General features: G+C 50.7%; 2 protein-coding genes across 3 annotated transcripts; one reads left to right on the top strand and one right to left on the bottom strand.

Moving 5' to 3' along the window:
• The first annotated feature begins 9,414 nt into the window (after window positions 1-9,414).
• TPBGL (trophoblast glycoprotein like) lies at window positions 9,415-12,826 on the top strand. Its single transcript, XM_055282964.2, has one exon. It carries the CDS (start codon window positions 10,182-10,184, stop codon window positions 11,328-11,330), a length of 1,149 nt encoding a protein of 382 aa, XP_055138939.1. The 5' UTR covers window positions 9,415-10,181; the 3' UTR covers window positions 11,331-12,826.
• A 15,444-nt stretch (window positions 12,827-28,270) lies between these two features.
• ARRB1 (arrestin beta 1) lies at window positions 28,271-119,032 on the bottom strand. Of its 2 annotated transcripts, XM_055282960.2 has the most exons (16): window positions 118,902-119,032; window positions 58,586-58,616; window positions 55,898-55,958; window positions 52,343-52,387; window positions 51,398-51,594; window positions 50,091-50,150; window positions 49,204-49,271; window positions 46,772-46,907; window positions 45,529-45,613; window positions 45,004-45,076; window positions 42,255-42,392; window positions 41,081-41,164; window positions 39,877-39,900; window positions 36,985-37,055; window positions 35,771-35,822; window positions 28,271-34,391 (listed from the first exon to the last, which is right to left on the bottom strand). In XM_055282960.2, exons 1-16 carry the CDS (start codon window positions 118,919-118,921, stop codon window positions 34,280-34,282), a joined length of 1,257 nt encoding a protein of 418 aa, XP_055138935.1. In that variant the 5' UTR covers window positions 118,922-119,032; the 3' UTR covers window positions 28,271-34,279. The 2 variants fall into 2 exon arrangements, with proteins under 2 accessions (XP_055138935.1, XP_055138936.1); XM_055282961.2 differs by lacking the exon at window positions 39,877-39,900 and having other exon boundaries at window positions 118,902-119,030.
• Between the last annotated feature and the right edge of the window lie 23,569 nt (window positions 119,033-142,601).

Raw genomic sequence — 142,601 nt, forward strand, 5'->3', positions numbered from 1 at the left:
AAAGGTTCCAGAGGTGAGCTCCAGGGCCTGCACTGTGGATAGCTCTACATTCTAGGTGGGTGCTGGGCAGGGGGTGATTCTGGAATTACTCAGTGCCAAGGTGTCCTCCATGCACCAGCTCCAGCAAGCAGGAGGCTGCCACATGTTCTCATCACGCCTTCTCACCTGGAGCCAGAGCCTGCTGCCTAATGGTCCCTCTGTTAATGGCTTCCAGATGTGTCCTTGGGCCCCTGGAGGGAGACTTCCTGGAGGACACTCCCCCTCCTACTCAAGCCTCACCCCTCTGATCACCTTCAGTCACAGAGCCTGGTGAAGGCCATGGTGCACTAGTGCAGTATCACATTGTAGATGACAGGGGCATGGAAGGTCAGACTCCCCACTTCTGTGATTGGCTACAGACCTCTGAGCCCCTCATCACTGTTATTTTTGGCTCCTAGGTATCTTCAGTGCATAGGATCCAGCTGGTAATATGAAAGTTGTCCAGTGGAGTATGATGGCTGAGTGGGCCACAGGCAGTGGCTCATACCTGTAATCCTAGCACTTTGGGAGCCCAGGTGGAAAGACTGCTTGAAACCAGCAGTTCAGGACCAGCCCTGAAACTGCCATGTGTAGGAACACAAGCATGCCTTTTAGAGGAAGAGACCAGAAATAAACCATCCCAGCTGAAGATCAACCAGCTCCCTGATGGTCTTCCACCTGCCTCCAGCCACCTGAGTGACCCCAGATGAGACCAACAGAACTACTCAGCTGACCTGAGCCCAAATTTCTGACTCACAGAATTGTGAACAAATAAAATGGTGGTGGTTTTAAGCCACTAAGTTTTGGGGTGGTTTGTTACACAGCAGTAGATAATGGATGCAGAACCTCATCATTGTAGAATCTTGGTCATAGATCCAATATGCCCTGACAGTCACAGCATCGTGGAACCCCAGGACCAGAAACTGGAACCACTGATGTAGAATCCAAGAAACAGAAGAGTCCTGAAAACACCTTAATTCCCACCCAATGGTACACTCTCCTTTCACTGTCAGACCAGGTGACCACTCACCATCTTTCAACGTTGAGCCCTCTCCCCACCCACAGGTGTCTCTTATTCTTTAGCGTTCTGCCCATTCTGTCACAGTCTTCTGGTTCCACCCCTCAGCTGGCTTCTCAATCCCTTTCTCTAGGAAGCCTTCCCATATCGATCTGCTTGCTCTGGTCCTGGGAGCCAAATGTGGACTTTGTGGAAATTTATCTTAGTATTCATCCCAGTTCCTAGCACAGTGTCTGGCCCAGAACATATCTTGAGGACAACAACCAGCACCATCAACCACACTTTTCATTGCTTCCTGCCCTGTTGCCTCACAACTGGCAGTCCTGGATCTGTCCGTGGTCCTGAATGTCTTTTTCCTTCTTGCCAGTGACTGCGTCAGACTGGCCACTTCCCACATTCCCCACATTCCATTGCTTCCCCCTCCCCCATATACAGATCATTAGCCTGGACTATTAAATGCAAAATAATATGTGGTGATGATGATGCATATTAATTAGGATCAGTTTCAACTATATGCATCAGGATGCCCACATGAATTTCTTAAATGATAGAGAAATAGATGTTCAGTTTCTTTTGTTCTCATAAAAGAAAGTCTAGATGTAGTAGCCCAGAGTCTGAATGGTCTTTCCATAGTCATGAGGACCTCACATCTTTCTAGCCTCCCACTCTGCCTTCCCTATAGTCCTCATTGCCATGGTCCAAATGGCTGCTAGAGCACCAGCCATCACATCAGATAGTAGATGCAGGAAAGCTATAAATAAGGGTACCCCCTTTCCTTTATTGGCACTTTCTATACTTTCACTTACATAAGCACACCTAACTAGCTTCAAGAGGCTAAGCAAGATAACATGTCCAGCAAAAAGTTATGGTCCTTATTACTAAGGAGGAAGAAGAAATAGCTATTGAAAAGCAACTACAAATCTCTGACATTAGTAATGGAACAGAGGTGTTGATGGTGACAGACATTGTGGTATAATAGTTGTAGTGTTAGTACTGGTGGTGGTAATAGTGGTGGTGTTGGTAGTGGGAGAGTGAGGGTGATAATGGTGATGATAGCACGGATGGTGATGAGTGAAGCTGGTGGCTGGTAAAACTCAGATCCAGGAGCACACACTCCCTTACACATTAGCCTGGACCATGAGAATACTGGGAGATGGACCCGGTGACTACAGTGTCTGAGCCTTGGGGTCTGCTCCAAGCCATGCAGGAGTGATTTCTGGCACCCCCGCTATTTGCAGTTCATCAGTTACAAGCCTCCTGTCTTCTTGGGCACAAGTCATCCCCAGCAGAACATGAATCAGATTCCCCCTATCTAGCCTGGAAATAACTCTGGAATGAAAATTTTACGCCTTAGGGATGTGAAGCAGGAAGGGCAATATTGGACTTCCATTTATTAGACAATAAGCACTGATGGAATTTGTGGTTATAGTCAAGGAAAGCTTTGCTGTGAAATACACAGAGAAACACATGGACACATAGCTTCAGAAATAGAATCAAGTCATTACAAAAACAAACAGAGAGTTACAGATATGCAGAAAGAAACAGGCCCACAATCAGAAACCAACAGGCACAGACACACTAGTCTCACAAGGATGGCCAATCTGTCTCCCCAAAGAGATACGGACACCTGGCCATCTTTTTTTGTTGTTGTTTGTTTGTTTGTATGCTTGCTTGCTTGCTTGTTTGAGACAGGGTCTTCCTCTGTCATCAAGGCTTGAGTGCAGTGGTGCAGTCATAGCTCATTGCAGCCTTGAACTCCTGGACTCAAGCGGTCCTCCTGCTTTAGCCTCCCAAGTAGCTGGGACTACAGGCACGTGTCACTATACCTGGCTAATATTTAAATTTTTTTTGTAGAGACAAAGAGTCTCACCATGTTGCCAGTCACTGGCAAGAAGGAAAAAGACATTCAGGACCACGGACAGATCCAGGACTGCCAGTTGTGAGGCAACAGGGCAGGAAGCAATGAAAAGTGTGGTTGGTGGTGCTGGTTGTTGTCCTCAAGATATGTTCTGGGCCAGACACTGTGCTAGGAACTGGGATGAATACTAAGATAAATTTCCACAAAGTCCACATTTGGCTCCCAGGACCAGAGCAAGCAGATCGATATGGGAAGGCTTCCTAGAGAAAGGGATTGAGAAGCCAGCTGAGGGGTGGAACCAGAAGACTGTGACAGAATGGGCAGAACGCTAAAGAATAAGAGACACCTGTGGGTGGGGAGAGGGCTCAACGTTGAAAGATGGTGAGTGGTCACCTGGTCTGACAGTGAAAGGAGAGTGTACCATTGGGTGGGAATTAAGGTGTTTTCAGGACTCTTCTGTTTCTTGGATTCTACATCAGTGGTTCCAGTTTCTGGTCCTGGGGTTCCACGATGCTGTGACTGTCAGGGCATATTGGATCTATGACCAAGATTCTACAATGATGAGGTTCTGCATCCGTTATCTACTGCTGTGTAACAAACCACCCCAAAACTTAGTGGCTTAAAACCACCACCATTTTATTTGTTCACAATTCTGTGAGTCAGAAATTTGGGCTCAGGTCAGCTGAGTAGTTCTGTTGGTCTCATCTGGGGTCACTCAGGTGGCTGGAGGCAGGTGGAAGACCATCAGGGAGCTGGTTGGTCTTCAGCTGGGATGGTTTATTTCTGGTCTCTTCCTCTAAAAGGCATGCTTGTGTTCCTACGCATGGCAGTTTCACGGGAGCAAGAAGAGGTGAATCCCAATGCACAAGCACTTTTTAAGACTCTGCTTGCATCACATTTGCTGACGTCTCATTAACCAGAGGAAGTCACACGGCCAACCCAAAGTCAGTGTGGGGCGGGACAACATAAAAGTATGGACTCAAATAGGCAGAATTCATTCGGAACCGTCAATATTAACAACCTACCACAAGTTCTAAGTGTCTCCTTCACCACCACCCATACTACCAATACCATGTCTTTGTTCTGATTCAAAGAGACCACAGTTCTATGGCTCTCTGAGTCTGCGGTTCTTAGCAGTCAATGTTTTGATTCCAAGATTCTGTGATTCTAGATGCAGAAGGCTCAGTACAGTTGAGGAAGAGCATGAGGACCCAAGAGGAGGCTAAAGAAGTTGGGCAAACAAAGGTCACCCCTAGAGAACCAGCTGCCTCTCCCATGCTCACCCCTCAGGCCCCAACTTCCTGCCTGAATCAGGGAAGTGGCATGAACATGGAGATGGGAATCAGAAAACCTAGATTATAGGCCCTGTTCCATCATTAATCTGGGATGACCCCAAGCACAGCTCTTAACCTCCCAGTGTTCTCATATAGCCAACAGAGATATCAATCCCTGTCTTCTGAATAATGCAGAACAGTGGCAAAGCCAGGAGAACTGGGCCCACTAACTTCCATTATCAGGAGCCTGGGCCTGGGCACAGTTGAGGAAGAGGGTTTTGCTCCCACCTCATTAAACTGCACCACAGTGGTACAGACCTTGGGTTTTAAGAGAACCAAGATAGGTTATTGCCCTTGGTCTGTCCCAACCTCTACTGGCAAAAGCAAGAAATAATGAAAGGTGAGGGGAGGGAAGAGGGAAGGGAAGGGAAGGGAAGGGAAGGGAAGGGAAGGGAAGGGAAGGGAGGGGAGGGGAGGGGAGGGGAGGGGAGGGGAGGGGAGGGGAGGGGAGGGAAGGGACCCAACTCTGCTCCTTTCCTTTTCCCCTCTCCCCTACCGACTCCTGTCCCTGACTCAACAGAGTGGAATCCTAGGGGCCAGATCTTAGCTGGCCTTTAGCCTCAGTCGGCTCTGCCCTTTAGCCTTTCCTTGAAGAGGAGTGCAGAAACAGAGGCTTCATTAGGGAAGGAGACCTAGGCCAGCACAGCAAATCATAACATTACACAGCTAAGGGGGACCAACGACAACCCACTGGCCGAACCACCTTGCAGCACAGATGAGGAAACAGAAGCCCAGGGAGGGACAGAGACCCACCTGCCCACAGCCACACAGGCAGCCAACAGCAGACAAAGACCAAAAGTCAAGTGGGATCTCTCTCCTTTTCTAAATGTCCATTTCCCATTCTAAACTGGGACAGTAAAGCAAGGTACAGATGTAGTAAGGAGTCATCTTTTCCAATGGTCTGATAGTTGGGGGTTTGGGGGAAGACTGAGGTGGGGGCAAGAACATTTAGGACTTTCGGAGGACGCATCCAGCTTATTTATTCTAGCCTTTCCCCAGAGGCCCAGGCCACAGAGCGGAGGAGGAGGGTATTAAATATCAGAGTTATTTAAAAGCCAGTTGCCTGCCCCTCAGAAGCAGCGCTGGCCTCTGCTGACTCAACGGAGAAAATGAACCTTGGGCCTATGGATTTTCCTGTGTCTCACAGCAGTGGGGGAGGGCAGGGGGAGTGAGAAATGGGAAAGGCAAGGCCCACAGTGAAGTTTCCCGTCCCTGCTGGCAAGGAATCCAAGCAAGAGGAGAGAAGCTGGGGCCTCCCCCACTACCTCGTGGCTGAGTTCATCACGTCAGGCCGCCTGCTGCTCCTCCATTTGCCTTGGAGGAGGGGGGAACAGAGGGATGGGGAAGCAGCAGGAGGGCTGCTGGGACAGAGGACAAAGGGAGCCTGGATCTCAGGACGATACAGCATCCACTCCAGAAGGACCCCAGACCACCCCTACCACTTTCTTCCTCAGCCCCCCTGAGTAGCTGGGACTACAGGTGCCCACCACCACGCCCGGCTTTTTTTTTTTTTTTTTTTTTTTGTATTTTTAGTAGAGACGGGGTTTCACCGTGTTCACCAGGATGGTCTCAATCTCCTGACCTTGTGATCTGCCCGCCTCGGCCTCCCAAAGTGCTAGGATTACAGGTGTGAGCCACCACACCCGGCCACCCCTACCACATTCTAGTCAGGCAACCAAGGCCTTAATTGGGGTGGTGCCAAGTTCAAGGTCATACATTGAGAAGGTGGGGGCACCAACTTGGGCAAATCCCAGTATGACCTTCCCCTCCCTGACCCCCATCTCTAAAAAGCCAAGGGGCACAAGACTGCTAGGCCCCCCAGGACCATCCCATCCACACACACTTTTTTGCAGACAGGGAAACTGAGGTATGTCCAAGGACTTTAATAGTATTGACACACCTCTGATGACAAAACAAGAACTGGAGAAGGGGCTACCTGCTGGGTGATCTCAGGGACGTCATCACACTCTGTGCTCCCTACCAAGGCTTAGTGGAGCTGACCAAGAGCAGGGTCTGTGCCAGCAGAAAAGGCCCAGTGAAGGCACTAGAGGCTCAGGTAGAGACAACACCTTGGAATACTAAGAGAGGGGCTCTAGGACCTAGTGGAGTAATAAATTCAAGCAAGCATGGAGATCCAGTGTGGTTGACATGAGGGGTACTCATCTGGGCACAGGGCAGATGATCACTCTGCTTGGGTGTTGAGGGGTGCCTTGCTTCTTCCAAGTCCTAAGGAAACCCTGAGGGCGTGAGCTCTTTGCCCACAGGCTCCCCTGGGATCTGACCCAGCCACACTCCCAGGAGAGAGGGATCCTAGGATGAGGGGGGGCTGCGGCAAAGGAGATGGGTAAGAAACCCGAGCTTCTATCGGGCTCAGGTCCCAGTCAGCTGTGCAATCTTGGGGAAAGCACTTAACATTTCTGAGCAGCTATCTCCTGGTATGAAGTGTAGATGAGGGGTCCTCACCGAACTTGCCTCATAGGGATGGGAGGCTCAAGTCACAGATTTTTACATCATTATTTCAGTCAGCAAATATTCCCTGGTGCCTTCTCTGTACTGATCCCTAAGAAATTAGACCAGACCTGAGCCCCAGCTGCTGACAGTTAAGATGATCAGGGGAGTCTTAGCCCTCTAATTGATAAATGAAGTTCAAAGGATGGAGAGGGAAGCCATGAGGGCTCCCTGAAGGGGGCAAAACTCACAAGTCCTGAGGGACAGCGGACTGGACTGGAGAAACAGAATCAAGAGGAGAGCACCCCAGCTGGGGCAAACAGTCCAAGAAAAGAGACTTCCACCAGATACATCAGAGAATAAACACACAGCCTCAGACTCAAGTGGACATACATTTATTGAACACTTAATGCATACTGAACACTGGCAAATCTAAGATGGAGAGCGCTGTTCCTCCAAAGAACAGAGATCTCTCAGCCCCAACGGCTCGCAGACTACATTCCTTGGGGAACTTGGACAGACAGAAATTGGTTCCAGGAGAATTTAGAAGGGAAACACCTTTACAAAGTGGGAACAGAGGAGAGGAGGCTGAGTAGAGGCCATACAGAGAAACAAGCAGAGACTCATTTTATTAACATCCACCATAAATTTTCTGTGTTGGAGAAAGAACATGGAACACGGAAAAATGACACGGGAGCTAATTAGTCCCAGAGGGGGCAATGCCTTATCCAGGGTCTGGCAGGATAGGTGCTAGGCCCCCAGACCCAGGGGAAATGATTTTTCTTGTTTTGAGGCACTTTCAATTCACTTTATCATAACAGCCCTGAGACGAATAGGAAGAACAGGAATTCAAAGCCTATCTACCTTATAGAAGAGGAAGGTGACAGCCCAAGATTGAGACAGGCCTGAGGTCACACCAGATCAACCACGGCATCCATTCCCAGCCTCAGCTTCTTGGGGTGACGATGAGCATTCCTTGTGGGGCAGGACCCTCTCAGATGCAGCCCACCATCGTACAGAGTCCTGGGCAATGACCCTGGGGCCAGGTTTCTAGGCTAAACCCTGAAACCTTGACAGGGGCCTTGGGGCTCCTCTGGCCTATTTCCCCATTTCTGCAATTCAGAGGACATTTGCCTTATTCTCTGGCACCTGATGATTCTAAATTCTCTCCAGGCCTCACTTCCCCAAATGATGTGTCGAGCACCCCCCCCAGTCAAGGCTGCCTGTGGTCCTGCAGCTCCTTTCCTGGGGGGCGGCAGGAAGCAGGGGGCATCAGCCAAACTGAGGCCAGCCACCACGAGGGCCTGGGAAAGGAGTTCCAGCCTTGGTAGTGGTCTGTGATTCCTCAGGGCCTAGAAGCAGACAAGGAAACAGAGACTGTTCTGTTCATTCAGTCTGTCATTTGCACTACACACTCTCCTGTGATACTCCCTAAACTGGAAACACAAAAGTGAAGACGACCTAGTGCCTCCTACCAGGGGAGACATCAGAGCTGGGGCATGTTGCTGCGCGGGCCAGGGTTTAGGGGAGTGCTATAGATGAGGGCCCAGCCCCAGTGGCATCTATGTGAGCACATGTGCCCATGTGAGAAAAGACATCACCAGCCTGTTACCTCCACAGACCAAGGGCATGGTGCAGGGCAGGAGGAGTAGGGTCTGACTGTGCTAGCCAATCTCTGGGTCCCTACGCTTGGCATGGCTTAAGCATGGGCTTGTAAGCTTGCCCTCTGAGAATGTACCCATGAATCTGCATGGGCTCAGAAGTGTGAATATTCAAATATGTACGTCTTTATGAATTTATGGACACATGCCAGGACGCACTCAAACCTACCATCCTATGTGCACATATGAATGAGTCTGCATGGACTTGCATGAGGCACATCTGAGCTCTCATACCTGGGAGAGTTATGACAGGGGTAGGGAAGAGAGAGGGGTTTGGAGGAGGGGACAGCTGGGGGGACCCCCACCATCACCAGCCCTGCTCCTTAATGTTGGTCTTTGCCCAAGACCCAGGCCACTGCAGGGTCTGCCTCTTCTCCTTAAGTGGTATTGATCCTTTGGTCGATCAGTTAAATATAACCTCAGGGAAGGAGTCAACATAACAACCGTACCCAGTTCAGGAGAAAGAGACTGATTCTTGGGAGGAGGTGGGGAGCCTCTATCCCAACCAGCTCTGCTGATACCCGAATGGCCTGCGGATCAAGTGTCAGCTTCTCCAGCCTGAATAATTCATGCCAAGGCCAGGAATGCTCCTTCTCAGGAGCCTGTCTCTTTAAATCAGGTTTAGAGCTTCCCAGTTCTGGGAAAAAAAAAAAAAATCCAGAACAAAACAAATCTGTAAACAGCTCAGCCCCCACCTTAGCCCTGGCCCCTTCTGAGACCCCCAACTCCATGCTGCAAAATCTGCTCCTGCTCTCCCAACCTCTGGTGCCTCAAACCCCACTCACAGGCGGAGAAGCCTGGAGGGACTGGTTGATGGTGTCCAACGGAACCCCAGGAGTCTTAAGAGGTTTGGGGGCAGGGAGTGAAAGCAAAGAGCAGAATCACTACACCCCCGGGTCTCTGTGCCTAGGACAGTGCTTGACAGAGGAGTCCAGCCCGGTGGAGGAAACCAGATGGGGGAACTCCTGGCAGAGGCAGAGCAGCCAGAGTTGGTGGGTGGGAGGGGAGCGGGTGCCACAGACTTCTCCTGAGAATGGGATGGGATGGAGAAAAAGCTGGTCCCATAGGACCTGCAGGGGTGGTGACACAGCCGGGTCTAATGGAACTAGGGTAGCAGAGGAGGAAGCAGAGACTGGGGATTTTCCAGTCTCTCTGCCTTAGGAAGAGGCCGGAAAATGAGTAACTTTCCTAGCCCACTCCTCATCCCTTCCTCCTACAGTAGGAGCAGCTCTAAAGTCCTCCCCAACCCCCGAATTCTTCCTGGTGGTGACCTGCCTGCTCTCCGCAGCCGGGCCCCGCCCCACACGTGCTGGAGAGGGAGGAGGAAGGACCCAGCTTAAATGTTGGGGGTGGAGGAGGAGGAAAACCAAGTCGGAGCCTCTAGGAGCCAAACTTCTCGGCAGCCCGGAGGGGCGGGGGCGGAAAGGGTGAAGAGAAAGCGCTGCAGCCGACAGCCCTGATTCTCGGGAGCCTCCCACCCCGCCTCCCACGGCGAGGAGGGCGCGGAGACTCCGCTGGGGGCGGAGGACGAGACCGGGAGGCAGGGAGGGGGGAGGCAAACCCTGCCCACTCGGCTCGGAGCCCGGAGCGGCCGCGGAAGCCGGAGGCCGGCTAGCAGGGCGAGGGCACCGGGGGCGGGGGGCTCCGCTCCCCGTCTGACCCCTCTCGGCCCCGGCCAGTCAGCCAGTAAGTGCAGCTCCTCAGACTTTCGAGACAGCGAACGGACCGACCGGGACTGCCAACCGCTCCGGGTCAAGGACTCGCCCCACCCGTGCCCCCCACCAGGCGCTCCCAACTCACTGGTGAGCGCCGCGGCCCCGGCGCTGGATGCGGGGGCGGCCGCGATGGCCCCGCGAGCGGGACAGCTAGGGCTCCAGGGGCTGCTGCTCGTGGCGGCGGCGCTGAGCCAGCCCGCGGCACCCTGCCCCTTCCAGTGCTACTGCTTCGGCGGCCCCAAGCTGCTGCTGCGCTGCGCGTCGGGCGCCGAGCTCCGCCAGCCTCCGCGGGACGTTCCGCCCGACGCGCGCAACCTCACCATCGTGGGCGCCAACCTGACGGTGCTGCGCGCGGCCGCCTTCGCCGGCGGGGACGGGGACGGCGACAAGGCGGCGGGCGTGCGCCTGCCGCTCCTGAGCGCGCTGCGCCTCACGCACAACCACATCGAGGTGGTGGAAGACGGCGCCTTCGACGGGCTGCCCAGCCTGGCGGCGCTCGACCTCAGCCACAACCCGCTGCGCGCCCTGGGCGGCGGCGCCTTCCGCGGGCTGCCCGCGCTGCGCTCGCTGCAGCTCAACCACGCGCTGGTGCGGGGCGGCCCCGCGCTGCTGGTCGCGCTGGACACTGCGCTGGCCCCGCTGGCCGAGCTTCGCCTGCTGGGCCTGGCGGGCAACGCGCTGAGCCGTCTGCCGCCAGCTGCGCTGCGCCTGGCGCGCTTGGAGCAACTGGACGTGCGCCACAACGCGCTGGTCGGCCTGGGCCCCGACGAGCTGCGCGCGCTGGAGCGCGATGGCGGCCTCCCCGGGCCGCGCCTGCTGCTCGCCGACAACCCCCTGCGCTGCGGCTGCGCCGCGCGCCCTCTGCTGGCCTGGCTGCGCAACGCCACGGAGCGCGTGCCCGACGCGCGGCGCCTGCGCTGCGCCGCCCCGCGGGCGCTGCTGGACCGGCCGCTGCTGGACCTGGACGGGGCGCGGCTTCGCTGCGCGGACAGCGGCGCCGACGCTCGCGGAGAGGAGGCGGAGGCCGCCGGCCCGGAGCTGGAAGCCTCCTACGTGTTCTTCGGGCTGGTGCTGGCGCTCATCGGCCTCATCTTCCTCATGGTGCTCTACCTAAACCGCCGCGGCATCCAGCGCTGGATGCGCAACCTGCGCGAGGCGTGCCGGGACCAGATGGAGGGCTACCACTACCGCTACGAGCAGGACGCCGACCCGCGCCGCGCGCCCGCGCCCGCAGCGCCCGCGGGCTCCCGCGCCACCTCCCCGGGCTCCGGGCTCTGAGCGGCGCCCTCGGGCTCGGGGCTGCCCTTGACTGGCCCGAAGCCGTGGAGATGAGACGCCCGCGAGCCCCGAGCTCTGAGACCTTCCCCTGACTCGGAGGCTCTAAGCCGTACTCTCTCGTTCCCTCCTCCGAGAGCTCCCACCGTCAAAGACCCAGAGATAGCGGGTCCGAATCCAGAAACCCCGCCCTCCCACCCTAGTTTCCGAAACCGCCCTCCTGAACCACTGAAAGTCCGTTCCCCGTCTCGGGGCTCACACAGAGACTCTGTCCTTCAAGGCCAAAGCTCTGAGACTTGCCCCCAGCACCCTGTTCTTGGAGCTCCGACACCCGAGACTGCACTGACCTCCCTCGCCAGCTCGGAGCCCTCAGTCCCCACCGGGGCTCGTGGGCCCTCCCATCCCATTCTGGACTCGAAGCACAGCACCCCCATCAGAATGGTTTTGTGGATTTTGAGCCCTTTGTCCCATCCCAGTGCTCAGAGCCCTCCATCCTGCATGGAGGCCCAACCCTGGGGCTCTGAAGATTGGGCACCCTCCCCTCATCTGAGAATATATTTCATACCCCTGCCCCCCCTTCACCCACCCCCGCCTCTGGCCCAGGCCCTTCCCTTCCTCGGCTCAGGCTTGGGGCTCAGCTCCTAGTCTGTCCCACCCATCCCAGGGACAAGCACACCCCATCTAACCTTAGTGTGGAGCCGACTCTCAGCCTTTGCTACCAGGGCGCTGACCTCCCGATACTCAGTGCTGGTCCCCAGTCTCAGACTCTCAGCTCTTCACCCCATCTGACTTTCGTCCCCCTGCCCAAGCCTTAGGCTCTTGACCCCCCATACCGAATGCTGTCACTCAGCACCTACTCCTGCCATTCACTAGTCAAGGTCCAGTGAGGAATCCATCCCTGGGATGTCTTCATCCCCTTTTCCTCCCAGGACGAGCTCTTCAGTCCTGCCAGATAGGTGCAGGTGCCATGCACCCCTAGTGCATACTGGCAGATCCTTGTGGGAAGGAAGAGAGTCTTGGGTGTGTGAAAGGGATAGTGGGGCATTGTGGCCGCAGAGAGGGGCAGGAAGTGGGGTCTGAAGGGCTGGAAGCTGCTGCCCTTCGATTTCTCTATGCTCTCTCCCACCCCTGGCTCTTCGCCCTTCTGGATTCCTTGCCACCACTACCACCACCACCTCACCCTGTATATCTTCTGAAAGAGAAGTAGGTCTTGCCTCCTGCCTCAGGCACAAGCCCTCCTGGTTCAGGGTCAGAACCTCAGCACCTTGCCTTCTCCATGATCCCAAAGCACAATTGGTGAGTGGGGGAGAGGACTCCCTCTCCCTGACTCCCCACCCTCTAGGTCAGGCAGAATGGCTGGCCTGTGCTGCGTCTGCACGCAGGAAGTCACCTTCCTTTAATATATTGGCTTGAGGCCTGCCTTCTCTCCCCATACCCAGAAAATCTGGATCTCCCTTGAGCAGTTTTCTATAAAGTCTGCAATAATCTCAGATACTCTACTCTTGTTAGTGGTGCCGTATCATTCCTGCTGACCTTGGAGTACTGATGGGGGTGGGAGGGGACTCTTGGGAGGGCATTTTGGACCTCTTTTTGGTGGGGCAGTGACCCTTGATGCGTTCTCCCAGACTGTGGGAGAAGAAATGGGCTCTGATTGCACATAGCAGGATTAAGGTTAGATACATGGAGGGACTTGTCATTGGGATGACATTGTTCCCCAAGCCAGCCTGCTTTCTATCATCGGAGGAGGGGTTATGCACAGCCGAAGTGGGATTTGACACTTCCTCTACATCCTCTTCCCTCCCGTTCCTCATCTTCAGGATGGGGATGGAGTTAGGCTAAGAAACATTAGCCTCAGCCAAGACCATCCGGGAGGAAATCCAGCTACAGAGAATGAGGAGTTAATTCAGACAGGAAAGAAGAGGGATCGTTTGCTGCTTTGGGATCATCCCCTCTAATGAATTATTATCTGATACTCCTTTATGTCCTGTGTCACGTCACGCTCTCCTGGCCAGAGGGTAAGACCTGCGTATTGGGTATGTGAGAGGCTGCATGTCGGGGGTGCGGATGAAATGACTTCTTGAGATATGTGAAGCCAGGGGACTGGAGGGCCAGGAGGGCCTCCAGGTCCCCAGGCTGGATTGTTTTGCATTCAGGGTCACAGAGCCCGTAGAACCATAGGGCAGAAGCCTAGAATTCTGGCATTTTCTAATTCTAGGGCCACATAATTCTAGAATGTGTGCCTTCTAACTATTGAAAAGGACTGCAGAGGTAATGTGGGAAGCCTCCTAAGCTGTCTCAACAGGAGGCATCATCTCGAGGCTCACTCCCTCCCTTCCTTTCAGTGTCTGAGCAGCCTGCCTGGGACTCTGACAGCCCCAGCTTTGCCATGGGGCCAGGAGCACCCCTCAGCCCAGGACGGCTCTTCACAGGTCAGAGACTGTGCATGGGGCTCCTTGTCTTTTCCCGGCACGCTCCCTACCCCTTCTCCAAGTCATTCCTCATGAGAAAGGATTAAGTCCTCTTGACACATTCCCCTCTGTCAATCACCTCCAAAGGGTGCCCGGCAGTCCCCCAGGACAACGTAGTGATGGTCTCTCTAACGCAAGTTAGAGCTTTTTAGTTGATTTTTGATAACTATTGATTTAATACTTAGTTTAGCAGTAGCTCTCATAAAACCTCAAAGATTTTTGCTGACAACCCATAGCTAATAGCAGTTTTATTTGCCAGGACTTACTGTAGTCTTAAGCTACATTAGCAGAGAGTATGTCCTTGGAACTGAGTAGGTGATCTGTAAATCTGTAGATCTCTCCAGTTCCAAAGATGTATGTGAGAGCTACTGCTAAGTATCAAATCAATGGTCATCAGAAATCAACTAATAGAGTGTCTGCTGTGTGCCAGTTGGTGTTTAACCTTAGTACCATTCACTGATCCCCATTAAATGTCTTTTCTGGGCTGCCATCCTCCTTGCTGTCTGTCAGTGGCCTATAGCCTTATGGGGCTATCAACAAGGTCCAGGGCCGCCAGCTTCACCTCTTGTACAAACTCAGCCATTCACTCAGCCCTTACTGAATGCAACTCTGCCAGTCCTAGAAAAGCTAACAATCCAGGGAAGGAATCACATTTAATCAAGATCTGGAGAAAAGAAATCCCAGGAAATAATGAGAGCTCAGAGTAAGAGCCCTGACCCCACCTAGACAGACTTCTTAGAGGAAGTCACATTTGAACTAGGTTTTGACGGATGAGTAGAAGTTTGCTGAATAGAGAAAGATCAGAAGTACCAACTTCTGCAAAGGTCTGGAGGCAGGAAGATCTCGTTAGCCTGAGGATTGAAGACCAGCAATGGCTGGGGGTAGGTAGGAGGATGCGTATGGAGTAGAATGGATCTACTACATTCACCACATTCTCCAAGCACTAGAGGGACCTCTGCCCTTGGAGGAAAAGTCAGGAAGGTAGAGAGGTGTGATGGGGGCACAGGCAGCTGCACTGTGCCTCCTGCTTGTAAAGCCTGGTTGTTCCTTCCTTCTGCCCATCCTTTTTGTGCCTGGCCTCATGCCGGGCACTGGAGACACAGAGGAATCAAACCAAAGCCATGGCCAGATGAGGGCAGCGAGAGAAGGGAAGGGGAGGGGAGCCCGGAGAAGCCTTGCAGTAAAAAGTGAGATGGGGCAGCCGACTGGCCCTGCCCAGACTTCCTGACACCATCCACTCCAGACTCTTTCTCAGAGGTGCCAGGGCCCCACTAAATGGCCAGCCTCCTCCTCTGGTCACACACTGGGAGTACTGCTGGAGTGTGAGGTGAGCAGAGGCCCAGAGGCCTGGGGCCTGCCTGCAGGAGCCAAATGACAGAAGAAGAAATCTAGCTCTAGGACGTCCCCTTAAAAAGCAGGCGTGATAAAGAACAGGAGAGGAGAGGGCAGGTGTGTGTGACTGTCAGAAACACGGGAGACGTGAAGCCAGCTGCACACCTGGAGAAATGTGGCAGACTTCCCAGGTTCTGTGACCTCATAAACACTGTGAAATTGCCTTTCAAAGACGTCTCCTTGAGAAGCCTTTTGCTTCCACGCCCCGTCACCTACTCACACCCTCAGACCTGGGCTGGGAACCAGGGAGGACTGGGTTTGAGTCTGAACTCAGCACCTGACCTGTCATGTCACCTGGTCCTTAGCCAGAAATACCAGTTGAGACCCTACTATGTGCCAGGGTCTGGGGAATCAGCAGTGACCACAGCAGAACCAGCCCCTGCCTTCCTGGCCCAGCCTAACACTGTGGCCTCGGATACCCCTGTCTGCCTCTGGCTCCGGGTTCCTTCTGTCCGGGCTGGGGCTGGACTTGTGACCTCTGGAGGCACTGCCTGCTCTCCTTGAAGTCCATCTCCTTCTTCATTAAGCCACTGCCTGGCAGACTCTCGGCCCTAATTTATGGGTATGGCCTTTCCCAGACTGGGAGAAGTGATGGGGGCAGTTAATATTCCTGTGCTAATAATACACTTGGCTGCCTTCTGAGTCCCCCCTCCACCCTTCACCCCTGCCACACCACCCCCACCTGCTTCCCTCAGCACTATCACAGGGCGATTTGCCAGGAGCTGGCCAGGCCCATGCAGACCCTCAACTAACCCTTCATTGGATGGGTGGGGAAACCGAGGCCAAGAGTATGCAGGAGCCTGTCCAGGTCACACAGGTTGTCAGGAGCAGATCCCGAGCCCAGGATGCCCCAGGGCTACCCCTGCTGTGCCCTGGGTCTGAGCATCTGGCAAAGCCACCCTGCCTCCTAACTTGCCATCTCCACCCTGTCAGTGCATCCAGGAGCCAGCCCCAAGCCTGAGGTAGCCTGAAGATGAAAATAAGAAAGTGAGCTGTTGAAGGTTGGAAGGACTTTTCAGCCTCTGTCAGCGGCTCTGGACAGGCCTCGGGAGCCCCATGCCAGCATCTTGCAGGCAGCAGCCCTGCTAGGAGTTATGTCTACCCTCCCTGAGAGGAGAAAGGGGCTTGTCTGGACCTCCAGGCTCTGAGGTCCCAGGAATTAAACTCATTCTTGCTGAGCTTCTATCATCTGAGCACGAGGCTCAACTGGATGAACCAGATCTTGCTCACATTCTTTTCTTTTTTTTTTTTTTTTTTTGAGACGGAGTCTCGCTCTGTCGCCCAGGCTGGAGTGCAGTGGCGCGATCTCATGTCACTGCAAGCTCCGCCTCCCGGGTTCACGCCATTCTCCTGCCTCAGCCTCTCCGAGTAGCTGGGACTACAGGCGCCCGCCACCACACCCGGCTAATTTTTTGTATTTTCAGTAGAGACGGGGTTTCACCGTGGTCTCGATCTCCTGACCTCGTGATCCGCCCTCCTCAGCCTCCCAAAGTGCTGGGATTACAAGCGTGAGCCACCGCGCCCAGCCAGCTCACATTCTTGATCAAGATGGTGACCACACACACAGGACACTGTGATCATGGAAGCACAGGGATCCCAGGGAGGCTTCTAACTTAGGGGATCATCCAAGCTGGCAAACTCGGGAGTGAAAGGGGCCACGATTAATCATTACATTGGAGCAAGAATAAACTAGGACTGGCTGGGTGCAGTGGCTCACGCCTGTAATCCTAGCATTTTGGCAGGCCGAGGTGGGTGGATCACCTGAGGTCCGGAGTTCAAGACCAGCCTGGCCAACATGGTGAAACCCCGTCTTTACTAAAAATACAAAAAATTAGCTGGGCATGGTGGCGCATGCCCACTCGGGAGGCTAAGGCAAGAGAATCGCTTGAACCCTGGAGGGGAGGTTGCAGTGAGCCGAGATTGTGCCATTGCACTCTAGCCTGAGCAACAAGAGCAAAAGTCTGTCTCAAAAATTAAAAAAAAAGAAGAAGAACTAGGACTGTACCAAGCTGCTGGGCCCTGGACTTCAATGACTTTTGACAAGACCTGGAGAGAAAAGAAAAAGTACTAGACTGTTAGACTAGACCAGCAAATCTACCAGCAATAAATAACTAACACACTCCCCTTCTTTGAACCCTATTTTCCAGCTGCACCAAACTATGGGGATGTTAGTAATGGGGCCCAGCTCTTCCATGCCCTGTGCCTTTGCTCACACAGTACCCTCTGTCTAGGATGCCTTCTGCAACACAGGGAGCACTCAAGACAGCCCAGGAGTCCCCCAGTCTTTATGACCCCGCTGTCTTTCTCCTACTGCTGTACCACCCAGAGCTTTCTTTGTACTCACTGGTTTTCTTGCCTCTTGTCTGCACCAGACCAGAAGCTCCCACAGGACAGAGGCCAGACCCAGTCACTTTTAGGTCCCCAGTCAGGGTGCACAGAGATTTGTGAACGCTCTCCCAGCCCCTGGCCCCACAGAAATACAAAACCCAGGGGAAGAAGCATCACGCAGGACTCTGTGGCCTCCCCCTCTGCATGTTGGATGGGTGCTTCCTTTGACTCCCACAATCCCCACTTCATTCAACTGGGGTTTCGATTATATAAGATCCCAGGATGGCTGACTCCGTTGTCTACAAAGTGAGTGAGCAGAAAGAAAATGCAGTTTTAGAATATGTGGTCATGCAAAACACAATTTAGTCTTAGCCTCTCAACTTTGGCACTGATTTATTTGTTTATTTATTTATGAGGTCTCCCTCTGTCACCCAGGCTGGGAATGCAGTGGCGTTATCATAGCTCACTGTAACCTTGTACTGCTGGGCTCAAGCAATCCTCTCAGCCTCATAAGTGCTGGGATTACAGGCATGAGCCATCGCGCCTGGCCAGCTTTGATTTTTTAATACAATTACAGCTTCTGGCCCTCCATTTGGGATCTTTGTCCAGGGCTCTGTTTGGGCAGCCCCTGCCACTGGCTTAGTCTTGGTTCCTCGCCCCAGGTTGCTGCAGCGACGTCTATTGGCCGATCCGTGTGGGAGCCGAGTCAGCTTTAACTTTTCTTGGCATATATGCGCCGTCTGCTGGTGGAGATGGGAAAGTGCCTTTCTTCGTTCAGTCAGCAATCCATCCAAGTGTGTAAGTGCCTGCTGTGTGCCAAGCACTGTGCTAGGAAGATGAGGATACAATTTTAAAGAAAACTAGAGCCGGGTGTGGTGGCTCAGGCCTCTAGTCCCAGCACTTCGGGAGGTCAAAGCCGGCGGATTGCTTGACCTCAGGAGTTCGAGACCAGCCTGGGGCAACATGGCGAGACCCCATCTCCACAAAAAATGCAAAAAATAGCTGGGCTCAGGGGCACCCTCCTGTAATCCCACCTACTTAGGAGGCTGAGGCGGGAGGATTACATGAGCCTGGGAGGTGGAGGTTGCAGTGAGCCGAGATCACACCACTGCACCCCAGCCTGGGCAGCAGAGTGAGACCCCATCTCAAAAAAAATTTTTAAAAAGACAAAAGAAAAGAAAACCAATAAGATCTCTGTCCTTATAAAACAATAATAGTAAAAACTAACACATACAGAATTTACTATGTGCCAGAGATTGTACTAGGTACTTTACATATATTAATCCATCTTGTCCTGATGACAATTCTGTGAAGCAGGTATTCTTATTCCTACTTCACAAATGAGGAAACTAAGGCACATAGAGATGAATAATTTGCTCAAGATCACACGCCTAATAAGAGGCCAAGTTGGGCTCAGAACTCAGGCTCTGCTCCAGAGCCCTCTTCTTATTTAGACCATAAACAAGTGAATAAACAAGCACGATACTTATGAGGGAAATAAGCAGGGTAATGTGAGAGTGAGTGACAAGGAGAGGTCTCCTTTGAGTGGGGTAAGTCATGGAAGACCCCTCTGAGGGCGACCTACCCTGAAGAATGGGAAGGAACGAGCTATGCAGAGAATCTAGGAAAAGTTAACCCAGGCAGAAGCAGCAGCGAGCGCAAAGGTGCTGAGACTAAATATGCAAACATCAGGTGGAAGGCAAGTTCTGGCCACTCTACTCCTACACCTTCCCACACTGTCCTTAGACTCTTTCCCCACCTGGTCGCAGCTTGGACTTCTCTCATCTGCATCCCTGCCCCAGCTTCCTCCCTGTTCCCCCAGCCTGCAGCCTCCCTCTCTGGTCCCACACTGCAGCCCACACTGCAGTGAAAATGCGTGAATCTAATCCCTCTCCTTACTCTGCCTAAAACCTGTCCCACTGTCTTCTGGATAAAAACAAAGCTCTTTGAGGCCAGGTGCAGTGAGTGGCTCACACTTGTAATCACACCACTTTGGGAGGCTGAAGCAGAAGGATCAGAGGACAGGCATTGGAGACCAGGCTAGGCGATATAGCAAGACCTCATCTCTACAAGAAATAAACAAACAAAAAAAGCTATTTTTTTTTTTTTTTTTTTTTTTTACTGATTATCTGTAACTCCCACCCACTAATCCAATCTCCTGCCAGCTTTTCCAGCTCCCTTCACTCTTGTCCCTCCAATGTCGTTATAGTTGCCTGAAGGCCCCAGCTTGTCTCACCCTAAGACTCCCTATGTGCTGTTCCTTCTACCTGGAAGGTCCGTAGCCCCTCCTTGCCTACCTAATTCCCTTTATACCCTTAAAAACTCAGTTCAAGACCAGGTGGGGTGGCTCACACCTGTAATCCCAGCACTTTGGGAGGCCGAGGTGAGCGGATCATCTAAGGTCAGGAGTTCGAGACCAGCCTGGCCAACATGGTGAAACCCCGACTCTACTAAAAATACAAAAATTAGCTGGGCGTGGTGGGTGTGTGCCTGTAGTAGCAGCTACTCAGCAGGAGAATCACTTGAACCCGGGAGGTGGAGGTTGCAGTGTGCAGAGACTGTGCCACTGCACTCCATCCTGGGCCACTGCACTCCATCCTGGGCCACAGAGTGAGACTCCATCTCAAAAAACAAAAAAACAAAAAACAAAAACTCAGTTCAAGCATTTTGTCCTCTTGGAAGCTGCCTATTTCTCATCTTGGCCACTCTAGCTAAACGTGAGACCTCTCCTTAGGTGTTCTCATGGCATGCTGTGACTATGCAACAGGCCCCCTCTGCAATACCCCTCATCAGCAATTCAAAACCTTTAGTATCGTACCTTATCCCCTAAGTAATCTGTGAGCAATTTGACAGAAGGGATTGTCTTTTTTTTTTTTTTTCTGAGACTGAGTCTCACTCTATCGCCCAGGCTGGAGTGCAGTGGTGCAGTCTCGGCTCACTGGAACCTCCACCTCCCAGACTCCAGAGATTCTCGTGACTCAGCTTCCCGAGTAGCTGGGATTACAGGCGCCCGCCACCATGCCCAGCTAATTTTTGTATTTTTAGTAGAGACAGGTTTCACCTTGTTGGCAAGACTGGTCTCGAACTCCTGGCCTCAAGTGATCCGCCCACCTCTGCTTCCCAAAGTGCTGGGATTACAGGAATGAGCCACTGCGCCAGGCCAGGATTGTCTCATTTAATCTTAGTGTCTTCAGGGCCAGCACAAGCCCCAACAAATGGTACATGCCCAGTAAATACTGTTTGCAGTTGTGAGCGTAAATTGCTCCATTTCTTTTTATTGAAATTTATACAAAGTCCACTCTTTTTGGCATACAGTTCTACGAGTTTTGACAATTAAGATATAGAGTGTTCCATTACCCCCCAAAATCCCTCTTTGTAGCAGCCCTCCCCTCAAGTCCAGCCATTGGTAACTACTGCTTTGTTTTCTGTCTCCGTCATTTTGCCTTTGACACAATGTCATATAAGTAGAATCATACATGTTTGTCCTTTTAAATCTGACTTCTTTCACTTAGCGTAATGCAGTAGAAACTCATCCATGTTATAGGTATCATTATAGTTTGTTCATTTTTATTGCTGTGTAGTATTCCATCATATGGTTGTACAATCATTTATCCATTCAATAGCTGAAGAGCATTTGGGTGGTTTCCAGTTTTTGACAACTATGAATATAGCCACTGTAAACATTCATGTACAGTTTTTTGAAGGAATGTCACTTTTTATTTCTTTCTTTATTTTATTTTATTTTTTGAGAAAAGATTTCTCTCTGTTGCCCAGGCTTGGAGTACGGTGGTACAAGCACAGCTCACTGCAGCTTCGAACTCCTGGGCTCAAGCGATCCTCTGTCTTCAGTCTCCTGAGTAGCTGGGATCACAGGCATACACCACCAGGCCTGGCCAATTTTTTCCTTTTTTGTAGAGACAGGGCCTCACCATATTGCTTAGGCTGGTCTTGAACTCCTAGGCTCAAGCAATCCTCCCACTTTGGCCTCCCAAAGTGCTTGGATTATAGGCATGAGCCACTGCACCCAGCCACTTTTTCTTTCAAGAGTGGAACTGCTGAATATTATAGTGAGTGTTTAAATTTATTATAAGAACCTTCCACATTGTTTTCCAAAGTGTCTATACCATTTTGCATTTCCACTAGCAGTGTATGAGAGTTCTGGTTCCTCTCCATCTTTGCCAAAACCATTTGTTGAAAACAACAACTGAATTGCCTTTGTGCCTTTGTTGAAAATCAATTGACCATCTATGTGCAGGTCTATTTCCGAATTCCCGGTTCTGTTCCATTGATATAGGTGTCTATTCTTTCACCACTGCCACACTGTCTTGATTACTGTAGCTTTCTAGTAAGTCCTCAGACCAGATAGTAGAGTCCTTCAACCTTGTTCTTCTTTATAAAAATTGCTTGGCTATTCTAGATTTTTTACCTTTCTATATAAATTTGGAATCAGTTCCTCTATGTCTTTAAAAGAAAATCCTACAGAGGTCTTGATTTGTATTGTATTGAATCTACTGTCAGTTTGAGGAAGATTGACATAACAATATTGAATCTTCTCAGCTGTGAACATGGTATAGCTCTCAGTTTATTTGGGCCAATTTGATTTCTTTCATCAGTACTTTTTACTTTTCAGCATAGAGATTGTGCACATATTTTTTTAGGTTTATATCTGAGTATTTCAGTTTTGGGTGCTGTTATAAATGGCATCATCTTTTAAATTCCTATTTCAATTGTTTTGTGTTACTCTACAGAAGTACAGTGGATTTTTGTGTTTTAATCATTTTTCCTGCAATCTATCTAAACTCAGTTATTATTTCTAGTAGCTTTTTTTTTGCAGATTTCTTAGGATTTTTAATATAGATAATCAAGATGTCTGTGAATGGAAACCATTTTCATTTTCTTTTTTTAGAGACGGGTGTCTCTTTGTTGCCAGGCTGAAATGCAGTGGTGCAATCATAGCTCACTGCCACCTCTAACTCCTGGGCTTGAGGGATCCTCCCACCTCAGCCTCCCAGGTAGCTAGAATTACAGGCATGCACCACAGTGCCTGACTAATTTTTAAAAGTTTTTGTAGAGATGGGGTCTTGCCATCTTGCCCAGGTTGGTCTCAAACTCCTGGGCTGAAGTGATCCTCCTGCCTCGGCCTCCCAAAGTGTTGGGATTACAGTTATTGAGCCTCTGTGCCTGGCCTTATTTTATTTCTTCTTTATAATCAGTGGGCCTTTTCTCCCTTTTTCTTGCCTTATTGCACTGGCTAGGACCTCTAGTATAATGTCAAATAGGAGTGGTGAGAGTAGTCATCCTTGCCTTGTTCCCAATTTTAGAGGAAGAGTATTAAGTCTCTCACCATAAACTATGTTAGTAGATGTAGGTTTTTTTGTAGACGCTCTTTATCAGGTTAAGAAAGTTTTCTAAGAGCTGTTTGCTTTTTTAAATCATGAACAGATGTTGAATTTTGTCAAGTGCCTTTCTGCATCTGTTGAGATAAGCACTGCTTTAGCTCAAACCCCAAAATTTAGATATTTGTTTTTATTTTCATTTCATTTCATAAATTTCCTTGTGATTTCCTCTTTGGCCCATTTAGAAATTGCCTAAGTTTCAAATATTTGCAAATTTTCCAGATAATTTTCTGTTATTCTAGTTTAATTCTTCTGTGACCAAAGAATGTACTTATTAAATTCTTTTAAATTTGGCCAGGTGTGGTGGCTCACACCTGTAATCCCAGCATTTTACAAGGCTGAGGCAGGAGGATTGCTTGAGCCCAGGAGTTCAAGACCAGGCTGGGCAGCATGGTGAGACCCTGTCTCAATAAAGAAAAAAAATTTAAAATAAAAAAATATATAAATTATTTAAAATTTGTTAAGGTTTTTTTTTCCCCAGAAAATAGTTCTTGGGGAATGTTCCATGTACACTTGAAAAAAATGCATATTCAATTGTTTCAAGATGAAATATTCCGTAGTGTCTATTAGGTCAAACTGATATTGTTCAGGTCTTCTATATCCTTACTAATATTCTGTCTTCTTGTTCCGTCAATTACTGAGGGAGGAATGTTGTGGATTTGTATATTTCTCCCTTTGATTCTATTACATTTTGCTTTGTGTATCTGGAAACACCATGATCAGATGCACACACATTTAGGGTTGTTATGTTTTCTTGGTAAATTGACACTTTCATTATTACATATGTCCCTTTTTATTCCTGGTAACATTTGTTGTTCTGAAGTCTGTTTTGTTTGATATTAATATAGCCATTTCAGCTTTATTTTTATTATTGTTTGCATGGTATATCTTCATTCTTTTCATAAAGACATGCTTATCTATGTCTTTTTTCTTTATATTTAAAGTATGTTTGTGGACAGCATATAATTGGATCTTGTTTTTTAATCCAATCTAGCAACCTCTATCTTTTAATTGTTATGTAGAGATCATTTACATTTAGTGTAGTTATTGATATGGTTGTATTTAGGTCTACCACTTTTATTTTTCTGTTTGTCCCCCTATTTTTTATTCCTTTGTTCTAACTTTCCTGTCTTCTTTTGGAAAACTTGGATATTTTTAATATGTCAATAAAATTTTTTTTACTATTATAATTTATCTATATGTTCGGCTCTATTTTAGTTGTTGCTCTAGGGATCACAGTATACATATATAACCCTTCACAATCTACTTAGGGTTAACACTATACCATTTCACTATTGCAAATGTAATATAGAAGCCTTAAAAACAAATAGGTTTGCCGGGCACAGTGGCTCACGCCTGTAATCCCAGCACTTTGGGAGTCCGAGGTAGGAGGATCATTTGAGGTCAGGAGCTCGAGACCAGCCTGGCCAACATGATGAAACCCCGTCTCTACTAAAAATACAAAAGTTAGCCAGGCATGGTGGCAGGCGCCTGTAATCCGAGCTACTCAGGAGGCTGAGGCAGGAGAATCGCTTCAACATGGGAGGCGGAGGTCGCAGAGAGCCAAGATTGTGCCATTGCACTCCAGCCTGGGGAACAAGAGCTAGACTTTATCTCAAAAGAAACAAAAACAAAAACAAAAAACAAATAGGTTTATCTCCCTCCACTGACCTTTCCATTATAGTTGTTATATGTATTTCATCTATTTATCAGCATTGGTAAACCTATCAGACAATGTTATAAATTTTTTTTCAACAGTAATAAGCCAGGTGTGGTAGCTCATGCCTGTATTCACAGCACTTTGGGAGGCTGAGACAAGAGAATCGCTTGAACTCAGGAGTTCAAGACCAGCTGGGCAACATAGCAAGGCCCTGTCTCCACAACAAAAATAAAGAAAATTGGTTGAGTGTGGTGGTGCATGCCAGTAGTTCCAGCTACACAAGAGGCTGAGGTGGGAGGATCACTTGAACCCAGGAGTTCGAGGTGGCAGTGAGCTATGATCACACCACTACACTCCAGCCTGTCCAGCCTGGGTGACCGAGCAAGACCCTGTCAAAAAACAAAAACAAAAACAAACAAACAAACAAAAACCACCAATAATAAGTACTTCAAAGAACTTAAGAAGATTAGGGGATAAATGATAAATATAGCCTTTTAAATTTATCCAGATAATTACCATTTCTGTTGCTCTTAATTTCTAAACATCTGGGTTTATCTCTGGCATTGTTTTAAACAAAATAACTTTGTTTAGCTTTTTTTTTTTTAAGAGTAAGTCTGCTGGTGACAGATTCTCTTGGTTTTCCTTCATCTGATAATCTATTTTGCATCCTTCTTGAAGGATGTTTTCACTGGATATAGATTTCTGGGTTGACAATTCTTTTAGTGCTATAAAGATGTTATGCCCCTTTCTTCTGGCCTCCATGTCTTCTATTAAGAAATCCGCGTTCAGATAGTCATCCTTTATGTGGAAGAAAATACAAGAATGTGTCCTTTTCTCTAGCTGCTTTCAAGATTTTTAAATTTTTCTTTGGTTTTCAGCAGTTTGGTTATGTATGTTTATGTGTGATTTTCTTTGAGTTTAACCTGGTTGAGATTTGCACAGCTTCTTGAATCTATAAATTTATGTCTTCTACCAAATTTGGGGTGTCAGAGGCCATTATTTTCTCAACTATTTTTTCCCCACCAGTCTCTTTCTCATCTCTTCTGGGAGTCCAGTGACATGGAATCTTAGGCCTTATGATATTGTTCCACAGGTCCCTGAGACTGTTAATTTCTTTCAACCTATTTTCTCTGTTTTTTCAGATAGAAAAATTTCTATTGATCTATGTTCAAGTTCACTGGCTCTTTCTTCTGTCACTCCCCATTCTGCTATGAACTTATCCAATCAGTTTTAAATTTCAGATATTGTATTTTTCAGTTCTAAAATTTCCATTTGATTCTTTTTTAATAGTTTCTATATCTCTGCTGAGAACTATTTCAATCCATTTCAAGTTATAACAGCCACTTTAAAATCTTTTATAATTCCAGCATCTAAATCATCTTAGAGTTGGCATCTGTTGACTGTATTTTTCCTTGAGGATTGGTCACATTTTTATGGGTTGTTGCCCTATCTCCCCATCTTTAGTTTTGCTTTCCCTGGTTTCAGTTATTTGCACTCAATGACAGTTGAAAATATTAAATGTAAAATTCCAGAAATAAAAAATATTAAATGGAAAATTCCAGAAATAAACAATTCATAAGTTTTAAATTGCACACCATTCTGAATAGTGTGATTAAATCTCACAGTGACCCATTCTCTCCTGCCTGGGATGTAAATCATCGCTTTGTCTGGTGTATCTCGGCTGTGTATGCTATCTACCCATTAGTCGCTTAGTAGCCATCTTGGTTATCAGATCAACTGTTGCAATATCACAGTGTTTGTGTTTAAGTAACTATTATTTTACTTAACATTGGCCCCAAAGTGCAAAGTAGTGATGCTGGCATTTGTTAGAATTGTTCTATTTTATTATTAGCTATTGTCGTTCATCTCTTACTGTACCTAATGTATAAATTAAGCTTTATAATAGGTATGTATGTATAGAACAAAACATAGTATATAAAAGGTTTGGTACTATCTGCAGTTTCAGGTGTCCAGTGGGGATCTTGGAGCTTATCCCCTGTAGATAAGGGGGGACTACCTTATTTTTATGTTGAGTAATTTCAGATTGTGTCCTGGCCATTGTGAATGTTATATTGTATAGACTCTGGGTCCTGCTGTAATCCTCTATAGAATGTTGATTGTGTTGTTACTGTTGTTTCAGGAGGCAATGAACCAACTTAAGTTCAGATTCTAAGCTCTGTCTCACTTTCTGTGAGTGGTGGTTCTAATCTTAGTGAAAAGCCACGAGAAAAGAGAAAAAATGGGAAAATCATCCTATGGAGATGACTTCTCTAAATTTTAACTCCCCTGTATCATTTGCCTTATTTTGTCTAACTTTCACAGAGTTGTTATTTAATTGTGCTTTGTATTTTTGTCCAGCGTTTTTAGGTGTAATCAGTAGGAGAGATAGGCTATAATGGATTTACTCCATGTTGGCCAGAATTTGAACCTCCTGCTCAGTTTTTTTGATTTGCTGGAGTTTAAAAAAGCTAGGAGAAATGAAGCTCCAAAGCACAATGAAGACCGTGATAGTGGCATTAAGGTTGAAAGATATGAGAAAACAGCAAATATCTCTCCCTTGTTTGGAATCCTGTTCAGATGTTAAGGCATTCCTTCTAAATTGTGGTAACCAGGCCAACATAACTACTTCTACTTTTTGGATGAGAACACTAAGGAAGAGCTTGCCACTTGCCTGTTTGATCTCAGATCAAATCCCTTGACTTTCTCTTGCTCGTATTGTCAGGCCCTGACCATTGCAAACTACATTTTCAAATTTCTTGAAAATCAGCTTTTAATTAGATTCTGCCAATAGGAGGCACTGGCTTGAATTTGGAGCGCAGGAGGAGAGAAGAAGCCAGAGCGTGTCTCCAGTCTCTCTGCTTTGGGTGGCATTCCCAGCAAGGGCGATGTTTCCTCTGTGCTTCTGGCTTTCGTAGATATCCTCTTCCTCAATGTTCCCGCTAGGCTGCCCTGGTTCCTCAGCTCCTCTCCTTGTCCCTCCACCCTAGGGGTAGTAATGGTCTCCTATTGTGCCACATCTTTGAGTGGTCTCAAACCCCATTTGCGCTTTCATCTCATCCAACATTTTAGTAAACATTATTAGATATATATATTAGTAAACATATATATATATATATAGTTCATATATAATTAATTTTCTAGGAAAGTCATCTTATATGCATGAGTGTCTTCCTTTTGTGCTAATACAGTACATTATCTATTAGAACATCGACTCTTCCTCACTGATATCCTTACTCCTCCCGTATGTTCTGTTAGACCAGGTAGCAGAAAACTGAAGTGACTTCAGGAAGACCCAGCAGAGCAGGAGACAAAAAGTGAACAAGAACCAGGGCTGGGGCTGGGGCAAGGACTCCCACTGATGTGGTCAGTGGTGCCAAAGATAGAAGATAGGATGGCTTCACCCCAGGAGCAAACCATGGGTCACAAAATCCTGTGGTATCTGAGAGGGATGAGAGGTATGCCAGCTTCCCAAGGCCATAAGGCTGAAAAGTGGCAGAAGAGGCACAGGAGAAAAGTTTTTGGCAGTCTCCAGAAGTTGGTGCAAGGACCAGGCTGGAGCTGGGGCCACAGACAAGGGAAGAGAGCACCTCACCCAGTCATGAGCCCCATCTGCCAGTCCAGGGCAGCAGGGAAGCATTTCTTGGCCTTTGACCTGCCATGGGCTTATGAGACAGAAATGAAAGCACAGCCAGCATCCTCTGCCACAAAAGACCTTTAATATCCTCCTATTTATTGTTCTTTTGTTCATTTGTTAGAGTTGAATAAACTATAATAACTTGTCTGACATAATAAGAATGCCACAGGTATAACAGATAAACCTGGCAGGTGGTCCAGGAAAGAGTGTCACAAAATAATCACTCAACACAAGGGCCACAGACCTGGAGATTTTTCCCAGCCATCCCTCACTCCTGCCCCAGGACACAACCCATGCAGGCCCCCATTCCATAGGAAGAGGCAGGTCCCACAGTGTCTGTGGCTAGACCTTAACACTGAGCAGAGATGCCCAGGAAGATGGCACTTCCTATGCTCGTTCCCAAGTGCTCTGCTCATCTGCCATGCAGGTCAGGACCATACCCCGAGTTTGTGAGGCACCCACCTCTCATACTCACCACCTCATATGACCACCTATCATACCCACCTCTCCTATGACCCTTGCAATTGTCCCAGTGAAGTGGGAAGAGCCTGGACTAGCCCCATTTTACACACAGGGAAACTAACGACACACTCGGACCGAATGTAATACACCCATGTCATGCGCTTGCTGTGCCTGGAGCTTCACATTTTCACCTAGTATTCCCTGGGGGGTGGGGGTGGGGACAGGGCTGGCAGGGTTTTGTGCCAAGGGCTGGTCCAGGTCTTTCTAAAGTGTCCAGGATTCCTGGGGGAATCCTGCCCTCAAAGGAGGGACTTTTGTCATAAAATCCTCCCTGAGTCTTTTTATGTGAGCCAAGATTGCCATCCATCTGGCTCTGTGTAAAGATGAATTTAACCCTAGCCTCTCTCTCCATCACACTGCTTCTCCTGCTGTCCCTTGGGCCTAGGCCAGGAAAGTGGGGTGCCAGACAGGGGTGCAGACACAAGTCCTCGGTGGGGAATTGAGCCTGTTTCCTTGCTCCAGAGCTCCCCATGCTTCATGGGCCAATATCAGGGTCAAGACCCATCCCCACTGAGCACCAGGCCCCTGTCCAAATCAAACCTTGGCCAGAGCTTCAGGATGGGTTGGCTAGAAAAGCCATCAACTATGTACGTGTACATGTGTATGTGTGTGTGTGTGTGTGTATAAATGCTTGCGCCTGGGTCTGTGACCCAAGTTCCAACACAAAGACACTTTGTACTGGAATGCTGGAGCCATTCCAACATGAACAGCAAGAATAGAACCTGTGCTGGCTGGTCTAAGATCAAACCTCGAGATGGTGGTTTGAAGTTTTTCTTCAAAGAAAGCCTGAAAATGAAATCTCAGTAGGCAAGACAAATAAAAGCAGAGTTGTTCTGGTGGAGGTGGAAATGGGAGGAGGGCTGGAAACCTATCCTTTGCCTCTACTCCCATCTTCCCACCTTAGCATCCCCTGACAAAGCTCTGTGGAATATCAGGGGTTCCGCAGCACCTGGTTTGAAAACCACTGTATCAGTGTCTACAAACCATAGGCCCCACGGACCTGTGCTTTGACTTCCCTTTTGGGGTGACGAGTTGGGAGTGTGATGAGGGGGAGGATGTTTCCCCTTCAACAGGGCCTGTCTTTGAAGCGGCTGTGCAGTGCCCCTGTGGGGAAGTGGTAGAGGTGGGGATGCTGCCACTTTAGTCCAGGAGGAATGGCAGAAGTGATGGAGCTGCCTGGGCCAGGAGGAAACACCAGGCCCAATGCAGGCCGTACAGATGAGGGTTCAGGAGTCTGTTTTGGTCCTTTTGAGTTTAAAAAATATATATATCAGAACAGGCATAGGCCTATGTCCATGAAACCCTGTAAGAGTGTAAGACTGGGACCTAACCCCTTCTTCCTGGATGGGTGGAGAGCAACCAGTCCCCAGTGACCGGCAGAAGAGAAGCTGCCGCTCTGGGATGCTGATGCCACTGTGTCCGCTGTGGCTCAGCTCTCAGGGCAAAAGGCTTGGGTTTTCCCTGGGCCCGAAGCCCTCCCAATGTCACTGAGAAGCTGTGGTGGCTCCAGCTGATCCTGGAAGAGGCCTTACACTTTGAAGGGAAGGAACAGGCAGTTTCTATTCCTCCTTGCCCTTAGATTTCTGCGGATGGATGGTTTCAGCTCCCTGAGCCTGGGGGCTGGTGACTCTCTTTAACCTGGGGTCAGAGCCAAGGCCCCTTGGCCTCTGTGGGGTCTGAGAGATGGGAGATGTGAGTGACACCAGGCCTAGGAGGGTCCAAGATGTCCCCCTCCACCAATCACTGACAATATCCATGTCTTCCCTCTGTGTCCTGGTTGCTGGAACCACTATTTTTGGGCATGATATTCCTGAATCGTGTCTAAATTTCCCTCTCAGCTGGGTCATCAAAGCCAAATTGGCCGTATCTCATTCTGGTTGACATCTGCCTAAGTGAGAAGCAGGGCAAGCAATGAAGACTGGTGGGGAGGGCTCCTCCTGCAGCAAACTTCCTGTGTGACCTTGGGCCATCCCTGCAGTGGCAGGGCCACACACGTCCAGCCATTTTCAACTTACAGAGCCCTGACAGCTGACTTTCATCTCATCTGGGCCTCATAACAATTCCTGCATTAGGCAGGGGAGGGATTACAATCCCATTTTACAGTTAGAGAAACTGAGCCCCAGAGGTTGAGTAGCTTGCCCAAGCCCCCCAGGTGGTTGGTGACAGCCAGGACTCAGAGGCGGCACTGGGGACTTCCAGGACAGAGTTCCTTTTACTGCACCACGTAGGAAGCAGCTTGTCAGGAACTCTCCCACAGAACCAACAGCCAGGTGAACCCACTCTAGCAGGTCTGAGCTTTGAGGCTGAGGAGAGGTGCAGCCAAATAACTCAGTCCTTATCTTCATGGGGACTGAACTCTTCCCCTGGGTGGAATGCTGAGGAGGTCCAGCTGGCCCTCTGCTCGGTGGGTTTTCACCGGGGCATGCTTTTCCTTCCTGCCCAGACCGGTGTCCACACGCCACCCACAGGGCGCACTGCAAAGTCTCAGTGACGGATGGCTTTGCCAGTGCAGGCCCCAAACGCTTGGCACAGAAACCGCCAGTACTGTGGGCTGGTGCCTGGGGCCTAGTGAGGCTCCCCCACCCCTAGTTTCACTTCAAGGTCTCGCCTGGACAGGCTGACTCCAGAAAGGAAAGGGGCCCTGCAGAGAAGCACTGGCTCGGCCATGTTTGGGGGCTGGGAGGTGGTGCCTGGAGTTGACCAGAAGCTTGGAAACATGACCTGGGGCTTCCTCTCCAGGAAGAGGCTGAAGGAAACACTTTGGCCTGTGTGTCCCTTGAGGCTGCAGCATATGGCCGTGCAGCAGGGCATCTGGCCAAGGGGCAAGGGGTGCCAAAATCCAACCTGTGTGTCACTCCCAAAGCCGTGCATTCTAGTGTGGGTCTGAATCCACCTGGAAAGGGCACCGTCTTCTAATTCACATCAAGGCACCATAGGGACCAGCAGCCACCAGGAGCCCTGAAGGCAACTGCCCCCTCTTACTTCTCCCTACAACGTTTCCCTGACCATGGGCTTCCTGAGGATAGGGGCTGGGACTGACCCATCTCTGTGTCTCCTGTACTTGGCATAGAGCTAAGTCATCAGCAAAGGATGGTAGGCTGAATTCAACTAAATTTGGCCATTGCCTTGTGCAGTCCTGGCTCAAGGAGGAAAAAAAAAAAAAAAAAGACAGTGCCCTGATCCTTCCCTGCAGCTGGAGAAATTTGCTAAATAACACTGGGCTAAACCCAAAACAGTGAACGTGATGTTGAGGTGGAGGAGGCTCGGGAAACCAGCCTGACAAAGCTTTTCCATGCATGAGTTAGGGATAGGGGAAGAGGTCTGCAGGAGGGAGGTCATCCCAAACACTAAAGGACCTTGTGTCAGCCCCAAAGGTTTCAGAAGACACTGGAGGGCGTATGTTTGCCATGCATTGCTCCAGCATTTCATCAGCTCTGAGCCTGCCCAGATGCGGCAGCCTGCCCAGCAAGCTCTAGGAGGTGCTGGATGCCTGGGGGACCCGCAACTAGGCCCTCAAGACTGGACAGGGTAGTACGACTGCCCCCAGCTGACTTGGTTCTTGTCTGGGGAGGGGTCCCTTGGGTTGAGTGGTCATGAGACACAGAAGTCACACTGCCAGGCTTGTGAAACAGGTGATTTCACCACGGGAAATAAGTCACACTGCCTGCCCCAGGAGGTGCTGGACTGGAAAGGATTGAGATGCCACTTGTATAAGATTTGTTTGTCTCCCTTTTCAGACAAGTATGGGAGAGAGATGGAAGGGAGCAGAAACTGAGGAGAGAGCCCTTGTCCTGCTAATCAATATATTTGCTTGGGTAAACCTCAGGGTGTCTGTGCCCACAGGGGGCTGTGAGGTACTGCAAGCCCTATCACAAGCCCCTCAACCAAGCCTCAGCAAAGACATGCTCTGTCCCTCCTTGGGCAACTCATGCTAGCTACGGCCACAGCCTGACATCAATCCCTTACCAGTCTTGGGCACAGGGTGGGGTTGAGGGGAGTTGGTGCTCCATAGGGCCCTGCCACCTCTGAGGTCCAATAAATCCCCTCTGGAGGCAGAGAGACCACTCAGCAGCTCTGGCTCCACCCACCAGACCAGGAGCTCTAATGTTCACAAATTCTTGGTGGCCAGAGCTAGGAAGGCCCATTGTGATCATCTGGTCAAACTCCTTGCTTTCCCAAGTGAGAAACTGAGGCCCAGAGTGGGGAAGGAACTTGCCCAAAGGCACACAGTAAGTTATTCTCAAAGGCCAGGCAAAGAGGATAACTCCTAACACTTTCTATCTCATCTCCCGTCTGGCTTCTTGCCCCAGGAATTGCCCCAGGTCTCAATCACCCCAACACCAGCTAATGCGTACTGGGTACCCATGACACTGGGAGCTACTGGAGGTCATCAACTCACCAAGAAAAGAAGGGGCTTATTTGCTACCCAGCAGCCTCCTTCCCTTCGGGTGAGGATATCTCAGTGGATGCTGCCACCTTCTGAGATAGGACCCCCTTTGACTGTGGCATGGTGGCCTCAGGCACTCTCTCCCAGTCCGTAGGGTCAGTCCAGCCCTGGAGAATGGCAGGGGGAAGCGGGAGGGTATTAGTGGCCTCGGCCCCCGCTGGACCCCCATCCTCACTTCCTGCATGACCATGTGAAGTCCACAAGGAAGGGACATAAGGCAGACTCTCCTCTCCCCGCCCCCTGCCCCCATCTCTGAGCGCCCCCCTTTGGGAACCCTCCTTAGGGGCTTCAGCTCACTCTGCTGGGGGCTGGTGCTTGCTGAAGACCCCCTCCCTCCCTCTGCTTTTCTCTCTGTGCATATCTCTAGACAGGCCCATGCACTTGAAATACAAGGTAGCTAAGATGTCACAGCCTGACAGTACTGAAATATACTTGGATGAGTCCACACAGCTTGCCTCCGTCTAGGTAACTGCTGGTAAGAAAGTCAGTCCAGTTGTTTTTCTCTACTCCTGGGGTCTACGAACTTTCACCAACATCACTCTCAGACACAGAGGGACATCAGGTGGGGAGGAGGGTGAAGGCAGAAGGTCTTTGGTGGGTCAGAACTTCAAAAAGGCATTGAGAATTTGTCCACAGGTCTGCCCCTCCCAGCCAGAAGGAGGTCATCTTTAGCTGCCAGAACTTTGTTAACCACCTGGGACCGTGGACATCTTCTCTCGTGTCTTGAGCCCTCATCCCCACCCCTCCAAGCCCTCATGCCCACCACACCGTGTCCCACATTCCCCATCCTCCCCTGTCTGCTCCCCATCTCAAGTCCAATTCCAAGGCCAGAGCCCTGGCAGCTTTTCTGGGAGACAGCATGAAAAGGAGGGGAGTGGAGATGGCAGAGATGGGGTGGAGCCAGTGCGCTGTGGTCCTGTTGGCACGGTGATGTGGGGCCAATCCTGAGGCCAGAGGTTCATCACCGTGATCTGGAAGCCCACGGGGCCCCCTGGTAGAAACTGGAAGAACAAAGGGGAAAGGAGACCAGAACGGGAAGAAGACGAATAAGCATCCGAGTGCATGAGAGGGGAACCAGAGCCACGTGGAGGCAGGGCCGGCCCGTCTATCTGTTGTTGAGCTGTGGAGAGCCAGTACCGTCCTCCTCTTCCTCCTTGTCATCCTTCATGCCTTTCAGTCTCTGGCGAGCAAAGTCCTCAAATACAATGTCGTCATCACTGGTGGGAGAGACAAGGAAAATGTGGTGTGTTTGCAGGGGCAGGGAGAGTAGGCTTATCCAGAGGCCCGGCCAGATGTGACTCAGAGTATGGCTCTGGGGCCGGGGAGAGAACCACACTCTCTGAGGTCTCTGGCCTCTGGGGCTGACCGTGAGCAGAAAGGCCTGTCTGGCTGGCAGATATGGATGCCAACTCTGGCAGTGGGGACAGTCACATCAGGACTTGGGCCAGTCATGAAAGGGGCAGAGTGGGGCATGAATTTGACTTTTGTGCCTGAGGGCTAGAAAAGTAACCCGGTTCTTTAGGAGGTGGGGGGAGCAGTGTGGCTCTGTAGCCAGAAGAAGGACTTATTCCCACTGTGAGAGGCCAAGCCACCAGTAGTTTCACAGCATGTTCTGAATCCTCCAAGAATAGGCCTGGCAAACCCCACCCCACCACCCAGAAAACTACCCTTAGGAATCATTCCCGTTTCTGGACAGCAAGGAGTAGTTTGGCTTAATGGAAGCGAAGACCATGAAGAACCTTTCTCCCAAGAGTGTCAGCTCAGATTCTACCATGGGGGATCCCGGACAGAAGAAGGCTGGGGTAGGAGGATGTGAATCTAAATAGGGGGCAGAGGACCTGTTCGTGAGGAAAGGGGAGGCTTGAGTGGGGTTTCAGGACTAGACTGCCTTTAAGAACAGCGAGTTCCCTTCTACCATGAAACATGTCCACTTAGGACCATGCAGGGGCCCACCCGGGTCCCCTGCCCAACAGGGTTCAGCCAATGCATGGGGCATCCTCATGGGGTGACTTGAGACCCCCACACCCCAGATTTCTCCTGGGGGACAGGGGAAGATTGGCTTTGGAGCTGGAGCAAGAAAGCCACTTGGCCCTGGAGGTGGTCCACGCAGTCGGCCCAGGTCCTCCCCCTCTGGCCACTGTCCGGTGACTCGATGGCCTTTGACCGCAGGGAAATCCACATCGGTTGGTCCTCAGGAGTCAGAAGCAACAAGATCCCCAGTCCCCTGCCCACCCCACAGCCTGATTCCACGGGTTGGCGTGGGCAGGACAGGAGAGCCGAGCCCAGGGCCATGGACCAGCCCTGTGTGAGCCGAGCAGGCGCTGTGGATGGACGAACGGACTGACGGACGGACGTGCAAGGACGAGGGAGGAAGACAGACCCCACCAAGGCAGGAGGAAGAGGAACAGGTACGGAGGGTCCTTCAAGTCACATGCAGGCAAGCGGGTTGCTGAAGAGGCGAGCAGAGGTGGCTCTCAGCAGACAGGGTTAGACCAGCGGCTCCTCAGGGGTTAATAAGCATATATGCAAATGACCCCCTCCACCCCGCCCACCCACGGCCCACCCTCCGGATGTCTGCAGGCAGGGTTTGGCTTACTTTGTGTCAAGTTCTATGAGATTGGTATCTACTGGCGTCTCGTTCTCTGGAACTAAACACAGGGCAGGGTGTCCAGGGGTTAGTGAGTGGATGAGCACGGGGCGAGTGAGCACAGGCCCGCACCCTGGGACAACCAGACTAACATGAGGAGGGCAAACGATAAAGGGGAATGGAGAGGGGGGAGGACTCATTCCTGGTACTGAAACACCCCAAATCATCTGAAAGGCAGGGAGGATGGCACCAGGAGGGCCCCGGATCCCCACTGCAGCCCCAGAAGAACAGAAAATCCTCTAAACTGTTTCTTTTGACAGGTCTCCAGCATGACTTACATTAATTCCTTGCACGCATGCCATTCACCAATTCTAAGATAATCTTTTTTATATTTTCCTTCACATTTTAACATCTCCAAACTTGGAGTGTGTCTTACTGTCGATGGCACTGCACAGTTTAACCATGGAAGTTTTGTCCTAATCGTACCTACTATAATGTCGTCTCTCTCCACTGAAAGTCTCAGATTCAATGAAATATGACCAATCTGCTATCACTTGAAAAACAGGACAAGCCAGGCATGGTGGCTCACGCCTGTAATCCCAGCACTTTGGGAGGTTGAGGCGGGGAGATCACCTGAGGTCAAGAGTTTGAGACCAGCCTGGCCAACTGGTGAAACCCCGTCTCTACTAAAAATACAAAAATCAGCCAGGTGTGGTGGCAGCCACCTGTAATTAATCTCAGCTACTCGGGAGGCTGAGGCAGGAGAATCTCTTGAGCCTGGGAGGCGGAGGTTGCAGTGAGCTAAGATCACGTCACTGCAATCCAGCCTGAGCAACAGAGTGAGACTCTGTCTCAAAACCAAAAAAAAAAAAAAAGAAGAAAAACATGACAATAGTGTGTCCAGCAGTCATCTTATCCAAGCAGCCCCTTCCCCTACTTCCAAACGGGATCAGCCCATGCCTGGGTGCAAGAGAGAGGCTCAAAGCATGGCCAATGAGTTCCCTCCTCCACTCCTGGCCTCCCTCTCCCATGGGGAACAGGAGCCACGCCTCACTGTCTCCTGGTAGGGTCAGAAGCAAATCGAGTTCTGGACCCCACAAAAGATCTGGGGACCTGAGAAAAGGGTGACTGGGCTGAGGGCGAACCTGGGGGTGGGTGGGTTACAGGGTCACATGGCAGCTGCTGGAGAATCCCTACCCCAGAGACCCACAAATTCTGCTCACCTTCCCGATGCAGGGGTTCCTCTTTGGGCTTGGGGTGCATTAGGGTGAAGGGCAGTTCCACAGCCACGTCGCTGAAACAGAGACCCAGACCCAGTGAGCCTTGAGCGGACTCGCAGGCTGTGAGACTCGATGTCGATGCCCTATCAGTCCGAGGACTACAGAGGCTTTTGCCGTCAGAGGAGGTAGATCCAAAAGATGCCCTCCAGCCCCAGTTCTGCCACTCGGAGCCTCGGTCTGCCTGGGAGCTGGACGAGGAGACTTCCTCTGGTTCTAAAAAGAAATGGAAGCCTCCCCTTTCCTGAGAAGGCTCCCTGGGTTCCCACGGGCTGGGAGGAGGCCCAGGGGTGGGAAAGGATTGCCCAGGGCAGCATGCACCGTGGTGACTGCGGGGCTCCAGAGGTGCCCTGGGACCCTGCCCACCTCAAATCGCCACAGCCACCCTCGCCTCCCCTGACACTGCCCTTCCCAACTTCCAGGTTGGAACTCCTCCCACCCTCACACCATCCCGTCTCCCAACACCTCCAGGGCGCTCTTGTAAAAGTGCCCAGGTGACCCTAGCACCCCTGCAATCTGGATGAAGCACTGTTGAGGTCAGTTTAGTCAGGTTTAGTCAGTTTAGTCAGTTTAGTCAAGGCTGATTACACTGTGGGGATGCAGGGGAAAGAGGCCGGGAAGACCCAGCCACCAGCCAGTGCTTCTGATGGGGCTTTCTCTGTACTTGGCCCTGATGGACAGAATAAGAGAAGGTATTCACATGGTACTGACCCTGTGCCAAGGATTACTGTAAGCCCCTTCCATAGAGTAACTCATTTAACCTTCACAACAACCCTATTATTATCACCAATGTACAGACTGGGACATTGAGGCATGAGGAGATTAAAATATCTTGCCCAAGGCCACACAGCTATTAATGGTTATTGTTAGATTCTGGCTCCATAACCACACCCTTGATCACTGTGTGACAGTAGCGGAATTGAGACTAACAAAAGCAACCCTGAAGGCTCCTCTCGGCTTCGGGTGGCATCACCCTAGGAGACTGCCCAACTGCAAGTGCCTACAGGCACAAGCCACATCCCACTGATCTTGTTGTCCAGAGCCCAGTTGGGAAAGAGGAAGGGACAGGGAATGGAGTGGTCAGAGGCACAAGCCGTGCAATTAGAAAGGTCTGTTCCACCTGGGCGAAAGAGCAAGACTCTGTCTCATAAAAAAAAAAAAAAAAAAGGTCTGTTCCACCAGCCTCGCCACTCGCTGGTGCAGCACTTTCTAGCTTTGAGTCTCACTGAGCTCAACTTGGAAACGGGAATAACAACGCCTGTCTTCTAGAACCACCGGAACTTCTGGGAGATGAGGCAGCTAAAGGGCTGAGTTAAACTGTGAAGCTTGACTAGGCACAGTGGCTCACGCCTGTAATCCCAGCACTTTGGGAGGCCAAGGCGGGCGGATCCCTTGAGCTCAGGAGTTCGAGACCAGCCTGGGCAACATGGTGAGACACTGCCCCCACCACCCATCTCTACTAAAAATACAAAAATTAGGCTGGGCGTGATGGCTCACGCCTGTAATCCCAGCACTTTGGGAGGCTGAGGCGGGTGGATCACGAGGTCAGGAGTTCAAGACCAGCCTGGCCAAGATGGTGAAATCCCGTCTCTACTAAAAATGCAAAAATTAGCCGGGCTTGGTGGCAGGCACCTGTAATCCCAGCTACTTGGGAGGCTGAGGCAGAGAACTGCTTGAACCTGCGAGGCAGAGGTTGCAGTGAGCCAAGATTGTGCCACTGCACTCCAGCCTGGCAGACAGAGCAAGACTCCGTCTCGAAAAAAAAAAAAAAATTAGCTGGGCATAGTAGAGCACACCTGTAGTCCCAGCCACTCAGGAGGCTGAGTTGAGAGGATGGCTTCCGCCCGGGAGGCAGAGGAGGTTACAGTGAACCAAGTTTGTGCCACTGCACTCCAGCCTGGGCAATAGAGTCAGACCTTGTCTCAAAAAGAATAAAAAATAAAAATAAAAATGTGAAGCTTGTGCCTGCCAGAATCGTTACTTAAGTCCCCTCAGTGGGAACCTGGGGGTTTTATAAGGCTGTCAGAGCTATCTGGCCTTTATTTTCTTCTCTCTCTCTTTTTTTTTTCCTTTTGCTTTGGGGATTGCTTCAGAATGAAGCTGGTGGAAGACTGGGTTTGCCAACATTTTAGTGGAAGAATCTGGATCTTAACCTTCTACCGGGCCAGGAACGATAAGGTCAGGGGCCACATCTGATTCCTCTCTGGGACTCTGGCACTCAGCACCAGCCTGGACACAAGCCTGGGCTGAAGAAATCTTTGCTGAATGATATGGAACTGAATTGAATGGAATGAATTTCACCTGTCAAATTAGTCTAAGATTTCTTAGGATGAGCCACACTGCCATCTTGCGACAGGAGGAGGCCAAACTGCTGTGTTTGGGGTACATGCATTTTTGGAATATAAGTGCATCCAGCTGGCTGCAAGGAGACCTTGTTTACAAAATAGGATCTCCTGAGGACCTCTCCTTAGCAACACTTGGCCAGCAGTTCATCCTCACTAGTGTAGAAGTTTGAAAGCCATGAAGTCTGCATTTCTCCAAAAGCTCCTATAATTCAGGTGATCAGTAATTCAGACAGCTCTCTTGGGGGCCACTCCCTGCATCAGTGTAATCAGGCTTTGCTCTCTGTAAAGATCCCTGTCACTCGGGTGGGATGGAAGAGCAAGGTGAGGTTTGTTAAGGAGAAATTGTGTCTCCCAGCTCACACCTGAACCTGGCTATCTGAAATGACCACTAAGATTCCTTCCAACCCAGTGCCCTGTGATTCTGGTCAGTCAAGCCAATGGGCTCCAGGCCCTCCAGGAAGGTGGGTGAACCAGGTGGAAGGGAGGAATTTACCTGGATGCAAGATCTCCCAACAGGCTGGGTGGGTCAGAGGAGGCAGGAGAAGTGGTCAGGAGAGAGTTCAGAGAGGAAGAAAACAAAAAGCACATTCATTCACCACTTCTGCTGTCCCCCGGATAGAGAAGACCCACGGGACACACTCCCACCCACCCCCCTGCACAGCCCTGACTGCTCTTTCAGGGATACACTGAAATGGCATTAGCCCTGCCCCGAGGGACTGGGATCGAGACCCAGCTCAGCAAACCCCTGAGCCCCAGGATCCTCATCTGTAAAGGCAGCGTAAAAATTAATCCCAGTACTGCCTGCCCCAAGGAGGCCGGACTATCTAAAGGCAGAGGGAAGGACTCCGGGGTTGCCAAGAATGAGGGGCTGTGGATCCTGAAAGGTCGCCAGACACAGGATTTGGGATTTGTAATTTTGAGATGTCCTATTATATAAGGTCAGGATTACACACTGCCACCTGCCAAGAGGCATTCTTCTAATAATCAAGGAGACCCAATGTCTAATGGAATTTAGCTTTTCAATCTTTTCACAGAAATTTATGAATTAAGTTACAAAAAAGAATCATGGTAGTTTTTTGTTTTTGTTTTTGTTTTTTCTCCCCCAGCTTCCACCAAACTACGCTCCAGGGCAGGGCAGTCTGGTCCACCGCTATGACCTGAGTTAGGGGAGGAGATTTCAGGCAATGTTTGGGGCAATGTTTGGGCCTCTGTTTCACCATCTGTAAAATGGGAAAGCTGACTAGCTAGCAAATCCCCATTCCAGCTCTGGGTTCTGAACCCTTTTAGCTGTTTACTCAGAAAATTAGCTTGGGCATGCATGGGGGTAGGTGCTATGCCCAAGGCGTGATGAGGAGATGGCACCCCTGGGGACCCTACAGCATAGATTCTGAGGACGCCGTCCCCTGGGCATAGCCAACCCTCAGTGTGAGCCCAGACCCAGGATAGAGGAGGAGGAGGAGAGAGAGAAAGAGATGGGCAGGGGTAAGAGAGGGGCTGAGGGCCAAGGAAGGAAGAGAGGGAAAGTGGGCAGGGGAGAAAGAGGAACAGAAGGGAGGAAGAGAAGGGACAGGAGGTTCCTCCTCCAAGGTGGATGCAGCTAAAACGGCTGCAAACAGGCAGAATGGGGCAGGGGACTGTGGGCATCTGGGACACTCCCCTCTGCACTCCCGGGTCTTGGGCTTGGCTAGAGCACTCACCCGCCCCGAGACACCACCAGCTTCACTTTCACTTTGTAGGAAACAATGATACCCAGGATCTCACGGTTGGCACCTTCCCTCAACCTGCAAAGTGACACAAGGGAGCCGCTTCAGGGGCCTTGCCAGGTGGGCGAGACACCTCAGGGGTGGATGTGCTGGGGGGCAGTGGCCGTCCATCCCCCATCTGGCTAGCCACTCAGCTACCATGTCCAATAGAGCCCAGTGGAGGTGAGGAAGGCGAGCAGTGCCCTTAGGTAGCAGGGACCCAGAGCCCTGGTTCCAAGTCTGGCTGTAAGACTCGCTCACTGTGTGGCCCTGTTGAGCCCCTCTCCCTGCCCAGGCCAGCGTCCCCACCATGAGGGCCAGGCTCCTCCTCCCCTCAGATGGATTCTGCTTCTCTCAGCAACCCATGGGCAGAAAGGGCCACACGAGGAGTTCACAGAGGGCGAGGCAGCTGGGGTGGGGTGGGGGCCATCAGAGAAGGACTTCTCTGCAGAGGTGGTGACTCAGCTGGGTCTTGAAGATGGGTAGGGTGTGAGCCAGGGTGGAGACAGGGCAAAAAGCTTCAGGTAAGTAGGAGGCTGTGCAGGGGCTGCTGAAGAGAGCTGAGTCTGTGCTGGGAGTGGCGGCTGCTCTAGATGTAGGCCAAAGCCCCACTGAAGGACCACACTCGCAAGAGGGCAAGATGCCATCCCCATAGACAGGGCTCTGCTGGGGCAGAGTAGCCTAGAGGCGTCCATGATGACTGTGCAGCAGGAGTGACCAGATGACCTGGGACCCCTGACTTGGAGGGGCACCCCAGGTTGGGTCTAACCCAGCTCACCATCCTGGTCTCTCCTCAGGGACACCCCATCTGACTGAAGGCATTACGTCAGAAGCTGCCACCTCTTGCAGGAAGCCTTCCCAGGTTGCCCTCCCCCAGGCATGGTAGCAGAGCCTAGCACTGCCTGAGTGAGCTGGCCTGGTGGTCCATCTTATTCACTCAGTCACCCGTGCATAGGGGTGGGAGTAAGGAGGCAGCTTCCCTGACAAGTCAAGCACCTGAGGACAAGCCTTGACAAGGCTGTGGAGAGGGTAGCCTGAGCCTTGTCTTTGAACTGGGGGGACCAAGGAGGGTGTGGCCCCATCAGGCAAGGTGCACTAGGAGCCCAGGGCTAGGAGGGCAGGTCCTCACAGGGTGCTAGAGGCCAAGTTCGTGTCTTCGTGCTTGAGCTTCCCGTCCAAGGCGAGGCCCCGCTTCTCTCGGTTATTGGCTAGGAAGGGGGTCAGTGTGTAGACCTTGCAGAACGTCGAGCTGGGTGCCACAGTGTCACTGGGAAGAAGGGAAGCAGCTGTGGAGATGGCCCTCCCCAGAGCCAACCCCAACCCTGATCTCCAGCCTAGCAGAATATCTAGTCTGGGCCTACTCCCAGTCTCCCTCTTCCAACCTCTGTCCCCCAGACGCACGGACCACTTGGGCCAGCCCAGCTCGGGCAAGGAGACCACTGCCACTCAAAAGAGGCACATCTACATTCTATGCACAAACAGGACTGGATCTCGGATATTCTAAAAGATTATCCTAGCCAAGCAGCACAGTGCTAAAAAGCACATTTATTTAAAAAATTACAGCCGGCCGGGTGCGGTGGCTCACGCCTGTAATCCCAGCATTTTGGGAGGCCAAGGCAGGTGAATCATGAGGTCAGGAGATCGAGACCATCCTGGCTAACATGGTGAAACCCCGTCTCTACTAAAAATACAAAAAAATTAGCTGGGCATAGTGGTGGGTGCCTGTAGTCCCAGCTACTCGGGAGGCTGAGCCAGGAGAATGGCATGAAACCGGGAGGTGGAGCTTGCAGTGAGCTGAGATTGCTCCACTGCACTCCCGCCTGAGCGACAGAGCAAGACTCCATCTCAAAAAAAAAAAAAAAAAAAAAAGTACAGCCACAGCGGACACAGTTGCTCATGCCTGTAATCCCAGCAACTTGAGAGGCTGACAGGAGGATTGCTTGAGGCCAGGAGTTTGAGACCAGCCTGGGCAACATAGCAAGACCCCATCGCTACAAAAAATTTTAAACATTAGCCTGATATGGTGGTGCACACCTGTAGTCCTAGCCACTTGGGAGGCTGAGGAAGGAGGATCACTTGAGCCCAGGAGTTCGAGGCTGGCTGTAGTGAGCCACGATCATACCACTACACTCCAGCCTGGGCAACAGAGGAAACTCTGTCTCTAAACAAATTTAATTTAATTTAATTTTATTTTATTTTATTTTCTTGAGACAGAGTCTCGCTCTGTCGCCCAGGCTAGAGTACAGTAGTGCGATCCTGACTCACTGGAACCTCCACTTCCCAGGTTGAAGCAGTTCTCCTACCTCAGCCTCCCAAGTAGCTGGGATAACAGGCGCGCGCCACCATGCCCGACTAATTTTTGTATTTTTAGTAGAGATGGGGTTTTGCCATGTTGGCCAGGACGGTCTCAAACTCCTGACCTCAAGTGATCTGCCTGTCTCAGCCTCCCCAAGTGCTGGGATTATAGGCGTGAGCACCAGCCCTGTCTCTAAACAAATTTTAAAAAGAAAAAATTATAGCTACACACAAACCATAAATGAAGCTATTTGGGCACCCATATACCTACCATCTAGGCTCAACAATTAAAACTTTACTTGCTTGATTACATCCATCATATATAGGGTGTTTTGATTGTCCAATTTTTACTTGCTTTTGCTCTATCCCCCATCCTTTCCAATGAGAGAGCTGTCATGCAGCAGACAGTGAACAAGCCTTGGAGTTGGACGACCTGTGTTCCAGCCCCAGCTTTCTGCTTGCTAGCTTGCAAGTCACATCTCTCTGAGCCACTTCCTCCTCTACATACTGGGGCAGCAGCAACCCCAGCCCCACAGTGCTTCCTGAGAAGTAAACAAGTCTGTGAGTGCAAATGCCTCCCCAGCCATCCCTGCTGGTATTCGTTATGCAGACGCTGGCACCATCTGCAGTGGTTGGGATTTTCTACTCTTTAGGGATTATATGTTACTCTGGTTCTAGATCACTTCACTTTACCATCAGGAATCTATGCCTCATAGCTCTGATTTTTTTGAAAAAATCAACAGTGGATATGAAAAATATCCAGTAACCAGAGAAAGCTTGATCTAATCATAGCATGTTCACCTATAGGACAATTAAAAACTATTTCAAAGGCCATGTAGTAACATTTTAAAAATGTTTTCAGTTGCAAGAAATACTGATTGGAATTATATATAAACAAATCCACATATACATGTAAAATACATCAGGTATAATTGCCCCAAGAAATTACTTGCAGGGCCAGGAAAAAAAAAATGTATATGTCTTTGAATGGGGGCATTTACTTCCTTTAGGTAAGTAAAGATGTTTCACTTGAGATCTCTCCTCTTGCCTTAGCTGCCAACAAGCTTGGGACAAAGTTCAGTCCATGCTCAACTATAGTAGTTCTCAAACCTAGATGATTTTTTGTGTGTAATTATTCTCTACACTCCCACCACAACCCCTTTTACCCAATGAGCTGGATTACCCCTTTATCAGACAAGAGCTGTGTACCTAGTGCCTTACCCACTTTGCCCTGGCTACCAGGAAGCCGAAGAACAAAGTATTTCCCTTCAACCTAGATTTCTTGTACAACGTAATTATTTTTTCTCACAACGCCAATCCCCTTACATTCATTAGGTCTTGTTTTGTCGTTCTGGTTTTAGTGGGTCTCTTCCTTGACTGTAGCATGCATTTTCTTGTAGCTAAATCAGGTGGATGGTTTCTAAAAGGCTCTTTGGGATCATCTACTCTGAGTGGCAAGGAAGTCTGAGGCCCAGCCCTCTGCCAGGTGGAGAAGAGCCACCTGGACCTGTAACAGGACACCTAGAGCTTCTATTTTTCCCACCCAATCCCACACACCGAAGGCCAGACTTGTGCCCACTTACTCAGCCTCTTCCATGGCAACAGGGCACTTGTACTGAGCTGTGTTGAAAAGGCAGATGTCTGCATACTGGCGCACTAGGGAGGGAGAGGAATCGAGGTGGAGTGAGTCGGGAATGCAGCTCCAATGGAGTCTCACAGGCGTCCCCGGGTTGGGGATATTCAGCCCCAGGCAATGGCCAGAAGCCACCAGTGGGGACTTCCGCATGAGACCACCCCTGTCTTACATCCAAAAGGTAGCCCCAAACACACCCATTTCCTTCCATAACCAAAGCCTTGCCCTCAAGGACAGCTTTTTCCAGAACCCAAGAAACTGAAGAAGTGGCTTAAAGAGCAAACTCCTTACCTAGCCAATAAGCAGCCTGCCTTACCCAACTCAAAAGCTTTGCCCTGTGGCTCAGAGCAGGCCCTGGGCTTCAGTGGCTATTTTTTATACAAGGCTGTTAACAAGGGGAGATCCTTCAGCCACCCCTAGCCCTTGGGAAGATTGCCTCTCCCTGTGCCCTAAGCTGACCCTCTGTCTGGGGTACCTGAGATCTTGATCTTCTTCACCGTCTTGTTGGTGTTGTTGGTGACGTGGACGTTGACGCTGATGGGTTCTCCATGGTAATAGATCTGGGGGGCATAAGAAGGGATGGGGTTGGCTGGGAGGACAGCAAGGTTCTAGGGAAAGGGGAGGGAGAAAAGCCCCCATGTGATCTTCTGGGGTTCCCTAGACCTTGGGCAGACCTTCAGAAGGGTCTGCTGCTCCCATCTGAAGTCCATCACATCCCTCAGGTTCGTGACCCCTCTGCCACTCCTTTAGGCCCAAGAGGCTTCTCCGAATCCCCCAAGGCATTGTGACATTCGCTCCAAGTTCATCAGCCACTTCCCACTGCTGCTAAGGGGGCACAAAAGCCACCAAGCACATTAGCCTTCAGTTCCCTAGTGGGACCCTTGAAAGATAACGGAATTGGAAGGTGATAGCCCTGGGCTCCAGCCCTGGCTTGGCCGGCAGTAACTGTGACAACAATAACATTGATGATGATGAAAGCGGTGTGACCGTGGGTAGGTTATCTAAGCCTCAGGGTCTCCCTCTGTGCAATGAAGCGGTTGGACTAGGTGATGTCTGAAGTCCCTGCCAGCTCTAAATTCTGTCCACAGAAGGATCTGGAAGAAGCAGGGAAAGGTGAGGAGGGGCTCACCAGCTCACTGAGGGAGCCAACTCTGAATCCCTACAAAAAGGCTTCAACTTGCATCTTGCCCCAAGGCACTTCCCTTCAGCCATGCCCCGAGAGAGAGGGGGTGCCCACACCTCGAGGAGGGGCCAGCCCAAGCTCACAGCAGCCATCAGTCAGCTGGGTTTGATTCAGAGTTTAAGGGGAGGCCCTTCCTTCTGCAGGGCTTATCGCCCTCATGCTCAGAGTTTGGCAGGGAGGTCACGGCCCCCCGCCATGCCCCCTCTGCAATGCCGGTTGGCCTTCGGCACTCGGCCTGAGGCAGGCAGCTGGTGGAGGTGTGGGGGAGATGTCCAGGACCTTCGGGAGGGTCTGCTCCTCGCTTCTGAAGTCCATCACATCCCTCAAGTTCATACCCCCTCTGCCACTCCTTTAGGCCCAAGAGGCTTCTCCAAATCCCCCAAGAGAGGTCTCAGATTCCCTGAGCCCTATGGTCCCGGGGCTGGGGGTAGAAGCTCCTACCTGAGGCATCCTTGCAGGCCAGGAGAGAGCTGGGATCTGAGACCCAGTCCCTGGTGGAGCAGCCCCCACCCCCTGCCAAGCCCAAGCCTCCTACCTCCTTATCCAGGGAGGCCTCTAGGTGCAAGGGCTTGTCCGACATGAGGAACTGCCTGGTGGTCTCGGCTGTGGGCTGGGGGCCAGGCCTCTCTGGGGCATACTGAACCTTCCGGATGACCAGACGCACAGAATTCCTAATGGAGATGGGCGGAGTGAAAGAGGACCAGGGTCACCTGCCTTCATCCCCTCTCCTTTCGAGCCTCACATCATTCTCCTGCTCAAGAGACTGGCATGGCTCTCCATCACCTTAGAATCCAGCCAAACTGCAGAGATCAGCATAGGGGTCTGTCACCATCTGGCTCCATTCCATTCTCCCCTGTTCTGTCCCAGAAGTGCCCTGTGGCCGCACTTCATTTGGGTCCTGGTACCCAGCAGGATGCTGAAACAGGGACTACATTTTTCACCTCCTGCTTCCCTATGTCACCAAATAGGTAACATTGTCACTTCCTGCCTCCCTATGTCACCTTACACAAATAGTGTCCCTCTGTCATCTATTTTGGTGACATAGGACGCTATTTGTGTAAGCTCTTTAAGGACAGAAATTTGTGTCTAAGGCGTTCACAGCTGTACTCTCAGCACCTATGACTGTGCCTGCCATATAATAAACACCTGCCAGATATCTATTATGTAAAACTATGCAGAGGGGACAGGGGGCCCAAGAAAAAATGGGGCTTGGGGAGGCGTTGGAGTTCAGGGAGGAGGTGTGGATTCAGTCAGGGGGATGCAAGCCAGTGAAGGGGACAAGCCCAGGGAGGGGAGAAGGCCCATGGATAAGACTGGCTCCACGAAGGTTACAGGGGATCAGGGAGCAAATCAGGATCCAGTGAGGGTGAGGGACTCGGTGAGGCCGTCTCTGTGGTGTGCTGGGAATGCCGGCATCTCCGTTGCTCAGATAAGCTGCCTCCATTGCCTGGAACCAGGGAGCCAGGGTCAAACTCCCAGCTCTCCTCTTACTATGTGGCCCTGGATACATTAACCTCTCTCTGCCTCTGTTCCCTCATCTGTAAAGGGTGATAACAGAAGGACCTACCTCTTTTTTTCCTTTTTTAATTTTTATTTATTTATTTACTTTGAGATGGAGTCTCACTCTGTTGCCCAGGCTGGAGTGCAGCGGCGTGATCTCAGCTCACTACAACCTCCGCCTCCCAGGTTCAGGCAATTCTCCTGCCTCGGCCTTCTGAGTAACTGGGATTACTGGCATATGCCACCACGCCTGCCTAATTTTTGTATTTTCAGTAGAGATGGGGTTTCACCATGTTGGCCAGGCTGGTCTGGAACTCCTGGCCTCAAGTGATCCGCCCGCCTTCAGCCTTCCAGAGCTCTGGGATTACAGGCGTGAGCCACCGCGCCCAGCCAGGACCTACTTCTTAGAGCTGCTGTGAGGATTAAATTAGTGAATACAGCCCAGCACTGTGAATGGTGTCTGGCACCTAATTCAGCCCTTGATAACTCTTTGGTGTGGATTTTAAATGTCCCATTGGTGGTAGGGTGAGAGGGGTGGCTCTCGAGGTCACCTCCTCTTTCTTGCGCTTACCAAGCCTCCTCCCACATCCCACAGCACCCTTCCTTTTCCTTGGTCTCAGGTCTTAAGAGGAAAAGGGAGACAGAGAAGCAAGGGAGGAAAGTCCCATCTCCCCACACACAGCTGCCAGGGCTGCAGATGCAAATGCATGCAATACACCCTATAGCCACCAGGTGGCAAACTCAGCCCACGCCCTAAAAAGGCTGCTGTGCCCTCAGCCAACCTCCTCTGGGAAAGTGCCTCTAGATGCAGGAACATCAGCGTTGAGGGCCCACCAGCTATTCCAGGAGGCAGACAGAGCACAGCCCGACCCAGGAGGGGCAGGCATGAGACATCCGAGCCAGCTGTTTCTGGCTGCCAGCCTGGGCTCTCTGTCTGCCCGGGCTGTGCTTCTCCAGAGAACACTTCCCCTCTCTTAGATGTGGGCCGACCTCCCTGTCACTCTCCCCTGGATGGGTTCACTATCTCCACTTCCTTCTCACTTAGAAGCTGCCATTGACACACACTCCACCCCTGCTGAACGCCTCCCAGGAGGAAAACTGGAAAATGGGGATGGTCAGGAAACAGCCTGCTCACTGTTTAACACAATCTGAATTTAGGGTTTTTCCAAAACAAATTAAAAAGACACACAGTCTGGAGGGGATGAAATGAGAGGCAGGGAGATGAGGGAGGAAGCTGCCACAATGATGCAAAGGAGAAGATGCTGCAGCCTGAACCTGAGCAGTCGAAGCCACCTCCCCAAGGAAGCCCTCCGTGACCTCCCAGCTTCCAGAGTGCCCTTCCAAGGCTGGAATGTGCACCCCTCCTCGCACACTTCCAGGTATTGTTACTTATCTCCTCTTGGACTTTGCCCATCCTGTCTCCCTCCCTCACCCAGCAGGCGGCCCACACCCTGGCATCCTACTCACCGCTTGTGGATCTTCTCCTCCAAATTCTCCGCGCAGAAGGCTTTGACTTCATAGTCCACACCGCAAGCCTGTGGGGAAGGGGTCACTGACCACAGGGCCTTGGAGAAGCAGGGTCACCAGTATACAGCCAGCCCACCTCTCATTTTACAAACAAGGACACTGGACAGGAACACCAAGCTCCCACAGCCCAGCCTTCCATGGTCTGGAAGAAGCAGGGGAACGCCCTTGTGCTCAGCCCCAGTGCTGTGCTGCCTCCTCCATCTGACATGGGACATCCCAAACCGCCCAAACGGGGCTCTGCTCTTTGGACCCCTGCCTCAGTCTGGGTGGCCATCCTCATCCAGGCAGCTGCCCAGAAATAGCAACAGGCACCTGAGCAGACTGGGGGCACCTACTACTGTGTGCAGACCTGGCCCCGGGTGGCTTCTCCGGTATCCCTCTAACAAGACAAGGAGGCACGTGCTGTTATCTCCATCTTGCAAATGAGGAAGCTGGGCTCAAAGGTCTGGAGCTAGTGGTGTCACTTCTCTCCAACCCTCAGTTTCCCCATCTGTGAAATGGGGATGATCGCACCTTGATTCAAGGTTGCCAGGGGTTACGTGAGGCCAGGTGTAGGTCCTCAGAACACTTTGGTCCTGTTGCAGCCAACGCCACTCAGGAGGGCCTCTGGACCCATCACTGAATGGGAGAGTGAGGCTGACCCCGTATCTGCTGCCCTGTCTGAAGAGAGACTGGTTGTCCAAGGTGGGACCAGCTTAGCCTAGACACAAAGACTGTTCAACAGGGAGAGTGGTCCTGTGTGTCCACCACCTCCCAGGGAGAAAGCCAGGGACCTGGGGACATGAGAGTCCTGGAGCCAGAGAGATGGTCCCCTTGGGGTGACCTACCTTCCCCGTGTCTTCAGGCCCCGGCTGCAGTGTCACAGAGCATGGAAGGTTTGGAGGGATCTGTCAAGAAGAGGACAGAATGAGCCACCTGTCACATCCACCACTGTCCTGTCTCATGTACTGCAGCCCAGACACTCCCATACACCCATCAGACCAATGGCCCCAGGGGACAGGCCATGTCTACCCCATCAGACCATGCCAAGCCATGCCCCACAAGTGTCTGAGTTTTCTTTATCTAAAGGGTTTGGCCCGGCCCAGCCCAGTCCTCGCAGCAATGGTTTAAATAGATCTTTCTATGATGTCTACTGTGGTTGGCAGAATAATGGTTCCCCAAAGATGTCCACACCCTAATCCCCCAAGCCTGGGACCTTAATGACAAAAGTGACTTTGCAGATCCAATTAAGGCCTTGAGATGGGGACAGTATCCTGGATGATTTTGGTGGGCCTGGTATAATCACAAGAGTCCTTAGAAGTGGAAGCAGGGGGCAGAAATGTCCGAGCCACAGTGATGGGATGTACAAAAGACTCAACAGCCACTGCTGGCTTTGACGATGGAGGAAGACACCGGGAGCCAAGGAAAGCGACACTGGAAAAGGTGGACACTCCCCGAGGGCCTCCAGCCCTGCCACGCCTCCATGGTAGCCCACTGAGATCTGTTTCGGGACTTCTGACCTCCAGAGCTGTAAGCTCATACATCTGTGTTGTTTTAATTGCTGCCGAGTTTGTGGCAATCTGTTTCAGCAGCTATAGGGAGCTAATATGTCTGCGTGGAAAAGGTGACTCCATGATCCTCTCCACTCTCTCAGCCTCGCAGAAAGGGAGAGACCACACTGAATCTCAGAATCAGAGAGCCTAAGAAACTTGAGATTTTGAAATCCAGCATCTTAAAGTCTCTGATTTGAAAGGTGGTGGGGCAGACAGATGACCTACTTGCCATTCCTCTCTTGAGAGCTGGGTTGCTGCCGGGCAAGTGGGGAGCTGATCTGAGCGGGAAATACTTTGCAGTGATTCAGGGGCCAGAAAGGGCTCTTTCTTTCTCTGAAGCCCCTTGGCACCCCCTTTCTCCCACCAATGACCTGGCCTCAGAAGGGTCTGAGGAGTAGCCCAAAGGTACAGGTGACAAATGCCAGCAGGGGCTGGAGAAGAGACTTACCAGGTAACAGGTGACAGTGCCCTAGGTCCCAGCATACACTGGGAAACTGGGTGGCAGGGAGCAGCTGACCCTCACCGCCCTCTTATGCCCACCCCAGAGGGCTTCCTAGAGGCGGTGTTTCTGGAATGGGGCCCCAGGGATGGCAGTTCCTGACCTCAAAGGTGAAAGGGTAGGCATGCTCGCCCAGCTTCTTGATGAGGCGCTCCTGCAGCCGCGTCAGGGGCTTCTTGTCCTCGGGGGCTGGTGGGAAGGACTGTATGTTGGCCACAAACAGGTCCTTGCGAAAGGTCAAGCCCAGGACATCCAGGTCCTCCCGGCCATAGCGGAAGGCGCAGGTCAGCGTCACATAGACTGTGGGGAGCAAGGAGCACTGAGGAGGGGCCTGGGAGAGCAGCAAGCGAGCCGCCCAGAGTGCCGGCAGCAGCCCTGGGACGGGCCCCACTGGAGGCCCCAGGCCTGTCCCAAGCTCTGTGGGGATGGCTGCACTGTCTCCACCAGGAGGGCTGGTAGTGAGTACCTGGAAGGATGCCATGGCCCGGCCCCTGGGAGGAGGAGGGGGCTGCCTGCTGAGCCAGCTCTGTCCTTCCCCCTCCCACCTCTCCCTAGGGCATATGTGGAGGGGTATGGAAACGGTCTGACAGGCTTGTTGGGGGCTGGAGTAGTCTGGCAGGCCTGGGGTGGGGGTAGGGGACCTGGGGAAGGAGCAGCGAGTTGTGGGGGCAGGGCAAGTGCTGGGTGGTATCTGGATGACAAGGGTCTTGTCACAGCTCAGTCCGCACTCTTGTCTTCCTGCGCATTGATACTGCCCAGGTATCAATGCTCGGTTCTGTTAAAGAAGAACCTACTCCTGCCCTGCTGGCATCCCCAGCCTTGCCATAGTCATGACATATTGATGTGAAAGTGCTCAGGGCATGGGGAAACCTTCTCCCGAAGTAGGCTCGGGGCAGGGCCGTCCCAGGCTGGAGGAGGCAAGGGCATCTGTGGGGGTATTTGTTGGGGCTTTCAGGGGAACCAGTGGGGACGGGCAGGGAGTTCCTATGCTAGAGGTCCGGGGGGAAGAGGAGGCCCTTGACAGGCTTGGGATGGGGCCACAGCCTACCTCTCCGCTCCTTGAGATACTCAGGATCCACCAGGACCACACCATCTGGAGAAAGGACAGAGAGTAAGCAGCCTCTCCCAACCTGGTCTCCCAAACCTCTGTGCCCCAAACACCAGCCCAAGCCCAGATCCAACCATCTGTTCATCTAAAATCATTCTGAGAAAAATGGAAAGGCCGGCACCTAGAGGGTGGCACTGCCCACCTCCGCCATGCTCCACCCTTCCCCCATCCCAGGCCAGCCTAACAGACCCAGCTGGTGACTTTAGGCAGGTTAGAGACCATTTCTGTTTCTTCATCTGTTAGTAAGAATAATTATATAGGTCCGAAAGTCCTAGAACCAGGTATTCTTTGGAATTTAGAAATTGCGAAGTATAGAGAGGCAAAATGGGCCGGGCATGGTGGGTCATGCCCATAATCCCAACACTTTGGGAGGCTGAGGTGGGTGGATCACTTGAGGCCAAGAGTTCAAGACCAGCCTGGCCAACATGGTGAAACCTCATCGCTACTATAAATACAAAAATAGCTGGGCATGGTGGCGGGCGCCTGTAGTTCCAGCTACTCGGGAGACTGAAGCAAGAGAATCACTTGAACCCAGGAGGCAGAGGCTGCAGTGAGCTGAGATCATCCCGCTGCACTCCAGCCTGGGCAACAGAGCAAGACTCTGTCTCAAAATGAAATAAAATAAAATAAAATAGGCAAAATGGTACATGTTCCATATATTCTGTAATGACCTCTGCAAGATCTGCACCCTATTATTAAAGCCATTAATACCTCTGTAGGAAAACAAAAATATTCTCACCAAGAGGCTAAATAAGGCATAAACAGCCTCGCATCAGTTTGGGTCAGGTTTGCCAATAAATGAATTCTGCATTAAACTTGGAAGCAATGTTAGGTTTTCAGAGCTTGGGCTTGGTACATGTGGATCGGGAGTTGTGATCTGTGGTGCCTCCCTCATGGGGCTCCCGTGAGGACTGAACAGGTACATGTGTGAATGTGCACATGTGTACAGCATTTAGACAGTGCTGACAACTCGAGAGCACTCTGCAGATTGTGGAAGTTACCTCAGTGTCCTGCCCTTGGGGGTAGTGAGGCCTGCCCTTGGGGGCAGAGTCCAGCTGGACACAAAGGACATCTCTGCTCAGCACCCCAGGAGGCCAGGAACACTGGCTCAGGGTCACCCCCTTGGCTGACATCCCCTGTCTATCTTTGGCCAAACCTTTCTTTCCTCTCTCTCCCCCTACCCTCTAACCCATTGTCACTCCATCGCTGGTGGAAGAGGGCCAGGATGGATCATCAATGTCCTGTTGGGCAGGCCAGTGGGCTTGGACTTGCATGCAGGTTTGGTTGGGTACCGGTAAGCATAGGGAGGGTGTGATCAGATCAAGCCAAATGGCAGGGTCACTATGGGAGAAGAATCTCTCACAGTAAGTCCCTGATCAGCTCTGCACAGTGCCCCAGAGCTCTCAAGGATCCCAGGGCTCACAAAGGGCCTGGCACAGAGTGGGTGCTCTGTGAACACCTGCTGAACAGCTCTCAGGGTGCCTGCATGTGCTGGGGGCTGGTTTCCTGCCCCTGTCCTCTCCCAGTCTCTGGGCCGCCTCTGCTGCTGTCCTTAGTAGGCCAATGGGCATGGACAACCCTGGCCTCAGAGGGCCCACCAGAAATGACGACATGAAGCAGCCACAGGTGAACACCAGGATGCCTGCTCCCGGCCTCTGAGGGGCCACCTCAGGGAGAAGATGCCAAGGGCAAAGGGACACTGAGCTTCAGAAGACACCAAACAGTGTCCCAGGCAGGGTTGGAGGGGAGAAGTGGGGGTGTTCTGCTCCAGGCCATGAAGGGCTCTGCTGGCAGCCCCCTGAAGCCCAGTGTCCCCAGGTCTTCCTCCTGGTGAGCTGAAGCCTGCAGCCGGGCTCACTTCCTTGGCTCAGGAACCACACAAATCACTCCTGCCCTGGCCCCAGGACAGCCCGCAGGGACATGATGGGACAGGCCATACTAGGCCTCACTTTGATTTGCTTATTTTTATTTTTATTTTTTTGAGATAAGAGTCTTGCTCTGTCACCCAGGCTGGAGTACGGTGGCATGATCTCGCTCACTGCAACTCTGCCTCCTGGGTTCAAGCAATTCTCGTGCCTCAGCCACCCCAGTAGCAGGGAATACAGGCGCATGCCATCACGCTTGGCTATTTTTTTTTTTTTTTAGTAGAGATGATATTTCACCATATGGGCCAGGCTGGTCTCAAACTCCTGACCTTGGGTGATCTGCCTCCCAAAGTGCTGGGATTACAGGCATGAGCCACCACGCCCAGCTGGTTCGCTCATCTTTGAAAAATCATTGAACCTCTTTGGACCTCACTGTGCCCATTTATAAAATAGGAGTAATTTTAGGCTTCCCTCTCACAGACATGAAAAGAGGCCATGAGACCAAGTCTCTTCCAATGAGAGCAGTCATTCTTAATCAGGGTGATTCTGCCCCCAAAGGAGACACTTTGGCAATGAATAAATACTTTTTTTTTTTTTTGAGATGGAGTCTCACTCTGTTGCCCAGGCTGGAGTGCAGTAGCGCAATCTCAGCTCACTGCAACCTCCATCTCCCAGGTTCAAACGATTATCCCACCCCAGCTTCCCTAGTAGCTGGGATTACAGGTGCCCACCATCATGCCCAGCTAATTTTTGTATTTTTAATAGAGACAAGGTTTCACCATGTTAGCCAGGCTGGTCTCAAACTCCTGACCTCAAGTGATCCTCCCGCCTCGGCCTCCCAAAATGCTGGGATTACAGGCGTAAGCCACCGCACTTGGCCTAAAGACATTTTTAGTTGGCCTAACTGGAGCATGAGGTACTCTGGGCATCGAATGAGTAGAGACCAGGGATGTGTCTATCCAGCCTATAACACACAGGACAGGCCACAACAACAAAGAACTATCCAATCCAAAATGTCAAGCATGCAGAAATTGCAAAGCCCTGAACTTGAACAAGAACTTGGAAGGTGCCTTCAGCCACAGCCCAGCTTCTAGCAGGACCCCCATGTACATGAGGACAGCCCCCATTTCACAAGTCCTAAGAAAGATTCTCCCTCTGTCTCCCACTCTTTGCCATCACAAGGAAGCAGAACAAAGAGTTTTGCAGACTCTGCCAGGTTTGAACCGCGCTCCTCTATCTACCCACTATGTGACCTGGAGTAAGTCACTGAGCCACTCTGTGCCTCATTCTCCTTGTCTGTAAAGCAGGGATAGTCATCATAGCCACCCCCACTGTCTGCTACATGACACACCTTATAGTAAGTGGCAGTGTCTGTCGTCATCACCCTCACCCTTCTTACCATCATCAGGACGCCTTCCCTGATTCTCACCTCAGTCCTTCCCGCACTCTCTTCTTGCAGTCCTCACTTGAGTGGGAAAGTAGCTGCTCAGTAAATGCTTGCTGCCTGAAGCAGGAAGCCATTCACCCCCGTTCTTGGCACCAGGCCCCTCTGGAGAGCTGAGAGCTATTTCTGGGAGGCTTGGCCAGCCCCATCTTCCCCCAGCCCTCCTCTCGCCCTCCAGGGACTCACCCACAGGGTCCACGAGGTCGATGTGGTCCACAAAGTCCCGCTTTCCCAGGTAGACGGTGAGCTGAGGAGGAGAGGCATAGAGGGTGTTAGCAGCTGCAGGCCCAGAGGACACAGGACCCAGTCCTGGAGGAAACCCTGCGGGCAGCCTCTGAAACTCCAGACCCATCCCTAACCCTTATCAAAATCCAAACTGGACTTGGGCCTTCACCCCAGCCCTAATACCAAGATTCGCAAACCCCTGTACAATCTTAAAAGCACCACTTCCTCCCAAAACCCTGTGAAGGGGTCATTATTGTTCCTGTTTTACAGATGAGGACACTGAGGCCTGGAGAGATCTTCATGCCAAGCACCACTGCCGGTGGAGCAGCAGTGGCAGAGAAGCCGGGTGAGTGGGAGTGTGGGCATCTCAGAGGGTGAGAGCCCCCAGGCAGGCGGGAGCGCTGAGCCCTCAGAGGCTCTGAACATGGGCCGCGCTGTGTTCTTCAGTTGCTCCTCCTCCCATGCAGCCAGGCGGGGATCCACTGATATGAGGACTCGTTTTCTTTTTCTTAAATAATTTTTTTTTTTTGAGACAGAATTTTGCTCTTGTTGCCCAGCCTGGAGTGCAATGGCGCGATCTCAGATCCCTGCAACCTCCGCCTCCCAGGTTCAGGCGATTCTCCTGCCTCAGCTTCCTGAGTAGCTGGGATTACAGGCATGCATCACCACACACAGCTAATTTTTCCATTTTTAGTAGAGATGGGGTTTCACCCTGTTGGTCAGGCTGGTCTCAAACTCCTGACCTCAGGTGATCAGCCTGCCTCAGCCTCCCAAAGTGCTGGGATTACAGGCGTGAGCCACCGTGCCCGGCCTAATTAATTTTTTAAATTGACTTAAAAGTATATGTTATTTATCATGCACAACACAATGTTTTAAAATAGATATACATTGTGGAAAGGTGACATCCAGCTAATGAACAAATGCACCACCTCACACAGTTAGCAGTTCTGTGTGTGAGGACTTGCCTTCTGAGGCACTGAGGGTTTGGGGGCTCATGCCCCACTTAGTAGCCAGCCGTGAGGGAAAAACCCCGAGACAGAATTCCAGCGGCTAAACCAGATCCAGAGCATCACCCTGATGTGTGCTGTTCCTCAACAACCCTTCAATCCTCGTGACTCGACCGCCATCATTATTTCTCAGGTCCATCCCTCTCCATCCCCACAGCCACTCCTGCCTAGACCACCACACCAGCCCCTTGCTGCTCACTCCCTGAGAGCCTGCTCTCCTCCTTAGCTAGACTAGTCACCCTAAAATGCAAATCTTTTTTTTTTTTTTGAGATGGAGTCTCCCTCTGTTGCCCAGGCTGGAGTGCAGTGGTGCAATTTCAGCTCACTGCAACCTCTACCTCCCGGGTTCAAGTGATCCTCACACCTCAGCCTCCCAAATAGCTGGAACTACAGGCATGCACCACCACGCCTGGATAATTTTTGTATTTTTAGTAGAGACAGGGTTTCAAACTCCTGACCTCAAGTGATCCACCCACCTCGGCCTCCCAAAGTGCTGGGATTATAGGCGTGAGCCACTGTGCCCAGCCCTAAAATTCAAATCTAACCATGCTACTGCCGCCTGAAACCCATTAATGGTTCCTCAGTGTCCAAAAATAAGGATGACAAATGGGTTTCATTCCAAGTGCCAACTCTGATCTACCAGTGGGGAGAGGGGGCGGGGAGCTATCTCGGACTCTGGGCTGAGAAGGAATCTAAGATGAAACCCTGGTGCAGCAGGGAAGGGTGATGGTGACTGATGTTATCTACTGTGGGTACAGAAGAGAGCTGTGGAAGCACACGTGGTGCTATTTGCCGACCCAGGCCAGACCGTAAGCCAAGCCACAGTATTCCCGTGACCAGCCCTGCAGCCTCTCAGCCTCAGCCTCCCTCTTGGCACTCTGAACTCAGCTGCTTAAGATTCCCACAGTTCCTATGCTTTTATGTCCTGCCCACAATGCCGTTTTCACCTTGACTTGCTGGAAATGCATCCCTCCTAGAGGCTGCCGCTGCCCACCAGGCTGGGTCCTGCAGCCCTGATGGCCCCGTATCTCCCGCCTGCCACTTCATGCTGAAATGATGGATTTCTGTGTCTGCCTCTGCCATCCGGCTGTGAGAGGCACAGACTGTGCCTTATTCATCTCAGTACACCCTGCCCCTGTCCCCGCCGGCTCAGCCCAGACTGGTGTAGAATGGTGTCAATAATGTCTACCCGCTGAACTGAGGGGGAAGCAGGATGGCGTCTGGGCCTGCAAGCAGAAAGCAAGGAAGCCAGGCCCTGGGAGCTGCCCTGGCTAAGGAGGTGACGCTAGGGTCCTCTCACAGCAGGGGACTCACTCCCCGACGGCCCTCGGCGCTTACTGATTGGCTTGTCCTCCACTGTCACACACTTACTGAAGTCTCTCTAAGACAGGCCATCTCTCCCTACACCAGAGCTCGGGGAAGCTGTGCTTCCCTACTCTGAAGGTTTCCTGAGTGTGTCCCTCCCCCTTCAACTGACAGCTCCGAGAGACAGAGCTGTGTCACCCCTAAGTCGGGGAGCAGCACCTGCCCCCTCCCACAGAGGTGTGCACTTCAGGGGACATGCTGTTTCCTCTGCTTCCCAAGAGAAAATGACCAGAGTGTGAGGTCAGGGAGGCGCTGGACGCAGCTGTTACAGACTCACCTTTCCATTCGGACTGGCCTTCTTGAACACTCTGTGGAGAGAAAGAGAGGTCAGGCCAGGGTTCGCGTATCCTGCCCAGGGGCAAGCTCCTGCGGGCCACCTTGAGGCAGGACTGCGGACCAGGGCTGGAGTGACTGACAGGCACCATGCAAGCTTGAGACCCCAACAGTGCCCATGTAATCCGCTCTTACCATCTCCACTGGTAAGCCTCCACGATAGCCATTAGAGCTCTCCTGGGCTACACAACAGCCCCCTTGCAGTCAGGTCTTTGCAGGGAAGGCTGCGGGAGTCTCCAAGTGCAAGTTTTCTGAGCTCAAGTGAGGAAAAGCCTGGCATGCTGTAAGGTCTGTGTGATCTACCCTCACCTCCCGGTGTCACCTCCTACTACTCTCCCTTACCCATCTCCAGCCACATCTGCCCCTGGCTGGTCCTCAAGCACACCAGGGCGATTCCCACCTCGGGGACAGTTCTCTTCTGGGAGGCTCTCCCCAAGACATCTGCATGCTCAACCCCACTGTGCCCCCCGGGCCTGAAGTCCCTCTCTTGCTCTACTTCTTCTTTTTCCATAGCACTCATCACTTTCTTTTTTGAGACAAGGCTTCACTCTGTCACCCAAGCTGGAGTGCAGTGGCGTGATCTCAGCTCACTGCTTCAGTCTCTGCCTGCTGGGCTCAAATGATCCTCCTGCTCAGCCTCTCAAGTCGCTGGGACCACAAGGCACATGCCACCACCCCAGGCTAATTTTTATTTTTTGTTTTCTTGTTTTGTTTTGTTTTTTGGTAGAAATGGGGTTTCACCAAATTGCTCAGCTGGTCTCAAACTCCTGGACTCAAGCGATCTGCCCACCTCGACTTCCCAAAGTGCTGAGATTACAGGCGTGAGCCACCACACCCAGCCAACACTTATCACTTTCGAACGTACACATATTTTACTTGTTTATTATGTGTCTACTCTGCTAACATGTCACTCCACGAGGGCAGGGATCTTCGTCTCTCTTATCCACAGATACATCTATCCCAAGCACCCAGAACAGCACCACAATCATTGTTTAATAAATGATGGGGCCAGGAACGGTGGCTCATGCCTGTAATCCCAGCATTTTGGGAGGCCAAGGAGGTCAGGAGTTCAAGACCAGCCTGACTAATGTGGTGAAACCCCGTCTCTACTAAAAATGCAAAAATTAGCTGGGCATGGTGGTGGGCGCCTGTAATCCCAGCTACTTGAGAGGCTGAGATAGAATTGCCTGAACCCAGAAGACGGAGATTGCACTGAGCCAAGATCGCACCACTGCACTCCAGCCTGGACGACAGAGCAAGACTCAGTCTCAAAAACAAACAAACAAAAAATGATGAATGGCAGGTAGCAAATACTCAATGAACATTAGCTGAACAGGTGAATGAATGAATGTGTGAAGGAATCAACTGCCTTACTTAACAGAAACTGAAGCCCAGGAAAGGCAGAGAATAAGCCATGGTCACCCAGCTGGATAAGGAATCAGGTCGAGATGTAGTCCATGACTCCCAAAAAGTGGAACTCACTTGCCTTCCGTATCTCCTCCTGCCCTCTCCCCCAAGCTGGGTCTTGGAGCCTGAGACCCCCTTCCCTAGCTGCCAACAGCTAGCTCCAGGATCTCTCAAAGTAATTGTTGGGAGGGAGAGAAGAAAATTGAAAGATGGAGACAGAGACCCCGAGATAAGAGAGGGGGTTGGGGAAGAGAGGGGAGGATAGGGACACAGGCCCTGGACGGGTGAAAATAAAAGATGGAATAAGAGAGGCTAAAACAGCCATGGACAGAGGGGTAGGGCAGGCACACATGAGGCTGAGAGGGCTTCCTGCCATCCAGTCCTTCCCTAGGAGCACAGGGTCCAGCAGGCACCAGGGTGGGCAGGACAGTGAGGCCCGCCATGGCACATGGACAGCCACTCCTGCCTCCTTCCAGAAGAGAAGGCAAGTGGGTGGTGGCTCTGCGCTGCCTTGATAGCCCTGGCCCTGCCCACCCCCACCTCTCACTTCTGGGCTGGCAGGAACCACTGATGAGTGTGAGCATGGCTTGCTAAGAAGCCTGGCACATCCTGCCCCACCTCCCCTGGGAGCCCTGGGCTTTTCTCCTGCTCGTAAATATTTATATATTTATTTATTTTTATTTTTTTGAGATGGAGTCTCTCTCTGTTGCCCAGGCTGGAGTGCAGCAGCATGATCTCAGCTCACTGCAACCTCCATCCCCCAGGTTCAAGCGATTCTCGTGCCTCAGCCTCCCCTGTAGCTAGGATTACAGGCGTGCACCACCAGGCCAGGCTAATTTTTGTATTTTTAGTAGAGACGGGGTTTCTCCATGTTGGCCAGGCTGGTCTCAAACTCCTGACCTCAAGTGATCCGCCCACCTCCAGCCTCCCAAAGTGCTGGGATTACAGGAGTGAGCCACCGCGTCCAGCTTCCTTCTCATAAATATTTATTAGTGTTCAGAGTGTGAAGATGCCACAGTCAGCTGGGGTGTGATAATTGCTAAAGTGAGGAAAAATACAGATCACACGGTTTGAAGCAGCAGCTCCCAAGCTGGGGCTGGACGTGCAGAGAAGACCAGAGAAGTGGCACCGGCCACAAGGGACTCCACCTGCTTCCAGAAGCCTCGGGAGCCCATGGTCTGAGGGAAAGCAGAGGCCACAAGTGCCTGAGGCCACAAACAACTGAGTCAGGGAAAACCATTCCAGGGACTGCTGGAAGGAGCGAGACACCCTGGTCAGGCTGGAAGGGGCAACTTAAAAAGGGAGGGAGGGAAGACAGAACTTTGTTGAGTGGCTAATTATTTCTCATAATAGCTCTGTGAAATGGGGATTATCATTGTCATTTTACAGGTAATTAGCTCAAGGCTCAGAGAGATGCAGTAATTTCCCCAAGAACACACAGCAAGCCAGGGGCTCGGTCAGGATTCAGACCCACTTCTATCTGTCTGCCTCCAGAAGCTGGGTGCCTCATATCCAACCCGGCTGTTTTCCTAAACCGGGTCTTTTCATTAACATCGGGAATAACAATAAAGAGGAGAAATGAGGAGAGCAGAGGGTCAAGGGGCAGAGTGAGGGTGGCCAGGATAGGAAGTATGGCCAGCAGTGGGGAATGACCTGCTGCTAACCTCATCAGCACCAGGACCACCTCCTTCAGGAAGCAGGACTCTGATGGCTTCCTCAAACAGCAGCAGCAGCCACCACATTCCCTGAGAGCATGCCATGCTCTAGACATGACTTTAGGTATTTTTCCTAGAACACTGCTGATCCTTACAATCCCATTTCAGAGATGAAGAGATTGAGGCTCACCGAGGTGAAGCATGGTCTGCCTGTCTCCCGAGCCCATGTCCTTTCCACTCCGTGACACTGCCAAGCCCTCTGTGATAAAACTCCTCTGACTTCCTGACCCTAACACTATCAGAAAAGAGGCCCCTGTGAGGATGTTTCGTTTCCTGGGACCTCTACCTACGCAGCGTCACACAGATGGCTCTGCCTGTCAACTTTGAAGAGCAAGCACACACGTCCAAGACTGGTCAAACCAAATTTCCAGGATGCCAGAGGCAGGATCTGCCTCACCCCCAGCCCCATCTATGCCCCACGGCCTGATTCACAGAGCTGGGTGCCTATAAGAGAAATACCGGCAGTGTTCCAGCTGATTAAGGCTCAGTGGAGACAAGGAACAGAACCAGCCCCCACCACACCCAATGCCACCGGCCCAGGGTAGCTCAAGAAAAGGGGGAGGGCATGTTATAAGAAGGCAAAAATCTCACGGGATGCAGGCAGGATGCATGGGGGCTGGCGCAGGACCTGGGAAGCCATCTGAATCTCAGGCAGTCTCACTCTCTCTGCACCTCTCCTCCTGGGGCTTCATGTTCCCCCGGTTGCACTGCTTTCTGGGCGGCTGCCCCATTGCCTCTGTGGACCAGCTCTCTCTACTTACTCAAGGCTTTTCTCCTCCTCCATCCTTTTGGCTTGGATGTGACTCCCACTCTGACACTGTTTCCACTCTGCTTCTCACTCAGCTTCCCACTGCTAACTGGTTGAATGGCCCACTTCCAAATTCCCAGTAGAGGAATTTGATTGGTCAGCATTGGTCATGTGTTCCACACCTGGGCCAATCAGCTATGCCTAGGTGTGTCACACATCTAGGTGTGTCATATGGTCCAGGAGGCCTGGGCAGAAGAGGGTCTGTAATGTTTTCCAAACAGGGGGTCACAACATACTAGCTGATAATAAAACCAACTTATGGCTGGGCATGGTGGCTCATGCCTGTAATCCCAGCACTTTGGGAGGCCGAGGTGAGAGGATCACTTGAGGTCAGGAGTTCAAGACCAGCCTGGTCAACATGGTGAAACCCGATCTCTACTAAAAATACAAAAATTAGCCGGGCATGGTGGCATGCACCTGTAATCTCAGCTACTCGGGAGGCTGAGGCAGGAGAATTACTTCAACCAGGGAGGCAGAGGTTGCAGTGAGCTGAGATCGTGCCACTGCACTCCAGCCTGGGCAACAGAGCAAGACTCCATCTCAAAAATAAATAAATAAATAAATAACCAACTTAAAAGATTTTTTTTTTAACGAAATGGAATGGAATAGACTAGAAAATATAAGCATGCACTGCAGATAGCAAGGTATAATAGACATTACTATATTCACCAAAATTCAGTTTCCTTCTAAGCCTGGGGGTATGGGAGTATCAGATTTCTCTGGTCCTATGAAGTTAGGCATGTCCATGTGGCTTGCTCTGGCCAATGAAATATGAGTAGAAGTGCCAGATGTCAGTGCCAGGCAGATTTAAGTGCTGGTGCTTAATTCCCCATGCCCTCTGTATTCATTTTCTATGGCTGCTGTAACAAATTACCACACGGTTAGTGGCCTAAACCAACACAAGCCCAGCCCATAGACAGTTGCGAGCATGAACACTGAGCCAGACACACTCCCTAAGGTGTTATATGGCAATTCATTTACTCCCCATAATAATGAGAAAGGCAATATTAAAAAAAAAAAAAAAAAACCAACACAAACAGGCCAGGTGTGGTGGCTCACACCTGTAATCCCAGCACTTTGGGAGGCTGACATGGGAGGATCACTTGAGTTCAGGAGTTCAAGAGCAATGTGGGCAACATGGTGAAACCCCATCTCTACAAAAATACAAAAATTAGCCAGGCATAGTGGCATGTGCCTGTAGTACCAGCTACTCAAACGCTGAGATGGGAGGATCACTTGAACCTAGGAGGTGGAGGTTGCAGTGAGTCAAGATTGTGCCACTGCACTTGAGCCTGGGCGACAGAATGAAACCCTGTCTCAAAAAAAAAAAAAAAAAAACCCACACATGCAACATATTATCTTATAGTTTGGTAGTTCAGAAATACTAAATGGGCTTCAATGGACTAAAATCAAGGTACCCACAGGGCTGCATTCATTTCTGGAGGCTCAAGGGATGAATCTGTTTCCCAGCTTCTAGGTGCTGCCCACATTCCTTGGCTCATGGCCCCTGCTTCTATCTTCAAAGGCAGCAAGAGCAGGTTGAGTTCTTATCACATTGCCTCACTCTGACCTCCTCTTCTGCCTCTCTCTTCCGTTTATAAAGACCCCTGGGATTACGCTGAACCCGTCTGGGTAATCCAGAACAATCTCCCTATTTTAAGATCAGTTAATTAGCAACCTTAATTCCATCTGCAATCATCATTACTCTCTGCCATGTGACATATCATATTCACAGGTTCCAAGGATTATGATGTAGACATCTTTGGGAAGAGCATTCTTTTGCCTGCCATGCTGTCTTTCCTTTGCCACTGAAACCAGCAATGATCTGGATGAGAAAGCCTCCATCAACCTAAATCCCAGGGCTGCCCCGCTACATGACAGATGTGTAGCATAAGGGAGAATGAAAGCTCTTGAGCCACCAAGATTTGGGGGTTCTTACCGGCCACAGGCTGGCTTCTCCTGGCTAATACAAAAAGTGAGTATTGGCTGGGCACAGTGGTTCACGCCTGTAATCCCAACACTTTGGGAGGCCAAGGCGGGCGGATCACTTGAGGCCAGGAGTTTGAGACCAGCCCGGCGAACATAGTGAAACCTTGTCTCTACTAAAAATACAAAAAATTAGCCAGGTATGGTGGCACACACCTGTAATCCCAGCTACTCAGGAGGCTGAGGCATGAGAATCACTTGACGGGAGGCAGAGGTTACAGTAAGCTGAGATCGCACCGCTGCACTCCAGCCTGGGCGACAGAGTAAGACTTTGTCTCAAAAAAAAAAAAGAGTATTATTTAGCAAAACGTTTGTTTCAGGTGAATGTGTGTGTACTGAATTACAATGTAAAATGAATTTCATGCTGCAAATTTAAAAATGTTTCAGATCCCCTGTTCTAGAAAAACATGCCTAAACCAAACATGCCCTATCAGTGTCTATGCAGACTGCTGGATGCTGTCTTCTGATTCCATTCCATCAAGGTGGTGCCACCAGGAAGACAGGTAGGTCAACTCTCCATGAACCAGAATGTCAGTTTCTCCAGTGAGCCTCATTCCCCACCTGCAGCATAGGGTACCTGTGGACCAACTTTGACACTAATATTTCACTGCTCTTCTGTGAGCCATCAGTCCTCCCAGTGTCCTTTTGTGCCTGTCAGGGAGAGGGCTACACAACAAGGAACCCAAATGAAGCACCTTCCAGGACTGATTACACCAAAACAAGAGTTTATAATTCTATATGATGCAGCTAAACAAGGAATTTTTTTTTCCTTTTTTTTTTTTTTTGAGATGGAGTCTCACTCTGTCACCCAGGCTGGAGTACAGTGTCACCATCGAGGCTCACTGCAACCTCCATCTCCCAGGCTCAAGCAATTCTCCTGCCTCAGCCTCCCAAGTAGCTGGGATTACTGGTGTGTGCCACCATGCCCGGCTAATTTTTTGTATTTTAGTAGAGATGGGGTTTCACCATGTTGTCCAGGGTGGTCTCAAAATTCTAAGCTTAGACAATCCGCCTGCCTCGGCCTCCCAGAGTGCTGGGATTACAGGCATGAGCCACTGTGCCCAGCCAACAATGGAATATTATACAGCACTGAAATTCGGTTTCCATCTTTGATAACACAAGGAAATGCCTATCATAGAATATTAAGCAGAGTAAGTCAGGAATCAGAATAGTACGTTTGGCATGAGCTCAACTTTACACTCAATAAATACCCAAAAGAAACAAATGAGAAGACTTAATGTTAAGATGCCTATGCTCCCCTGACTGATTCAATGTAATCTTTATCAAATCCCAGCTAGCTTTTTTGCAGAAATTGAGAAGCTGATCCTAAAATTCACAAGGAAATGCCAGGGATCCGGAATAGCCAAACTATCTTGAAAAAAAAAAAAAAAGAACCAAGTTAGAAGACTCATACTTCCCACTTTCAAAGCTTACTACAAAGCTACAGCAATCAAGACTATCTTGTGCTGGCATAAAAACAGACATATAGATCAATGGGATATAATTGAGAGTCTAGAAATGAACTCATATATTTATGGTCAATTGATTTTTTTGCAAAGGAGCCAAGGCAAGTTAATGGGGAAAGAACATTGTTTTCAACAAACGATGCTAGGACAACTGGATAGTCGCACACAAAAAAACGAAGTTAGATCCCGACCTCACATCATGTACAAAAATTAACTCAAATGGGGCCGGGTGCTGTGTCTCACATCTGTAATCCCAGTACTTTGGGAGGCTGAGGCGGGCAGATCACCCGAGGTCAGGAGTTCGAGACCAGCCTGACCAACGTAGTGAAACCCTGTCTCTACTAAAAATAGAAAAAATTAGCCGGGTGTGATGGCAGGCACCTGTAATTCTAGCTACTTGGGAGGCTGAGGCAGGAGAATCACTTGAACCCCGGAGGCGGAGGTTGCAGTGAGCCGAGATCGTGCCACTGCACTCCAGCCTGGGTAAGAGAGCAAGACTTTGTCTCAAAAAAAAAAAAAAATTAAATGGACCAAAGACCTAAATGTAAAAGCTGCAGCTGTAAAACTCTTAGCAGAAAACATAAGTGTAAGTCTTCATGACCTTGGGTTAGGCAATGGTTTCTTAGATATGACACCAAAAGCACAAGCAACTGAAGAAAAAATAGACAAAATTTTAAAACTTTTGTGCTTCAAAAGTCACTGTCAAGAAAGAGAATATCGGGGGGTGGAGGGCTGGGGGAGGGATAGCATTAGGAGAAATACCTAATGTAAATGATGAGTTGATGGGTGCAGCAAACCAACATGGCACATGTATACCTATGTAACAAACCTGCACGTTGTGCACATGTACCCTTGAACTTAAAGTATAATTAAAAAAAAAAAAAGAAAGAGAGTAGACAACCCACAGAATGGAGCAAATATTTTCAAATCATTTATCTGATCAGGTCCCAATAGCCAGGATATATAAAGAACTATTACAACTCAAAAACAAACAGGCGAATCACCCATTTTTAAATGGGCAATGGATTTGTTTGAATAGGCATTTGTCCAAAGAAGATATTCAAGTGGCCAATAAACACGTGAAAAGACGTTCAGCATCATCAGTCATCAGTCAAAACTACAATGATATACTTCACACCCATTAAGATGGCTACACTCAAAAGGAAGGATAATAAGTGTGGACAGGATTGCGGAGAAACTGGAACCTTCATACATCGCTGGTGGGAATGGAAAGTGGGGCCATCACTTTGACAAACAGTTTGGCAGTTCCTTCAAAAGTTAAACCGAGAGTTAACATATGACCCAGTCAGTCCCCTCCTGGGTATACACCCAAAGTAACTGAAAATGTCCACACAAAAACTTGTGCATAAATGTTTGTAGCAGCATTGTTCAAAATAGCCAAAAAGAGTGAAAAAAAAATCTATCAACGAATACATGTATTTTTTAAAAATTCAGTCTATACATACAATGGAATATTATATAGCCATAAAATGGGATGAAGTACTGATTCATGCTACAACATAATGAACCTTGAAAACATTATATTAAGTAAATTAAGCCAGACACAGAAGGCTGCATATTATATGATTCCACTTGCATGAAATGTTCAGAGTAGGCAAATTGATAGAGACAGAAGGTAAATTAGTGGTTGCCAAGGGTTGATGGAGTGGGAAATGGGGAGTGACTGCTAATTGGTACACAGCTTCTTTGGGAGATGATGAAAATGTTCTGGAATTGGATAGTGGTGATGGTTATACAAACTTGTGAATATATACAAAAACCACTGAATTTTACCCTAAAAATGTGAATATTATGGTATATTACATCTCAAAAAAAAAACAACTAAAAAAAGACAGAGAGAATGAAAAAAGGGAAATGTGCCTAAATACTCACAGGAGTTGACGAAGACTCCGCCCACCCACACGCTTCTTTATATCTATAATTTTTCTGTTATACAATGACCATAAAGTACTTTATAAAGATGCTTGGGTTTCCCTAACAAGATATGTCTCAAGTCTTGGAGAAAGGAGAATCTAGAAAAAAAAAAAAAAAAAAGTAAGTGAAGTAGGGAAAATCTGGACCCTAAACTCTGAATGCTTTGATGTAAGAGTCTCTGGTTCTGTGATTTTACAATCCAGGCTCCACGTTTCTGTGATTCCTGAGATCCCACCCCAGGCCTAATGTATCGTATACTCAGCTATCCTTTTTCCAGGAAGCCTTCCCTGACTACCCCCTAAGTCTGGGTTAGGGGCCCCTCAGCTCCACATCCAGTGTGTCCCCATTCATAGCACTTCCCACACTTTGTAATGGTCTGATAACACCGTCTGCTTCACTTTTATAGCAACAATGAAAGTAGAGATATTATTTGTGTTATATTCACTGTATTTCTGGGGCATAGCATGGTACCTAGGATATAGTAGGTGCTCAATAAATAAATATAGGATGAATATGGTTAAATGAATGCCCTAAGAGAATTATTCAAGTATGAGGATGGATGAAGTTTAAAAAGATGGTGGTAGGACAGGCGCAGTGGCTCACACCTGTAATCCCAGCACTTTGGGAGGCCAAGGGGGGCAGATCACAAGGTCGGGAGTTTGAGACCAGCCTGGCCAACATGGTGAAACCCTGTCTCTACTAAAAATACAAAAATTAGCAGGGTGTGGTGGTGCGTGCCTGTAATCCCAGCTACTCAGGAGGCTGAGGCAGGAGAAACACTTGAACCCAGGAGGCGAGGTTGCAGTGAGCTGAGATTGTGCCTCTGCACTCCAGCCTGGGCAACACAGTGAGACTCTGTCTCAAAAAAAAAGGCCGGGCGCGGTGGCTCACACTTGTAATCCCAGCACTTTGGGAGGCCGAGGCGGGCAGATCACGAGGTCAGGAGATCGAGACCACGGTGAAACCCCGTCTCTACTAAAAATACAAAAAAAATTAGCTGGGCGTGGTGGCGGGCGCCTGTAGTCCCAGCTACTCGGAGAGGCTGAGGCAGGAGAATGGCGTGAACCTGGGAGGCAGAGCTTGCAGTGAGCTGAGATTGCGCCACTGCACTCCAGCCTGGGCGACAGAGCGAGACTCCGTCTCAAGAAAAAAAAAAAAAAGAGAAAGAAAAGAAAAGAAAGCTTATCCAGGTTATCCAGGAGAGAAACCAGGTCCAGTTACTGCTCTAAGTGAGTTACAAATATTAACTTACTTATTTCTCCAACAACTCTATAGCAAGTATTACTATCAGCCCATTTCACAGATGAGAAAACTGAGGCACAGAGAGGTTAAGTAATTTGCCTAGGGTCACACAGCGAGTAAGCAACAGAGCTAGATATCAGAGCCCAGGTACTCTAGCTCCAGAGACCACACTTTTAATCACTCACAATACTGCCGGAGAGGTGGGATTATGTGGTTCTGTCTGGGGAGTCAAGAAAGCCTTCAGGGCTGGCTACTGTGGCTCACACCTTTAATCCCAGCACTTTGGGAGGCCGAGGTGGGCGGCTCACGAGGTCAAGAGATTGAGACCATCCTGGCCAACGTAGTGAAACCCCATCTCTACTAAAAATACAAAAATTAGCTGGGCATGGTGGTGGGCGCCTGTAGTCCCAGCTATTCTGGAGGCTGAGGCAGGAGAATTGCTTGAACCCAGGAGGAGGAGGTGGCAGTGAGCCGAGATTGCGCCACTGCACTCCAGCCTGGCAACAGAGAGAGACTCCATCTCAAAAAAAAAAAGAAAAAAAGCCTTCAAGGGAAGAGGTAGCAATGAGGAAGATCTAGAAGGACACACGAGGTGCAGACGGGGTGACCGCACTGCAGGCGGAGGCCTGGAGAGGGCAACTGAGTCCACTGGGTGCTCAGGAGACAGCGAGCCTCTGGTGTGGCTGGAGTGTGCCCCAAGTGCCTGGGAGGAGCCCCAGGGGACGAGGCTGGGCTGGAGAATGGTCCTTTCACTCCACAGAGAATCACAGAGCACCTCTATGTGCGGGCCCTCGGCTAGGAGGGTAGGGCTGTGAAGGGCCTTGAGTGCCAGGCTAAGGAACTTGGACCTCATCCAGAAGGCAATGGGGAGCCATGGGCATTTGAGGGGAGGGGGAATGACTGGCCAGGGCCATATTCTGGACCCAGAGATGCCCTCAATCCCATAACGTTCCCCCATCCCTGTCCAATAGCAGCCATGGCTCAGCTGGGTAGGGTGGGGAGACGGAAGGGGGCATTCACTCAGACGCAGCCGCCCTACATTCTGACCCACTTTCCTGGGTGTGAGAGCAGCCATCAGGGAGCAGGGAGGTGCAGGGAGCAGGTGGCAGCGGCTGCAGAGAGGTTCCTAGGCCCTTATCACATTCTCCCTGGTAGCAGAGTTATTTGTGTACCGGCTTGTCTGCTCTGCCAGAATTTCCCAGCCCTCCCTGTGTCAGAGTGTGGCCAGCCTGTTTACCCGCCATCAGTGCACCTGCTTCTCAGGACAGCGCAGGAGGGGGAAGGAGGCAGGAAGGCAAGAAATGTCACCCCATTTCAGAGATTTCTGGAGCCTGAGGGAGCACAGTCCCACCTGCTTCATTTCCCAGAGGGAGAAATCAAAGCCCGAGTGAGAGAAGAGTCTCACACCAGGGCCAGGAAGCTCGAGCTCAGGGAGACTCGCTAGTGTGCCCACAGTCAGACTGGGATGGGGACCGCCGGCTTCTGTGGTTCCCTTCTCCTGTCACATCCCTGCTCAAATCTGCCATGGCTCCCAGGGCACAGGACAGTGCCTGGCAGGCCAGAGGGGTCAGGGGTGGTGGCTGGGGGGCGAGGGGTTCTGGCCAAGTCAGTCTCCTGGGCTGCAGACTTCCCATAGATTTCTAGGCAGACAGCAATTCCCCAAGCCTCCTGCCGCATTCACGGGTTCACTTTTTTGGCCATTAAGCATATTTGTGAAAATTCTCAGGTGGTGCAGAGTGAGGAAAGAGGGGGCCATGGACAGAGGGGAGAGTTTCTTAAAAGAGCTTGGCTTATTTTCTGTTAACCCATGAAGCTGGAGATCTGAAAATCAAGGGCTAATCGAAATTTAGCCGGGCGGGCTGGCAGCTGGATACCAAAGAGCCCACAGACTGCGACTGAGCGCTGCCCAGCCTTCCTGGGGCTGAGATGCAGGAAGAGAAGGTTGCTGGCAGCCAAAAGGGCACAGAGGCTGAAGCAGACAGTCCCTGACTGAGTCTCTGCTTGAGTCCAGTGTGACCTCAGGCCCGTTTCCTATCCTCTCGAAGGCTCAGCTTCCTTCGCCTGGAGAATGGGGATAATATCCACCCCATAGGCTGGGGATATGTGTAAAAACTTCGTCCCCAGTAGTGACTCAACACAGGGAAGATGACATTGTTGATGCTATGATACTATGAAATTATCATCATCATTATCCTGGCCAGTGTCCTGTCCCCACCCCCTGCTCAGGGAGAGTTCTCCCCCAAATGTCCCTCAGGTGAGAAAGCCTTGCGGGTGGGAGAAGATGGTCATGTTACTCCTGCTGGGACAGGGAAATGTTTAAACTGTCTGTCTGCCTACAGTCTTGGGTAGAAAACACAATTTATGATGTTTTTCCCCCAGATTATTATTATCATTATTATTATTATTATTTGGAGATGGAGTCTCGCTCTGTCACCCAGGCTGGAGTAGAGTGGCACGATCTTGGCTCACTGCAACCTCCGCCTCCTGGGCTCAAGCAATTCTCCTGCCTCAGCCTCCAGAGTAGCTGGGACTACAGGTGCACACCACCACGCCCGGCTAATTATTGTATTTTTAGTAGAGACGGGGTTTCACCATGTTGGCCAGGCTGGTCTCAAACTCCTCACCTCAAATGATCCGCCGATCTCAGCCTCCCAAAGTGCTGGGATTACAGGTGTGAGCCACTGTGCCCCACTTTTTCCCAGTGTAGACATCCATATTCCAGAAATTTCCAGGTGCGTGCCCTGCTGTTCCCTCTTCCTGTACTATCCTTTGCATCAGTTCTACCAACTGCAGCCCCTTCCCATCCTTCACACAGTCCCAGTGTCACCTCACCCAAGAAGCCCTCCTTGACTGCCTTGGCTTAAAGTGCTCTTGCCCTGACTCCTCTGTCCTTGCTCCCTCCTTTGCTTCCTTCCATTCGTCTTTCTCATTTCCCTCCTTTCTTTTCTTCCCTTTATTTTTCAAGTCTCTGGGCCTGGGGCTGTTTTTAACTGCAGAAGGTACAGGCCCCAGTGTCGGTGTTGTTTCCCCAGAGCACCTACAGGGCAGCAGAAGGCAGACACTCCGCGAACAAGCAAGCCTTCCCTCAAAAGCACAGTGGGAAGGTGGGAGAAGGTGCATGTGTGATGTGCCCAGCTCCGTTCCAGGCACCACCAGACACCCAGCACACATGTGCATCTTTCCCTCCCTCTCCTGCTGGCCCCTGAGCATCCAAACGGGGCCTGCACATGCTCCTGAGTGGATGCCACGGAACTAAAATGATGGCAAACCCCAGGGAACAGGAACTGCGACTTCAGTCCCTTATGTTCCTTGGTACATAGTAGGTGCTTAATAAAGATTCTGAATGAACAAACAAGAGCCAAGCCCTGAGCTTGAGGCTGGGAAAAAATAGGAACTGGGCCAAGAAGTGGCAGCCTCGCCACCTGGATGAGCACCATGGATGCGCAGTCTTGGCGGGAACCCACTAGTTATAGGGCGCTCCTGACACAGACAGGCCATTATTTTCCCAGCGGAAAGATTTTATTTAAAGGCGGTTTTTGTTCGGTTTGTTTGTTTTGCCAATTTCAACATGCAAACTTTTAAGGATATAGAATAACCTATGTTAAAATAAGATATTAATTCAAAAATATCATTAATTTCTTCATATTCTCACATTTCATAAAATGTCACAACAGATCCACTATGGCAGCATATCTCTGACTCTTGTGTCCACTGCTCTGTGGATCAGTCAGTAAGCCGAGAGGGTTCTCTGTGGTCAGGGACCCTGTACAGACTGAAATCTAAGGCCTAAGGTGGCAGCTTTTTCCAGGGAAATAATTTTGGGGGGAAAAACTGCCTTATATTTATCTGGATGCAGTGCCCATGCTGTGCTGAGCTGGCTTGTACAGGCTCATAAAAGCCAAGTGTCACATTTTTAAGAATTTTGTGAGCTAGTTGTTAACACAGCCAGTACCACTGGTTCTCAGCCGGGGGTGAATTTGCACCCCAGGGGACACCTGGCAATGTCTGGAGACATTGTGGGCTGTCATGATTTGGGGAAGAGGTGCTACTAACATCTAGTAGGTAGAGGCCAGGGATGCCGCCTGCATAATGCACATCAGTGCCCCCGACCCCCCCGCAAAGGATCTCCAGCCCAAAATGTTATGGTGCTGATGCTGAGAAACCCTGATTGGAGCAGCGGCTCATGCCTGCAATCCCAGCACTCTGGGAGGCTGAAGTGGGAGGATCGCTTGAGCCCAGGAGTTTGAGACCAGGCTGGGCAACATAGTGAGACCTGTTTTTAAAAAGAGAGAGAAAAAAAAAGTGTTTAAAAAAAGAAAAATAGAAATCCTAATGTGAATTTACAATTAAATAAACTCTATTAAAAACAAAGGGAATGCATTTTCTTTTCTTTTCTTTTCTTTTCTTTTTTTTTTTTTTGCGACAGAGTCTTGCTCTGTTGCCCAGGCTAGAATGTGGAATGCAGTGACGTGATCTTGGCTTACTGCAACCTCCACCTCCTGGGTTCATGCAATTCTCATGCCTCAGCCTCCCAAGTAGCTGGGATTATAGGTGTGCACCACTACACCCACCCAGCTAATTTTTGTATTTTTTTTATTGGTAGAGACGGAGTTTCACCATGTTGGCCAGGCTGGTCTTGAACTCCTGACCTCAAGTGATCCTCCCGCTTTGGCCTCCCAGAGTGCTGGAATTATAGGCATAAGAAACCATGCCTGGCCCAGGAATGCATTTTCAAAACTGATTACTTACTAATTATTTTACTGTTGTCACTATCATACCCTCAAGGGTATTTATGCCTACTACACCTGTATGGTGGAAATGCTATACAATGGTGTCTACTGTTCATCTATTCCCAACTGCACATTCAGTGACTTCACGCTGGTAGAGTGAAATCTGAAGTCAGAGAATTTACTTCACAGAAATTGGCAGATGCTAAAATCCCCCACCCTCCTTGTTTTCTGGAGGGCCAGTTGTTACCAGCACGCTGTTGGGTGTAACCCTAAGTAGAGAAGAGAAATTCACAAGCTTGATGAATCCTTCCCAGTTTCCAGCCCAGGCAGATGACTCAGCACCAGCCTGCTGTATGGATCAAGGATCTGAATGTGGTCGTGTGCACGCACTCTACACACTATGCACAGAAAGACACACACACATACTAAACACATACACACATGCATCACACTTCCCACACACATCTTGTCTACAAACCCCCACATATACAACATACACACAGCATATAACCGACTACATATGTACCCCACAGTAGCCTTTCAGTCAGCAGGTGAATAATTTGAATAATGAGAAACACAAGCAAAAGAATGACAACCTGACTGACCAAATTCCTTGATGTCTGAGCACCTTCACCGTTACTCCCTCCTCATCCTCTGTGATCCACCCTTCCCCACACACCCCGACATCACACTGCAAAGGCAAAGGTCTCAACCCCCACAAGAAGCACCAAACCCACTGACCCCATTTCAGTCCTGCTGGAGGCCCTGGCCACATGGCTCCCCATCCCTGCTCTGTGCCCAGCTCTCAGGAGACTCCAGAGCTGACTCTGACCTTGGCCCCTTCCCAGAGCCCATGACAAGGAGTTCCCTGGGCAACTCCACCCACCTGACCACTTCAGCTGCCACCAGATGCTAGTAAGTCCAAACCTCGTCTCCAGCCAGACCCTCTCTGACCCCACACCCATCAGCCTTCAGACACTTCTACTCGATGTCCCCCAACTCCTTAGACAAGTCCCAAACAGCCTTCCCCCATCTCCGCCCCGCACTGTTCCTCCTCGTGTTCTCCATCCCCACCTATGCCAGAGGCTGGTGCGCAGGAAGCACTCAATGCACATCTCATGGAGAGAGGAAGAAATCATGTAAATCCCAGAAAGAGAGGAAAAGCGAACTTCCTGGTGAGGCAGATAGAAAGTCTTACCCCATTTTACAGATGAGAGCCCAGAGATTCAGTGGAGTGAAGAGGCCAGCCCAGGAGCAGTGCCAAAGCCGGGGACTGTGAGGTGGAGGGAGCCTGAGCTGGGGGCCACAGGCAGCAGCAGCCAGGCCAGGGCCAGCCCCGCAGGTTCAGCTCTCCCCAGCCCCAAGTGAGGGGTTAGTTACAAAGAAAAGGAAAAGGCGTTCCTGATACGCGTCCTGTTTCCTCTCCTCCTCCGGGCTTCTCAGGCCATGGAGGGCGGATGTCCCTGGGCTGGCAGCACTCTGCCTGTACACAGACAGGCAGGGGGTGAGGGTCTCCCCAAGGATGGTCACGGTCTCCCTAGACCACTTTCCATTCCAGCAGTCCAGCCTGCATGGTGACAGGGGCTCACCAGAGTGACCCCTCCAGTTTCCCTTCCAGCCTGGGGGAGCCCTTACCCCTTATCCCCAGTGGGTACTTGTCAAAGCCAGGCACCTCCTGTCCATCAGAGGATCCCATACAGACACCTTCACCAGGAAGGCGTCTATGTCACCCTCACTAGCTGCAGGGGGGCCTTCTTGCAGTCTCCTGTAAGGAGTCTCCTGTCTTCCCTTCCTCCCTGCCCTACAGCAGCCAAGTTCATAACTGCCCAGCTCTGTCCGTAGCTGCTGCCTGTGGGACCTGAGCTCCCCATGAATCAGGTGGGGAAGGGGTCAAAGTGAAGGGGTCAAAGGTGAAGGCCATAAATGGGGTTTATTGAGTGAGAGGACAAGATGAGCCTCCATCAGACAGGGGTCCTTCCTGAGGACAGAGATCAGGGCTCCCCTCTCAAATAGGGAATCTCTCTGAGGGAAGTGGCCACGGATCCCCCATCAGATTGGAGGCTCCTGCAGGATGGAGGCCATGCCTCATTCCTTAGACACACAGCTCCTAGAAGACAAGAGGACTGTGTCCCCTCTGTTACACAGGGAGTCCCAGGAAATAGGAGCCACATTGCCCCATCAGACAGGAGTGTCCTGGAGGACAGGACCATGCCTCCTCCCTCACACCAGGAGCTCCCAGAGGGCATGATCCCCATTTGCTCCCTCTCCCCAGAAGTTCCCAGGACAGACTTCAGCTCAGTCTAACAAATGGGGAAGGTCTTCCCTCTGGAGCAGAACTGACAGGGAGTCTTGCTCACACCCTCCCCTGCCCAGGGTCCCACTCCAACTCCCCATTTATGGTCTCCATTGAACTGAAGCCACCATGCCATATTTATGACAGCTGTGTGTCTGGGCAGAGGCCAGCAACCTCTGGAGAGATGGCAGGGGGCAACAGCGGGATCCCTGACAAGAGGATCCCAGGACAGGCCATGGCCCCAGCTCTCGCTGGATGTGACCCAGATGGGTATCCACACCTGGCTCTGCCACTAACTGAGCAAGCCTCTTCCCCCGTGGCCACGGATAGCACCATCCCCATCACCAAACTTTATCAGCACCCACTCCTGGCTAAAGTGGAATAAAGCATCAGAGACAGGGGATAGCAGGCCCTTCCTTAGTCCCACTGTGAGGACAACACTGGCCCTCCCTGGGTGCCAGCCCTGAGCCTGGTCCAAGCAACTTCCACAGTCATCTTTCCTACTCACGGCAGCTCCAGGGAACTGCTATTTGTTAGCATCGATCCACAAAGTACTTTGCCGACACTTTATGAGCTTAGTCTCACCAGAGGCCCCAGGGGCCAAGAGCAAGAGGCAGAAACCAAGGCCCAGGAGCTCAGGCCACTGAGTAGAGCCAGGGAGTTGCTGAGCCAGCATTTGAAACCGGGCCCTATGACCAAGGCCCAAGTGAGCCCAGAGACAGCACTAAGTAAATGTTTGCTGAATGCCTGTTCACTGAAAAGCAATCTGACTGGATTTTGGTAACGATCTGGGCATATTTTCTTATTAAGAAATTTGGCCTGGCACAGTAGCTCACGCCTGTAATCCCAGCACTTTGGGAGGCCAAGGCGGATGGATCACTTGAGGTCAGGAATTCAAGACCAGCCTGGCCAACATGGTGAAACCCTGTCTCTACTAAAAATAAAAAAATTAGCTGGGTGTGATGGCACACACCTATAATACCAGCTATTCAGGAGGCTGAGACAGGAAAATTGCTTGAACCTGGGAGACAGAGGTTGCAGTGAGCCAAGATCGCACCACTGCACTCCAGCCTTGGCGACAGAGTGAGACTCCATCTCAAAAAAAAAAAAATAGCCCTACAATAACATTTTGGAGAAAGGGTCTCACTATATTGCCTTAGCTGGTCTTGATCTCCTGGGTGCAAGTGAGCCTCCCACCTCAGTGTCCTGAGTAGCTGCAACTACAGGTACATGCCATTGTGCCCAGTGATTATTTTAAGACATACCATTTATTAATTTGTCATGTGCTAGGTACTTTAAATATTTATGTTTAATCTCAAGGATAACTCAAGGAGAAAAAGCCAGTATCCTCATTTTACAGAATTGGAAACTGAAGGCTAGGCAGGGGAAGAGAAAAGTTACCCAGTTCAGGGGAGGCAATGCCCGCCTGGCAGCCCCAAAGCCCCTGCTCCTTTTCCTGCCCACACAGCTCCCTGTATTCTCAGAAGGTGGCCTGGGGAGGCCAGAGGCCCACAAATGGGCACAGCCAGCATCAAAGTGCTCAGGCAGCCTGCCTGGTGGGCCTGACCCCACATTGCAGGGACCCCTGGAGGAGAGGGCTCAAGCCCTGCTCCCTCAGGGAGCTTTGCCAGGCCTCTCTGAGGGCACCTATTTCACACCCCTGCCTTGATGGGAATCATTCATTTGAGAACTTGCCCTCCAGGATGGAAGCTCCTCCAGGGCAAGGCCTGTGCTTGGCACAGAAGGTGCACCATAAAGGAGTTAAGGGCACAGGCTTAGGGTCAGGCAGGCCTGTAGCCTCATCACCCTGCACCACAGCTGTCTTGACTGAAATGAGGCCCTGGCACAGAGCTGGAGCTCTGTGAATGGTGAGAATACTAATCCCCACCACAGCAAGCAGACCCACTGGTGGCCTTGGGCAGGTCCTTGTCCATCTTGGCTTCAGCTGGCTTACAGGCTCTCACTGGGGGTCACGTTACCTCACAGGAGCCTAGGTAGCTGGGAGGAAATAATGGGTATATGAGGAGCCCTGGGGAGACCAGAGTGCTGAGCAGAGACAAAGGCCTGATATTAGGACAAGGCTGAATTATCGAGCATTTTAAATAAACGTATTTCCATTACTTCCAAGAACACACAGGCTTGCAGATAAGGTGGGCACAGCAAAGCCAACCAAGAGCAGCTGTGCCTCAGTGAGGCAGGGAGCAGGGGAGGAGCATTCTAGAGCATCTCCAGACCTTTCCCCAGACATACACTGGGACTTGGTAATATGAAACCCCCAAACCTTCCACCTGCTCCTCAAAACAGTTCCCTTTTATGGCTTCAGGAGGGGTAGTAAGCCCGCAGGAGGAATGGTGCTGGTCCTCCTCTTAGCCACCAACCTATCTGGAGTGACCTCCCCAGAACCAGCTCTGCCTGCCATAACCTAGAAGCTCAGGCCATCTGATCCCAAACCTCGGGGAGAACTGCGCAAATGGAAATGGATGTGGGGAGCAATGGGGAATGGGGTCTCGCTCTCTCCCCTGGTATTTAATGGCTGTGTTTGGACATGGCATCTTACCTTCCCTGTCCTCACCTGGATAATAGGGCAACACAGCCTGCTCCAGGGTGTTGAGGGGGATGAAAGGCCGACGTCTGTATGTGCCTGGCATGTAACCTGGGTTCAACATAGGTAGGTGAGTGCACTGAGAGGCACTGGGAACACCAAGGGGAACAAGGCCATCCAGGGCCCTGCCTCTGTGGGGCTTAAAGTCTAGCAGGAGGGGAAAGGTATAAGGAATCGCATGTAAGAACACCTGCAGGAAGTGGAGGAGCCTTTGGTCACCATGCTACATTGTTTCCAACATTTATTTGATACTCTCTGTGTATCCAACCGGCACCAGGCAGTGGGACACAGGCTTCCCAGGGGGTTTGGAGTGTGGTGGATGAGCTTACGGAATGTGCTTCCTTAAGACTTAGACGGCCTTTCCTTCAGCACCGTCCCTTGGCTCACATTTCACCCTCATGAAGAAACCTCATGAGCAACTCGGCCCCTGTGCTGTCTGATTATCAGCAGGAGGCAGTGGGCATGGGCATTCATGCCACAGAGAGAGAAGGACCTGAATGATTTGGTCGCCTGCTTTTAGTTCAGGTTCATGTGAATCTGACTGAGTCAGTCATGCGGTCTGCTCAATTCTAAGGGCTGGACCGACATGTGGCAACTTTGTACAGGCCAGACCCCAGGAGGCCAGCTCCCCAATTGCCTTTGTCACACTGCCTCTGTCCCACCACAACCACAGTGACCTTAAGGAGCAGAGGGGTCTGTTACAAATGTACTGCCCACATAGGGTAGGGGAGACAGATGTCCAAACCAATACCCAGCCCACCAAAGGCACCCTATGAGAGGGTTATAAAGAGGCCACAGGGCCAGGCGTGGTGGCTCATGCCTGTAATTCCAGCACTTTGAAAGGTCAAGGCAGGCAGATCATCTGAGGTCAGGAATTTGAGACCAGCCTGACCAACATGGTGAAACCCCGTCTCTACTAAAAATACAAAATTAGCCTGGCATGGTGGCGCATGCCTGTAATCCCAGCTACTTGGGAGGCTGAGGCAGGAGAATCACTTGAACCCGGGAGGCACAGGTTGCAGTGAGCTGAGATGGTGCCATTGCACTCCAGCCTGGGCAACAAGAGTGAAACTCTGTCTCAAGAAAAAATAAAAATTAAAAAAATTAAGAGGTCACAGCAATTCCGAGGAGGGAGCAGCTCCACTCCTTCTGGGATGGGCAGGGGGCTGTTGAGAAACCTTACAGAGAGCAAGTGACACCTGAGCTGGACTTGAAGCACAATGAAGAGTTTGTCAGATTGTCAAATTGCAGAAGGGAACGTTAAAGAAAGGCTATGCATGGAATGCACATCCTCACATAGCAGACTGCACATTTCAAAATTCAGTTCAAAATCACAATCTCATTTCACCCTCTCAAATCCCATAATGGTGTTATTAACTGCCTCTCCCACAGCCCTCCACCTGCCACACACAGGTAAACAAAAAAAGTAAGGTCCAGTGAAGGCAGATGGTGAGCCCCAGGGCAAATGGTGACTGATTTCTGAGTAGAGGGAAGTGAGGGGTGGACTCTGGCTGAAATGGTCCTCTTCTCACTGAAGTGGGGGATTCCTGGATTCCTGTCCGGTGGCAGCACCCCACTTCAGCCCCTGCTGGCCTGTGACACCCTCCTCTCATCCCCAACATACACACACACTCCTCTGGCCAGCAGGGCCTGTCAGAAGGGGCTGGCTGAGAGGGGACGGCAGGCAGAGGAACCAAGCAGCAGGGCTTGGGGTGAGGGGCTGAGGAAAAGCTGACCATTCTCGAAGGCCCGGATCGGAGGCCCTGCCCAGCCTCTTCCCCTCCTCTGAGTGGTCATCACCTCAGCCTTTCCCGCTGCAAGTCTCCTTCCATGGCCTCTCCTCTCCCATCTCTTGCAGTGGCTGCTGCCGGCCTCTCCCTTCTCCTTCCTCCACCCTCGCCCTCCCCGGGGAGTGGTGAGCTCAGCCTTTCCCAGCAGCCGTCCCTGGGAATGATGGGAAATGCACCACCGGGAACTGAGAACAGGCCTGCCCCTGGGAGGGAGTGGGAGAAGAGGCGTCAGGGACAGGGCTCAAGTCTGCCACTTCCTAGGACCCCTGGCTGCCGAAGGGACAGTCTGCCTGCGTGTACTGCACGCTGGAAGGATGTGGGCTCAGACTGTGTGGACTGCCAGGGAACTCGTCTTACAGATGGGGAGACAAAGGCCCCAAGAGAGGAGAAAGGGGACTGACTGCCTGTCCCAGGCATTGGGAGCCTTTCACTTGTCTTGTCTCATGTCATCCTCACAACTGCTCTGCAAGGTGTGTGCGGTAGGCTGAGTAACAGCCCCCTGAGAGGCCCACATCCTAATTGCCAGAGCTGTGGCTGTGTTAGGTCATGTGGTAGAAGAGATTCTGCAGATGTGATTTTGTTCAGGGACTTGAGATGGAGAGATTATCCTGCATGACCTGGGTGGGCCAAATGTCATCACAAGGGTCCTGACAAGAGGGAGGCAGGAGGGTCAGAGAGAGTAAAGGCAATGGGATGATGGAAGCATTGAAAGACAGACGAAAATCTACACTGCTGGCTTCAAAGCTGGAGGATGGGGCTGGGAGCCAAGGCATGCAGACAGCTTCCGGAAGCTAGCAGAGGCAAAGGAATGGATCCCCGCTAGAGTTTCCAGAGGACACAGCCCTGACAACCCATTTCAGGACTTTGGACCCTCCAGAACCGTAAAGAATACATTTGTGTTGTTTTAAGCCACTAAATATATGGTAATTTGTAACAGGAGTAACAGGAGACTAATAGGACAGGCATTCTTATTCCCATTCTGCAGACCAGGAAACTGAGGCTCACAGAAGGCTCATAACTCCCTCAGGCCAGGTGTGGTGGCTCACACCTGTAATCCCAGCACTTTGGGAGGCCAAGGCGGGCAGATCACTGAGGTCAGGAGTTCGAGACCAACCTGGCCAACATGGTGAAACACTGTTTCTACTAAAAATACAAAAATTACGGGCATGGTGGCTCATGCCTGTAATCTCAGGTACTTGAGAGGCTGAGGCAGGAGAATTGCTTAAAGCTGGCAGGTGGAGGTTGCAGTGAGCTGAGATTGAGCCACTTCACTCCAGCCTGTGTGACAGAGTGAGACTCCATCTCAAAAAATAATAACAATTATAATAATAACGCCCTCAGGTCCTGTGGGAATCTCTATGGGCTCTTAAGGCTGGGGGCCCCTCAGCCAGGGCTTCAGGCTAGGGGGAGAGGCTGAGGAGGAGGCAGGGGTCTGCCACTGTAGGCTGAGGCTGAGGACAAGAGAGAGAACTGGAGAAGGTTAAGCTTTGTGCCTTATTACAGCTGGGCCCTTCCAGATCCCATGACTAAGAACTGCCATGTCCTGACTGAGAAGCAGGGAGGCGTGTGACACACAGGAAGGGCCCTGGCTGTGCAGCTGAGATTGGCTGGCTGAGTGTTTGCCGGATTAACTGAGATGAGATGAAATCCCCTACTTAGCTCTTGGATCCTGATAAAACCCCTGTGAGGAAACTCCTTATCCTTCTGCATTACTAGTAAGGAAAATGAGTCCCCCGGGTTAGTGACTGGCCCAAGTTCTCCCAGCTAGTAAGCAGTGGAGTCTGGGTATTCATAATGAGCAACAGAAAAAGCATCACAGCCAGGCCTGATGGCTATTCAGTGCTTCCTACATGCCTAACACTGCCTTAACAGTTGCAGGCATTTTCTCAGTCATTCTAGATGCAAACCTGATCACGTGCCTCCTCTGCCTAAAAACTCTTAACCGCTCCCAAGAGCTCTTCACAATCTGGCCTCTGTCCAGCCTCCAGCCTCCCTCCCACCATGCTCCCTGCCCCCACACACCTTCCAGCCACACTGACCTTTGTCAGTTCCCTGGAGCCACCAACTTCCTTCTCACTTCGGGGTATCCCACAGGACTCCAGCCCCACCAGCCTGAGGCCCCACTAACACAGGGTGGAGAAACCATGGGTCCTGGCCACCTCTGCTCCCCATTGTGGGTAAGGAAGGGATAGGGCCAGGGGTCAGCCCTCAGTGGCAAGGGGCCTTGGAGGCTGGAGTCGAGAGGGCCCAAGTCAACCGGTCATCTTCTTAGTAAAGGTAAGAGCAGACTGGATGCAGCAGGGCATGGTGGCACAGCTCCCAGGGATGCCCCCCCACCCCAGAAATGCAGACCCCAGGACACTGGAGCAGAGGGGGTTTGTGGAACACAAGGTGTCCCCTTAAGAGCATGCATGGCAACACAAGACCCACAGAAGAGCAGGACTTGCCGCAGGCCCCACAGTTTCACTCTGGGAGTCAGGTCAGAGCAATGGTTAAGGCTTTGGGGTCTGCCACTCACTAGCTGGGTAACTGAACCTCTGACTCTCGTCTCTAACAACAGCACCTTTTTAAAAAAAAAAAAAAAAAAAAAAACTTTGTCGCCCATGCTGGTGTCTAGTGGCACCATCACAGCTCACGGCAGCCTTGACCTCCCCGGGCTCAGGTGATCCTCCCACCTCAGCCTCCCAAGTATCTGGGACTACAGGCATGTGCCACACCACCATGCCCAGCTCATTTTTGTATTTTTTGTAGAGATGGGGTTTCGCCATGTTGCCCAGGCTGGTCTCAAACTCCTGACCTCAGGTGATCCACCCGCCTCAGCCTCCCAAAGTCCTGGGATTACAGGCGTGAGTGACCACGCCCGGCCAACAGTGCCTTTCTTCACTGATGCATGTGGAGCACCTGATTCAGTGCCCGGTGAACAGCGAGGCCCGTGGTAGATGACAGCTGCTCTTTCCACTGAGAGAGCAGGGCCTGCACTCGGGACGCCTGGGTCCCAGTTAGTGCTGCTTCCACCACCACCACCACCCCACACACTGCTGGATGGGGGAGATCACCCGCTGTAGTGAATTTTAACAATTTCATGTTGCTTGGGCGCCCATTCTGAATATGTCAGACTTTCTCGTACCAGAAGCGGGACTCAGTCACCCTGGACACAGCTTCCAGTGCTCGGCCTCTCCCCAGTTCCTCAATGTGATCCATCCAGGTATCTGCCTTATGCGACCTCCTCCTGGTGACCACCTCGCCATGGGACAGCTAGACAGAAGCCACCTAACTTGCCCATTGACCCCCACACCCACATGGGCTGCGTGGATTTGCCGTGGTGACCCCCCTCGGTCACCATGCCTTATGCCTGCTTGCTCTAATCCCACCAATTATATTTACCCACAGAAATCTGCGTGGGTAACATCTTGCACCCCAACAAAGCCTCCAGCCTACATGTCCTCCTATCTCTCTCTTGCTCCAACTTGCTGGCTAAGCACGGGGTCCCAGGCAGCTCCCTGCTGCCCTCCCCTCTGTGAGTAATACTCTGCTTCTGTTATTTCCCGAGTTTTGCTGGCTGCTTCCTCCATGTCTCACCTGACCACGTACTCTCCGAGAGAGTGGTTTTCTTGGTAGGAATAAACGGACACAGGTCAGAAAATAGCCACAAGGCGCCTTCCACTATAAGCCAGTTTCCTGTGAGAGACATCTGGTCACGGCTGGATACTTAGGCATCAGACCATCCACCAGGATAAAGAAGCATCTCATGAAAGGCACACTGTGGACCCCCACGACCACCTGCCCTGGAACTCCGTTGGCAGCGCTAGAATTTATAGCCGTTCTCAGAGAGAGACCTCAAGACCAAATTAGAGGAAAATACACTCACCCCACCCCTACTGTATGATATAGCTGGGTGGGTTTAATTAACCCCCCAGGTGGGACCCAAATGGGGAGGACACCTGGAAAGGTGGCACTCAGCTGTCTCTGGAGTCTCTGCTTCTGGGCCTCAAAGCTGGTTACAGGTGGGGCGCCGTGGCTCATGCCTGTAATCCCAGCACTTTGGGAGGCCGAGGCAGACAGATCACCTGAGATCAGGAGTTCAAGACCAGCCTGACCAACATGGAAACCCCGTCTCTACAAAAATACAAAAACTAGCCAGGCATGATGGCAGGTGCCTGTAATTCCAGCTACTTGGGAGGCTGAGGCGGGAGAATTGCTTGAACCCAGGACGCAGAGATTGCAGTGAGCCAAGATCACACCATTGCACTCCAGCCTGGGTAACAGAGTGAGACTCTGTCAAAAAAAAAAAAAAAAAAAAGTGCTGGTTATGTCCTTATCGCCTCTGGTCATCTATAGAAAAGGGGTGATCGGCCTCATTTTCCTTACAAGTAAAGGAAGGGGCCAGCACTTCCCCAGGGGAGTGAGCCTGGGTTATAGGAACTCCTAATTCAAAACTGAGCTCCCTACTTGCAAACCAACAGAGGGGAAAGAGGAATGGACTATTCACTGAGCACTTCCAGCAGGTGGGTGTCATGGGAACCTGCCACGAAACCTCTCGCTTAAACCCCACAACAGCACGAGAGGGGCTAGGCAGTAGTCCAGTCCCATTTTGCCGGGCACGATGGCTCACCCCTGTAATCCCAGCGACTCAGAAGACACAGGCAGGAGAATCATTTAAGGACAGGAGGTCAAGACCAGCCTAGGCAAGACAGTGAGACTTATCTCTTTAAAAACAATTTTTTTATAAAAAAATAATAGGCCAGGTGTGGTGGCTCATGCCTGTAATCCCAGCACTTTGGGAGGCTGAGGTGGGCAGATCACGAGGTCAGGAGTTTGAGACCAGTCTGGCCAATATGGTGAAACCCCATCTCTACTAATAATACAAAAATTAGCCAGGTGTGGTGGCATGCGCTTTTAATCCCAGCTACTCAGGAGGCTGAGGCAGGAGAATTGCTTGAACCTGGTAGGCGGAGGTGGCAGTGAGCTGAGATCATGCCACTGCACTCTAGCCTGGGCAACAGAGTGAAACTCTGTCTCAAAAAAAAAAAAAAAAAAAACAAGAGAGATCCTCCCGCCTCAGCCTCCCAAAGCACTGGCACTGGGATTACAGGAGTGAGCCACTGCACCCAGCATAACTGTTGCATTTCTAAAGGGGATGCTGATGCTGTGGCCCACAGACATTGAGAACTGGGCTGTCAGGGCTGAGGATGTCCGGGATCCTTCAAACAATAGTCAGGCCCTCAGTCCAAATGGCCAGCCCTACTAAGAAGGAGAGGAGCACATGGGAGCAGGGGCAGAAGGAAAGGAGGAAAAAGGAAAACTTTACACAAGTTTCCTTGTTTGATTTTCATAACAATCTTGCCAGGTAGGTTCTATTATCTTTATTATAGAAACAACTGTAGCACACAGAAGTCAACAATTTACCCTGGGTCCCAGCCAGGAAATTATGGAGACCAGAACTGAACCTGGTTCTATCTATATTATATAGCTAGAACCTGCTTGAACCACAGCTGGCTCCAACAGGTTCAAACCCCATAACCTGCTCACCCAGGGGAGCAGAGCCCAAGCCTCAGGAGGGAAGGATTAGCACAGCCTCAAGCCCTGGTGAGCCCTGGCAAGCCCCCAGGATCCTCCCCTTCCGCTGCCTGCCTGCTCTCCAAGCCCAGGCCCGCAGCACAGAGACCTGGGACCAGATGAGGGGGCCAATCGCTGGTGCCACTCCAGCAGGCCAGGGTGCCCATGTCCAGATGAGAGGTTCCTCACACATGTCCTAAGTGCCAGATTTGACCACACTGTTTCAGACTTTGCACAGGCTGCTCCTGCCTGGAACGCCCTTCCCACCCTGCCTCTCTGTCCAACTCTTACTCATCCTTCAAAATGCGGTTGGGCTCTGGGAAGTGTTCCCTCAGCAATTTGTCCACCCTCACTGCTCCATCAGATCACCCTGCGATTCCCTGGCTGCTCCTCCAGCCATTCATTGCACAAAAATTTAATAAGCATCTGCCCTGCCCCCAGGCACAGTGCAAGGTGCTAAGGCTACAAGGCCGAGGTTGGGCTCTGTCAGGCCAGGTTTCATCCCTGTGAAGCTCTGTAAGCCAGGAGGAGCAGACAGGGAAAGGGACGGTGAGGGTCCCGAGGGGGACCCCTGGGGATTTGAAAAATTAGAAGTACTCAAATTCTACATTCCAGGCCAGTGCCTAGGTGGTGGGGTGGAGGGTAGCCCCCACCCAGTGCTTCCAGGCCTGGAGTAAAGATGCTTGGCAAAGCAGCACAAAACTCCTACCAAACAAATACAAGGCATGCTATGTACCTCTGTGTCAAGAGGCCCAGTTGGCTGTGAACTCCCCAGGAAACCGAGGCCCCATCGGGGACAGGGATGAGCCCAAAGTCCCCCCCCAGAGCAGGAGGCAGCACTGGAGTGGGCCTGCAGCCTCCTCTCCCAGGAGATTTGGGCTTCAACAGAGGAGGAAGAGAAAAGGTGAGGTGCCCCCACCCTGAAGGATTTGCCTGCAGACCCTCCACTGGCGAAGAGGGCATTAAGGGTGCACCCTGGGAAGCCACAGCCCACAGAAGCCCCAGGCCAGAGAGGATGGCTGCTGCCTGCCCAAGGTGGGAGGGGGCTGGAGTGGAGCCAGGCTGGCGGAGGAAACATCTTGATCAGCAATCGGGAGGAAAGGAGGAGGAATGAGAAAGGAGGAAAGAGCCAGACATGCAAACTCCTCCGCCTCCTCCTTCCAACCAAAACAGAATCCCCAGCAGACTGAGACCTGTGGGGAAGGAGGCGGGAAAGAAGCTGAGGCCTCCAAGGGCGAGTGGCTGGATGGTGGCCCCAAGGCTGGAGCCTCTGAAAGCTTCAGGGGCTGGATAGCCCCACCAGAGATGGGGAGGGATCAGTCATCAGGGCCTGCCCAGCTCTGTACCCGCAAGGGCTGAAGGCTCCAGGAGGAAGAGGGCATGGGCTCCACGTGGTAACTCCGATTCCTCCTTCGAGACCCCACTCAAGTATCCAACTCTTCCCAAAGCCCTCAGACCTGACCTCAGCTGGGCTGGCTCCAGCACTGCACAAACTCAAAAACATTGTAGAGTACAACTCATCCTAGTCTCTGGAAAGCCTGGAATCTGCTAGGAAACCCAAAGAACCCAGAAGAGGAGGTGCTGGCACAGAGACGGCCCTGGACTCCCAGACCACTGGGCGCTGGGACACACTTCAGTTCCATTCGCAAAGCCTTCATGGGGGCCTTTTCCTCTGGTGGGACAGGAGGCTGGGATGAGGAGACAGGAGGGGCCATGGGAGCTGAGGAATAGGGAGACATCATCTTTGCCCCTCTGCCCTCAACACATACACGCGCACACACACACACATTCACACGCACACACATACACTCACTAGTGGGGGCTAAGAGGCTCTCAGGGACCTGGCTATGTGTCTTGGACAAATCCTTTGACTTCTCTGGTTCTCTGTTTTCCCTCACCTGCACACCTGCTTTCCTGCCCTCCTTCCTTTCAGAAGAGGCACAAGGTAAAGTTTAGGCCTCCAGGTAGGTAAGAACAAAGGCCTCTGGTATGACCTCAGCACGTGGAAGAGAATCCCACCCCACTCCTGCCCACCCCCGCCACCTCTTTCCTCAGGCCTCTATTATGGCAGAGTGAGCCTGGGAGGCAGAAGCTGTGGTCAGGAAAGTAGGCAGCCAGGCTTGGAGCCCAAGGGGAGAGTGACCACCAAAGTAACCCATCTCCTATCCAGGGGCCTTTTCTCTCCTTCTTCTCTCCCTGCTGGAGGAAACCACCTTCCTTACACACATCCTCACCATCACTTGAGAGAGGCTTTATTGGGATGACTTTAGTCTGTGTTTTCCTTACAGCTCTCATCTGAGTTACTTGAAGCTGCTGGAATTTAGGGGTCCTTCTTTCATTCACTTTTTTATCCTAGTGAACCAGTCTGCCTTAGTTGGAACCGGCTAGAGGGCATCAGTCAAGTGACCTCCCTTCACTCAATTTGTTTCTTTATCTGTAAAATGGGATAACAGCAGTGCCCACCCCATCAGGTTGTTCTGAGGATTAAGTGAGCGTAGTGTCTGGCACCTAGTAATACATGTTAGATCTTCTTATGAATATTCAACAGAATTTATTGAGCACCTATTGTGTGTCAGACGCTGTTGGCCATCAGTCATATGGTGAATAGGGCAGATTCGGGCAATGGACCCTGTCTACATAAAGCTTTCCTTCTGGCCAGGGAAACTGCAGGGCTCTGCACTACACAACTCCTTTGGTTACCATGACACAGATCACAGTGCAAACAGAACACAGAGCGTTCCTACAAGCAGGTAACACAGCAGCCCTGTAAGACAGGCATCATACAAACAAGTATACAGTGACTCTCACAATAAATGCTGTAAAGTGGAGGGCTCCAAGAGCCCAGCATGGGCACAGACCAGCCTGAGGAGTCAGGGAAGGCTTCCTCAAGAAAGTGACATCTGGGCTAGGAGTTGAAGAAGCAGCAGTACTAACTCCAAAAGGGACAAGGGCTGGGGTGCTGAATTGAGGCAAAACAAAACCAAACCTACCAGCCGGACGCCTGTAATCCCAGCACTTTGGGAGGCTGAGGCGGATGGATCACCTGAGGTCAGGAGCTCGAGACCAGTCTGGCCAACATGGCAAAACCCCGTCTCTACTAAAAATACAAAAATTAGCCAGGCATGGTGGCACACGCCTGTAATCCCAGCTACTTGGGATTCTCAGGCAGGAGAATTGCTTGTACCCAGGAGGCAGAGGTTGCAGTGAGCCGAAATCATGCCACTGCACTCCAGCCTGGGCAACAGAGCAAGACTCCATCTCAAAAAACAAAACAAAACAAAACACACCAGACCTACTATGGGAAGGTTCTAGGGGAAGAGAGGGGAATCACTGAAGGTACAAGGCCAGCAGGGATATGGGGGCAGGGCCTGGTCACCAGAAGGCCGGATCAGAGGTGTGGATCTTACTCTGTCACCATGATAAGACGTTGGTGGAGTTTCAGCAGATAATTGACACAATGCAGTCATGCTTTAGTACGTTCACTTTGGCTGCTGGGAGGTGAATGGAAGGGCAGAGAGACTGGAGTGGAAGCAGAGAGACCAGTTAGGAGGCAGATTCAACTAGACTGCTCTGGGTTCAAATCCTAGATCTGCCGTTTATTAGATGGGAAACCTCTCAGGGTCTCAGTTTTCCTTCTGTAAAATGGAGATTACAACAGTATCTACTTCCCTGGGTTGTTGTGAGGATTAAATGAGCAACTTTACGCATGTAAAGAACTTGGAACAATACCTGGACCACAGGAAGTGCTGTGTGCTTCACTGATATTATTCATCTGGGTCAGAAATGAGGGTGGTCCAGATTAGGGAGGTAGCAATGAGAGAGAAAGAGAAAACTGGACAGATTCAGAGATAAAATCAACAGGTCTTGCTCCAAGCAACCAGCTGCTCCAGCCCACCTTGTGCCACCTGCAGCCATCTGAGAGACCCTAAGCCAGAACTGCCCAGAGGAGCTCTTCCCAAATTCCTGACCTACAGAAACCACAGTCCATAACAAAATGAATGTTGTTGTTTTGAGCCACTAAGTTTTTGGGTGATTTGTTATGTAGCAAAAGATAAATGGAACAACCCACATTGAAATGTACCTAGAGGGGCCAGGTGTGGTGGCTCACACCTGTAATCCCAGCACTTTGGGAAGCCGAGGCGGGCAGATCACCTGAGGTCAGGAGCTGGAGACCAACCTGGCCAACATGGTAAAATCCTCATCTCTACTAAAACTACAAAAATTAGCCAGGCGTGGTGGTGCATGCCTGTAGTCCCAGCTACTTGGGAGGCTGAGGCAGGAGAATTGCTTGAACCCAGGAGACGACGATTGCAGTGAGCCCAGATCACGCCACTGCACTCCAGCCTGGGCAACAAGAGCAAGACTCTGTCTCAAAAAAAAAAAAAAGAAAAAAATAAGTGTACCTGGAGAGGAAACCTTCTCTCTCCCTATGAGCAAGAAGGGAAGCAGCTGAGCAGGAAGGAAGCGGAAAGGTGCGCAGGGAAGATGGGAGGGGCTGAGAGCCAAGCCTGGGACCTCTGAGCCACCCAGGGTCCAGGCTCTGCCTTCGGGAAGTGACCGGATAGCTCCAAAGCTAATCATTTCAGCACTATTTACAAAACCAAACACCTGGAAATAATATAAATCCCAAAGAAGGGGCTGGTTAAACTTTAGGGCACCCACGTGAGGAACAATCACTAACAAATCGAGATACTATGAGTTAACAGCATAGGAGATACTGAAGAAAAAAAAACAGTATTCAAAATTTTACATACAGTTTAATCACAATTGTGCTCGAATACACAAACACATGCACACACACACACAGCAAGAAGCACAAACACCAAAAAGTGTTAGAAATGTTGTTTCTAAATGATGAAATTCTGGATGATTGCTCTCTTCTCCTTGTCTAATGTGGAGGGTTTTGTTGTTTAAGTAATTACTGAAAGATAACTATTAGTTCTTTTAAGCCCTCAGAACTCAGGCTGTGTGCCCACGCCCTCACCCCAGGTCTAGGGGAACACAGCACCAGCACCAGTTGCTCCATGAGGGCAGGGATTCTTGCCTGCTTCCTTTACTGCTGGGACAGCGCCTGGCACACAGCAGGCTGGATGAGCACTTACTGGTGAGTGAAGGAATGGTCTTTATCTGCCCGTGCCGAGCTCCTCTGAGTCCACAGCAGCCGCCCTCATCAGCCTCAGGTGGGGATGAGGTCTGGCCCCACTCCATGTCCTCAGGGTTCAGAACAGGGCCTGGCACCGAGGAGGCACTAGCAAGGGCCGTGAATGAATGAAGGGCTGAATAAATGAACATCCTACCCAACGAAGCCCTCCCTGATCACCGTTGCCAAGCCCTGGAGGCCCGGGGAGTGTGCGTGTGGGTGTGGGTGTGGAATAGGGGGCGGCAGGAATGGAAACATACCTGGGTCTTCTGAGAACCCAGAGAGCCTGTGCGCCTGACTCCGACTCCACCTGTCTCCTCGGGCCCCTTCCCCTTCTGCTGCGACTTTGCCTGTTTGGTCCCCTCCTGAGACCACAGAAAAGTTCTGGAAGGTTCTAACTGCTATGTCTACACTCAAAGTGTAGCTGTTTTTAAAAGGAGAAGAGAGCAAGGCCCTTCCTAGACTTTTCTGCCTCTCTCACCACTCCCACCCCTGTCCCTGAGAGAAACCTCTGGGAGGGAAGCCAGCACATGGGGACCCAGGGCTGGTAGCTGGCGTGTGAGGTGAGGCAGGGAGGGATGCAGGTGTGAGAGACTCAGGCAGGGCTGGGCGGGAGGGCCTTGGGGTAGAGACCTGAAGAAAACCCTGTGGAAGGAAATGGCAGGGAACGTATGCTGGTTGTCAGGGGTGGAGGAGGGACTACATGGTGCAGGGGTGACAACTGAGGCTGGCAGTGGGGGAGGTGCCAACATGGAGAGGTTGACCGTAAGGAGGACCAGCAGTAGAATCAGATTGTTTTTGTCCAGGAGAGCTGAGGTCAGACTGAGCCTGAATGGCTACCACAGGGGTGGGGCAGGAATCCCCTGACCCTCACCCCAGCCCCTACTCTGGCTGCCCAGAATGCCAGCCCAAAAAAGGCAGTTTACTTTGTTTTTGTTTTTGTTTTTTTTTAACAAGGTCTCTCACTCTGTTGCCCAGACTGGAGTGCACTGGCGCAATCTCAGCTCACTGCAACCTCCGCCTCCTAGGTTCAAGCAATTCTCGTGCCTTAGCCTCCTGAGTAGCTAGGATTACAGGCATGTACCACCACATCCAGCTAACTTTTGTATTTTTAGTAGAGATAGGAGTTTCACCATGTTGGCCAGGCTGGTCTCAAACTCCTGACCTCAAGTGATCCACCTGCCTCGGCCTCCCAAAGTGTTGGGATTACAGGCGTGAGCCACTGTGCCTGGCCCAGTTTACTTTTTATAAAATAAATCTCAACAGGCATGACACTTCAAGCCCATCCAAAATATAGACCAGTGAACTCTGCAGCTCATGCTAAGAACAGGTAGGGGCTGAGGCCACCAAAGCCCCTCCGCAAACCAGGCTTGGCCATTACCTTCCAGGCACCCCCAGGCATGTCCCAGCCTCTCTCTGGACCTCACTAACCTTGTGTGTAAAGGGACCTCTGAGATCCCTTCTGGACCTCACGTCCAGGGCTCCCTGGTCTGACCCTGCCAATGCTCAAAGCAAAAGCCCCAGGCCCAACTCAGGCCGGCTGACTCAGAGGCCTGGAGTTTAGAAAACAGAAGAATCTCAGAGCTCAGCCAGCCTGACCTCTCCCATGACAGGTAGGGAAACTAAGGCCTAGGGTCTTTCCTAAGGTCCCCTCAAGCCTAGGGCACCAGCTCCCATGCCTAGGGTGTTTTCTAACACGCTGAAGGAGCTCTGCAGGGTCCCAGGGGAGGTGGTGTCTGCTCAGGCAGCTCTGGAGAAGCAGGAGGTGATGAAGAATTTTCATTAACAGCCAAGGCTCCAGGCTGGGAGGAGGAGGGTGCTGCCGGAGGATGTGCGAGAGCTCCTGAGAGAGGCACTGAGTCATGCTTGCAGCTGCGTCCCCAGAAAGCAGCCCTGGGCCTGGCGCAGCGTGGGTGTGCAGTAAATGAACAAATAAATAAAAATGTGAATGAGTGATAATAACAGCAGCTAACACGTAGTACTTACTTTGTGCCAAGCACTTTACAAATATTAACTCATGGAATCCTAATGGAAACATTAAGATTTCCATAACAAAAGATTAAGATTCTCATAATAAAAATTTTGTTATTCCTCTTTTATAGACAGGGAAACTGGAACAGAGAGAGGTTAAATAACCTGCCCAAGGCCACACAGCTTTGAAGTCTGGCAGTCAACCTTGGTCTTAACCACTCTGCCTCCCACTCAGCACCCTTACCTGCCACAGCCTCTCTCCCACACACCGTGTCCGGCAGTCTCACCCTAACGCCCATGTCTCATTGCGACCCTATGCCCTCTTAACACACGCTGCCTTTTTTAAATTATTGTCTTTTTTTTTTTTTTTTTTTTTTTGAGACAGGGTGTCACTCCAGCCCAGGCTAGAGTGCAGGGCTGCAATCATGGCTCACTACAGCTTCAACCACCTACCTCAGCCTCTCAAGTAGCTGGGACTACAGGTATGCCCCACCACACCCGTGCCTAATTTTTGTATTTTTATTAGAGACAGGGTTTTGCCATGTTGCCCAGGCTTGTCTCAAACGCCTGGGCTCAAGTGATCTGCCCACCTCGGCCTCACAAAATGCTGGGATTACAGGCGTGAGCCACCATGCCCAGACTCTTGTTATTTTTAAGAATAATTTTAGGCTGGGCGCGGTGGCTCACGCCTGTAATCCCAACACTTTGGGAGGCTGAGGTGGGCAGATCATGAGGTCAGGAGATCGAGACCACGGTGGAACCCCGTCTCTACTAAAAATACAAAAAATTAGCTGGGTGCAGTGGCGAGCGCCTGTAGTCCCAGCTACTCGGGAGGCTGAAGCAGGAGAATGGCGTGAACTTGAAAGGCAGAGCTTGCAGTGAGCCGAGATGGCGCCACTGCACTCCAGCCTGGGCGACAGAGCGAGACTCCGTCTCAAAAAAAAAAAAAGAAGAATTTTATAAAATGTATTTTTTTGAAACAGAGTCTCACTAGGTTGCCGAGGATCATCTCTAACTCCTGGACTCAAGCGATCCTCCTGTCTCAGCCTTCCAAAGTGCTGGGATTACAGGTGCGAACCACATCAACCAGTAGAAAAAATAATTTATTGAGGTGAAATTCACATAATATAAAATTTACCTCTCTAAAGTGAACAACTGGCTGGGTGCAGTGGTTCATGCCTGTAATCCCAGCATTTTAGGAGGCCAAGACAGGAGGATCACTTGAGCTCAGGAGTTTGTTTGTTTGTTTGTTCGTTTGTTTGTTTTAAGATAGAGTCTTGCTCTTGTCGCCCAGGCTGGAGTGCAGTGGCGTGATCTCGGCTTACTGCAACCTCTGCCTCCTGGGTTCAAGCGATTCTCCTGCCTCAGCCTCCTAAGTAGCTGGGATTACAGGCGCTCACTACCACACCAGGCTAATTGTTGTAATTTTAGTAGAGACGGGGTTTCGCTATGTTGGCCAGGCTGGTCTCGAACTCCTGACCTCAGGCAATCCGCCCGCCTCGGCCTCCCAGTGCTGGGATTACAGGCATGAGCCACCGCGCCTAGCTGAGCTCAGGAGTTTGACAGCAGCCTGGGCAATGCAGTAAGACCCTGTCTCTACAAATAAATAAATAAAAACAAAATAAATACATAAAGTGAACAATTTAGTGGCATTTAGTCCATTCACAACGTTGTGCAAAACCACCACTTCTATCTAGATCCAACGCATTTCCATCACTCCAAAGTAAAACCCCTTACTCACTATGTAGTCTCTCCCCACTCTTTCCTCTCTCCAACCCCTGGCAACTACCAGTGTCTGCTTTCTGTCTCTATGGATTTCTCTATTCTGGATATTTCATACAAGTTGACTCATACTATAGGTGACCTCTTGTGTCTGGCTTTTTTCACTTCACGTAAGGTTTGCAAGGTTTGTCCACTTTATAGCATGGATCAGTATATTCCTTCTCCTGGGTGAATAATGTTGTACAGCATGGATATACCACCATTTGTTTATCCATTCATCTGCAGATGGGCATTTAGGCTGTCTGTTCCCACTTTTTGGCTATTGTGAATAGTCAGATGCTGCCTGTTCCTCCTCCCTAAAACCCTGTGAGTGAGGACAGTTGTTCATCCCCATTCCCCAGAAGACAACATTGCGGTTCATTTGTGATACAGATGGTGACTTGAACTGAAGCCCCTGCCGCCCAAACAAAAGTGCCCTTCTTACATCCTTGTCTCCCACCAGCCATTCACCCATCCCAAGTGTCACGCCTTCCCTGGGCACCTGTTACCACATGCTGGGCTCTGTGCCAACTGCTGGCCACCTGGTGTGGACAGCTCAGGCCAAGTCCCAGACTCTACTATACTCTGAAGCTGCAGAGGCCTGGAGGCTGCAGTCTCACCCTCTGGGATGGGCTCCTGTCCAGCCAAGGAGTCCCAGGATCCAGGGCCAGGGGCCAGGCACACCACATCCGAGATGTGTACAGACAGGAGTGCCCTGCTCCTGTCCTCCCTGGATCCCAGTTTTCCTCAATGCACAGAGGAAGATGGCCCCCAGCAGATGGCTCCAGAGATCTGCACAGCAAAACTACTGAGTGGAATGGGAATGGCTGCGCTGAGAGGGCCATCAGGAAACACTGAACTCAGAGCCCTGAAGAGAGTGGGGCAGCCAGTAAGGGTTTCCCATGCAAATCGGTCACTGCACCTCTCAAATGTAAACACACTGGAAACAGCACTTCGCTGGGACCATCCCTTCCTGCTGTGTAACCTTTTTTTTTTTTTTTTTTTTGAGACAAGGTCTCGCTCTGTCACCCAGGCTGACATGCAGTAACACAATTACGGCTCACTGGCTCACTGCAGCCTCAACCTCCTATGTTCAACTGATCCTCCCACCTCAGCCGCCTGAGTAGCTGGAACTATAGGCACGCACCACCATGTCCAGCTAATTTTTTTGTATTTTTTATAGAGATGGGGGTCTCACCATGTTGCCCAGGCTGGCCTGGAACTCCTGGGCTCAAGTAATCCTCCTGCCTCGGCCTCCCAAAGTGCTAGAATTACAGGTGTGAGCCACTGCACGCTGCTGCTGTGTAACCTTGGGCCAAACCTTCTCTGAGCCATCTCTGCCTAAAAGCAGGGTTCAGGGATCTAGAATTCCAGATTCTAGGATGGTAGGAGTGGGTTGTCCTTACAGAGCCCCTCCTGTTATAAAGACTACATCCACTCAAGCTGTCTTTTTGTATAAGATGGTGTGACTATGACCACTACTCAGACCACTGCCTTCCTGGCCTTCCACGAAACTGCCTTCTGCCACACATTAGCCTGTTAATGGGACCATCCTCAGAGGGTTTCTGACATTCCATGTAGGGATGAACAGTCACAATAATCACTACTGGCTGGGCACTGTGGTGCATGCCTGTAATCCCAGTGCTTTGGGAGATCAAGGTGGGAGGATTGCTTGAGCCCAAGAGTTTGAGATCAGCCTGGGCAACATAGTAAGACCCCATCTCTACAAAAATTTTAAAAACTACCCAGGCATGGTAGCACATACCTGTGCTACAAGTCTTAGCTACTTGAAAAGCCGATGCAGGAGGATCACTTGACCCCAGGAGTTCGAGGCTGCAGTGAGACATGATTGCACCACTGCACTCCAGCCTGAATGACAGACTGAGACCCTGTCTCTAAAAAAAAAAAAAAAAAAAAGTCACTACTGCCTCTCAGACTCCCTTTCACACATGACAGAGGCCTGACAAATTTGCACTGAATGAATAAATGAACGAACAATCTATCATTCATTTCCCAACTTCTAGCCTCTCTCTTCTAGTCTATTTACCTACACAGCTGCCATGTGAACCTTCAGATCCTGCTGCTCCTGCAAGCTGTGTGTTCAGACAAATTGCCGAACTTAGCTGAGCCTTCAGCTCCTCAACTACAAACAGGGACTCTACTTGGGTAATTAGGACGAATGAAAGAAAGCATAAGCACAGCATCTCAAGGGCTAAGGAGGAGTCCAGGAAAAGCTGTTAAAGGAAAGCTGTTTCTCTCCACCCCACCCCATAACACCCCACACCACCCTAATCCTCTAATCTCTCTGTTCCAAAGGCTGCAGGAAAGAGCCCAGCCCCTGGGCTGGCCCCTGGCCATATGTAAATGTTTATGCCAAGCCCAGCCTCCTAAGGACAAGTTATTTGCTTCTTTTGTAATTAATTGCAGAAGGCCCTGCTGGGTAATAAACTCTGCCTAAGAAATATAAACAGTTTGCACAGAGCTTCAAATCCATTGTGAGGCCAAAAGAAAGGGTCTGCTAGGAATGGAATGTTCTCCCCAGTCTCCTCCAAGCTGGAGGCAGAGAGATCACTGAAGGTCAGAACTGAAAGGACCCTTGGAAATCATTTGAAAAATAGCACCTGGCATCATTACCTTGTTCCAGGCCCGGCTGAGCACTTGCTTTATGTGGTACAGCTATTTTCCCATTCTAAAGATGAAGAAACTGAAGCTGAATGAAAGTGGCAGGGAACTTTCCCCAACGAGAAAGCAGCTGGGCTGGAAGTTGAACCGGGCTGGAAGTTGAACCCGGCTGGACTTCAGAGAAAAAGAAAGACAGCCATTCATTCAACAAAAATATCCCGTGTCCCCCGTGCCAGGCACTGGCACCTGGTGACACAGCTCCTGCAGCACTTGCGTTCCAGCAGGGAGAGGCGTATTTCAGACATTGAGGACTAAAATCTGATTTTTATTTTTTGAGACGGAGTCTCGCTCTGTCGCCCAGTGGCACGATCTCAGCTTACTGCAACTTCCACCTCCCAGGTTCAAGCAATTCTGCCTCAGCCTCCCAAGTAGCTGGGATTACAAGCGCCTGCCAATGACGCCTGGCTAATTTTTTTGTATTTTTAGTAGAGACAGGGTTTCACCATGTTGGCCAGGCTGGTTTTGAACCCTTGACCTCAAGTGATCCATCCGCCTAGGCCTCCCAAAGTGCTGGGATTACAGGGGTGACCCACCATGCCTGGCCATGTCTGATTTTTTTTTTTTTTATCTTGCCCAAATTCCTGTCTAAGGGGTCTGGGGAGTCATCTTCTGCAAACCATGAATTCTCATTGTCAGGCCTCTGAGCCCAAGCCAAGCCATCACAGCCCCTGTGACCTGCACGTATACATCCAGATGGCCTGAAGTAACTGAAGAATGACAAAAGAAGTGAAAATGGCCTGTTCCTGCCTTAACTGATGACATTATCTTGTGAAATTCCTTCTCCTGGCTCATTCTGGCTCAAAGGCTCCCCCGCTGAACACCTTGTGACCCCCACCCCTGCCCGCCAGAGAACAACCCCCCTTTTGACTGTAATTTTCCTTTACCTACCCAAATCTTATAAAATGGCCCCACCCCATCTCCCTTCGCTGACTCTCTTTTCGGACTCAGCCCGTCTGCACCCAGGTGAAATAAACAGCCTTGTTGCTCATACAAAGCCTGTTTGGTGGTCTCCTCACACAGACTCGAATGAAACTCATCAGGTGGGTTTTATGTAACCCTACATGTCGTGACTTACTTTCCCATCTGACTCTGGCATAACATTACTGTCAGACTTCTGAGCTCAAGCCCACAGGTATACATCCAGATGGCCTGAGGCAACTGAAGAACCACAAAAGAAGTGAAAATGGCTGGTTCCTGCCTTAACTGATGACCTTACCTTGTGGCATTCCTTCTCCTGGACAATAAGTCTCTGGAGCTCCACACCAAGCACCTTGTGACCTCCGCCCCTGCCCGCAAGAAACAACCCCCTTTAACTGTAATTTTCCACTACCTACCCAAATCCTATAAAACTGCCCCACCCCATCTCTCTCCCTTTGCTGATTCCTTTCTCAGACTCAGTCCGCCTGCACCCAGGTGATTAAAAAGCTTTATTGCTCACACAAAGCCTGTTTGGTGGTCTCTTCACAGGGACACATGTGACAATTACCAGATAAGGAAGAAAATCAGAATATTTTACCTCAAAACATGTTTCTCTGCCATATATTGAAATGGCCCTGCAAACCCATCCTTAGTGGGGGAAAATCTGTGTCTGTAAACATAGCTAGATCTTTTTCTTCGAGGCCCTCCCAATCCTGATGAGATTGACTAAAAGTCTAGCACCTTTTAAAGGAAATAGGAAACATTGGTCATCTATTGTCTCTAAGGGCAGCCACCATAAGACTTCAAAAGAACTTTCGTCTCCACAATCTTTTATCTTAACCTGAACATTTCCTGTCTAAGGATCCCAAGTCTTTAGACAAACTCAACCACCTGTCAACCAGAAAATGTTTAAGTTTACCTATAGCTGGCCGGGCGCGGTGGCTCACGCCTGTAATCCCAGCACTTTGGGAGGCTGAGGCAGGCTGATCATGAGGTCAGGAGTTCGAGACCAGCCTGGCCAATATGGTGAAACCCTGTCTCAACCAAAAATACAAAAATTAGCCAGGTGTGGTCGTGCGCACCTGTAGTCCCAGCTACTCAGGAAGCTGAGGCAGGAGAATCACTTGAACCCAGGAGGCGGAGGTTGAAGTAAGCCAAGATCGTGCCACTGCACTCTGGCCTGGGCGACAGAGTGAGACTCCATCTCAAAAAAAAAAAAAAAAAATGTACCTATAACCTGGAAGCTCCCCGCAACCCCTGCCCTCCGCTTTGAGTTGTCCCACCTTTCTGAACCAAACCAATGTATTCCTTAAATGTATTTGATTGATGTCTCATGCCTCCTAAAATATATAAAACCAAGTTGTACCCCGACCACCTTCGGCACATGTTCTCAGGACCTCCTGAGGGCTGTGTCACAGGCCACGGTCACTCATATTTGGCTCAAAATAAATCTCTTCAAATATTTTACAGAGTTTGACTCACCAAATTGATTACAGCAGGTGCTAAGTGCTCTGAAGAAAAAAACAAAGCCACTTGTCTAGAAGGGCAGAGCCACAGTTGTGGGTGGCCATTCAAGCTCTGCAGGGCAGAAACCATACAGTAAGTACTCTGGCAGGAGCACACAGTAGGTGTGTTGTAAGCAGGTTTCCAGCTAAAACTTAACATTGTTTTCTTTGGGCCCAGTGCAGCTTCTTGCCAACCAATTCAGGGTGTATTGAAGGCATTGTGCCAGGGCTGGGGAATAGAATGATTGGTGAACAAAACTCAGTCCTTGCCACCAGGGAGCCCACAACCAACTGGGGGCACAGACAAACGGGGAAGTGTAAAACAGAAGTTGATGAGAGTCATGGGGCAGGAGAGGGACAATCAGCATGTATTGAGCACCTACTGTGTACCAGGCACTGTGTTAAGCCCTGCATTATCTCATTTAAGCCTTACCACAACCCTATGGGGGTGAGGAAAGGATTTTATTACCCCCATTTTAAAGATGACAAAACCGAGGTTCAGAAAGATGATGTAACCATCTCCAGGTCACAGGCGTAACAAGCAGTAGGGGTGGGATCTGAAACCCAGCCGGACACCATGTTTGTTCTTCGAAGCCCTCCCCACAGCCACCTGTCTTAGGGAAGCACAGAAGGCAAGACATTGCTGCCAACAAATTCCCCTTCCCTGACTCTGCAGAGGGATGCACCACACCCTGCCAGCCTGGCTTCCTTTCTGAGCAGGAAAGGTCAGCTCGGCCTGCCCTGGCAGCTCCGCTCTGGCACCAGACCAGCCAGAATCCTGACCCAGTCCCAGGAGCAGGAAAGGCCTGTCCAGACTTCTACTCTGCCCCACTCCCACAGAAGGCCCCATCCTGGGCCGGGCGCGGTGGCTCACGCTTGGAATCCCAGCATTTTGGGAGGCTGAGGTGGGCAGATCACACGGTCAGAAGTTCAAGACCAGCCTGACCAACATGGTGAAACCTCGTCTATACTAAAAATACAAAAATTAGCTGGGCGTGGTGGCATGTGCCTGTAACCCCAGCTACTCAAGGCAGAAGAATTGCTTGAACCCGGGAGGCAGAGGTTGCAGTGAGCTGAGATAGCACCACTGCACTCCAGCCTGGGTGACAGGGCAAGACTCTGTCTCAAAAAAAAAAAAAAAAGGCCCCATCCCGGTTACAATAGCCCCTTCCCAGGCAAGCCATGCTCCACAGTTTATAACCACTTTCACCCTCTTGATTCATCTGACCACCTCACCCCAGCAGCTTGTATCCCAGAGCCTAATACCAGGCCTGGCACACAGCAAGTGAATTTAACAGACAGCAGGACAGACTCTATCCCAATGAAAGGCATGGGCTCCGCTGAGCCATCTCCATCCAGCTTTCATCAGCATTTCCTGAGCTCCCAGGACAAGCCTGGGGCTAAACCAGGCAGTTTCACCTATGGTTCATTATTTTAACCTTTCCAGGAAGGTCTTATCTCCATTTTGCAGAACAGTAAGATTGAAGTCAGAGAAGCCCTTCCAGTCTCTAATTTACATGGCGAGTGAAGCTGCAGGCTCAGCCTGCCCCAGAACTGGCGCCCCTGGATGCCTTTCAGGTGTTGCTTCTGCAGGGAGGGCTCTAACCTATGACAGATCTCTGCTGTGGGATGAGAGCCCCCTGAAGACATGCAGCAGATGTGGCACCAACATCCCAGCCCAAAGGAAAACTTGCCACAGCAGGGCAGAGCCGGGCTTGGGCGCCTAAAGCTTATATAGCTTGGAAGGTTTTTTTTTTGTTTTTTTTTAAGAGTACAAAAATATCTTCCTTTTGCAAATTTCACAAAACCCCTAAGCACATGGACACATTGCTAGGCCTTGGAAAGGGCCCTGGAGCATGAAGGGCTGGAAGCTGAAGCTGCATCAGCCTCATGGTGAATCCGCCTCGGGGCTGGAGGAAGGGCCCAGAGGCGATCTGAGCACCACCCGCCTTCACAAAGGCCCTGCCTCCAGCCCAACAGACAGATGAGGCTCCGGAAGACATTCCTTCTTCTTGTTCGGACTCCCGCTGCTACTTAACCCTCCCTACAGTAGGTCCAAGTCTGTCTGTCTTTCTCTTGCATGGTTTCAGAAGAAGCAGATCTTGGCTGGACGTGGTAGCTCACACCTGTAATCCCAGCGCTTTGGGAGGCTGAGGCGGGAGGATTGCTTGAGCTCAGGAGTTCAAGACCAGCCTGGGCAACATAGCAAAACCACATCTGTACAAAAAACTTAAAAATTAGCCTGGGGCCGGGCGCGGTGGCTCACGCTTGTAATCCCAGCACTTTGGGAGGCCGAGGCGGGCGGATCACAAGGTCAGGAGATCGAGACCACGGTGAAACCCCGTCTCTACTAAAAAATAAAATAAAATAAATAAATACAAAAAATTAGCCGGGCGTGGTGGCGGGCGCCTGTAGTCCCAGCTACTCGGAGAGGCTGAGGCGGGAGAATGGCGTGAACCCGGGAGGTGGAGCTTGCAGTGAGCCGAGATTGCGCCACTGCACTCCAGCCTAGGCGACAGAGCGAGACTCCGTCTCAAAAAAAAAAAAAAAAATTAGCCTGGGATGGTGGCGCACACCTGTGGTCCCAGCTACTCGGGAGGCAGAGGAGGAAGGATTGTTTGAGCCCAGGAAGTCAAGGGTATAGTGAGCTATGATCGCACTACTGCACTCCAGGCTGGGCAACAGAGCCAGGCCCTGTCCCTGTCTCAAAAAAAACAAAAAAAAAGAAGCAGAGCTCAGCTGAGTCTAGGACCTGCCTGCAACAAGGGCAGCACCACCAGATTTCTCTGTGATCCGGGGGCACATCCCCAAGAGGAGCCTTCCATGCCTGGGCTGGAATCCTGGGCCTGGAATCCTGGGCTGGCAAGGGCTGCCCTATTAAGAACCCCATCCTCAAACATTTGTAGGGTACGATACAGTTTACCAAATGTTCCCACATCCCACATCCACATCCCGTTTGGCCCACACAACAGTCCTGGAGGTGAGCAGGAGGTGAGCAGGGCAAGCTTTACTGTCCCCCTTTTACAGACAGGGACAAAACATGAGACTTGCTGTGCACCTATTGCATACTAAAGACGCCAAGGGGCTTTCCACACATGACAACTCACAGATACCCTGTGAGAAACCAAGGCTCACTCAGTGTTTGGGGCTGGGCCTGAGAACGAGCCTGCAGCCCTGCTTTCCCATCTCGCAGCCCATGCCTCTGCCCTGTCTCATCTCAGTCTGGCATGAACAGCTCAGAAGGCAGTGGGCAGGTACGCCGAGACTCAGTGGGTTGAGGAAGAAGAGGCCTCCAGCTACCAAGATGGAAGAGCAGCTGAGGGCTCAATATATTTAATAGAAATAAAAAAAGTGAGAATCAACCATGCCCTCTCTGGACGTGTCTGAGGAAGAGCACATGGCCCTTGGGAGCCTGAAATCTGTTTGAAAGCAGTCACCTTACAGACTCAGGGCCTGATGTCCTCCCCACACCCTGCCAAGCTGTAGATGGCCCCATCCCTACCTCCCACTGTCTACATGCTAGGCCTTCCAGACCCTTCTGCTGACTCCTCTCAGCGCCCAAGGCAGCCACCCAGTGCTTGCCCTGGCATGTTCAAGTCCCACCCCTGTCCTTCACTAATGCTTGCTTAATTCGTGGATATACCTATTCTATGAATCTTTATGAGAAGATACTGTAGGGTGACCCACAGTCCTGATTTGCCCAGGAGTGAGCTGAGGGGTTTCCTGAGATGCAGGACTGAGACTGTCCCAGGAAAATTGGGATGGCTGATGACCCTCATGTACTGCATGCCTGGTCCCTGGGCTGGGCTCTAAGGACACATTTATCTACTGAACATGGTCACTGCCCTCAAGAAACTTCCAGTCGGAGAGTGGCTGCCACTCAATGAGAAACCACTGTCAAAGGCAGCTGTTCAGTCCCTCACACACATGATCCATCACCACCCTATGAGGGGAATATTATCACCTCCGTGGTATGCATAAGAAAACTAGGGCTCAGAAAGTTGGCACAATGTGCCCAGAGTCAGAGTTACAAGTGACATGCTAAGATTTGAACTTGATCCAATGAAACAGAAAAAGGAAAGGGCAGTTTTCAGCATGAACATTATGGAGACAGAAAAACACAGACATGTTTTACTTAATTCATTTTGTAGCTCCCGTGTCTGGCATGTTCCAGGTATTCAGGAAATGTGTGAAGGGAGAGAGGGAGATCTAAGCCTTATTTAATTATCTCCAGGCTAGGAAATTCCATCCCTCAATTCAAAAGCCACACATTTCCCTTTTCAAAGTCAGTTTCAGACCAGGCACAGTGGCTCATGCCTATAATCCCAACACTACGGGAGGCTGAGGCAGAAGGATCTCTTGAGCCCAGGAGTTTGAGACCAGCCTGGGCAACACAGTGAGACCCCATCTCCACAAAAAATCTTCGAGGCTGCAGTGAGCTATGATCGTGCCACTGCATTCCAGTCTGGGTGACACAGTAAGATCCTATCTCAAAGGAAAAACAGAAAAGGAAAAAAAAAGTTTTGACTGTTTTCCTTCAGCACCAGGACCAGGAAGTAAGTAAGAAGAGGGAAAGGGTGCTTTTTCTTTAAGTCAGCAGCTCGGGGCCCACTTCCTCCAGGGAATCTTCCCTGACTCACTCCCCAACCCAAGTCTGGCCCCACACTGTGCCAGGCCCCAGTCAGGAGCTGGGAGTCCAAGAGACAAGAGATACACATTTGCCCTCGAGCAGAGAGGGAACTGACTTATTAGCAGTCAACTACAATATAAAGTGCCATCCGGGAAGCCTGCACAGTGCTAAGGGAGCCTGGAAGAGGCCATTCACTCTACCTGTGCAGGGAGCAGTCAAGGGAGGGCTTCATGTCTAGAGCAGGTGCCCTGTGCAGTTGTTCAATGAACTTCGTTGAAATGTCTTTTTTTTTTTTTTTTTTTTGAGACGGAGATTCACTCCTGTTGCCCAGGCTGGAGTGCAATGGCACTCAAGTGATCCGCCTGCCTTGGCCTCCCAAAGTGCTGGGATTACAGGTGTAAGCCACCGCACCCATCCTGAAATGTCTTTAAGTTCAACCTGAAAATATAAGGAATATTTCACCAGAGGAAGAAGGGCATTCCAGCTAAAGAGATCGGCTTGAGCAAAGGCACAGAGGTGTGAAAAGTACAAAGACTGTTGAGGAAAATCCAAAAAAGTCAAAGCAGCCAGGTTGTTAGCAGTGTGGTGGGGACAGCTGGGAAAGGAGTGTGGAAGAGACATTAGGGACAGATCCTGAAGGGCCTCCAGTGCCACCTAGAGAATGAGGACTTTCCCATAGGAGATGGGGAGCAGTGGATCAGGCTTTAGGCTGGGAAGGATATGACCAGATGTGAATTTCAGAATAACAGGATGGCTTGGAGGGTTGGGACTGAGCAGAAAGGGAGCAACTAGAAGACAACTGTAATGATCCAGGCCAGGAGTGGGGCTTGACCTGAGCCAGTGGCAGTAGAATGAGGAGAACAGTACTTTGGGAGACATGTCTCTATCACCATTCAGTTTGGATCCCCTGAACTGGGGCTGCCCACAGGAAGGAATGGGTTTCTCTTCTCCAGGGAGCTCGGCACACCCCCATCCAGCTCTACACTCAAATGGAAGTTGAGGTCAGAGCAACCCAGGTCTTTCTGTACACTGGGTCAGGGCTCAGTGTGGGGCCAGGTCATGGTTCTTTGAAAGTTCTTCCTACTACAAAGTTTACTCTGCAAATGGTGAACATCAGAGGTGGCTGGATTGTTTCAAGTATGCATAGTGAATCGCTGCTGTACTGAATCGCTGCTGTGGAACAGTCAGCGCAGGGAGAAACGACCATGCATATTAATCACTTGATTATGATGTGTAATCATTTTTGTCATTTTTAGAATGTCAAAATAATCTGTTGCAAAAAAAAAAAAATCTCCTTATTGAGTTTTAAAATGTCTCTAGGTTTCTCCCAGGACCCGGGGGCAATAGAGACCCATCATAACATCAACCAGTGATGAGCCCTGCTAATGTGCTGGGTGCCTTAATTAGCACAGCTGTAACCGAGAAAGGATGACCACATTATCTCCAGAGGCTGGAAAACTTGCCTACAGACATGCAATTACTGGTAAAGGGGAGGTGAGAACCCCAGCCTGCTGCCTCCTCTCCACCACTCCACGTGGCCTCAGTGTGCCCAAAGATAGCCCTCCCATCTGTAGAGACCAGGGCACATGGCCCCTGGCTGCCAGCCCCAAAGCCTGGAGCTGTTTTTCCTAAGACATAGTTTCCCAACTGTCTCGTGTCCATGGGCTCCTCTGGGAAGAGCCATCAGATCTCCGCAGTGTCTCCTGGGCTGGAGGGAAGCTTTCCTTTCCATACCCTCAGGACAGTAGACCCTGGTTTCCAATGGCAGGTTTGCTGAGCCCAGTGTCTCCTGATATACCCACCCCATTTTCTTTCTCCAGGCCGAAACACTCACTGTGATGCCCTGTGGCAGAACTCTCACTTTTCACTCTAGTTTGTTTTGTTCTCAAGCAGTCTGCATTCCCAAGACACTCCTTACTGACAGCAGATGAAACCAGTGCCTGACACTATGCCAGCACATAGTAGGTTTCTCAAGTCTGCTGAAGGAAGTCAGTCCTGGATGAAAACACGTCACAGAGATACCGCCAGGAAGAGTATTACCTCTGGCTCACACAAATGCACTTTCCAACCTGCTCGTGGGTCCCTACTTTTGGGGAGCTGCCTCTGATCCTTAACCTCTGGCCCTGTTTTGTCCCTGCTATAAACAGATGCCCACTACCCCTCTTCTGGCAGCGGTTGTGATCATCTATTTCATCTCTCCCAATACATCTGAGCAGCTTGAGGGCAGAGAATTGTCTGGGTCCTCTTCATATTTCAGGTGCCCAGCACTGGGCCTGGGGTGTAGCATAGAGAGAAAGCTTTGTTCCTTGGAACCTCCTCAGGACGGCAGCGATGGCCTAACAGAAACGATATAAGCTAACCCTGAAAACTCCTAGCCCGAGGCCCAGGGAGATAGTGTTCCATGTCACGAGGTTCCTTGCCACCCAGAACCTGGGAAGGCCAGGCCCTCAACTTCGGAGAAAGGGCAGCCTCAGGCGGGAGGCAGAGCAGAGCTGCTCCGTAAATCCCCTTCCCACTCGGAGAGAGACACACCACTGGGACAAGTCCGGCCACTTCAGGACATGCCTTGAGTGGAGGGAGAAATGTCTGTGGAATTGAATGGAACAAACTGTAAAATGCTAGCTATTTGTTCCTCTGGCGGCAGAGGCCAGTTGCCCTCTGGGGGCAGTTTGCAGGCAAATTATCTCAGGACTCGGCCTGTTTCCTCTAATGAGGCTTCTCCCCTTTGCAGCTCTGCTCCCAAGAGAGTTGGAGGGGACAATGCTCAGAGCCAACCCCAGAGGCCTGCACTGAGGAAGCATACACGGCTCACCATTCTACACGCTGTGGGCGGCACTACCACTATGCAAGGCAGGGGGATGCTCCCCACGACCTTCTGGGTGCAGGAATTCTAAGCAATGCAGCACCTCCTCCAAGGCCCCTCTGGGGAGACAGGGAGGAAAGGAGCAGGGAGGCATGCTCAGTTATGTAACCAGCTGCCTTGGAGTCAGAGTCCCTGGCATGTCTCAGCCCAGCAGCACTGCAAGGAGAGGCTGTGGGGGTTGGGGGTCTTTCTTCTCTTTTGCTGCCTCCTCCAGACCTGGCAGACCCTGTAGCAGGCGCTGCTTTCCAAGTGCCTGAGCTCCAAGCAGGCACCTCCTACTCGGGGTTGGGAACCAGGAAGGCTGTTGTTTTCTGAGTGTGTGAAACAGTGGCCTGCTGGCTCCCTTGGCAGAAAGCCAGGCTCAGGGCTCTGCACAGGGGTGAGGGTTAAGAAAGAGGAGCCTGGGGCCAGGATGCCAAGGGACTTCCCTCCACAACCGCCCCCAGCTTCCTGCTCCCCAATCTCTCCCCACTTCCTCCTAGAGCATCTGCCGTGGGTTAGGGGCCAGAGGGGAGGGGCCCAAGCTGCCCCAGCACCACACTGCTGCTGCTGGCCCTGGGCAATCTCACTTCCCTTCCTGCCTTCCTTGGAGCTTCTCCACTGGCCGGCACAGCCCCCACCCCCTGTGCCCCTACCCCTATGCACTCAGCTGTGTACACAGCCCTGGACCATGGAAAAGTGTGATGAAAGAGAAGGAAGGGGACATGGGAGAGGGAGGGAGCTGAGATCCACTCTCAGTCTTCAATGACGATGGCTTTTTTTTTTTTTTTTTTTGAGAAGGAGTCTCACTCTGTCACCCAGGCTGGAGTACAATAATAAGATCTCAGCTCACTGCAACCTCCACCTCCCGGGTCCAAGCAATCCTCCCACCTCAGCCTCCCTGGTAGCTGGGATTACAGGTGTGTGCCACCACATCTGGCTAATTTTTGTATTTTTAGTAGAGACGAGGTTTCACCATGTTGGCCAGGCTGGTTTCGAACTCCTGACCTCAGGTCATCTACCCACCTCAGCCTCCCAAAGGGGTGGGATTACAGGCGTCAGCCACCATGCCTGGCCAACAATGGCTTTTTATGAAGCCCTTACCCTCTCTGCCCACAGCAACCCCATTAATATTATTATACCTATTTCCCAAAGGAGAATACTGAGGCCAGAGAGTTTAAGACCCAAGCTGAAGGTCATGGAGCTAGCAAGTTAGCAGTAGAGCAGAGTCTGCCTAACTCTGAATTCCAAACTCCAAACCTCCTGCCTCTAGCTCTGGGAGCCCCTCCTCCACACTCTCTGAGGGTGCTACTTGGGCAATTCCTACACAGATGGAAATGACACTGCCCAGCCCCAGGGAGGGAGCCCTCGGCCTTAAAGAGTCCCTCGCTGAGTACTAGTTTGGGAACCACAGGACAGTCCCGAAGACAGGGCCAAGGCTCAAGGGTGGGAAGTGCTTGGGGAGCCAGGTGGGCAGGCTGCTGCTCCCAGCTGTCTTCCCTTCCCACCCAGTCTAGGCTGGCTCAGACTCCTACACTGTCTGCCACTTCCAGAAGGCAGGGCTGCCAGAGGCCAAGCTGTCCTGCCAGAATCACACTGCTGCTCACGCCCTCTCCTCTCCTAATGAGAGAAGGAAAGGGTCCTAGGGAGCCTCTAGGCCAAAGCTTCTCCTACTTCCTGCTTGACACATAGAGAAACTGAGGCCCAATGAGGAAAAGCAGCTTGCCTATGGCAACACAGGGACAGTGAAGAAGTGAGATCCCTGTCTCCCAGGCCAGAGCCCCTGCCCTCCATTCACCCCACTTGGGTGCTCTCCTCAGATGGCACCTTTGGGCATCTGCCTGCCTCTCTCCCTGCTTCTCACCCTCCCTCTGCACTTCCTGCTTCCCTCTCCCAGCCCTGCTCTGCAGACCCATCTCTGAGCCTCCCCTGTTACATCTCCTCCCAGCCTCACCACCCCACCCCCCTTCCCTCTGCTCTGGGCCAAGGAGCAATGCTTGGGTGGTTTAATTAGCTGATTATGACCGCAGCCTGCTGGATGCAGTGCCCAGAATTCTGTCCCCAGTAATTAGGTGGGTTCTGAGTACTTGCCCAGTGGGGAGCCGATGGGGAGCTCTGTGCTCTGCCAGCCAAGGGAGGCTGTCCAGCTGAATAAAGAGCTCCTTGATCACTGGTGGGTCATCGGAAACCATGGTCCCCTCCTCAGGCCAGGTCAAACCACAGTGGAGGCACTGCGGCCAGACCCAGATGTCCATCCTAAGGGGGACTCCCTACTCTCCCATGCCACTGCCCACACCCGGGAAAGGCTCAGTACATGACTGACGATGAGGATGAAGAACGGAGCACGCCCTCCAGAGGCCGGGACAGAATGGCTCCGTGGCTGGGGCACCTATTTAGGAAGTAGGATTGGAACAAGTAGACAGAGAGGCACAGCAGGAACACAGGCCCAGAGGCGGGAATGAGCCGCCAATCCCCTTCCTAGAGAGCTCGGGTTGTCAGAAAATACAGTCTTCAAGCAAGGTAAAGCTGGACATCCAGTGACCTCTGCCCTTTAGGTCGCAAAGAATAATCTAATTCCTATGGCTCTGGGCTACTTTGAGATATTTTGAAATCAGCAATGATGTCCTATGGTCCTCACCAACCACACTGCCCACCCCCTAGAATATCTCCTCCCAATGAAATGTCTTGGCTGAACAAATATTTATGGAGCTCAGCGGCATGCCAGGTCTGCGCAGGTGCTGGGGACAAGCAGATCCAGGCCAGATGCTCTTGAAAAGTTCTTGACCTCACAAGATGACATCACGAGTGTGCAAATAACCAGGACCTATGCAGGGAGGGAGGGATGAGTGCTGAGAGAGAGAGATTACAAGAAGGTCACAAAGAGCTGGGAATCCAGTGAGGGCTTCCCAGAGGAAGAGGTGCACGTATGTGATCCAGGCCTTGAAGGATGGGAAAGCTGTTGTATGTGGTCAAGTCAGCAATCAGGTACTGAAAGCCAGCAATAATACAGGCTTGTAATGAGGCCTTGGGAGCCTCAAAAAATTGAATCAAACAGGGTCCTTCCCTGGGGGAGCTCACAGCTGGGTGAGGGAGGCAGGGCCGGTGAGAGGTCATATAAGCGATAACAGCCGCATAACACTGACCTTTCACAGGGACTTTCTTTGCTTTATCTTACTTAATTTTAACTCAGTCCTCATGACAACCTACTACCCTATTTTACAGATAAGGGATTCACAGCAGAGAAAGGGTTAAGTAATCAGGGAAGCCACCCAGCTGGTAAGTGTCAGAGCTGGGACTGGAAGCCAGGAAATCTGGTTCTTCCCAGAGCCTAACCGCTATGCTAATCTGCTAATAATCCATGCTAATCAGATCACTGAGGGGCCTGCAGGTGCCCAGAGGAGGCCCCAGAGCAGCAGAGAAGGCTTCCTGGAGGAAGTGTTCCTTACCTGAGTTTTTTTTTTTTAAGATGGAGTCTCGCTCTGTCGCTCTGTCGCCCAGGCTGGAGTGCAGTGGCGTGATCTCGGCTCACTGCAAGCTCCGCCTCCCGGGTTCATGCTATTCTCCTTCCTCAGCCTCCGGAGTAGCTGTGACTACAGGCGCCCGCCACCACGCCCAGCTAATTTTTCATATTTTTAGTAGAGACAGGGTTTCACTGTGTTAGCCAGGCTGGTCTCGAACTCCTGACCTCAAGTGATCCACCCGCCTCGGCCTCCCAAAGTGCTGGGATTACAGGCATGAGCCACCACCCTGGACCTGCTACAGATGCTTTACGTCCCTGGAGGTGAACATGACTGCTGTTCAAGGACCTGATACCATGGGAGACAGCACCACCCTTTCAAGCAGTAGCCAATTCTTTCCAGGCCGTCAGCACCCAACACCCATCCCCACCCAGGACACACTCCCTGGTGGTCTCAGTCCCACTGGCCTGTAGCAGAGGCCTGAGCTGCTCAATCTTCCACTTTGGCCGCCCAGAAGAAAGGTCACTCCTGGACCTGCTAGCAGAAGGGCCTCTCACGTGATTTGACTTCATAGGGAAACTAGGACCCAGAGAGGGTGCATGTCATGCCCAAGGTCACACAGCAATAAGTAAGCAGTAGAGCATACCTCTGGGACCCTTCTGAGATAGTGAGCCCCAGCAGTCTACTGCCCACCCCTCCCCTGGCCCTGTGCCAAAACCTGTCCATGCCTTTTGCACAAGGCAGGGGCAAGGGTGAAGAGGGAACAAACCTGGCAGAGGTTTGCTCATCCTCTGTCCAACCCTCTGTTCTCCAACCCCCTACTAGGACTCAAACCACCCCTAGGATGGACCCATCCTGCACACGGGAAGGCAGAAGAGAAGGTGCCCAGGAACCATCTGAGATGATACTTGTTCTAATCCCAGGGCTCATGTGGGAGACAAGGCCCCAACTTCAGGAGCCCCCAGTGTGATGGGGGAAGAAGGGAAGAAAGAGTTCAGTCCAGTTCAACAAGCCTCCCTGCAAGGCTGAGGGAAGGGTGTGGCCGCACAAGGACCACGTGAGTTGGTTGTGGGCTACAGGCCCAGGGCCAGCATGAAAGGGACCTCCTGCCTCATCCAGGCCCATACACGGGCTGCTGAACCACTGAATGGTTCAGACATTGCATCCTGCCTCCCGCTGACTCGACATCAGTCACAGTGCTCCCAGTGCTGAAGGCCCTTTAGACCAGCAGATCCCTCTCCAGGTGCAGGGAGGCAGAAGCTCAACTGTGGCCTCAGCCAGGTGCTGCCCAGCCCCAGGCAGAGGAAAAGCTGTTCAGTTCCTGCGGTGACCTTAGTCACACACAATTCTGGGGACCTGTCTTGTCCAACTCCCAAGGGCCTCATCTGGCACCAGGTCTCCTGGGAAGGAACAAGCAGTTCTTCTGAAGTGGGACTAAAGATGGGGCCAGTCCCAGGAAGGAGGAGGAGCGTCTCCCGAGAGATGACCCTGCTAGGGCCCCTTAGGGAAGGCGGGAGGGGGCTGGGACAACAGAGTCCTTTGTTACCCTCTCAAAAGCAGCCACCCTGTCCTGCCAACCCCCTCTGTTCTCCAACCCCCTACTAGGACTCAAGCCACCCCTGGGACAGGACCCATCCTGTCCACATGGGAGGGAAGAACACAGGGCGCCCAGGGACCATCTGCGATGATACCTGTTCTAATCCCAGGGCTCACATGGGAGACAAGGCCCCAACCTCAGGAGCCCCCAGTGTGATGGAGGAGACATCCTTCCTTCAGAAGTCTCCAGTCTGAGGAGGGGGACATGGCTCCCACCTGCAAAAGCCAATCAGATGAGGGAGCCCCAGGCCTCCCGCTCAGGCGCCCCATGCTAATAGGGGTGGTATAACCCTGTCCCTCAGGACTTCCCAGTCTGATGGAGGAGTCAGGACCCCACCCTCTCTTTTGAGAACTTGCCTAATGTGGGAAATATCGCTTTCAGTCTTAGGATTCACTAACGGGAAAGGCCTAATTTCAGCACTTAGGGAGTCCCTGGACCGATAGCAAAAGCAAGAAGGGAAAAAAATGTTCAGTCCAGTTCAGCAAACCTCTGCCAGGCATCTTCTGGGGAAGCAGACCCAGCGTGGGTAAGGAAGCATCAACTGAGAAACAGAAATAGCCCTGAACCACAAGCTGCTCACCAAATGGGGAGCTCACTCAGCCTGAGGTATGAATGAATAAGAAAGTACCTTGAAACCACCCACTCCAGCATCCAAGGCCTGCTGGCCAAGGCTGCCCCTTCCTCCACAGCCTCACCCCTCACACTCCCACACCTGCACCCAGTATCTGCACCTTGGCCTAGGCTCTTCCTTCTGTCTAGAACACCTTACTCCTGCCTAAGTCTTTCTCATACTCCAGCACTCGGCTCCGGGGTTACTTCCTTGAAGAAGCCTTCCTCCAAGTCCCTCACCTGAGTCAGACACCCCTCCTTTCTGGAGCCAGCACATTGCATGTCTTCCCCAGGACCAGCTCACACTTCACAACCCCTCAGCCTGAGCCTGAAAGGACAGCACAGGGCAGTGGTCTTCTGCCTCTGGACATAAGGCAGAGGGAGGGGGTGGATGAGATAAAACCCCTAGGTTCCCATACCCAGTCTTCACTGCCTGCCGCCATACTGCTTGCTCCCAGCCCAGGGCCTCATGTCCTTCCTCCAAGAGGCTCAAGCCTTGCTCCAGGCATGTAGAAAAGCAGGGTCCTCTCCCACTCCTCTCTGCCCGCTGTAGCCTAGTTTTGCCCTCACCACTCCACCAAAACCTATGCCACCAGCTACTGCCTTCTGGCTGAATCTGAGGGGTCTCGCTCCAGCTCATCCTCTGTGGGTCTGTCCCTGCTTCTTTGGCTCCAAGAATATGGCCTTCCGTCAGTTTCCTCCCTCTTCTCTCCATGCCCAGGCACTGGTGCTCTCCAAGGCCCTGGCTGTCCCTAATTATCCTCTCTTTATACTCTATACCGCCTTCCTATGCGATGTCATTCATCCACATTTCCAAAGCCCTGCCTCACACCTTGATCCTTACCCCAGGATCCAGACCCCTCTACGCAGAAGCCCCACTACGTCCAGCCTATAACAGACTGCCCTGGCTCCCTCACCAAGCTGCTCCCAGCCATGCAGGCCTCAGCCAGATGGTAGGCGAGGGCACTCTGGCAGTAGCGGAGGATGGCTGGGTAGAGGCCAGCACCTCACTTGGGGTGTGCTGACTCCCAGCCTGCTGTTCTACTGCCACCACCCCAAAGTGTCAGAAGCCCTGGAAGTGGCAAGCCCACAACTCAGGACCTCTGGACCCATGCCAACGGGAGGCGTCAGCCTCAGGCAAGGAGGCCCAAACTTGGAAGGAAGAGAGCAGTGGAGAAGTCTGAAGCCCAGAGGCTGTCCTGGAATCAGGGATCAGAGACAGTGGGCCAGGCTTGATGCTACCACTCCCAGCAGCCCCACGAGCAGCCCTGGCCAAAGCCACAGGACTTCCCCATGTTCCAGCCAAGATGGGTCACACAGGGCTTAACCACCAAGAGAAATGACAGCCAAAGTTCACAGAGAGCTGGTGATTACATGTCCTCATCACCCTCCTTTCTCTGAAAAAAGAGGAGTTCATCTGCAGGAAAGGAAATTCCATTCCCTACCATTGCCTCTCAGGAAGTCCCTCCTGTTGTCTAAATCTGATCCTTCATGTTGTCTGTTGAGTTAGTGGAAACAGCAAGGCCCAGAAAGGACGCACAACTTGAGGCTGGGAGCTGCTGGGGAGGCCAACTGTGAGCCAGACAAGGCCCCCTCTCTTGGGCAAAAGCGTCGAGTAGCAGAGAGGGCTTTGTGGGTCAATAGGCCTGGGCTCTTATGCTTGCTGGCTGAATGGCAGTGAACAAATACTTAATCTCTTCTAGTCTGTTTCTTCATCTGCAAAATGGGGACAGCAATCACTACACTACTAGATTACAGTTGAATTCATTGAGATTATGCGTGTAATTCTAACACACACCAGATACCTGGCAAAGGTCCAGTCAACCAGCAAGGTTGATGGACTCCACCTCCTATTCACATTCATATTTCTCAGCTCTCTCCTCTCTGCAGCCTAAGTTCAGAGCTCGCAGCCTTAGTTCTCAGGTTTCTCCCCAGCCTCCTCACTGGTCTCTCTGCTTCTAGGCCTGCTCTTCCCATCCACCCTCCTTGGCGCTGCCAAAGACATCTCTCTGAAACGAAAACATCTGCTTCCAGCCCTCTGCTGCCTCACACTCTTCTCTGAATCACCATCCACTTCAGGAGAAAATGCTCTCTCCTTAGCCTGACATTCCCAGACTGCTGGTGACCGGTCTGTGTTTACCTCTTAAGGCTCGCTGTCATCCCCAGCCCAGGCCCCAGGGTGCACGCCTTGCTTCCTGCCTCCAAGTCATTGCACATTCTGCACCCTTGGCCAGGAATATCCTTCCCAATCCCGCCCCCTTGGCCTACTCATCCTTCCAGATGAAGCTCAGTAGTTCCAACGCCACCTGCTTTCCAGGAGAGCTTCCTGTGCCATGCTCCCTGCCTGGGCCTGGGTTGGGGACTTCTCCTTAAGCCTCCCACAACACATGTCACCCTGGGTTATGACCACCTGCTCTGCTTTAAACCCCTGGAGGACAGAGTAGACTCCTTCCTCACTGCATCCCCAGGCCCTGGGCACTCGGAAGGCACTCATCAACATTTGTTGAATGAATATATCATTGTTCCCAGAGCACCTTACAGCAACCATCATACTCCTGCCCTGTGATTAGTCCTGTCCAGGTATTTTGTTTTTATTTTTTCAGACAGGGTCTCACTCTCTCATCCAGGCTGGAATGCAGTGGCATGATCATGGCTCACTGCAGCCTTGACCTCCAGGGCTCAAGTGATCCTCCCACTTCAGCCTCCTGAGTAGTTAGGACTATAGGCATGTGCCACCACACTCAGCTAATTTTTGTATTTTTTGTAGAGCTGGTATGTTGCCCAGGCTGGTCTCAAACTCCTGAGCTCAAGCAATCTGCCCATCTCAGCCTTCCAAAGTTCTAGGATTACAGGCGTGAACCATCCCGCACAGCCCTGTCCAGGTATTTAACACCTCTTTCCCTCTTGACCCTGGGAGTTCCTAGAGGGCAGTGACAGTTTGTGATAAGTTTTCATTGTCACTTTCATATGGGGGTGCAATTCCAGATGGAGGGATGGTTGCGATGATTCCTGATGTTCAGTTTTTGATATCTGCAGATTCCTCTAAGAATCTTTACCTCTAAGAATCTTTACCTAAGTCATAGGTAAAGTAGAATCTCACAGCTTACGGAAAAAGACAAGGTACAGCCCATTACTGATTTTGCCCTTCTTTTCCAAATTACTTAGCAAACTGTCCAGAAAGGGACAGAAAGGCCTCATGGGGCTGCAGGAGAGTCTGAAGGGGAGGTCAGGGCCACCATCAGGTGGATTTAGCCAGGCCTTGGCTCCAGGCTTCAGGCAGTGCCTCTTCCCCTGCCCAGTGAAGTCAGTAAGTAAAAGGGAAGCCCTAAAATGTTAAGTATTGATAGCTCCAGTTTACAGATGGGAAACTAAGGTCCGGAAAAGTAAAGGCAATTGCCCAATGTCCCAAAGGTCCACCAGTAAGTTTGAGGCAGGGCAGGGGGAGCCATGGAAAATATCTTGGCCTCAGAGACAGGGTCTCCAACAGGTGCCCGGAAGCCCATGGTGTCCAAATCTTCCTGACAATCATGTCAGCAGGACAGCAATGACACTTATCCCCCAAGTAACAGAGAGGTACAGAGAGACCCAAGAGAGGCTGAGTCACCCCAATCGCAAGGCAGCCTAGGAAGGACAAAGGAGTGGAGAATGGCTCCGACTCCCTGCTATGCCCTGCAGGAAGAAAAGCCTGACATCATGGGTTAAGAGGGTCTTAATTTCAGGGCAGATGGATGTGACTGGGGAGGGAGTCACATACCTTCCTACTGAGGACAGAGGCCTAGGTCACAGTGCTGGCCAGCCAGCTGCAATGGGGACTAGCCATCAAGGTGCATGCAGACACAGCATGATCTTCCACCGTCCCCCCCAAAGCCTGGGCCTCCAGCACAGAGCAGGGCACCCCTCCCTGGCCCATGAGGGGCCTGGCAGTGCCCTAGGGCCATCCACAGAGACATGACCAAGTGGACTGCAGCCTCCGCCCTGCCTCTGGCCCCTTTTGACCTTAGACAAATCACATGACCTCTAGCCCTCTGGTTCCTCTGCTAGAAAACAGGAAGAGGAAAATTAACCTCCTGGAAGAGCTGTCAGGAGGATGGCTGGAAAGTAGTTTCTAAACATTAAGAGCCTGAGTTGCCTCTGAGCCTCAGTTTCCTCCTCTAGAAAATGGAAATCTCTGCAAGCCCTTTCTCACACTGTTGAGAGACAGTCTTAGATGGCAGTGGGTGGGAAATGGCTTTGTCAGTGGCCCTGAAAGGTGGTGCCCTCTGGGGTGGTGTCTCTCTAGTCTGTTAGCTCCTTCAGGGGAGGAGTGGGCCTTGCGCATCTTTGATCCCCCACACTATGCCTCGTATACAGCAAGAGCTTAATAATAAATGGAAACGAGGAGAGGGGAGGGGAGGAAAGGAAGGAGGCAGAAGTCGGACACAAGAATAGGAGAGGAGAAAGACAGAAAACAATGAGAAAGAGGGGGAGCCCAGGGAGAGGCTGCTGTGCCCACTCAGGGGGTGGGGAGGGCAAAGCGGAAAATAGGGTGGCAACGCTGAGCCCCTGACCAGGGCTGGTCCTGTCTGAAGGGCTGCCTCCAGGGGCTGTCCTGCTCCAGCCCCCTCCTCCTTTTGTCCCAGTTTCCCCTTTCAGAGGCATAGACTGTTTCTTTTTGAGTATTTCAGGCCAGGTTCTAGGAGAACGGGAGGGGTTCTCCCAGCCCTAGGTTCAAAACAGTCCCTGGCCAGCCACTCCTCAGGAGATCAGAGGGAAAGGGAACAGAGTAGATGGATGGGATCTATTTGGATGGGATGGGATCTGTTTTCCCCAGGCTGGGAGTGGGGGTGGGGCGCTCTACCCTGTGTGATGTGTGTGTTTCCACTTCTGGCCATGTGGGGCCTGAAGCGTGTGTGTCAGCGGGCCTTGGGCTAGCAGCTCATGCCTGTGGGGTGCCAGTCTTTGAGGGCATCAGTCTGATTATGTCTATGGGGGTCAGTGTTGGTGTGGCCTTGCGCTCCGCTGTGTTGGTGAGACATGCCAGCACAAATGTGTGTGCCAGTGAGGGTGATGTGTGTGCCAGCAAGAGTGTTTGCTACAGCAAGTGCAGGTGACAGTGTGCGTATCAGTGTATGCCCACACGTGTGTGCCAGCACGAGGGTGTGTTAGAACTGGTGTGTGTTGGAGTGTGAGCTGTGCATGCCAACAAGGCTGTCAGCAAGAATGTGTTGACCGAGGCGTGTATGACGGCGTGCCACTGCATGTGATGAGCGTGTGCCAGTGGCTGCCAGTGTGTGCGCCAGCATGCCTGTGCCACGGGTTAGTGTGCCCGTGCGTGTATTGTGTGTCAACCTGCCTCCGTGCGTCTCTGCGGCTGCCGGCCAATGCTGGGTGTCAGCGAGCTGTGTGTCCGGGCCAGGATCCGCGGCCCACATGGGGCGGCCCGGCCCTAGCCCTTTGGGTCGCCCCCGCCCACGGCCCTGCGGGGGAGACCGCACAGGAGACCTCGGGGGGAGGAGAGCTGGTACTAGATCCCAGGGTGGCCGCGAACGCAGAACCAGGACGCAATCGGAGCCCCCGCCCGTGTCCTCGCCGAGGTCGCCCCCACGCGCCCCGCGCCGGGTGGCCGCCCTGCACTCACCGGGTCCCTTTGTCGCCCATGGTCCGCGACGGCCGCAGGGAGGTCCGCGGCGTCAGCGCCCAGGCTGGAAAATCCCCGGCCAGCAGGAGGAGCGCGGGCCAGCCCGCTCCCGGCTCCCTGCTCCGCCTCCTCCGCTCTCCCGGCCGCCGCCGCCGCCCCCGGTCCCCGCCCGCCGCCCGCCGCCCGCCGCGTCGAGCAGCGCAGCGCCCGGGCCGCGGCCAGGGGCGTGGAACCGCGCGGGGTGTGTGTGTGTGTGTGCGCGTGTGTGTGTGTGCGTGTGTGTGTGCGTCTGCGTGTGTGCGCGCCGCCCAGCGAGCCAGGGCAGCGCGGCGGGACGCGTCAGGGCCCCAAGGTCGGCGTTTGTGGTGGGGGAGGGGGGTCCACCCGAGTGAGAGTCCGTGTGAGAGAGTGTGTGTGTGTGTGTGTGTGTGTGTGGTGGTGTGGTGTACGTGAGGGCGCACGGCTGTGTGCGGGCCCTATTAGGGAGTGTATTGGTGTGGATGGAGGAGTGTGCACGTCTTTGTGCAGTTGTGCGTGTGTGCGCACGGCCGTGGGTGCGAGCGCGCTCTCCCGCGCATGCCGGGGCAGCCTTTGTGTGTGCGGGTGGTTGGAAGCCGAGGGTCTGTAGACCCCGAGGCCGCGCTGCCTGCGGCCCCTCGCTTAGCTGGAGACCCCGGGATGCCTGGCAAGGCCTTCGCCCTGTGCTCCACCCTTCCCCATTCCACCCTACCCCACCCCCTTCTACTGGAGAGATAACACCCAGCCACCCAACAGGGACAGGAAGAAGGGGCGGAGGGGGCAGTAGACTGCCTTAACACTGGGGAACTGAGCGGAGACCCGCGGCCAGCAGGGGCTGCAGGAAGCCGCCCAGGAAGAGGAAGCTGTGAGAAGTGAGAAGAGGCTATAAAGGAAGAGGGCAGAGCTGGCCCGCTGCTGTGACCGGGTGGCACCGTGGAAAGAGCCCATGCCAAGCTCCATGGCCTGCTGCGGGTGACCCTGTACACCAAGCTTCTGAGAACCCATGTCCGGACCTGTAAAGTGAGGATACACTAATATCAGCCTGCAGAATTGTTAATAGGTTGAAAGAACTCGCTTGTGTTTGCTGGCCTCCCCTGAGCGCCTGCATACAGTAGGTGCGCAGTAGATGTTAGCCTACTTCTCTGCAGGCTTCTTGATGTCCTATGAAATCTTGGCTGGGACGCTGCTTTGTCTGAGGTGCCTTCCTGCTTTGCAGGTAGTGGGAAATGGTAAGGTCTTTCCCACACCCTCACTACTGAGATTTGGCTAATTATCCCTGATAGGGCCCTAATATCTAAGTATTAAGGGGAAAGGAAGCTATCATTTACTCTGATGCTGTTGTGAGTATGTAAACATCTCCTGTAATTATGCTCACAAGCAGTTACCTATACTGTTTATATGCAGTATAATTACTATAATTATGTCCAGATTTGGCAGAGGGGCAGGGGGAGGCTGATGGGTAGGCAGGGTGGCCCACCTCTGGGCAATGTTAGGAGCTAGAGAATATGGATGAAGGCCCAGAACCCTCCTCCCAGTCTTGGCCTCTGGGCTTCACCTTCCACAGGGGAAGAAGAGGAAGCCACCTTTTGTTTCTGCAGGGCTCAGAGATCTGGAAAGGAGCAGACTAGAATCTTCTTTGATGACAGTAGATCCCTAACCAGGATGATGAGGCCAGGTCCTGCCACTCTCCACATCAGTTTCCCCACCTATAAAACAGGTTTGACCAAACCATGTGATCTCCAGTGGATCTCTCCATGCTGATGCCCAAAACATCTAAATGTATTTATTTATTTTATTTATTTTTGAGACGAAGTCTTGCTCTGCCACCCAGGCTGGAATGCAATGGAATGATCTTGGCTCACTGCAACCTCTGCCTCCTGGGTTCAAGCAATTCTGCCACCTCAGCCTCCCCAGTAGCTGGGATTACAGCCACTGCCATCATGCCCAACTAATTTTTGTATTTTTGTAGAGATGGGGATTCACTATGTTGGCCAGGCTGGTCTCGAACTCCTGATCTTAGGTGAGCCACCCACCTCGGCCTCCCAAAATGCTGGGATTACAGGCATGAGCCACCGCACCTGGCCCTAAATTTAAAGACTCAGGCAAATTCTTCATGTATTTGTTTTACTGTATTTGTTTTTGTATTTGTTTTACTGTAAAAATAATATTTTTAATTACTTCCGAGTAAAAGAAACAGTCCAGAAAGATGCATCAGGTGGTTTCAGGTAACCTCTCCCCACAGCTTGGAAAGCAGGGCTCTGACATTTAGGGACACTAAACAGACTGGTAGACTGTGGAGTCAACATGCAGGAGTCCAAATACTGTATATCCCCACTGGCCTCTAAATTCCATGAGGCGGGCTGTGGTATGCCTGGTGCTACTTGATAACAATTCTATGAGATAAGTGCTCTCTTCCCTTTTTCTTTTTCTGATGAGGTCTCACTGTTGCTCAGGCTGGAATGCAGACGACAGTAGCATCATCATAGCTCACTGCAGTCTCCAACTCCTCAGCTTAAGCTATCCTCCAGCTTCAGCCTTCTGAGTAGCTGGGATTACAGAAGTGCACCACTACACTAGGCTAATTTTTAAATTAGTTTTTGTAGACATGGGGTCTCCCTGTGTTGCCCAGGCTGGTCTCAAACTCCTGGCCTCAGGTGATCCTCCCACCTCAGCCTCCCAAAATGCTGGATTTACAGGCATGAGCCACCGTGCCTGGCCCTCTTTTCCCTTTTTTATAAATGAGCAAACTGATATTCAGAGAAATTAAGTCATTTGCCCAAATCCATAGCCTCCTCTGGGCCTTGCCTCTGACCTCCCTTCCTCTAGCCTTCCCCCAAAGGGAAACTGATACATAGTAGAAATATGATTTAATTTACTTTAAATTCCAGTGAGGGAGCAAGGATGGCAGAAGAAGAGTCAAAAGGACAATTTTGCTTTACCTGCCAGGCTCTATGAAAACCATATATATATATATATATATTTTTTTTTTTTTTTTTTGAGACGGAATCTGGCTCTGTCGCCCAGGTTGGAGTGCAGTGGCGCAATCTCTGCTCACTGCAAGCTCCGCCTCCTGGGTTCAGGCCATTCTCCTGCCTCAGCCTCCCGAGTAGATGGGACTACAGGCACCCACCACCATGCCCGGCTAATTTTTGAAAAACATATTTATGTATTAATAAAATGGCCGGGCAGAGTGGCTCATGCCTGTAATCCTAGCACTTTGGGAGGCCAAGGTGGGGGGCAGATCACTTGAGGTCAGGAGTTCAAGACCAGCCTGGCCAACATGGTGAAACCCTGTCCCTCCTAAAAATACAAAAAAAAAAAAATGAGCTAGGCATGGTGGCGGGTGCCTGTAGCCCTGGCAACTTGGGAGACTGAGGCAGGAGAATCACTTGAACCTGGGAAACAGAGATTGCAGTGAGCCAAGATCACGCCACTGCACTCTAGCCTGGGTGACAGAGCCAGACTCCATCTCAAAAAAAAAAAAAAATTTAATAAAATGTAAAAGTGATAATGTTGAGGAGAACTCTTTGTATATCCACAATATAATCTCAGCCAGTAATAAGTGTTATGAAGAAAATAAAACAATAATGAAACAGGGTGATAGGGACAAGTAGACTTAGAAAAAGACCCTCCAAGGAGGTGGGCTTTGGGCTGAGACCTGCAGAAAAGAATCAGCGATGTGAGGGGACAGTCAGAGAAGGAGCTGCCCAGCAGAAGGAGCAGCAACTGCAGAGGCGCAGGAGCAAGGACAGTGCTCCTAGTGTTGGTGAACAGGCAAGGGGTGGTACAGGTGAGGTAGCAGGGTTGAGGTCACATAGAACTTATAGTTGGGAATGAGGAGTTTGGGGAGCCAGTGGGAGGTTTAAGCAGCTGAGTACCAGTATTTGCTTTACATTTTTAAAGGTCACTCTAGCTGTTGGATAGAGGTGACTTGGTACCGGACAAGAGCAGAGGCAAGGCACCCCATTATTGCAGTCGTCAGGGTGGGGTTTTGGGCAAGACAGGTGGCCACAGAAATGAAGGAAGTAAAGGGGTTCAGGATTTATTTGGGAAGCAGATTTTTTTTTTTTTTTTGAGACAGAGTCTCACTCTGTTGCCCAGGCTGGAGTGCGGTGGCACGATCTCGGCTCACTGCAAACTCTGCCTACCAGGTTCAGGCCATTCTAGTGCCTCAGCTTCCTAAGGTAGCTGGGACTACAGGTGCAAGCCACCCCGCCCAGCTAATTTTGTATTTTTAGTAGAGACACGGGGTTTCACCTCAGGTGATCCACCCGCCTCGGCCTCCCAGAGTGCTGGGATTACAGGCGTGAGCCACCTCGCCTGGCCGGGTTCAGGATATATTTGAAAGGGGAGCTGCCAGCACCTGCTGAGGGACTGGCTATGAATAATGGAGGATCCAGGATGACTCAGAGGTTTGGGTCAGGGTCTGTCTGTTCCAACTCTCCATGTAATTCTCCAAGGGAAGTCACAGTCGAGAGGACTGGTGGGCTCCATTCTTCCTGTCAACCCATTTGTCTCACATCCTCCACCTGAGCAACAGAGTGATTTTTGCTCAAAGGCAAGTGGCTTCTATAGCTGAGGCTCACAGGAGATGGTCATCTCCAACTGTGTTCCAACTAGGGTGAGTCACGTGCCTGAAATTTACCACTCACAATCATTTCTTATTAAAAAATGAGAAAGGGGGGTTCTGGGTGTGATGGCTCGTGCCTGTAATCCCAGCACTTTGGGAGGCTGAGGCAGGAGGATTGCTGGAGCCCAGGAGTTTGAGACCAGCCTGGGCAACATAGAGAGATCTCTACAAAAAAAAAAAAAAAAAAAAAAAAAAAAACTAGCTGGGTTTGGTGGTGTGTGCCTGTAGTCTTAACTACTCGGGAGACCAAGGAAGGAGGATCCCTTTAGACCAAGAGTTTGAGGCTGCCGTGAGCTATGATTGTACCACTGCACTCCAGCCTGTGCAAGAGACCGCTGTCTCTTTAAAAAAAAAAAAAAAAAAAAAAGCCGGGCCCGGTGGCTCACGCCTGTAATCCCAGCACTTTGGGAGGCCGAGGCGGGTGGATCATGAGGTCAGGAGATCGAGACCATCCTGGCTAACATGGTGAAACCCCATCTCTGCTAAAAAAAAAATACAAAAAATTAGCCGGGCGTGGTGGCACGCGCCTGTAGTCCCAAGTACTCAGGAGGCTGAGGCAGGAGAATTGCTTGAACCTGGGAGATGGAGGTTGCGGTGAGCCAAGATCATGCCACTGCACTCCAGCTGAGGTGACGGAGTGAGACTCCATCTCTAAAAAAAAAGGACTTGAGGCTGACCGATGTGCTCCTTTAAGATGTTAGAAATTGAGAAACTAATAAGGAGCTTCCCTACCTCTGCCCAACCAGAAATCTGAGTGTGATCCTTGACTCCTTTCTTGTCCACCTCACTCCATAGCTACCTAGTCCCAGACTACCTCCTAAGTGTCTCCCAATAAAGTGGGAGGGGTAACCAGGAACGAGACCATGCTGGGCCTGGAGGCTCTTGTAAGGAATTTGTTCTTCATCCAAGTATCAGTGAAGAGGCTGAGCAGAGAGGTGACATGATCAGACATGCATTTGGAGTAGATGCTCTGGCGGTTGTGTGAAGAATGGATTGGACATGCACCAGAAGGGATGCAGACAGGAAGACCAATTAGGACATGGTGTCAGCAATTCAGAGGGAGGAATGATAACTGCATTCCAGAAAGAGGACACACAACAGCTGCAAAACCAGGAAGGAAGGAAAGGGCACAATGCTTGGGGGAATTCAGATGGATCTGTGGCGAAAGCAGAGTAGTGGGGAGGGACTGGAAAGGAAGATGGGGCCGTATCCTGAGGAAGCAGGCTCAGACAAGGCATCTCCCCAGTATGGCTCAGGGCCTGTTTTAGTTTTGTCTAACAAAATCTCCAGTCCCCATTTTCCTAAGGTGGGATTGTTGGTGTTTATCACTAGATGGACATTTCAAAGTTATCTTTCTTTTTTTTCTTTTCTTTTTTTTTGAAATGGAGCCTCGCTCTGTCGCCTAGGAGTGCAGTGGTGCGATCTCGGCTCACTGCAACGTCCGCCTCCCAGGTTCACGCCATTCTCCTGCCTCAGCCTCCGGAGTAGCTGGAACTACAGGCGCCCGCCACCACATCCAGCTAATTTTTGGTATTTTTAGTAGAGACAGGGTTTCACTGTGTTAGCCAGGATGGTCTTGATCTCCTGACCTCGTAATCTGCCCGCCTCAGCCTCCCAAAGTGCTGGGATTACATGCGTGAGCCACCGTGCCCAGCGTCAAAGTTCTCATTTGTAATTAACAAAAACCAATTCTGGCAGACTTAAACATACAAAAAAATTATTGGCCATATATTCAGGTAGCTGCCACTGCTGAATAATGGACACCACAGTTCACATCCCCACTATCTCCAGCACCAAACCCAGCTCCGTTGCTGCCCCCAGAAACTAGATATGGCCACTGCTGCCTCTGTCACCATGATGGACTCTTTGTTGGCCCTACATCTTTGAGTCAAAGTCCCCTATGCATTTGATTGGCTGAGTCTAGGTTATGTGCTCCCACCATTGCTTCAAGGATGCTGAGAAACTGTGTAGATGGCATTTGAGATTTCCATTCCGGGAGGTGGGCTTTGACTTACTATAAGACTCATGGGATAGAGAATTCCCCAAACATAAGAAAAGAGTTTAGAGGCTGAGCAGCCAAAACAATTCAAGTATCCACTTCACTGTGAAATGCAACTGGGTGAGTTATAGGAATAGCTCAGAATGGGAAGCAACATGAAGGGATAGATGTCCTTGCTAACAGAGAGGCCTTTGCCAAGATGCCTTAGTATTGCTAGCTTTCTAAAACAGGGAGAAAATAATTCTGACTCTGTTAATGTTGGAGTATTATCTTTCACCCTCCTCCAGATAACAATATAAATGTTGGACAAAATATAAAAACAAGGATTTGGCTGGGCATGGTGGCTCAAGCTTGTAATCCCAGCACTTTGGGAGGCCAAGGTGGGAGGATTGCTTGAGCCCAAGAGTTCAAGACCAGCCTGGGCAACATGCGAGACCCTGTCTCTGAAAAAAAAAAAAAAAAAAAAAATTTTTTTTGCCGGGTACAGTGGCTCAAGCCTGTAATCCTAGCACTTTGGAAGGCAAGGCGGGTGGATCACCTGAGGTCAGGAGTTCAAGACCAGCCTGGCCAACAAGGTGAAACCTCATCTCTACTAAAATATAAAAATTAGCCAGGCATGATGGTGGGTGCTTGTAATCCCTGCTACTTGGGAGGCTGAGACAGGAGAATCGCTTGAACCCAGAAGACAGTGGTTGCAGTGAGCCGAGATCACACCACTGCATTCCAGCCTGGGTGGCTGAGTGAGACTCCATCTCAAAAAACAAATTTTTTTTTTTTTTAATTCGCTGGGCATGGTAGCGTGCACCTGTAGTCCCAGCTACTTGGGAGGCTGAGGCAAGAGGATGGCTTGAGCCTAGGAGTTTGAGGCTGCAGTGAGCTGAGATTGCACCACTGCACTCCAGCCTGAGTGACAGAGTGAAATGCTGTATTTGAATTAAAAAACAAAAACAAGGATTTGAAAGCACTGCAGAGCAAACAAAAACAGTCCGAAATTGGAGGGGATTCACCCTTGTTAGATGGGAACCACACTGGGGAAATCTCCTTTTCTATACTTTCCTCCTGAAGGCGCTACCCAATCTGGGCAATGCATGGAAGCTAGGACTCAGGCAGAAATCTCCAGGAAGCAGGAAGCTGCTTGAGATATTAAAGGGTGGAATTAGGGGCTGCTAAAATGGCTAGAAATTGAAGGAGAATTCCTGGAAAGAAGAGGGGCACAAAGGGGTAAGCCCCCAAATAAGTCTATATACAGATTTGGGGGCTTACCCACTCCATGCCCCCCTTCTTTCCAAAGGTCTGGCCTGACCCTTTAACATATAATCACAGCCAGGTGCGGTGGCTCACACCTGTAATCCCAGCACCTTGGGAGGCTGAAGCAGATCACCTGAGGTCAGGAGTTCGAGACCAGCCTGACCAACACGGAGAAACCCCGACTCTACTAAAAATACAAAGTTATCCTGGAGTGGTGGCGCATGCCTGTAATCCCAGTTACTCAGGAGGCTGAGTCAGAAGAATTGCTTGAACCCAGAAGTTGGAGATTGCGGTGAGCCGAGATCGCGCCATTGAACTCTAGCCTGGGCAATAAGAGCGAAACTCGGGTCACCGCAACCTCCGCTTCCCAGGTTCAAGCAATTCTCCTGCCTCAGCCTCCTGAGTAGCTGGGATTACAGGCATGCGCCACCACGCCCGGCTAATTTTGTATTTTTAGTAGGGACGGGGTTTCTCCATGTTGGTCAGGCTGATCTCAAACTCCTGACCTCAGGTGATCTGCCCACCTCGGCCTCCGAAAGTGCTGGGATTATAGGTGTGAGTCACCATGCCCAGCAAGAAAGAGAAAGTCTTGACAGTAGCCACAGAAAAAGACATAATTGCAAACAGATTACATACAGAGAAACAATACAAATGAAGCCTGACTTCTCATCAGAAACCATGGAGCCAGAAAACAATGGAATACCATCTTTAAAACACTGAAAAGTAAACAAAAACATGTCAGTCCAGTGAAGTAAAGATCTTTTCAGATAAATGAAAGCATAGAGCATTAATTGCCAGCAGACCTGCAGAATAAGAAATGTTGCTGGGCGCAGTGGCTCACTCGCAGTCATCTCAGCAATTTGGGAAGCCAATGAAGGACGATTGCTTCAGTCCAAAATATACCACAATGCCCGGCTAATTTTGTATGTGTGTGGAGACAGGGGTCTCATTATGTTGCCCAGGCTGGTCTCAAACTCCTGGGCTTGAGTGATCCTCCTGCCTCAGCCTCCCAAAGCGCTGGGATTACAGGCATGAGTCATCATGCCTGTCCCCCAAAAGTTAGATCTTTAGAAGGGTATGAAAGAACACTAGAAACAGTGAGTATATGGACAAATACATGAACAAATTTTTTTTCTCTACTTTTAATTGACTGGTGAACATCAAAATAATATTTTATTGTGGAGTTTTTAATGCACGTAGAAGTGAAATGTGGGTAACAGCGTAAAAGACAGATAAATTGAATTATATTGTCGTAAGGTTCATATCTTTTTTTTTTTTTTTTTTTTTTAGACAGAGTCTCCCTCTGTCACCCAGGCTGGAGTGCAAGGGCACCATCTCAGCTCACTTCAATCTCCACCTCCTGGATTCCAGCAATTCTCCTGCCACAGCCTCCCAAGTAGCTGGGATTACAGGCATCTGCCATCATGCCCAGCTAATTTTTGTATTTTTGTAGAGACAGAGTTTCACCACCATGTTGGCCAGGCTGGTCTTCTTCTTTTTTTTTTTTTTTTTTTGAGACAGAGTCTTGCTCTGTCGCCCAGGCTGGAGTGCAGTGGCGTGATCTCAGCTCACTGTAACCTCTGCCTCCCAGGTTCAAGCAATTCTCCCACCTCAGCCTCCCCAGTAGCTGGGTCTACAGGAGTGCATCACCACACCTAGCTACTTTTTGTATTTTTAGTAGAGATGGGGTTTCACCATGTTGACCAGGCTGGTCTCGAACTCCTGACCTCAGGTGATCCGCAAGCCTCGGCCTCCCAAAGTGCTGGGATTACAGGCGTGAGCCACCGTGCCCAGCCTATATCTTTTATTCTAAATAAACTGTGATAGGTTATGGAGGTATATTGTAATCCCTAGAGGAACCACTTAAAAATACAGGAAGTAGGTATTAAATGAAGTACTAAAGATACTTGATTAACCTCAAAGAGGACAGAAAGGAAAAAGAGAACAAAAAACAGGTGGGACAAAAAAACACAGCAAAATTGTAGATCTAAATCTTACAGTATAAAAACTGCATTAAGGGGTGGGGTGCGGTGGCTCACGCCTGTTGTCCCAGCACTTTGGGAGGCCAAGGCAGGCGGATCACCTGAGGTCGGGAGTTCGCGACCCACCTGACCAACATGGAGAAACCCTGTCACTAATAAAAATATAAAATTAGCCGGGCGTGGTGGCACATGCCTGTCATCCCAGCTACTCGGGAGGCTGAGGCTGGAGAATTGCTTGAATCTGGGAGGCAGAGGTCACGGTGAGCCAAGATCGTGCCATTACACTCCAGCCTGGGCAACAAGAGGGAAACTCTGTCTCAAAAAAAAAAAAAAAAAAAACTGCAGTAAGTATATATGGACTAAACATTCTAATTAAAAGAATAAAAAAGCAAGGCTCAACTTTACACTGCCTTCAAAAAATGTACTTTAGGCAGGGCACAGTGGCTCACACCTGTAATCCCAGCACTTTGGAAGGCCGAGGTGGGCAGATCAGGTGAGGTCAGGAGTTTGAGACCAGCCTGGCCAACATGGTGAAACCCTGTCTCTACTAAAAATACAAAAATTAGCCAGGCGTGGTAGCACATGCCTATAATCCCAGCTACTCGGGAAGCTGGAGCAGGATAATCACTCGAACCCAGGAGGTGGAAGTTGCAGTGAGCCAAGATCATGCCACTGCACCCCAGCCTGGACAATGAGTGAGACTCCATATTTTTTAAAAATTTAATTAATTAAATTAAATACATATATGAAATAAAAGGCACAAAGATTGAGAAGAAAAAAGTACAGCAGTCTATATGTGCAGATTACATAAATATTTACATAGAAAATATTAAGGAACATATAAAACTGCTAGAATTAATAAACAATGTATGAAAATCTATTGTGTTTCTAAAAGGAAAAAAGAAATTGAGATTTAAATTTCTATTTATAATAGCATCAAAAAACACAAAGTACTTAAGAATAAATTTGGCTGGGCACAGTGGCTCAAACCTGTAATCCCAGCACTTTGGGAGGCCAAGGCAGATGGGTCACCTGAGGTCAGGAGTTCAAGACCAGCCTGGCCAACATAGTGAAACCCTGTCTCTACTAAAAAAAATACAAAAGATAGCTGGGTGTGGTGGCACACATCTGTAGTCCCAGCTACTCAGGTGGCTGAGTCAGGAGAATCCCTTGAACCCGGGAGGCGGAGGTTGCAGTGAGCCGAGATCGCACCACTGCACTCTAGCCTGGGCAAGAGAGTGAGACTCTGTATCAGAAAAAAAAAAAAAAAAAAAAAAAAAAAGAATAAATTTAACTAAAGACATGCAAGACCTCTATCTTTACACTGAAAATCATAAAACATTGTTGAAAGTAATCAAAGATCTAAAATAATTAAGAAACATAACAAGGCCAGGCACGGTGGCTCAAGCCTGTAATCTCAGCACTTTGGGAGGCCGAGGTGGGCGGATCATGAGGTCAGGAGATCGAGACCATCCTGGCTAACATGGTGATACCCCATCTCTACTAAAAAATACAAAAAATTAGCTGGGCGTGGTGGCAGGCGCCTATAGTCCTAGCTACTCGGGAGGCTGAGGCAGGAGAATGGCATGAACCCGGGAGGCAGAGCTTGCAGTGAGCCGAGATCCCGCCACTGCACTCCAGCCTGGGCAACACAGTCAGACTCCATCTCAAAAAAAAAAAAAAGTCTAGAAGCTAGTGCCATAAAATAAGGAAGCACTGAAAAAAAAAAGGAACCTGAAAGAGCTCTCAACAGCCAAAACCGGAACAGCATGAGCAACAAAATAAATAATGTCATATTGGATTGTAACCCAAAGTAGAAAATAAATAAACATGAGTCCGTAGTGGTCTAAATAAATGGTTGAATAAATAAATACATGATAGGAAAGGACAGATCTTCCTTACAGAGGAATACCAAATAATATATAGATATATTCTCCCCTCCAGATGGAGTTGAATTGGCCCTCCTGCCTTGAATGTGTGCTGGACTTAGTGACTCACTTCCAAAGAACAGAGTATGGATAGGGAAAAAAATAGTAACTTTAAAGTGGAGAAGTCTGGCAAACACTGCTTTAATGAAGTGATCAAGGTTACATCACCAGCTGATATCATGTGATGAGCCAGACACTCCACCGTTGTGATATTCTCCTCCAAAATACCTAACTCCAGCCTAATCATGAGAAAAATTCCAAATTGAGGAACATTCTGCAGAATACCTGACCAGCCCTCTTAAAACTATGAAAATGATTTTAAAAACAAGGAAAGACTGAGAAATTGTTACAGAGGAGACCAAGGAGACATGAGGACTAAATACGGTGGGAAATACTGGAGTGGGTCCTGGAACAGAAAAGGACATTAGTAGGAAAACTGGTGAAAATCTGGAGTTTCATTAATAGTAATATATGAATGTTAACTTCTTAGTTTTGATGGACCACAGTCATGTAGTGCCACGGACCCTGGTGGACTGAACAAAGGAGGACGAATGTGGGAATAAAAACAAAGACAAGGCCTGGCGCGGTGGCTCACGCCTGTAATACCAGCACTCTGGGAGGCCGAGGTGGGCAGATCACGAGGTCAGGAGATCGAGACCATCCTGGCTAACATGGTGAAACCCCATCTCTACTAAAACTACAAAAAATTAGCCGGGCGTGATGGCAGGTGCCTGTAGTCCCAGCTACTCGGGAGGCTGAGGCAGGAGAATGGCATGAACCCAGGAGGCGGAGCTTGCGGTGAGCCAAGATTGCGCCACTGCACTCCAGCCTGGGTGACAGAGCAAGACTCCGTCTCAAAATAAAAAAAAAAAACACAAAGACAAAAGAGTATAATTGGAAGAAGGGGTTAGGGGGCTTCTTGCTTCTAGTGAACAAGGGCCCTGAATTTCTAGAGCCATTTGTATTTATTAAGTAAAGGAGATAAGGAGAAGGGGGTGGTTGTCGGTCAGCTGCTTGACTTAGTACACGGCCTGCATGACTGCATTCTTTGAAGAGTAGGCTCCAGATGTCCCCATAGATAACCTCAAAGAGCACGGCACCAGGGAGTGACTGCTCTCAGCATACCTTCTGGTAGCAGGTGCAGATGCGAGTTTGCCCACATTCTGTATTCATGATAAACAGTTTGCTGTTTGATCATATAGCCTCCGGTGGAGTGCTGAGTTGGTCACAACCCTCAGGCTTTCGACTCCCATCAATGTAAGATGCTCACATTAGAAGAAAGTGGGTGAAGGGTATATGGGAACTTTGTATATTATCTTTGCAACTTTTCTAAAAACCGGTTTTTTTTTTTTTGAGATGGAGTCTCGCTCTGTCACCCAGGCTGGAGTGCAGTGGCGCAATCTCGGCTCACTGCAGCCTCTGCCTCCTGAGTAGCTGGGACAACAGTTGCCTGCCACCACTCCCAGCTAATTTTTGTATTTTTAGTAGAGATGGGGTTTCACCATATTGTCCAGGCTAGTCTTGAACTCCTAACCTCAAGTGATCCACCCACTTTGTCCTCCCAAAGTGCTGGGATTACAAGCATGAGCCACTGCACCCAGCTTTCTACAAATCTAAAATTATTCCAAAATAAAAAATTTACATAAAAAAGTGGCCGGGTACAGTGGCTCATGCCTGTAATCCCAACACTTTGGAAGGCTGAGACAGATGTATCACCTGAGGTCAGGAGTTTGAGACCCGGGCCAACATGGAGAACCCCATCTTTCCACTAAAAATACAAAAACTAGTTGGGTGTGGTGGCGCATGCCTGTAATCCCAGCTACTCAGAAGGCTGAGGCAGGAGAAAATTGTTTGAAACTGAGGGGCGGGTGGAAGGGGCAGGTTGTAGTGAGCCAAGATCACACCACTGCATTCCAGCCTGGGGCAACAGAACAAGGCTCTGACTGAAAAAAAAAAAATTCATATAGTTCTCCAAAAATATAGAGACAAAAAATAATTTTTTATTTTACCTTTTTTTTTTTTTTTTTAAGACAAGGTCTCACTCTGTTGCCCAGGCTGGAAGGCAGTGGCACAATCATGACAGCCTTGACCACCTAGGCTCATATGATCCTTCCACCTCAGTCTCCCAAGTAGCTGGGACTACAGGTGCATGCCACCATACCTGGCTAATTTTTTATCTTTTATAGAGACAGGGTCTCACTATGTTGTCCAGGATGGTCTTGAACTCCTGGGCTCAAGTAATCCCCCTGCCTCAGCATCCCAAAGTGCTGGAATTACAAGTGTGAGCTGCCATGCCCAGACACAATATTTTTAAATAGGGAGAAAAAAATCAAGTCATAAAGCATCAATTCAGGAGGTCTGATATCTGTTTAATGAGAATTCCAGAGAGAAAAAAGAGCTAGGCATGGTGGCTCATCCCTGTAATCCCAGCACTTTGGGAGGCGGAGGCAGGTGGATCACGAGGTCAGGAATTCAAGACCAGCCTGACCAACATGGTGATATCCTGTCTCTACTAAAAATACAACAATTAGCTGGGCGTGGTGGCGCATGCCTGTAATCCCAGCTACTCAGGAGGCTGAGGCAGGAGAATTGCTTTAACCCAGGAGGCAGGGGTTGCAGTGAGCCGAGATCATGCCATTGCACTCCAGTGACAGAGGAAGACTCCGTCTCAAAAAAAAAAAAAAAAAAAAAAAAAAGAAAAGAAAATAGAGGTAAGAAAATAATCAGAGAAATACTAGAAGAAAATTTCCCGGAGCAGTAACAACAAAAAAATGAGTCTTTAGATTAAAAGTGTCTATTGAATGCTGAACAGAATCCTAGGGATTCATGAGGTTTCAGAAAGTCCAAGACCTTCTGGAAATTAGAAACAAACAAACATTATCTGTAAGGGAATAAAGATCAAATTAGCACTGGGCTTCTCTGAAGCTAGAAGCTATAAAACAATGGTCTGTATAGTTCTGAGGGGAAATGGTTTTGAACAGTTAAGCCACAAAACAAGCTTAGGGGCAAAATTCTGAGAACTAATAAAATTTACCTCCCACACATTCTTTTCTTTTCTTATCTTTTTTTTTTTTTTGAGACTTTCCCTGTCACCCAGGCTAGAGTGCAGTGACACCATCACAGTTTGCTGCAGCCTTGACCTCCTGGGCTCAACTGATCCTCCCACCTCAGCCTCCCAAGTAGCTGGGACTACAGGTGTACACCACCACACACTTGGCTAATATTCGTATTTTTTGTAGAGATGGAGTTTCTCCATGTTGCCCAGGCTGGTCTTGAACTCCTGAGGCTCAAGTGATCTTCCCATCCGGCCTCCCAAAGTGTTGAGATTATAGGCGTGAGCCACCGCACCTGGCCAGCCACGTGCTTTTGCTGAAAAAATTACTTGAGATTGTAATCCAAAAAAAACAAAAAATCAGATATAATGTAGTGCTTTGATTCTCAAGATATAGTTCCAGAAGCAGCATCTGGGAACATGTTAAAAATGCAAATGTAGGGCCCATCCCAACCTGCTGAGTCAGAAACTCTGGGGTTTGAGGGCAGCAGTCTGTGTCTTTACCAGCCTTCCAAGTGATGTGGTGCATGCTCAAATTTGCAGACCCCAGAGTTGTGATGATGCTGTCAGTCCACTCAAATCCCCTTCACCAGGCTGCTGCACCCATTCCCAGCTGCTGTGAGTTGCTGTACAAAATGCCCCCTGTCTCAAGGTGGCACCAGGCTGAGACTGGTCTCCAGCCAAGAACACTTCCTAGCTTAGCTGTCTTCCCCCACCCTATCCTGCTTCCCTCCCTCCTCCTCTCCTGAGATCACTCCCTCAGTTGGTCACTGTCACCAAAATCCCTGTCCCAGCCTCTGCTTCCTAGGAGGCTGGACCTAAGTCACATAGTAACCAAGAAACCACAGAACTAACTCACATGCACATTGAAAAAGAAGTCCCACAATGGTAACTGCCAGGAGGTATTTGATTTAAATTAGAACATGGAAACAGAAGACTGCGATAACAATGTCTTTTAAATGTTTTTTTTTTTTTTTCGAGGCGGAGTTTCACTCTTGTTGCCCAGGCTGGAGTGCAATGGTGGGATCTCGGCTCACAGCAATCTCCGTCTCCCAGGTTCAAGCCATTCTCCTGCCTCAGCCTCCGGAGTAGATGGGATTACAGGCATGCACCACCACATCCAGCTAATTTTGTATTTTCAGTAGAGATGGGGTTTCACCGTGTTAGCCAGGACAGTCTGGATCTCCTGACCTCGTGATCTGCCTGCCTCGGCCTCCCAAAATACTGGGATTACAGGTGTGAGCCACCACGCCCGGCCAAATCCCTTGTCTTAATCACGATTGCCTCTTGAAATAACCATTTGGATTGCCTTCAAGTTCAGGCTGCTTCAACCTCTCTCAAATCTTTAGGTTTTTTAGGATCAAAAGATTATCTCCAGTCTCTTTAGGTCTTAAAGGACCTTTTCTTGGGGGTCCAGTCAATAAAGAAATTTGGGATCCCCTGTTCCTGCATAAATACTGAAGCAGGTGTCCAGGGTCTAGAAATCTTCTGTATTTTTCTGTTTACCAAACTTTGTTAAGAGCTCCCCTGGTTACACAGGCTATGGATACTTGAGTGCCAGATGGGATTCAAGATAGCCAAACAATGCTCTAATTTATCTCTGAACCTCTCAGAAAGTTCAGGAAGTTTAGGTTAGGAGCCAAAAGGTGTTTAGAGCTGCAGCCACAAAAGATCCTCAGAAACAATCTTCAGCCGGGGACCCCAGGTTTTGTTGTAAAGAGCCCTTGACCATGAACATGAATGAGGCGGCTGGCTTTGGGCATAGACTGCCTCATGGAAGCTCTGCCTCCTGCCCAGCCCTGAGTCCTGGGGTCTGGACTTTACCCCTTCCCTCTCTTTATTGGGGTGGTTGGTTATGAGGGGTGGGGAGCAGGAAAGGCAGATGGGGCTAGAAGTGACGTGAAGGGAGCTTTAGTCTTAGCTGCCCAAGACCTCCCAGCTAGTAAGTTGTCAGGCCAGGATTTGAACACAGACTGGTCTGGTCTCAGATTTTAACCCCTTCTCCTGCCTCCTCACTCCCCTGGAACCTGGAAGACCAGGAGGGAAAAGCCCTAATGCTGACTTAGATATTCACTCACTCAAGGACTCAGAGAGGAACGACTAGAATCAGAACGGCCAAGTTCCTTGCAGTTAAACAGTTGACTCAGACAAATATCAACAGACACACCCAGATAGATGAAAGCAAAAGTCAACAAACCAGCTAACAAAAACGGTCCTTTTGACAGATAAGGAAAAATCAAATAATTACTCAGGTCAACCTCTTCACTCTTGTTATAGATGCTTGGGGAGCTTAAACCTTAACTAGCTAATTTTTTGTTGGGGGAGGAAAGGTGGGTAGACATTTGGAATGTTCCAGACACTGTGCTGAAAACTGGGACAGCAAGATGAGAAGTTACAGTCCCTGCCCTTAAGAAAACTGTTCCTGGGTGCTTTATTCCTGTGAGTGATGAGCTCCCTTGACAGCAGGGACAATTTTTCATCCTGTCTCCATCCTCATTGCCTGCATGGGGCCAGTCTGGCACAAAATTACCACTCACTCCATGAATGAATTTCACTTTTGAAAATTATCCCATTTTCTCTGACACCTGATAATTCTTCAAGTATTTGGTGATTTTGTAAATTGTTAGACAAGGGGAAACTGGGCCAGGCACAGTGGCTCACACCTGTAATCCCAGCACATTGGAAGGCTGAGGCGGGTGGATCACCTGAGGTCAGGAGTTCGGGACCAGCCTGGCCAACATGGTGAAACTCCGTCTCTATTAAAAAATATAAATACAGGCAGTCGCCTGTAATTCCAGCTACTCAGGAGGCTGAGACAGGAGAATTGCTTGAACCCGGGAAGCAGAGGTTGCAGTGAGCTGAGATCATGCCACTGCACTCCAGTCTGGGTGATAAGAGCAAAACTCCACCAAAAAAAAAATAGAGGAAACTGTAGTCGAGGAAGGGAATTTAGAGGTGAAATGATACATGCTGCTTAGTAGATATACTTTTTCTTTTTCTTTCTTTTTTTTTTTTTTTTTTGAGACAACATCTTGCTACGTTGCCCAGGCTGGTCTCGAACTCCTGGGCTCATGTGATCCTCCTGCCTCGGCCTCCCAAAGTCCTGAGATTACAGGTGTCAGCCACCATGCCAGCCGAGACATACTTTTTTTTTTTTTTTTTTGAGATGGAGTCTGGCTCTGTCACCCAGGCTGGAGTGCAATCTCGACTTACTGCAGCCTCCGCCTCCCAGGCTCAACCAATTCTCCTGCCTCAACCTCCTGAGTAGCTGGGACTACGGGTGCACACCACCACGCGTGGCCAATTTTTGTAATTTTAGTAGAGATGGAGTCTCGCCATGTTAGCCAGGCTGGTCTCGAACTCCTGACCTCAGGTGATCCACCTGCCTCGGCCTCCCAAAGTGCTGGGATTACAGGTGTGAGCCACCACAACTGGCCAAGACATACTTTTTTAATGCCTTCCTGAGTAAAGTAAGGGAAGCAGAGGGAGAAAACAGCCAAGCCTTAGAATGGCACCCTGTATCTGCTGAAGAAAAATTGCTGTGACTTCTGTAATAGGAGATGGGACCATCTGTTGCTTTCAAAGGTCTCTAAGGATCCACAGCCCTGTGGCTATGAAGGAGACAGAGTTTGAAACCGTTGTCAGAAGTAAATCTTCATACTTCCAGGAGTGGGGCCATTCATTCATTCAACATGTATTCATTTATTTATTTATTTATTTATTATTTTTTGAGACAAAGTCTCACTCTTGCCCCCAGGCTGGAGTGCAATGGCGCGATCTCAGCTCACTGCAACCTCCGCCTCCTGGATTCAAGTGATTTTCCTTCCTCAGCCTCCCGAGTAGCTGAGATTACAGGCACCTGCCACCATGCCTGGCTAATTTTTGTATTTTTAGTAGAGACAGGGTTTCACCATGTTGGCCAGGCTGGTCTCAAACTCCTGACCTTGGGTGACCTGCAGGCCTCAGCCTCCCAAAGTGCTGAGATTACAGGCATGAGCTACTGCGCCCGACGTCAACATGTATTTATTGAGTACTACTCTGTGCCATGTCTTTGCTTGAAGGACTGGAGATACAACAATGAGTACAAGTTTAAGAATCCCTGCCCTCCTACGGAACTTACATTCTATTCAGGGAGCAGGAAAAAATTAATACATACATATAAATGCACTTATTCCTTGACCCAGCAACCTCATTCCTGAGGCTTTAGCCTAGAGCTTTATCGGCACCGTAAAAAATGATACAGGCACAAGGTTATTCATTGCAGTACTGTTTGAAATAGCAAAAGACTGAGCACAGCTTTGAATTTTGAACCACAAAACATATTATACATTCAAATCAAAAGGAAAGTTTAGAAAATTGTAGTATAGGTTTTGTTGGATGGCGATAAATGTATTATGGAAAAAAATTAAGTAGGGAAGGAGATTCGGTAATGATGAGAGGGGACATTGCTATTTGAAAGTGATTGTTAGGGAAGGCCTAGTGGAGAAGGCCCGCATGTGAGTAAATATCTGAAGGAGATGTGGATATACTGGGGCATCCTTCAGGCAGAGGGAACAGCAAGGGCCAAGGCCCTGAGGCCTTTCAATGGCTGAAGAACAGCAAGGAGGCTAGAGTGAGCTGGAGTGGCCTAGTGGTGGGGAGAGGGTGTCCCAGCATTGTCACCCAGCCGCTGGGGCCTGAAGGCTTGCAGCTGGGAGGTTCATGGCCCTGAGGGGCCACCACCATCTCCAGCTCCCCTGCCCACCCCCTAGTGCTGCTTGCAGTGATGGCTTCCTCCTGGAAATTCTCTTCTCCGTTGGCCACCTGACGCCAATCCTCAGGTCTCCCTCTGGGTGCTGCTTCTTTTTCGATTTTTTCTTTTTCTTTTTTTTTTTTTTTTTTGAGATAGGGTTCGCTTTGTTACCCGGGCTGGAGCGCAGTAGCACAAACATGGCTCACTGCAGCCTCAACCTTCTGGGCTCAAGCAATCCTCTCGCCTTAGCCCCACAAGTAGCTGGGACTACAGGTGCGCAAGTCACCACTCCCAGCTAATTTTTGTATTTTGTAGAGACGGGGTTTCACCATGTTGCACCAGGCTGGTCTCCTGGGCTCAAGTAATCCTCCAACCTTAACCTCCCAAAGTGCTGGGACTACAGGCGTGCATCACCCTGCCCCTCTGGCTGCCTCTTCTAAGTCTCCCTCACTGCCCTGAAGCCCCAAGGCTCACGGTTCTGTCCTTGCCCTCCTCTCTCTTGCCGGCTCTTCCCATTCCACCCTCCTCCGGGGCTTCTGCCCAGAATCCACTCCCGAGCCCAGACCCACAGTTCTCCTGGCCTCTGGACATCTGCCCCAGATGTCTCAAGCATCTTGGACTCCACGTATGCCCAGAGCTGACCAAAGCACTCGCTGATCACCCCTCTACCCCACAGACCAGAAAGGCTCATCCTCTGGACTCCCACCATGCATGCCTCCCCTCACAGACGGTGCTTATGGTGTCCCCTGCCTACCTCCTCCATCTGCCCTGAGCAGGGGCCGGCTTGGTCTGTTTGTTTGCTGAGGCCTCCCCAGCACCCAGCGCAGTGCCTGGTACACAGTGAGTCTTCAATAAACAAACTGAACAGGCCAGGCACGGTGGCTCATGCCTGTAATCCCAGCACTTTGGGAGGCTGAGGCAGGCGGATCACCTGAGGTGGGGAGTTCGAAACCAGCCTGACCAACACGGAGAAACCCCATCTCTACTAAAAATACAAATAAAATTAGCTGGGCGTGGTGGCGCATGCCTGTAATCCCTGCTATTCAGAAGGCTGAGGCAGGAGAATCGCTTGAACCTGGGAGGCAGAGGTTGCAGTGAGCCAAGATCGAGCCGTTGTACTCCAGCCTAGGCAATAAGAGTGAAACTACGTCTCAAAAAAAAAAAAAAAAAAAATGAACAAATGACTGCACAGCTTCAGCCACTGCCTCCAGCTTCTGAATCTGCTTCCCTCTGCTAGACCCAGTGGCTTGAATTTTTATTAGCTAAGTCTGGCAACCTTATCCCTGGGTGACATTTGGCAATGTGTGGAGACACTTTTGGTTGTCAAACTGTAGGGGGGTGCGGGGTGCTACTGGCATTTAGTGAGAGAGGGGAAGGATGCTACTAAACATCCTGTAGGGCATAGGATACCCCCTGTCACAACAAAGAATTCTCCAGACCAAAACGTCGATAGGTACTAAAGCACCCAGAACTCTCCACTTCATACCCTTGACGCACCTGCCTTCCTACCCCCAAGACATTGTGGCAAGAGACTCATAGACTTACCACAGATGTTGGCTGGGCACGGTGGCTCATGCGTGTAATCCCAGCACTTTGGGAGGCTGAGGCGGGAGGATCACTTGAGGTCAGGAGTTTGAGACCAGCCTGGCCAAAATAATAAAACCCCATCTCTACTAAAAAATACCAAAAAAATTAGCTGGGTGTGGTGAGGGGTCCTTTCTGGACCAGCTCCTGCAGCCTGGTCCCCATGCCCATGCAGAGGTAGCTGCTGCTGCTGAGCTGATGTTGAGCATGGCAGGGACAGAGCTCTACCTTCTGCTTGGAACTGACACTGGAAAATGGGATCCTGTGGTCATGGGGGCAGTGTATTCTACTAGATACTGCTAAGTTGTTTTAAAATTAGCGGTATCGGCTGGGCACGGTGGCTCACACCTGTAATCCCAGCACTTTGGGAGGCCAAGGCCAGCGGACCATGAGGTCAGGAGTTTGAGACCAGCCTGGCCAATATGGTGAAACCCCATCTCTACTAAAAGTACAAAAATTAGCCGGGTGTGGTGGCAAGCACCTATAGTCCCAGCTACTTGGGAGGCTAAGGCAGAAGAATCACTTGAATTCAGGAGGTGGAGGTTGCACTAAGCCTAGATCACACCACTGCACTCCAGCCTGGGTGACAGGGCAAGACCCTGTCTCAAAAAAAAAAAAAAAAATTAGCTATACCATTATACTCTACCACCAGCAAGGTATGGCAGGACTGACACCAGGCTTTCAAATGCTGGCCAATCTGACAGGCAAAAAGTAGCATCTTATTGTTTTAATTTGCATTTCCCTTACAATGGTAGAGATCGAATATCTTTGGATGTTTATTTTTATTTTTATTTTATTTTATTTATTTTTGGTGAGACGGAGATTTACTCTTGTTGCCCAGGCTGGAGTGCAATGGCGCGATCTCGGCTTACCGCATCCTCAGCCTCCCAGGTTCAAGCGATTCTCCTGCCTCAGCCTCCCAAGTAGCTGGGATTACAGGCAAGTGCCACCACGCCCGGCTAATTTTGTATTTTCAGTAGAGATGGGGTTTCACCATGTTGCCCAGGCTGATTTTGAACTCCCGACCTCAGGTGCCTCTGCCCGCCTTGGACTCCCAAAGTGCTGGGATTACAGGCGTGAGCCACTGTGCCCGGCCTTATTTTTTTTTTTTTATGTTTTTAAAATTTATTAACTCATGTACCTGCACATCATACAACAGTCAAAAACATCAGTGAGCCAGGAACGGTGGTTCACGCCTGTACTATCAGCATTTTGGGAGGCTGAGGCAGGAGGATTGCTTGAGCTTAGGAGTTCAAGACCAGCCTGGGCAACATAATAAGATCTCATATTTACTTTAAAATTTTTTTTAATTAGCCAGATGTGGTAGCACATGCCTGTAGTCCAGCTACTTGGGAGGCTGAGGTGGGAGGATCACTTGAGCCCAGGAGGTCAAGGCTGCAGTGATCTGTGATTGCACCAGTGCACTCTAGCCTGAGCAACAGAGCCAGAACCTGTCTCAAAAAAAAAAAAGAGTCAGTAAAAAGTAAATCTCCTTTCCATAGATCTGAAGCCAGCTCCCATTCAAAGACCGTGTCTGAAAGAAGTTTCTGGTGTTTCCTTCCAGAGATATTCAATGCATATATAAGCACTTGGATATACAGACTTTCTATTTGGTTTTTAAATAAATTGTCGGCCAGGCATGGTGGCTCATGCCTGTAATCCCAGCATTTTGGGAGGCCGAGGCGGGCGGACCACTTGAGGTCAGGAGTTCGAGACCAGCCTGGCCAACATGTTGAAACCCCATCTCTGCTAAAAATGCAAAAATTAGCCAGGCATGGTGGTGGGCACCTGTAATCCCAGCTACTCAGGAAGCTGAGGCATGAGAATCACCTGAACCTGGGAGGTGGAAGTTGCAGTGAGCCGAGATCATGCCACTGCATTCCAGCCCAGGCAACAGAACAAGACTCCCAGACTCCGTCTCAAAAAATAAACTAAACTAAACAAATTGTAACATATTCCACACTGTTCTGCACTTTTCTTTTTCTTTTTCTTTCTTTCTCTCTCTTTTTTTTTTTTTTTTTTTTTTTTATGAGACAGGGTCTTACTCTGTCATCCAGACTGGAATGCAGTGATCTCGGCTCACTGCAGCCACAACCTCCTGGGTTCAAGCAATCCTCCTGCCTCAGCCCCCCAAGCAGCTGGAACTATAGGCATGCACTGCCACACCTGGCTAATTTTTTTTTTCTGCTTTTGTAGAGATGGGTTTTCGCCACATTGCCCAGGCTGGTCTGGAACTCCTGGGCTCATATGATCCTCTCGAAAGTGCTAGGGTTACAGGCATGAGCCACTGCACCTGGAATTGTTTTAAATCCTGGAAAATGGCTTATCCCAATACACATAGAGGTATCTCATTATTGTACATGATTCATAGTATCCCATCTGATGGACACAGTACAATTTTGAACAGTCCCCTAGCGTTGGACATTTTGGTGGCTTCCAATATTTTGCTATAGTGAATATTTTTTTGTATATACAATATCTCACCTATAGGAATGTATTTGCAGGATAATTTCCTAGAAGCACTAGA

This window comes from Symphalangus syndactylus, chromosome 6, assembly GCF_028878055.3.
Source record: "Symphalangus syndactylus isolate Jambi chromosome 6, NHGRI_mSymSyn1-v2.1_pri, whole genome shotgun sequence".
Classification (NCBI taxonomy): Eukaryota; Metazoa; Chordata; class Mammalia; order Primates; family Hylobatidae; genus Symphalangus; species Symphalangus syndactylus.

Bases quoted from the DNA above. Each gene is read 5' to 3' on its own strand.
- TPBGL (XM_055282964.2), top strand. From the start codon at position 10,182: ATGGCCCCGCGAGCGGGACAGCTAGGGCTCCAGGGGCTGCTGCTCGTG.
- ARRB1 (XM_055282960.2), bottom strand. From the start codon at position 118,921: ATGGGCGACAAAGGGACCCG. The intron at 51,595-52,342 runs GTAGGCTGTGGC...TGCTCCCCACAG, and splicing joins GTATCTCAAGGAGCGGAGAG to TCTATGTGACGCTGACCTGC. The intron at 34,392-35,770 runs GTAAGCCAAACC...CTCTCCCACCAG, and splicing joins CTCATAGAACTTGACACAAA to TGATGACGACATTGTATTTG.